We start from the raw sequence: 144,179 nt of genomic DNA on the forward strand, positions 1-144,179 counted from the left end.
ACTTTTACACCGGGCGCGCCGTGTCATGTCTCGGTTCCACGGAGCGTTTCAGTGACGGCCTGACGCTGCTGCATTGTTGCTGCGCTATGAGCAGACGTGGCGGCGCGCGTTAATGTCACCGTCGTGTGTGTGTGTGCTGTGAATATCGCTACATTTTTTTATTTTTTTAAGACGTTAGTTTAGGCGGCAGCTCTTTGTTGTTAAGGCGGCCGCCTTAACAGGAAAGCGCTGCGGGAAACCCTGTTATCATTTAATATCTGATTATGCTCCAGCCTCTGTGGGTACACATGGAGGAGGAGGTATAGGTGGTGGACAAATACACTACACAACTACTGCAAACTCAAACAGAATTACACATTAAAGATTGTTCATTGAGTGGGCAATGGGATACACATTTAACTTGACCTGCTTGGGGCGAGACAGATATTTAACAACCTTAAACTACTGACATGTCGAAAAAAAATAGTTCCAACATTGTCTCCCTTTTTTTTGCCGCAAGCAAGTAAATGTATTTCAGAGAAAAAAATTCAGCAGAGCATTTGATGTGAATGTGCTTATCATTATGTGACGCATGACAACTGGTGGACACTGTGCTGTGTGGTTTGAAGGAGAGTAGAGGTTTCTGGCATAAATGGCATAAAATACTTCCAATTTGTGTGGAAGGTTACAAGACCAAAGAGATAAGAACTAACTCTTTAGTTTCAAATCCAATCACAATGGAGCAGAATGACTAAATGCAATAATCAATCAATTATTTAATTCGGCGTGGTTCAGTAAACTTTACTGCTCTTCTTACTGTTTGTAATCAGTTTACAAATGTGTGGGTACATGACTATGGTCTGCAGATACACTTAAATAAAATGTAACTTATAATAATATGACACTACATCCATACCAAAACAATTTGGCAAGTGGAGAAAGTTGTGATTTTACGCTGCTACCATACATCAGTCACTGTGCAGTCACGGTCCAGCTCATCTCTTACTCTGTGTGTAGAGGGGCTGATGTCTGCCATAGTCATTCTCACCAGAAATGGTTGTGTTATTAAATAAAGTGTCCTATTCCATTCCTATCTTGAAAGCATAGGGCAAATATGGGTTTCTGTAAGGGCTTGAGTATAAACAGTGCATGAGGGTATTGTATTATTTACATCAAATATCTTTTTTATGGCTTTTCAAAATAGCTATAGCGACTTCAACCAAGATGAGTTGCTGAGAAGCTAAGGCTGGGCCTGGATGTCCGACACGCTTACAAAAGAACCTCACTGAGATTTCTGAACTAAAGATCAAAATGAACTTATAAAGAAGTGTATGAACTAAAATCAAAGTGATCACAGTGATTCACAAAAAAACAACTAATAAAATAATGGCCAACAAAAAATACGGTGACACCAGCTCACCCTCTCTCCCTCTCTCAAACAAAAGAAAAGCAACAGGTGAACATATAAAGTGCTATCCCTGTCCATAATCATGTGACCCGCCACTCAATATGATTACACAAACTAAATAATAATCAAAACAAACACCACCAAAATAACCCTCAAACTTAACTAAAAGAAAACCAAATTCATGGTTCCTACAATAGCTTTTAGTCCGTTTTCAAATAAAAGAAATAAAATAAAGATGCTGGAATCAACCCAAACACAATTGTCATCTTTTATCCAAAGAGTGCATTATAAACTAATGAGCCCAAGCCAGCACTGTTTGCATATAAATCAGTCTGAAAGAAGTAATCAGGATATTTCCCCACACTTGGCTTTGTGAAATTGACCATAAATGATTGATGATGTCTCATTCATCGAGTCCTATTTTTTAAAATGTGATGAAATATAATTCCAAAACATTTTCTATAATAAATAATGGCCACGTGTTTCCCCCCTGTATTTTATTAAACAACACTTATGTACAAATATATTCATTACAGGACATGTAAAATAGTACATCTCAGCATGGTGTAAATGGCTTTGGGTGCATCTAGTACAAATATCCACACTCCACTATGATACTTAGGTATTCACACAACCCTGCAAAACACACTTATGAAATTCAAGCATTGGCAACATTGTTTTGTTTTTTTTGTGATCCCTCTTCCCTTTTGATTGCTCATGATTTTGTTACTAAACTAACTGATCCGTCAAATGGCACATTGTCATCATGACTGTAGTGAATGTGGTCCTGATGCTGCCATGTACGTAAACCTTTAAACTGAAGCTTCAAACCCACCACCAGATTCAAAGTACAATCATGCAGTTCCCTGAGAGCTTGTTACCACCTTACCTCCTTCGGCAGACAGTCCTGGGTCAGAGGCAGAGGATTAGAGTCATTGTTTAAGCATTACAGCATGTTACTGCTTTCTCTCCTTGTCAGAGAGAAGAGTCTCCTGGGTCGGCCGGGACCTCACCAATAATTAAAGTGTCTCCGTCAACCAGCTCCTCCCGTGGTCATAGGCAGTCCCTGCACAGTGCAACCTGGCCAATACGATAGTCCCTGCAGGGGCACAGGCGGCGGTATTTGCTGCTGGAGCCGGCGCAGCTGAACAGCAGCGGCTCCTGCTGCAGGCCACATTCAGCATGTTCTGCTGAGAAGGCAGGGAAGAGGTGGTTCATCTCTGACTCCAGTCCCTCGCACTGGAAGTCCAGCCTGGAGACAAAGACAGAGGAGGAGGAGGACCCAGCTTACAACTTACTGTAACATTCATTGTTTTCAGGTTGATAGAGTATTAAGTGTAATTCCACTCACAATATGTTTAATATTAATGTTAGCAAGAGTGCCAGAGGGTACGGGTGATAATTCCACTAATATAATTGATATTAATTCTACGGTGGTGCCTCTTCAACCTCGGGGAGAGAAGGGAAATGTTACAGGGAAAGGGTGAACCTCCTGTACTTTGTGCTGATGCATAATAGGAGTGCAAATGACGCACAACACAGTGAGGAGAAAGTTAGTTAAATTCATTGTTACCTTATGATGATCATTTTTTAAGACTCCCCTGAAAAGATGATACATTTTACAAAAACACCGAATAGTGTGAACAAGAAAAAACTTCAAGTTTCCCCTTCATTTAAAGGGCCAATGTACAGTATACTATCAAAATCACAGGTATGTAATTGACTTTTCAGAATGAATTATATTCCAACATTAAAGATGAGTAAACAATCTCTACATTGGTAGACATACAATGTGTTTGTATGTATGTCATCCAAAAACATCATTATAAAAAACAGTACTTTTTAAAAAAAAAAAATCTTGTTTTCTTGTTTACTTTGCTGATACATGCTGATAAACACTAATTATACTACATTAAGAAATGAAGAGTAAACATGACTGTTTTGTTATAATGCTGTGTCAACACCAGCAAATGAAAATATTAAAAATGTGTAGGGCCAAATTAATGTGCACAGTCATTTAACAAATGATCCAAACGAGGAAACATCTTACGCGCTGAAGGCCTCCTTAATGTTGATGAAACGATAGAGGGCAGGTTCGCAGATTAGTCCTGCGCTCTGGCATGCCGTCACACACGACTGACCCTCCAGCGAAGCCAAAAGCCGCAGAGCACTGAGCGGGGGCCAGGATGAGTAGGAGCTGCCGTGGGATGCCCAGGTTAGAAAGCTGGAGTTGGGCAGGAGGATGAAGGGGCTGGGAGGGCTGCCCTGCCACGTCTTGGATGAGTTTACTGGAGGAAATGGAGCCTCTGGAGAACAAAAGTCCTGCAGGTGCCAAGATAAAATGTCCCAGATCAGTAATATTTTGAGTGTTGTATTGCAAACAATTTGACCCTGTCAAGTAAAATAAACTCTCTACTACACTACAGACCCGTGACAAAGTAGCTTAGCAGCACACAGGCTTCCCTGACAGCTAATACAAGAAGTAATAATAGAAGTGTTACGATAGAAAAGGTGCTCATCAGAACTGACAATTCCTCGACAATCTTCCGGGAGAAGTATATGAATGCAGTTATGCCACCAAGTAACAAATGAGGTTTAGAGGTAAAATTAGGCTCTGGTGAAAGCCCTGATTAGATTCCCCCTCCAGCTGGAGCTATTCATAAGACCCAGGTAATAACATTTCTCTGACATGTCCCTCTGGCCTCCAGACCCGTTTATTAAACAGGCTCCTAGTGCCCACAGGCAATAACCAGGTTTCCAATCTCTCCATCTCTGCTGCACCTCCACTCTTAAACACAGACATCATCCATGACACACACATACGCACGCACGCACGCACGCACGCACGCACGCACGCACGCACGCACGCACATACACATGCACAATGTACATACACACCTCATCAAGAAAATGGAGGGCTGGAGAGCAGCAAGGTTAGAAGATGGATAAAAACAGTAAAAATGCTATTATTTATATGTTTTTACAGTATGTGTGCATCATGTATTATTTGTAAAGGATTTACTGTATTTTGATACTATTATCATTGTTGATGTGGTGCATTACATCCGTCTTGAAACATTAAAATAAACTACAAAATTTCCTCATGGAAAGTTTGAGAGTGAGTGTCACAGGAGTTGATGCCGGTCACATATTGAACATTTGCATTAAGGAGCTGTCAACCTGTGTGTGTGTGTGGTTGCAGATACCTTTTCAATGCAAGAGATGACAGTAATGGACATTTTGAGTATATTCACTATTGGGTTCACATTGAATAAACTGGATGTTCACAACCTGACCATTTGAATAGAAGGAATCTGAATAATTTATGTGGTGATGTTGCCAGTTCAGTGCATGTGAAAACATATTATGGTCAATTATGGTCAAACTTGATGAGTTACATTAATCCAAATGTCTGTATTATCATTTACACACTGCATATAGTCCCTGTTCAATGAGCATTTGTTTTAACACCTTAGGTTTTCACTACATTAGAGGATGCATTGTGATAATAAGATCTGTTAACACCCTATAGTGAGCGGCCACAGTGTAGCTGTGTGTCTTTGACACAGGTAGACTGACTGGAAGAGCAGCCACAAACTTAACCTGCATCTCAGATAAATTACAGGAGATGTGTCACTGTTTATCAGTTGGATGCTTTATCCACAGTCACTGGGAAACTTTGAAAACTAATAATAATAGGACATTAAAAAGTGTAGAGTGTGTAAGATGCATTCTTTGTGCTGTACTGCATGTGTCATCATGCTGTCATACAATCTCAGCTGGAATGAAAGTGCATCATAACAGTGACAGTGGAAGAGGAGCTCCGTCAGTGGACAGAGGTGGTAGTCATAGCCGGAGGCTTAGAGATTCGACTGGAAAGTTGAAAAATGAGGGTGAGAAATGTGAGCGATTTGTGTAGTTAGAAACAAAATTGGAAAAGTCTGAAATGGGCGACAGGGTGCGTTAAGAAAAGGGGAAGAAAAGAAAAGGGAGGAAAGTCTGATTGGAAGTCTGACCTTGGACAAGCCAGGCTGGCAGTCACAGTCTCAGTCAGTCACGGCATGTTGAGTGTGTGTGTGTATTTCTGACAGCGGGGGAGAGATTGTGTCAAAGCAGAGCAGAGGCTAACACATTTCCCTTAACCTGCCACTGCCAGACTCTATAGCAACCATCACAACATGATAGATGTGTCAGAGGATGACAACATGTGTGAATGCACAAATACAAAAAATGTGTGTGGGGTTTGGATGTGTGTGTCTACTTTTTGTTTGGCAGTAGGACTTCTGTACCCACACTTGATTTGGTAGTATCTAGTGTAAAGTCATGTCTAAATTATTGATGACTATCAATTTCATGTGTCAAAAAAAGAAGACTGCATGTCAGCCCATTTTATGTATTAGCATTACGTTTCTCATTCATTTGTGTCCTTGAAGAGCATCACTGACTAAAATTAGTCACTGTGCTTGTCTATTATACTTGCAGCTGGTGCCTGCAAATGTTTTAATAGCTGGCCCAGGCAGTTTAGCAGAGGCACAATAAATATTGTGCCTAAGCAACCAAGAAATCCCAGAAAGGGAGCTCTCTAAATACAAGTTCAGTTTATTAATTTAACATAGATCAACTGAATGGACATGTGAATGTGAAAGGGCAGGAGACCTTGTGCCGTTGCAAAAATTCAATTACAATATGTTCCTCATCCATTAGGCTACAGGCCATTTAACCACACAGCATTTTTTGGAATTAGCAAAACGTCTCCACACACCTCACATTCTGAAATAGCGAAAACTGTCTTCACCCGGAACATCTGACCGAAAACGGCAAATGCTGAGATGATGAAGGACAAAAGATTCAAACAAACAGCAAGCTTAGAGCATCAAAAAAAGATGAGGTTAAACATGTTGATTTGAAGCAGTGTGGCGTGGACTGCATGGTGTGTATCTGTGTCAGGAGGTGGACAAATGATGACAAATGTTTTAGATGCAGCAAAACACATTCAAACCAATTCAGGCTTCAGCAAAGAGCCAATTAAACCTCTTCCCCTGTCAATAAAGAAGCCGAGACAACTTACAAAGACGACCATCCTGATGAGCGGAGGCCTCCTATTGCACTTACTGCTCTGAGACCCATCATTTATATTCTTCATGTTGTCCAAGGAACATCATTGGTTTACAAGATAATATCTCTCCATCATTTATTTCAAATAAAGTAAAGAGACAAGATGGGCTGGGGCTAGCTCGTTAGCATGCTAACTTCAAGAGGGAAAAAAAGACATGACTGAGACTATTGGCATTGCTTTCAGCAACTGGAGATAGTTGATAGCCAATAGAAAGTGAATTTCATGCTGATTTTGCAATGTTTCCTCTAGACCTGCAAGTTAACAGCAAGTTAAACTTACAAATGGCTCTTTTGAAACCCTTTGAAAAGGGCCAAAGCTGTTGAGGCACAAACTGAATAATTAATCTTGTGGTTCCAGCTCACATTTCACATCTATTCCGATGGTTGCTTCACACTACTGTACCAAAATGTCACCAACCCCAGCGGCCCCCCTTTCAACACATGCACCAACAAACAACTTCTATTATATCACTACATCAGCTGGCATGCCTCACCTGATTGGATTTGTTTTGAGACTTACCTGGTTGTGAATGTAGGCATGAACTCTTTCAAGCATCCCTTCACAGGTGTACTCATAGGGCAAGAATGGCTCCACCTGCAAGGACAGATGTGAACCCTGATGAAGATGAAGAAACAGTGAGGGTGGTGGGTGTCCACAGAACCAAGTCTTAGTAATTATAGGAACTGAGAATCTGACACTTAATCAAAGCTGACATATTCATTAGTGTAATTGTGAAAGGCTTATATCATGCCATGAGCATCACATTAAAATCAATGACCTAATACATCACAGGTGACGGGTTTGAAAATTGATTTCATTATTTTTAGTGATGACTATACCAATATGTCAAACAATGGATTAAACTGACGGCAGGGCACAGGTCCTCCTGCGCTGAAGATGATGATGTTTTTTGTGCATTCTTGGTCCTGCTCTTATCAGTGTGGTTGCTAAGGTCCGTCACTCATTGTGTAAATGTTGATGGCAGACAGTGGATTAAAATTCAGTGAGAGAACAGTGATCGATTGCATGTTCAGTTCTCTCTAGTGTCGGTTGCTAACAGATTTGTAAGAGATGTGAGAACATAGCAGCGCAGGGGGGAAGACTACTACTGCTGGTTGTGGAAAAAAGAGTGCAGGATGGTGTCTTATGAGACAGATTTATATTAATTACTGAGTTTTTAAACCTATTGTTTTTTGATGACATCAGTAATTATGAAATATATCAGGATAAGATACATTCTGTTAGGCTCCCTGATGCAGAATCCCCTCTGAATGTCTCCCGTGGTGGCTGAAGTGAGATCTCATTGTTTACTATCAGGCCACTAAAGCACAAGGGCTTTTAAACTGATAAATGGATCCTTTTAGTGTTGTGTTCCTTTTAGCACTCCCTTATTACTTTATTTCATCTGAGTTTAATGAAATGTATCTGGCACTTCATCAGCTATTCTGCAATGCAATTTGCCTTTTGGGCATCTTTATATAATAGAATCCGAGAGCGAGAGTGAGAGAAAAAAAAAGAAAACCGCTTCATAGATGGTGATTTGAATTCAGAAGCAGAAAACATTTTAAAAAGACGGTGCAGTTTATATACCAAAACCGACAGCATCCCTCCGCCTCAAAAAATATGCGAGCAACATTCATTATTTCACTTCAGCTCTGATGACATGAAATAAAACTTAATCCGCGTTGCCAAGGTGAGTTGTGCCTGGAGCAGCCATGTCCAGGAAGAGGCACACAAGCCCTGTCGGCAAGTAAGATCAAGCTGGTGTCACAAACGTTTAAGTGCGTGTGTTTCTTTGTTTCCATCATGCATTGTTACCATGGTGCCAGTAAAAACTGAGGCAACAGCATTTCAGACAGGCACAACAGTTAGTCAGTTAGGTATATTTCAGGGTCAGAAGTGTCCCTTATAATCTGTAAAAAATTTAATTAATTTATTTCACACATTAAGTTACATCAGCAGCTTTCCTTAAATTTTATGATGGAACAATTTTGTTTTACTGTATTTACAAATCCATGTAATTCCAATCAATAGTATTTAAATATCCACACTACATAGACACATAAAAAAAAATCCAACAATTTTCTCATGCATTATATTAATGAACATTAAATTAATTGATCTTTCTAAGAGGATGCTAGATACAAGGTAAAAGCTGCTCAGTCAGCCTGTGTAATCATTTGTTTTTCACCACTTCTTTAAACATTTAGTAGTGCCCTAACTGGTAACATATTTTACCTCTATCAGCAGGAAGCACAAGTTCCTATTTAACACACCTGGCAGGTAGAGGCACACATGCATCTTGGCACTGCGAGAGTCTTGGCTATGGCTCAGCGTTGTTGCGCTGACACATTGAGCACAGCGTGATTGATTAATATGATCTGCTGTAGACAAAGCTTACTGACTGTGGTGCCGGCCTCTGGAAAGCAGCCATGTAAGCCCAGGTGTGGGCATAGTTTACCTACTGAGCCGCTCAATATCTCAAGCAATTAGCAGCGCAGAGAGCAGAGAGGAAGCCAGCTAAGCATTTTGCTCTAATGTCGGATGCCATGATTAAGAGCTCTATTAAAGGCTGACGGCCTCAAAAGTAGGTCAAACCATGTGAAGTGTGAATATAAAGTGTGCAAGTGCGATTTATGCCTTTACCTAGCCCATTATGCAGCATTATAATGTGCTGCAGTAGACTTTATATTAGAATACTATGATTTTGTTGAATGGGTCGTGCTGAGTTTGGATAATAAAAAAAAGGACATACATTGATCTTCATGATTTCGCGGATGGTTGCATCAAACTCTTCAGAGCTATTGAAGTCGATGGTGATGACGCGAGGTCTGCCAATATACTGCTCTGCGTAGGGATGCTGGGAGAACACCTAAGGGAGGGATAAATGGGATACATTCTCAATTACAATAAAAGCATATCAAGTTGAGATCGAAAATTGTGTTGTTCACTTGGTTTTTATGAATGTGCGATTAAATATTGCATTGTATAAAAAAGTCAATTGCCATCATTCTTATGGCTAGGACGATGATGAGTCTATCTACCTTCCTGGAAGTGGGCTTCCCTCTGAAGAAGTTGTGATTAAGAGAGCTGTGAGGGGGATTAAACTTGGGTTGTAGAAAGATGCAGCCATTGGCTATAGCCTCCAAAGGGGCCGGACCCTCATATGGAAACCCAAATCCAATGAAAAGCTTAACAGGAATAAAAAGAGGGAAAAGAAAGGGATCATAAGTATATTCACCGAGCTGCTCATATCCAGGTCAGCACTTGCATAAGGTTTAGTTCAGTTCTTTAGAAGCAGAAAGCACTTGAATATAATTCAAAAGTCGTACGTGAAACATCTGAGCATTTTCATGAAAGCATCCGTAACGTCCCTACCTTGGCCTTTCTAAGAAGCTGCTGCAGCTCGTGCTGAGGCAGCAGACCATGGTTCTTGACAAAGGCAGGAACCTCCGGCGGACGCTGTGTGTCATAGTAAACTGTCCCGTGGATCTCCATGTAGCGCTGCAGAATGGCCAGGAACTTTTCCTTACCCTTTGGAGACACGCGGGAGAAAATGAATTAAACACTGGAAAATAACTGATTTATCATTGTAAACACTGCTACAAAGGTGGGCCATCCTCATTTGCATTCAAATTAGTATTTTCTTTACTCCTCTCTATCCCTACTGCTTAGTTTTAGTCTCTCACTGCTTCACTTTGTGTCGTATATTTCCATTGTCAAGTTTTCAACACTGTTACCCTTAACAAATGTTTTTTTTTACCTGCAGTTTGGATGCTGTTAGATGATTATGTTGCTTTGAAAACTCCCATATCTAAACACAGACCTCCATGATAAATAGATAAATAATAAATGCTGTCTATTCTAAAGCCTGTTTATGAAATTAACTTTAAGATAAATGTTGCATTCCACTGCACAGAAACTACACTATCTTTAAGAACGGCAGCTAAAATTAGTTTTTCTGTTTTGGTCTGAACTATGTTTGACCCTAAATGTTATTACATGTTTTATAAAAAATAATATAGCTACAAATAACTATGCTCTATACAGTGAATTACCAATGTCCTAAGCAGAGAAAGTCCTACTATTTTGTTCTGTATTTCTCTGTCCTTTGTTCTGGTATCTTATTCTAAGGAACATATTGTACATGCGTGTACAGTACGTGACGGCCCTCCCAATGTTTATTTAAGCACACAGACTGCCCATATAAAGGTGAGACGGGACAGTGAAGTTTTCAGGTAAAAACTACCTCCCAGAATTTCCTCCACTGAAGAAACCACTAAGTTTGTGCTTAAAAAGGCCTCCGACAAAGAAATGGATAAAGCTGGAGACCTGTCAAACAATGGCAATGCATAAAGTTTTTATCGGCTCCATCAGTAGTGTTTGTGCTGCAGCTCCCAAGTGATAAGTCTAAGGCTGAATTTCTTTCCCCATCAGGCTGTGGAGGCAACACTGCTCTGGATTTTGAGACGGTGCTGGCATTTCTTGTGCGTTATTATCCCGATGGCTACTTAATGTTGCATGTCTGTTTTCATTATTGGTAGACATGATAACATTAGCTAACTTCCTGGTGATATAATGAATTTGTTGGCACATGTTGCTTTTGCTAGCTGGCTTACTGCCACCATTGGCATGGAGCTTATAACAGCACTGCCAACATGGGCTAATGGCTACAGCTGGTTAGTGGAAGCGACAATTATTTATACAACCTTTCAACACAGTCGATCAGCTCTCCTATAGCACTTCAACAACACACACACAGTTAAATGTGGTGCACTGATTCATTACTATTACACACAACCACTCTTTGAAGGGCAGAGGGAAACATCCCGTAGGAGTTGAGGAGGGCAGGAGAGTCACTTAAGCCAGAGCAAAAAAATTGTCAATGGAAATAAGACAAGCTGATCTGATGAACCGAGTCAGCTCTTGTTAGCACCAACATCATCGTCGAGGCAACGGGCAACGATCCAACACCTGTGACGTGATGAAATCGATGTATATCCTCTGAGTAGCTGTGTGAGACACTTCGCTTGCATAATCCCACTGAGGTGAAAGTGAATTTGTTCATCTCAAAAAGTGTTGCTGGGGGAATGTCATGAATTATTTACTCACGCTATGTCTTGAAGGCATAAAGCATTTATAAATGTCATCTGAGTGTTACTCCTCGTTTTTCATCTTGGGCTATTTTAATGTCTGTGAGCAACATGGAGATGAAATCACACTTTCTGTAACTCAAAGTGACACTGCTCCCAAAAGCCTTCATTCCTGGATTCATGATAATTGCAGTGACTTATAATTATGACCACTGGAAAAATTCAAAACTTCTTTACCAAATTTAGCCATTTATATGTTCTGTCTTATGAGTTCAGGCAATTTTATATGACACTCCTCCATACTTTGTCACAGATGGTTTAAATTCTGGCTGATATTTCAAATCACGTTAAACAAGTCTGTAAGCACATATTTTGGAGGGATATTGTATATCCACATCACTGACATGAACCACTCCAGGAATGCATGGTTTGGGTTTCAGCATTTGGAGAATCGATAATGCCAGTGAAAGGCAGGTGCTCTTCCTTGATGCTGTGTGGATCCATCAATGATGCATCATGGTATCATGAATACAGAGTAGTGAAGGAAGAGAACAGAAGTGCCAAGAGGACGGAAGTGAGTTGGGAGAAGCCGATGTAGAGGAAAAGAGAGAATACGACATGAAGAATTAGTCATTTTTCCTCTCGTAGGACCTTCGTGAGCCCAAAATCTCACATGTGAATCTCAGCACAGAGGCGGCAGAAGAGTCTGCTCTCAACAAGGAGGTTTTCATTGTCTGGAGAGATCCTGACACTACTGGCAATTTTTTTTCAGACTCACAAATGTAACATCGGAGCTCAGCTTGTTTGGAGAAACAGGGGATGCTGTGCCAGTGTGCGAACAAAGCTCCAGTTAGATTCAAGTGAAGCAAACCTTGGGGGAAGCTGCAGCACACTTCAAAGTTACTGTACAGTACGACAGAGGGAAACCTTGCCAGTAGCTCGGCGGGAAAATTCACTCTAAACAAAAACCAATTGTTCCTCTACCAACAACATTTCAGCAGAGATTCCTACAGGAGAAAATGGTTCAGAAAAGAAACATTTTGTGATTGTTTCACAGCGTAGGAGGGTTATATTCAAGAGTTCTCCAAACTTAGCTTTTTTTTTTTTTTATCACATTCAATAATCCACTCAGGGACAAATCATTTGCTCTTCTCACAGAATAGAAACATACTACAAAAACTACAAGACATCTATTGACTAGGGATGCACAATAACTGTTTTTTTCCACCGATACTGATAACTGATAACTTCCTGCTTCTCATAACTGATGCCTATACTGATAAATGATATCATTTTTAATAGTTTATAAACACACCTGAGGTTAAGAAAGGCTGAGATGTAGTGAGTAAAGATCAATTTGACATTGTAGCTCTGCATCTGACTACAAACGACATCACAACTGTAATCACAATAAAAACAAGAACAGTTATGACTAAAATCAACATTTATTATTGTTTCAAATCAACTGTTTCAAACTGATTGATAATGAGGCAATGTTGGCTTATTATAATTGGCTCTAGAAATCGGCAAAAAGATGAATTATCTGACTTATCTGTGTAGTTTGCAGATAATTATTGTCTAATAGCAGGCCAATAATTATCTGTACCGATTGTTATCGTGCATCCCTAGTATTTAAAGCTGTTGCAGGGGTTTATCATGTGATACAGACCTTCCACATGCTGGCTTCTTTGCCATACACAACAGCCATGTTAACCTTGTTCCTCTGAACGTTCGGCCTCTCCGTCTCATTCAGCTCCTCTGCCACAAAACCCATGAAAGAGTTGTCTGGAGTGTGGGCTGCCAAGGACAAAAAAAGCAATTTGAAACACAACATTAAAAATTCAATTTCATATCTGGGAATAAAAAAAATGTTATTAAAAGTAGTCTTTAGAGAGATTCAGAATTCTGTGTGTTTGGAGACTAGAATAAAAAGATGGGAATAAAGTAAAACTCAGTTTCATGTTTTAGGCAATTTATAGTTGAATTCATCTGAGTTGACAAACTAAAAATGGTGCCTTTATAAATGTGATGTTAAGAAACTTCGAGTCGCATCTGCCTGCTTGACTCCATCAATAGTCAGTACAGTGCATTTGCCTCTATGTCTCCTAATTGCACAGCAACCATAAGGTGAAACAACTTTACAGGAATGAAACTTTTTGTTCCATCATCTTTGTTCTGGTTTTAACGAACACAGAATTATGGATTGCGGCTCTAATGCGTCCTGAAAGCTTTCAGCTCTCAGGCAACTAAACAGCACAGTGACTGTTAGCACACACAAAGGATCTACGACACCACCAGGGAGATGTAAAGTGGGGAGGTGAAAGAAACGGTATTTTCAGTCAATTTTCAAACCTGGGATGAAAGCTGGCATCTTTCACAGTGTCGTGCTTTGTGATAACACAAAGTATTTCGGAAACAGCGGGGTTGCCAATTGTCGCTGAATTAATTGGAGACAGCTGAAGTTTAACCCAATGTGCCGTGAACGTGCTTGTGTTTGTGTGTGGGGGGCTGCTGGTGTTCGGCCACTGTAGGCTGCTTTAGGCATCTGTGCAGGAACAGCTGTTCTGAACGAACGCTGCAGCACTGGAGCCCCAAAGCTGCGTCTGTGTCGGCCCGAGGACTTTGTAAACTCATGCAATCTGTTCGCACTCTCTGCGACATGAACTCAGATGCACACATGCCTGCATGCACGCGTTTCTGATTTAGAATCGTCTGTGAGAATTTTTGCAGACATTTAATCAAATAATTTCCCACAAGCAGATGTGCAACCTCGGGCTCAGAGATAGCAAAGTGGAAATCTGTGTTAGAGAAAAATCAAAGTCCACGTACGGAACATGGTCATGTACTGTTTGGCGTGTAAGTTCCAGTAGCCCCAGTTGGTTCTGTAGCCGTGCAGAGTGGCGTACTCCTCGTGGTTGTAAGCAGGCTCAGTGCCGAAGGTGTCAATCACTCGGATGTGGCACCTGGGACAAAAATAAGAAATAAGCTGAGCTAAAATTGGAACAAAGTTGTTTCTTGCTTTCAAATCACGACGTCTCTGCTGAATTAGTGAGACAAAAAGGGGGGAAAAAAAGTCAAAGTTTTTCACTAGAGGCAGCACGTTCATGCACAGTAAGAATTTAGTCTGCAAAATAATATGCTCACAGAGATCATAATGACAGCACAAATGACAGCCATGGAAAAACAAACAATATTATCTTCACTTTGACTTATGGGAGGTTATCACAGAGCTATAACTGTGTCTTGTTGTCAGAGTGGTTTAGAAAGCTGTCAGCCATGATGGATATCATATCCATGTCCCCTGCCAGTCTCCCCGTGGTGAGCAGGGCTCACACGGGGTCTCAAGGTGAGACAGCTGAGGTTTAAATCACAGCATTGTTTTGCAGCCATGACACCACCTGGGCTGGTCTAAGCTGGATTTGAGTCAAACACATGGATCAATATTGTTCTCTGAAATGTTAAAAGTCTCTTGCCATATGTAAGTCTCTGTGGATTGACTGAAAAATGCTTCAAATCCTCCCTGATAATGTTAAGGCAACATTGAAGGAGGGAATAGATTGCACCGCTTCGACTGCATCAGCACTTAAACATCTTGAAATACGTTTCACTGACGTCTCTCCAGATTAAACCCGGGCAGAAAAAACAGGGGTGTAACATTTAGTTTACGAGGAGCAGCAAGAGTAAAAGATGTGAAGCAAACCAGCACCGAAATCAGCAGTGAATATTCTCACTCTCAAGAAAATCCACTAATGTAATCTAACCTGAGGAGATTTATCAACGCCCTGCATCTCTAATCAGCATCAGAGCTGGCAAGGAAATTAAAGTACTGGCCTGTCACACTTTGACAGCTGAGGAGTGCTGGTCGATCAGCTGACCTTGGACTGATGCTGATTGGAATCAGCGGAGGCTTTTTGCCGCTGCCCTGCCGGGGGCCTCATTTTAAAGAATTAAAATGCAGGAGAATCAGGATGAATTATTGTGAAATGTGTGCGCCTGCTGCTCGGCCATTTAACAAGTGTAACACGCTTCTCTAACAGTGAGCTACACACTGCAATACAGCTACACCATGTAACACTACGCCGCATCGATTACCATTATTTTCACACTGCTATAACTTAAAGATTTGTTTCTTTGATGTTTACTCTTCAATATATGTATAGCATTACTGCAATTTACTGGAATTATAATTGCAATGATTAATACCTGAATTGCCCCAAGGGGATGAATAAAGTTTATATTGATCTATCTAATAATTTAGATTTTGATTTCCTGTGCTGTGACTGTCACAGTTCTACTCATAAACACTACTGACTGTATTTACTTACTAATTTATTTTATATACCTTGAAGATGTTGTTTCTTTGCCTTTTAGTTTATTATACGTTTCCCTCACAGGGTTGTAGTTTGCATTTAAATGTGTTTGCATTCTATTTTCTTTGATTGGGAAAAAAAGAAGAAAAAAGAGAGATTTCCATACTGTGACTGTTGCAGTTCTGCTCATATGGAACAAAAGACAAAAACTTTTACTGAGAACGGCACCTATAACCACTCAGACTGGTGAAATGTGTTTCTCTGTCTGGGCAATTTGCAAATAAATGAGCTGTGTTTCACTCTCATACATATAACTATACACTTATATGTGTATATGGCAACACATTCATTTCAAGTAAATTACCCATTTCCCTATGTGATGCATATAAATAACAGTTTGTGGCTCAGGGTAAAAGGAAGTGACATCAGCCCAGACGTCTGCACCTGGTTCATTGATCAGTGTTTATAGTGGCTAAATTAGCAGCCCACTGTCTACCAGCCTATAACGCTGGCAAATCAATAAGCCAATAGTGAAGTATTTCATCAGACAGGCAATTGGTGGTTACCAAAATGGCTACATCAAACAATGGAGCTTGTTAAACTAACAGAAACAACTGTGCAAAGACAGAGAGTAAGACATAGAGAGAGAGACTGACTTGTGCTTCCTCAGTGACAGACCCATGAGCTGCTTCATCTGCTGCAGGCCATGGTAGTCGGTGTAGATGAGGTCAAAGGGCACAGGTCCCGACACAGGGCAGCTTCCTCTTCCTGGTGGGACCCCCAAAAACCTGCGTACAAAAGGTTAGATGTGCTTTAAATATTATTGGGGAGCTGGGGCGGAAAATGTGCACAGTGGAATAAAAACACTGAGTGTAGTCTTACAGAAGAGAAGGAGAACTCAAAAGAAAAGAAAAAGCAAATGTCACTGAGAGAGATTTTCACTGGCCAAGTAGAAAAAGAAAATATCTGTGCAAAATTGAAACAGTCCAGGGACACTCAAGTCTAATGTGTCAGATGCTTGAACAGAATCTCAATTAAGGCACATTAAGTCCACTTGCTTTGAGTCCCACAGCTTTTCAGTGATATGAATGAGGCTGCAGTCAACCAACAGTCACAGATAAACAGTGATGGGAATAACGTTGTATTGGTATTAACGCTGTTACTAATAGTGCTACTTTTTTCAGTAATGAGTAATCAAAAAAGTTACTGTTTCCCTATTACAACGCTGTTACCGTTACTGACAATAAAATACGCCATTACCTGGCTATACTTGAAGGTTCTTCTCCCCCGCCTCTCCTCTCCTCTCACACATTTTGAACTGCCATTATCTGTTGCACCTGGTATTTTGGCCTTGGTGTCTCGCACTCTCTGTGTTTCCACAGATCTCTCCAGAGCTCCATCCCACTGCACACACTTGAACCACCTGCGTCGCCTCCTTTCCCCCTGCTGTTAAACCAGCCTGCCATCCCTGCCCATGAACCAGTCTGCCATCCATTACTCCCATTAAGCTGTCCTGCTCTCCCTGCCTTTCCTACCCATCATCATCATTGTAAACTGTTTTCTTGTCTGTATTCAACATCTATTGCATGTCTGCCCGTCCTGGGTGAGGTTTCTCCAACTTTTTCCCTGTTAAAAGGGTTTTCTTCTGAGTTTTTCATCAGTCGAAGTGAGGATCTAAGGGCAGAGGATGTTGTTATGATGTTGTGTAAAGCCCTTTGAGACAAACTGTAAAAATGGGCTATACAAACAAAATTGCCTTGCCTTGCCTTTTTTTCTTTGGTGAGGGCAGCTGATGTGAAAGGGAGGGTGAGACAACCACATAATAGGTGATGAAGATTGGCTTAGGTACAATAAGATTTCATCATAAACCAATCAGAGGCAGAGTGTATGTGTGTGTGGGGGGGGGTCTGTTCACAAACACACAAGCTCAGCAGCAACTACACTTCAGTATCAAGAGGAGTTACAGCGATGACAACGTGATGAGTTCACAGAGTTCAAAGGTAGCTTTCTCAAACTGTAGGTACAAGCATTATTTTTCCTTCGTTGAGGTGAAAGAAAAAAATGTGTTTGTAACATGCAGTTTATGCCCAGGACGAAAGTGGGGGGAAAGTAATTTGACATATTTGAGCATTACAAAAAAGTACTGCAAGGCAAGAGTTACTTTTCCTGGTAATTCGTTACTTTCATAATGTAGTAACTCAGTTACTTTTTGGGGAAAGTAACAAGTATCTATAATTAATTACTTTTTAAAAGTAACGTGCCCAACACTGCTAATTAAATAGTTCATTTAAAACACTACAGCTGTTGCACTAGTATTATTGTAGATGTGTCTGACAACTTTTGTGAACATTATCGTGATGGACAGATCATCCTCCACAAAAGGACGATAACAGCCAAAGATCTCCAAAATACTGTCACTCCACCATCATACAAATAACCCATCAGGAGAGTAATTGATTTTGATGGGACAGCTCTACCTTTCATAGCTGTTGGGTACAATTTCTCCCATTTCTCTCAAGTGTGTGAGAGGGTGCATGCACGAAATTGAGAATGGCTGGAAGAGAGGAGGGAAAGAGACACAGAGAGACAGAGAGTGAAAGAGAGAGAGAGGAAGAATGAAAGTGCACAATTGCAGCGTGAAGCATCTCAGCGCTCTCAGCGGGAGAGGACGGCAGAGCCATTCAACCGAACAACCCACAATTCAACTACCAGGCAGCGGGATCTCGCGCAGGGGGGGCACTTGGTTTGTCTGCACAACTCGATCTGACTGAGACGCAAAAACACACATTATCTGAGACGTGCCACATGTTCATTTAACCACACATCTCTGGCAGATGCGGAGCAATGTATATACCGGTGTTCCTCATAATTTACTATCTTAATACTTTTCTTGTCATTGCTTACAATGTACTGGCATTTTAAAATATTTTTTTCATAGTCCTTTGGATGTTATTTTTACCAAGGCTAAATTCCAAATGAGGTCTCTACCTCAATGCATTCCGGACTTAAAGGTGTACAGAAATGGCCGTTTGTCCTCTTTGTCGCGCCGAGTTGTCACGAGCTGCAACACGAGTTTACCCGAGTGAGGAAAACGAATTTGATTGGTCGTTATCCAGCGGGCGGGATATTCAAAGCTTGGGGCGAGCCCGAGCTCCCTGTGTGTGTGCGTGTCTCAGACGTTTGAATGACGGATGACGGATCCAATATCAGTGGCTGGTGAATCGTGTACAGGCTGACGTATAATCCGTGCGCCTGCATTATCCAATGCGAAAAAAAAATACACACTTTCATCCCGGATTTACTCAAAAATAGAATTTTGCACAAAGTTTGGCCTACAACGTCTGAAAGATGAATTATCACATTAATTTTATGACCCAAAGTGGGCTCAAATTCAATTTTCTTTTCTGTACACCTTTAAAATTAGGGTGAATGAATGAATGAATGAAAAATGTTTGGCATTTCTTCACTGTTAGCTCTCTTATCTACGGTGGCCCTGAGAGCTCAACACACTAAGACTTAAAGGGATAGTTCAACATTTTGGCAAATTGGCCCATTGCCATAATCGCTATAGTCATAGCAGTAGGTTCATTACCTTTAATTGTAGGTGTAAGCTATTTTCAGTACGGCGGAGCGCAGCAGCTGGCTGCTCAGAGCTACGCTATGGAGGCTAATGGAATTTCTTGGTTTCCCTCATTAAACTCATCAAATTCAACATCCCAAAACTCCACAGCGCTTTTGTAGACAAGTTGTGACCTGCACAACCACCACGCTATGAGATAATGACGGAACGATACGAAACGGAGCCGTTTTCGAGGTAAATACAGGGTAAATACGGAGACTGCTTGCTGAAAAACTGTCCCTGAACGCAACGCGCATCAGCGGTTTTGTATGAATTTACCTCGAAAACGGCTCCGTTTCGTATCGTTCCGTCATTATCTCATAGCGTGGTGGTTGTGCAGCTCACAACTTGTCTACAAAAGCGCTGTGGAGTTTTGGGATTTTGTATTTGATGAGTTTGATGAGGGAAACCAAGAAATTCCCTTAGCCTCCATAGCGTAGCTCTGAGCAGCCTGCTGCTGCGCTCCGCTGTACTAAAAATAGCTTACACCTACAATTAAAGGTAACGAACCTACTGCTATGACTATAGCAATTATGGCAATGGGCCAATTTGCCAAAATGTTGAACTATCCCTTTAAAGGGATAGTTCAGCTTTTTGAAGTGGGGTTGTATGAGCTACAAATGCCCATTAAGTACACTACATGCAGTAGAGAGGTCTCTGCTCTCCCCCACTGAGAAACACCGGCGCATCGCGCTGCACTGAGACACAGGCAATACACTGTTGTGAATGAGGGACAATTAATCAGTGTATTTCGCCGCCTACAAGAAGTCCCATCTCAAAATAATACACCAGTTGAAGAGTCCGATCATAAGTAAAAGTTTGTGCTGTATCACTCGCCTCTTCACACTGCTGATCCAAACAGCAGAACAGCAGAGTGATACAGCGTGAAGAAATTATAATTAAGTGAATAAGGACAGCACGGACAACAAGGTTTATATTGCCTTATATACTATTAAGCCCTGTATATTTCTCACAGGGCATATTATTCATTTGTATATTATGTGTGAGATTAGAAGTCGGTGCTGTGTTGAGAGAACATGCCCCCATTGCTTTGCTATTTTCAATGAATTAGCTTGGCTTGATCAGGCTCGCTATCAAAATGTTGCTGCTGCCTGAAAAGAATAAGGCATAAATAAAACCAAAGAAAGTAGTTATAAAAGAGTCTTTTGTTTCTAAAAATAGAAAAAAGGAAAGGCAGGAGATGCAAATTTATTTTCTGCTATGACAAAGTACGGTGCAGCTTCAGAGTGCTCTGCTTGCAGCTGGGATCAAGGTAACACTTTGTTTGAGAAAAACACAATCAAGCGTGTCTGTTTTCATTACAAAAGAAAGTGGTGCTTTGTCAAACTTCAGCGATTCTTCAGAGCCACGCAGCACAGGAAACAGCACGGTAGAGGGAGGAGGAGGAGCGGACTTTGTGCACTGTACAGTGTGTCAGGATAATGAGACATTAAACATTTTGGGGCAGATTGTAAAACAAAATCTACTATGTAATATTTTGTGAATACAGTAATACAGTGGCCATAAATGCACACAAACATACTGGAGGTGTGGCTGGATAATCCCAGTTGATAGAGGACAAAAGGTGGGATGCAGCTCTTCCAAGAGCCACTTAAATCCAGCTCCAAATGTGAGACATCCCCATAGAGTAGACTGTTAAAATGTCCAACTTTACAACATAATTAAACATGTTTACAGCCTCGTGCAAAAAATTGCTTTGTCCTACCTGACAATTGATTTTTATAAAACATATATTTACATTTTAATTTAGGCTTTAACGTCTACATAAATGAAGGGTGTGTTGCTTTGAGTGACAGGTGGAGAGTGCATGCTTGCCACAAATTGGCTTGTACTGAAGTCTCAGCTGTCAGGTGCGACAGGGATGACTGTAGAACAGCCAACTGAGAGCTTCAAAACTGCCCTTAAAAGAACCTACGTACTGCATCTACAGTCTTTGATAAAGACCCATAAATAAACTAAATCTGCATGTTGACTGCCAGGGCCAGAATACAGTCGAACCACTCCACACTACACCCACTCATTAATAACTACATGTATAATAATGACCTCCAGCATCCAACTTACCATGGCCATCCAGCATCCACTTTAAAGTCAACCCAAACAGTACTAAAAAGTCTTAACCCCAGCATAAATGTTTAAATTTGTGCCGACTACAACTTTGTCCTCGGACTGATGCCAAGTCCCCACAGTGAATTAACAGAGATGACTTGATTACTTGAATACAAAGTGTGAAATATCAGATTTTTTTGTCTCCGTTCACTGATGATACTAATGTACAGTATGATACACTATGCAACATTAGTATTTTATTCACACTATTTTCCATCCAAGAGAACAAACACACTGCAGCGCACACTGGATATGAGGGTTAGGGTTAGGGTTGTTCCTCTGTTTTCGGCAAAAAGTTTTGACGTTAAGGAAAAGAAACAGTATTTGGTGATATGTGACTTAGTGGACAGACTGTGGAAACCACAGACCCATCTAACATCCTCCTGAGACCCGGTAATGCATTTTTGTACACTGTAGTGCACATAATAGCTCATTTCTCTTATACTATGCATGTCACCTTATTAGTTGTTGTTGTTCATTACAGAGGACAACTGGCCCTTTGCATTGATAGCTTGTGTGTGGGGGTGTGACCTCTTTTAAAAATGGCCGACATCTCAACAAGCACATGCGAAAGAGTAAAAGTGAGCATTATATTGACAATTTTAAGTATTTTGAGTCCTATATGTTGATTGTTTATTACTATAAATAAACATCTCAGCAACATTTAAGTGAATTTTCAGAACTGAATTGTTTACTTTTCATATGAAAAAAAAGCTTTACTATTGTACACTGTAGTGGACATCGGGACTCTGTACTTGTGTTTCGGTCACATTTTTAAGGAACAGCTCCTTGACAGAGGCTGAGTGAATTCTTAACAAAATCATTGAGGGAGATTCAGAAATAGATTTATCAGAGGATGAGAGTCAAAGGAAAGATGATGACCCTGCAGGAGAGTGTAAAAGTTCAGATGAGGAAGAGCCAGATGAAGGAGATCAAGACACAGAGCTGGTGAGGTGCACCATCGGCCTCTATGGGCCGAAACCAAAACGTACGGTTTTGAGGTTTTAAATCAGTGCAAAATGAATGCCTATGGAAATATGTTCCAAAAAACAGATCCCATGATTTTATTCTTGACTCTAAATAATGATTAATCAATGAAAACTGTTCATGGATGGACAACAAGCTTTTTGTTGAGGTAAGCATAGGAGCACAAGACGCACCCTGTTAGGAAAAATGATAAATAGTGTAGTAGTTGATAAAAAAAGAATGAAAACCCCATAACTGACATTAGTTTTTTTATATATTACTGTACTTTACAGGATAATTCTAGTCTTTCCATGTAGATTATAAGCATCAAAAATATTACACATTTGAGAACAGTATAGTCCTGTAATTGTCCACTACAGTGCACATGTAAAATGAAAATGAAAACATTTTCATATCTTTTTCTTTGCAATTTGTTCTGGGTCTTAGGAGGCGCCCTTGTGTAGTTTCCTATGACTACAACTCACTGTAATAAATACTGGAGATATTCAGCTCAACGTTCAAGCTAAATTTCCTGCTTTATCGGCTGGAGTTTTTTCATGCAAAGACTGACTGAGACACTAATGGGTCTACAATTAAGATACTGCAGCCAAGTAGATGAGAACAGGAAATTGACTGGATCTTAAATATCAACATGGTTCTGTGATCAAAGGAGGACATTATCAAAGCTTCTGTTTAAATATGAATGAGAAAGAAAAATGACCAGTGGCAGAGAAAGCACCTATGTAGAAATATGAGATGAAAGACCCAGTGCTCACTCAGAACCACCATAGATTTTAGTGTTGTTATACTGAATCAATTCCATGAAAGTTTTTGCAGCAGGAGTCACAGACCCATGACCTCACACACTACCTCTCCTGGTACCTGACTCAAATCTGCACAACCCAGCATCTTCTCTCTCTCTCTCACTCACACACACACACACACAAATACCTGCAAAAACAAGAGACTATCGATCTTTCTTTGGACGGTGAACAGATTTAGTCAGCACTGCAGCCTTGTGGAAACAGGCATGGCGGCCCGTTCCCCTACAATAGATGGGATAATGAGCAAGAGTGTGTCAGCCAACTGTGCTTTACGCTGCGGTTTCATCAGTCAAAAGTACACACTCTGGCAATTCGGTGCTTACACAAACAAAAAGAGCTCTTCACTTAAGCTGCTTTTCTGTTCTCTGTTTTGTACGCAGAGGGACACAGTGCAGTCCAGTTGAAATAACCATATTATAACTCTGATGTGGGCAAGCAAGATTACAAGAAAATAAACTCAGATAGAGCAAAAGCACATGTAAGCTATCAGATCAAATGCAAACACTTGATATTTTACAATTTTAGAGAGAATAGTGAAATTAACTCTCTCATATCAAACCACAACAACTCTCACACGCCTTAAATTCTTTTGTAATGAATTCAAATATATGTAAATTACGTTTCTTCTGTGGTTTGAGTGTATTTGTGTGTATGTGTGTCGTTTCTCTTGCCCCTATTGTCTGTCTGCAGTATAAATGAGCATGTACTTTCATCAGTCTGTGTATGTGGGATTTCACTGTATGAGCTTAAATTGGAATTATGGCCTTTATGGGCCCTCATAGTTTAATGCTGTCGTGCATTAGTGTGAGAGCAGATGTGTTACAGTGACTGAGTGCAGAACTGTACGTGACTCCTCTCCGCAACGATTCACAGGAGATGCTGCTGTTCAGAGGTTTTATTGGATATATGCAAATCCAGAGAAACTTTAAGGGAAGAGTAAAAGGATTAAAGTGCATTATGGAGCAAAGACTGTGGAAATGGGAGTATGCGTACACACACTGTAGCACCCAAACACACATACATATACCGCACGCATCCACATGAAGAAACAAACAAGTATATTTTTCTCTCTTTATCTGTTTCGCAAATGCACACACGCACAAGATTAAAGGATACTGTATGGCTGGCATTATTTTATCTTTTTATCATTACCAACAAATCCCATAGAAAGACCAAGGCCAACAATGGATTTATTCTACTAACAAGTACTGTTTGTGCAGCCACAGTCTGATAGCCCTCATGTCTCAGTGATGAACAACTCCATTACCATCCAGAAATTATTATAAACACATTTAACAAAAGCCATACCGTTGCATATTTGTGACATTTTCCTCCGCGGCGATACTTAATTTAATCTTCTCACAAGTATAAAGACGCAGCACGTCCATGAGCATGCTCAGTGGTGTCTTGCTGTCACAGAGCTCCTCTTTCAATGATGAAAACGCAGCTAGAGAGTTGTTTCAGGATATACTGTATCAGCCTGGCAGAGTTCATCATAATGAAGGACTATGTCACCCACTGCAACTTTAGACTTGGAAATGTGTTTTTAATAGGTTTTGGACAATGTAGTCGGCATGGACGTGCATGCAATTCATTTATCTTTTTGTTTTTGTTTTTAAAGATAGAATAATATCAGATATTTGGAGGCATACTGTAGTATGAAAGTGAGTTATACAGAGAAAAAAACATCTGGGGTTTAATAACCTGCTCAGACTTCAATGGGGAAAAATTACATTTTACAGAAGAGAGAACAAAGGTGCAAGACTTGCATAAATGTCCTCACAGCACTTGATAACCACCCATCAGGCACAAACTCTCCTTTTCACAGCTGGCCACGGGCACCATGGCAACTCACCAGTTTGAGGAAAGGAGCGAGTGTGAGAAACACACGAGCGTAAGAGACTCCACACTCGCACAGCGTTACCTCTTAAAGAAAGGACGCATAAAGTATATCAAACAGGAGAGGTAATTGGCTGAGGCAGATTTCTAGGCACATATGAGAAGGCTGAGGCCGGGGGCATGGAGTTTACTGATGGCTGCAGGGAGGCAGGCTGGAGAGAGGACTCACAGTGTGAAGAAAATGACACTAGCAGAGAGGAGAGTTGATGTGCCACTGAGTGTAAAGCCGGCCTGGCAGAGGGAGCGGGGTCTGGCATGCTAATCGATCAGTTGAGACAGCAGGAGAGCCGGCAGAGAGGAAAACTCAGATGTTGTCACGGTTATGATCAGATACAGCCACTTTGTTGTGCTGCATCTCTCCATTTTCATGTTAAAACAGATCATGAAAATGGTGCTATCACAAAAGAGAAAGAGTCTCTCCTTCATGTTGGACAGCTTTGTGTGCATAAAAAGCAACTTGGGCTCATTATTTTCAGTTTTTATTGAAATAAAACACAGCAAAACTAGAAATATATTTGCATTCAAGGGGAAAAAGTAACATCAATAAAACAAACATCTGGAGGAAGATCAGATTTTCAACATTTTTTTTTAACTTACTGATGTGGATTATAGTGCAAAAATCAGGAGCTCATTTGTGCGTTTCCCAGTTTTTCCCTTCACTTTCTGCACTGGAGACACATTCAGAGCTGTCAACATCACAAGAAGACCTCATTTTCTTAAATCCCTGGTAAACAGTGTCCTTATGCTGCAGGAAATCTAACAATTTTTTGGTATGTAGCGGGATCAAATGCAGTGTGCGTTTCCCCTAGACTTTTTTCCCCAGCAATGGTGCTGTTGTGCCTGCACTGTCTGCAAGTCAGACTAGCCTGTGAAATAGGATTATTCATGTTGGCCTTTATCTGCCGCTTTTATCTGTAGAAATGTATGTCAAATTTTTTAATTCTCATTTTCCCTTTGTACCACTGGCCATATTTTTTTGTTTAGTACTTAGATAACATATAGCGAGCAATTTTATTGACTCTGGCTTTACTCCGGCTTCTGATTGTGAGGCTAGATGAAGCAACTCTCCAGGCTTACAGTATGTACACACACGCATCCATGGACCCACTTTCCCTCAGTGTACAGCCAGTGTCAGCACTTTTGAGGAACAGCCACAGAATATGTTGTGCTATGACTAAAATGACACAGAATATCTCAAATGAAAAGGGAGACTCTCTACTTTCACCAGGAAACAGGTTTAAAGTGAAGTAGACATTTTCATGTAGAACTCTCTTTTGAACTTTTTTTTTTTCCGACGGCATGACCGATGTGTGCGATGATTCTCTCCGTCTCTGTGTCTGTCTGACTGTCTCTCTCTCTCAAATGACCTGAATAGGCTAATCTTTTTTTATTGGTGGGATGGTGGATCACAGGAAAAAAATGTGGCTTCGCCTTTGATAAAGGTCACAGTGACACAAGATGCGTTCATGTTGTGAGAGAACCAGTTTGTTTTGATATCGTGAATACCTAAGACTTTGATTAGGAGGAAACAAAGGGTTCAACCAGGGTTTATAGGTTTGATGAGACACTTGTTTGCTATGGTTACGCGATGGGGACTTCTGGCCGTCCATTCACGACCGGTTCGGTCGGTTCGAAACACTGAAATGCATGTGAAACTGATCTTTGCTAGGCTATTGCTACATTGCCAATGTTAGCATGTTCCTTTACTTTCCAAGGTATCTCAGCGTGGGAAGCTGCACTCTTGTTCTGATTCCATTGCATTTCGCTATACATCCTTTAATTTAGAAGTTTGCATGCAAACCACCTATGTAGCTTCAGACCGTTTGGCCCATCTCATGACTTTCTGATACTGAGCCCCTATAGTGTAATTTGTCTTGAAGAAGACAGCATCCCAGGTCAACCTCATAAATCAAGAGAAAAATCACATGACTGATCACTAGTAATGGCTGGGTGAAATATTATTTTTTTTGACAGTCATTATTAAAGGCAAAACCCATTGTAGAGAGCTGGGGCTGGTTGTTGCAGCACAGCAGAGCAGCAGCAGCAGCTGTCTGGACACATGCAGCTGTTCTGAACTGAAAACTGTGAATAAGAATTTGTTCTTAAGGACTCACCTGGTTAAATAAAGGTTAAATAAAATAAATGGACAGATGAGATGATGAAAGAGGTCATCTTATTCCTGCCTGTCATATTATTGCTGGTCAAGTTGAGTGTTAACAGTGCAGGTCAAATGACCCTCAGGCTACCAGTGTCCCACTTCTCCCGATGGTTTGACAGTTTGTGACATAATGTCTTATATTATTAATACATTAGCAGCTGAAGCCCTTCACAAGATTGATAAGTAAATAGGTGTTAATGTAAATTGGCTATGTAAGAGAAACATTAGTTTGAAAGTACATATTTCTGTATTTTTCTCTAAGAATCTGTAGAAAAACCAGGGTAGGCTAATACATATTTAAAACCACTGCCTGCATTTCTGTTTTTGACAACTAAATGCACACAATGCACACAAAAGACTCCAACTGCAGTGTTAACCTCAATTAGTTTCCATACTATGCAGTTGTACTGAAGATGAATCCCGATGTTGGCCCACAGTGGCTATTTTTAACAGTGCTGCTGTTTTTGCATTTCATCTCAAAGCACAGAAACAAAGTCTCATCAATCAGAAGGCTGCAGGGTGAGAGTGCATCAGCACTTATGGAGAGGCACAACCTGACACTGGCAGCATAACAAGGCTCTTTGTTAGTGCTTCGAGGAAAAAAACAAAACAAAAAAACAGCTTTGATTTCAAGTTTCTTATTTTACACTTCAGAATGACTGCACAAGCTTGTCATTACCTCTACTGTTCAGCCTAGGTTCGAGGACTACAGACACATTTGAGTCCCAATCAGACATTTTTGAAATTATTTCTTAGGCATACAGTACCGATCACACAATTCTGGCAAGACTGAATGTTTGCAGTAAGAAACAAGGAGACAGGGAAATTACCTGGTGGCTGCGTTAATGTGCTCTGTCAAGTGCACCGCAAAAGCCCACTAGACATGATTCATATGGAAACTCTACTGGCAAAGCATCTATGAAAAGCAGCTCTAACATCCTGCATGTCAAACCAGAGGGAAGCAAGGTGGGGGTAGCCTGAGAGTACGTAACAACAATGTGATTATATCAGCATCAGACATAAACAGGAAGACTGGCACAGACAGTTTGAGCGGAATTGGAACCATCCTGTGAGAGAGTAGCAATCATAACTATTGGTTTCAACCGGTTATTTCGAGATGACAACACTACTAAGTGAAACATTCCTCCACTCTGTGACAGAACTTTCTATATGTGACAGGCTGCAGCTACCCAACTCCCCCCACCCCTCACAATTTTTCCCTCCTCCCCCGTCCATTGTGTCTTCGTTCCTCCTCAGGTGTTGAGACGCAGTGCTCTATCGCAGGCTAATTACCCGTATCGCTCTGGGAGGGAGATGTGGGGGGATCCCAAAGCGGAAATGACAGCTGTCTTTGCCACACTGCAAACTGCTGCGGGACCCTCCCCTCAGAGTGCGACAAGTGCCGGTGTTCCAGACAGAAATAATGTCACAGCCTCAACCTCACTCACAGTAAATCAAGGAAAGATGACAGACGGAGACTGTACTACTTCTCTTGTTCCTTTATTACTAACTCTCTGCTTCAACATAGATCTGTCTTTTACCTCTCTCTTCATGAGTCAACTTCCCTGCAGCAAGATTCACATTTCAAATTCAAAATCTCAGTGTCTACACAGCTACGTCTCTCATTTCAGCACTGCAACAACAACAGATGATGTTTGAAGAAACAGTTTGTGAAGTGATGCTTTTCGTGGAAGATTGGTATACATCATTCTCTCTGTTTACAATCAACTGTGGTCCTTTTCAAAGTAAAGGGCTAGAACCATCAGGTGAAATGTGCACGCTACATGAAGAAATATGATTTTAAAACAGTTTCAATGATTATATATTGATTGGTTTCTGTTTTTGAATCAGACCTGCTGTGAAACATGTGCCATGTCACCCTGCAGCTCTCATCAGGACAACCATCTGATCCTCAGAGTGGATGACTGGATATGATTACCCTGCATCTTCAGCCTTGCTAGCAGCTATGCAAAGCTCCACTTTGGGATAAATGCTACATTCAACATTTCCAACAGCATGAGGCCGGATGGCAAAGCTAATGATGCTACGATGAATTCTCTTACACCACCAGGGGCAGTAAGACAAGTAAGGACATCATTTGTCAAATGGACATGTTATCACTAACTGATACAATCTAGATGGTTTACACAAATGGCTACACCATCTGTTGTGCATACTGCCATGTTTGAATTTCTCAGACTTGTATGTAAACCATCTTTTTTATATATATATATAATGTAAAATAAGTTTTATACCTAGGAGGGTTCACAGCCACATGTTTTATGTGTATTTTCAATTTGCACATAAGAAGCTGGAACCAGCTGTTTCTCCTCACAATGCAGCACTTAATGATAGAAAATATGCAGTTATTCTCATTTTCTTATGCAGATTTCCTCTAGTTAAATTGAGTTACAACTTCTGCTACGTTCGGTTGAAAACTCACCTCATCATAATTACTGCACAATTTCATCTAAGCGAATGATTGGCGTTCAGGAAACAACTGTTTGAGATAATAAAAAAGGAATAATTGTCAGTGTATAGTAAGAATAAAGTGAATTGAATAATCACACCTGCCCATAGAGGTGTGATTGGTGTATCCCTTTGAGAAAACCTTGCTGTGCGGGAAAAGAGAAAAGACAACAACGTCTTTTTCTGGAGACATCTGGAGGGAAAGTAAACCGGGGTCTTACTGTGAAAACACAATGTGTGAGCGAAACCGATTTGTCTAAGCAGGACAGCAAAGGGAAGATGCCAGCCAAGGCGACTATTCAGTGAGGCCACCAGAGAGCATGAGTGCTGCCAATTAGAGCCAATTATGTGATGCAAACCAACAAGCTGACTCCCACTGTAACTAAGCTCCCAGTGTGGCTAATCTGTCTATCGAAGAAAACACTAAACATATCAACAGAAGAACCACAGCAGGCCATCCAGCGATATTACACTCCTTTCCAAAGCTTGGTTGGAAAAAGCGAAGAGTGGGAAATGTAAATAGATACACGCCTGGGGGAATCTGTGGGAGCACAGCCCACATAACGATCTGTCAATTTAATAGCGTGCGGGAGAGAGTAAGAGTAAGGGATGGAGAGATGTGTTCCTTCTCTCTATTCATTAATAGTCACAGAAAAGGGATTTATGGATGTTCGGCATCTGCCATTAACCGGCCAATTTACGAAGGCCATTAAAAAGAATGGGATATGTAAACTGGGTTTTGGGGCTGCAAGCGGAGAGGTAATACAGCCAGTCCCTGATGAGTCCACTTCTTGTATTTAACCTATATTTTCTCTAATGTTTAACATTTCATTTCCTGCAAGAACAGACATCACTAACCTTAACAAAATACCACCGCACACTTATATAAATGTAATAACACCAATAAAATCTTAACTGTCTGTCTCTGATGTATAGTGTAAACGGTCAAATACAAATACACACACAAAGTAGGAATATAATCAGCTGTTAGCCCTAACCTTGGCTGATGTTTCTTTGCGAGTCTCTGTCAAAACTTCTGCAATTTTCGAAATATTTCTAATGCTGCACCCAGAGGAGACGGGCTGCAGCGATTCAATACACCATGACACCAATTAGTGGGGTAAATAATAGCACGGTCAACAGAAGCATTCCCACTGTGCCATCTTTCCCACCTCACTGATCTCCCCGGTCTGTTCTTATCAAAGCAGCTTTTCTTCGCAGCCTGAAATTTAAGATCAAAGGGCAGCTCCAACTCATCAATGCCCTTACCTCTTCCCCACCGCAATGGATACAGTGCTCAATAACAAGCACGCATTATCATCAGCCTGTCTGCTCCAGCTTCACACCACCCACTGCTAGAGAGGAATCGACAGCAAATCTAGTCTTGTACACAGTCATTTTCCTGACCAGCCAGCGTGAAGCTGGAGCAGTTTTTTGAAAGATCACTGCGCCCACAAAACGTCCAAAGCAGAACTGGACTCGTCTGCCTTCTGAACTCTTACGGCACCTCGCCAGTGTGACAATCAATGGACTTATATTTTTTGACGAAACCATCTCGTCTGTGTAACTGGAAGGCACATTATATATAAATATATATATATTTATTTATGTGTGTGTGTGTGTGTGTGTGTGTGTCTGTTGGCATAAGGACTTATGTCGGTGATGACAAGCGACAAGGCTGTTATCACTCTGGAGTCAGTGAGCTGCAGCAGGAAGGAGGTGCACAAGCTGTAGAGATGCTGTCAAGCCCGCAGGCTGAAACCACACTCTGCAGGAAGGAGAGATAGCTTATCTGTGTTTGGCCAAAGGTGATCGAAAACAGTGTGTGGGAGAAAAAAAATAACTCCAATTGGACTGTTGATCATTTGCAGAGCATCCAGAGAGAACAACGGAGCATTTTCATTCCATGTAAAAAGCTACAAAAGAGAATGTTTTATGGTTTGTATTTTCATAAAACAACAGATGACTCCTGCCTCGATGCCCCACACAATCTCACATTAAATTTGGATGGGAGGAATATCAGCTCACAGAGCTGTGAATTGTACACTGACTGCAGCAGTTCTGCCTCCAGCTTGAAAGCAATATGAGAAAATAACAGGATCAGAGAGGAATAAGTCAAACCTTGACTCACCCGTGCAGTTCCTTGAGAGAAACCGAGATCTTGAGGTTGTGCCCAAGCACATGGAGGGCTGTGAGGATGTCAGCCCATTGCACCATCTCACCCAAAGGACCCCCCTTCAGCACCTTGGGACTGAAGACATCCCCAGACTCCTCTGTCAGAAAGCCCATATGGACGAGAATCTGAATTTAGAAGAAAAAGGGGAAAAGTAAAGCAGAGAGAATACGAGCACTACACAGCACATCTTTTTATTTGTGTTTTTTTTTCTTAAACCATCTCTATGCTGTTATTATAGACACCAGGCCATTATTACCATCAATTTTTGATTTTTGTAGTCAGTCTCTGTGGTGAATAATTGAAATTTTGTAAGAGTGATTTTCCCAAACGCTTCAAAAGATTCACATTAGAATAAATTCAGATATCTGGTTTGGATCAGTGATGTCAATTTTTAAATATAACCGAGTTATCTAATGAAAGCGAGGGAGCAAGTGACAGCATATTCCCACCAACACAAGACCTCAGACATACAATCAGCTGTGCATGAAGTTGGAATGAATATCAAAAGCAGTGTGATTACCGATGGGGAAGGAAGGAGTTTCTAGACTGTTAAATACATAATGAAACTACATTTTTCAACAGATGGGACCATTTTATTTTCTTCCTAAATTACTTTTGTCTTGAAAATGCTTTTATTCATCCACTAGACCGCACATGTGTATACACCTGTTTGATTAGTGAGTGATAACTGACCCCTCTTCACTTAGACATCAACATGAATCCTTCCTAAACCTGTTTGAAGAGACATACGAGTTGTCAGGCTTTGCTTCAACTCCTCTCGTCCTCTAAATCAATTTCTGAATGTCTTTGAGGACTCTAACAGACAGGCAGTCCCTCATTTAACAAGATGTTAATGAGGCTTTGAAAGGCTATCCCACTGCCTGGACATAAGTTGTTTTCACATGGGTGAGTTTTAGACTTAAATCTTATCATTCATTACAGATGTCTCAATCCCTTTTTCCAGTTTTGCCACGATACTAGATTTTTGTAATGTTAATACAGTAATAAGCTATTCGCATCTTGGAACATGACATGCTGTCTTACTCTTGATGATGTGTTCAATGCACCAATTCACCATGGACTTGGCATTTCCAGCACATGTGATAGATTTCCCACATGTGGGAGCCACAGAGCTGTTTAGTCTGCAGCCCTGTACTGATGCATGAGCTCCGCTAGTCACATGTAACACTCATTGCGTCAACCAAAAACAGAAATGTTGGAGAACGGGAAGGCTCAATTTTACAACAGTCAAAGAACAAAGCAAAAAGAAGGAACATAATGATAACCATTATAAAGTAATTTCAGAAAAGTCCGAAAAACACAGGTCTCAGAGTGTTGGTGATAACGGCTGTGAGAAGTCCAAGTGAAATCACATTAAATCAGCCCTTTTTGCGGTTTATTAGAAATACCACATTTGCTCTCAGTGTCTGCAGGGCGAGTTCCTGTCTGTGTTTGATTGACAGCAGCTGATGGCCTGAGCTGAGCCCTCCTTTGAAAGGCTGTTCCATCTTCAACTAGTAAATTAAGACCAGAGGGTTCAAGTGTTATTTTAGATACCGGTTAACATTTTGAGTTACTCTTGTGGCTTCAAAGAGGCACTGCACCTAAGTTAAATAGAAATTATTACAATGATTCTATCAGGTTATTATATTGGCTGTTGGCTAGAAAGAGCTCCCAAACTATCTCTAAGGCATTCTCAAGTGTACGCAGTTCAGTATGTAGGGAAGTGGCTAAGGCAGCAAGTGTGGACTTGGAGCTTGTGTCAGGTTTGTAGTACCAAATGAGATCAGCACAAGTAGCATACAGCTAAGGTACTGTACACCCTGAGGGAAAAATATGTCAGTCACTAACCACCTGCACTGCTTAAACTAGTTTAACTTCATCACTCTGTACTCAAGTGAGTTTGTAACATTTTACAGGATTAAAATACTTTCACTGACATGGCTGCCAGAAGATATACAGTATAAAAGTCAAGTAGGCAGGAACCGGTGATATGGCTATTTCCTGTAAAATTCACACGTATACAACTACTTCAACCCATAAAACCACTAGTGGAAAGGATTCAGTCTTTCATTTTTTTTTACCTTCATGTCTCCCTCCTTTCGTATAGCTACAGATTCTCAGGGGACATTTGAAGATTGTTTACCCTACAGTAGATAGTTGTGTCAAACACCTACAAGGTTTTATACGTTCATTGTTACAATCATCTTTGAAAATGAAACATAATATTTCTTAAAAAGAAAAAAAAATTATCTGAAATAATAAATACTCAAGCAGGCAAGACATATTCAAGTAAAAAAAAAACTTTCTACAGAGTCAGGCTCTTCACATTGGTAATGCATGTTTGTGCGTATGCATGCACATCTACATTATGAATGTGAATAAACAGATACCGTACCATGGTTATTTTAGAGATAACTGCTTGGGTGAAGCTGGGGTTAAGTTAAGCATCACAGAAGATGACTGGTTGAGAAACAAAGTGAACAAACCTACTCTGTACTGTAGTTTATGGGCAGACAGTGTGTTGTTGTTGCAAACATTTCTATTAAATAGTAAGAGCCCTAACAGCATTTAAATGGAACAAATTGACATTTGCAGCATTTACATGGTGTTTAAGTGCTGCAAATGAGAAGCTAATTAGCTATCAAGTCTACAAACTGATGTTAGCAAAAAAAGTTTTCACCAATGAATGTTTGTGCATGTGGTCGCTTTTTTAACGTGCTAAGATGCAGGAAGGACGAGATTAAACGAGATTAGTGTTGATGTGTGTAAATTAAAGAAGGGTTTAGCAGACTAATGCAGGCTCATACTGTACTGTATGTGGCTCTTGTATTGTGTAGCAGGCTGCAGTCTGACTATTTTCGATGATTGTTTAATTATATATTTTTGGTTATTGTATTACATACAATATGGCTTCAAAATGCATGCAATTTAATTTGTTGGACTCATTTGGAATACATGCGTCATCTTAATCCTGTGCATTAATCCTTGACAAGAACACATCACTGTCCGTGTTCATATCATTGTGTTTCCAATTAGGGCACAACCTGATGGCATACGACCACCGTAAGAGAAGTGACTCATGGTTGAGTCGAACATCACATGGGGACCAAGAAAAGACTATTAGAGGGTAAAGTGGGGGCTGAAAATTGGTTGTTCAAGCAAACACTAGAAGTGAGGCACAGGCTGAGAGCAGAAAAAACAGTGAAGAGGAACTGAAAAATAGACGGGTGTTCAGAGATGTTTCACAAAACATCTGTCTTCTCTACAAATCAGTCTATTTCTGTTTCTCAACAGCACTCAGAGTTTCAGCATTGGAAGCCAAGCCTGCAGGGTCTGGTTAATGGACAGTAACCATTACTGTCAAACAAACCATTACAATAAACAAAGTCCTCTCCCCAGTGGGTAGAAAGCAGGCATTTGGGAAGAGTGCAATGTTATTAACAGAACAGGCTTTGATTTATCCTAGTGAAAACTGGCCGATGAAACTGATTAAAAGAAGAAAGAAATTACACACACTGCAGTATGCTAGGGTGCTGTCGACTTTTACAGAAAGCAAAACTGAAACAAATTAATTTCTTCCACACCTCATGTTTCATTTACGCTTTTGTAGAATCAAACCGCTTTTCAGCTACAGAGCTGTGTCGCATGTTCTGGGGAAAAGGAGATCTATAGCACAAAGCTCAGCCATGTATTCTGACCCCACTTCACTGTGAGAAACAAACCCACATCCAATGACATGGTGCTCTTCTGACGCTCCACAAAGCCAACCATATCGCAAGCATGCAAATGTGTTGAAAGAGGGTCAGAGATGAATGAAGCATCAGGCAAAAGAAACTTGAAATGTGCCAGATTGTTTTTATAGTTAATTGTATGCAAATTATTTGGTTACTGTATATTTTTTCTCTGCAGTGCTGGTCTGTAACAGGTGCTGAATATGCAATATGTTCTGAAGACGGTGCTGACTTTGACATCAGAATTAATGCTAAAAAGAAGCGCATGCACCGGATGCAACAGGTATAAGAGAAGAAAGCAATTAATATTAATAGGTCAAGTATCTTGTTATCCTTCTGCCAATGACTTAAAGGGGTATTGCAGTGATTCAGTGTTATATACACTTGCATAATGTTCTGGGACTCACAAAAGACACTTGATGATGATGATCAGTCACAATCAATCCAACAGAGGCTGGGACAGGAATAGTTTAAGTGAAGTTCCAAAATAGTCATGTTCCCATAATGCATCTGGATCACATTTTAGTTTCATTAGACATACTATACCTCCTAAATGCCAAAGTCTTTCAAACCTCACCCTTCTAGTATAACAAACATCCACTCTCAACTTCATGTAACTAAACTTAATGTATAAAATCTATAATGAATGAAAAACAACTTGATGTTCTCTGGTTGACTGATAGGTCAACAGATGTAAAAGTCTCTCTTAAATTACTGTATGGCCCCATTCTGTGCTACCTATTGCATGGGATTAGAAATAGCTGTGCACCATGCCTATAGTAATGCTGAGGACGTTATTGTGAGTCAGCCAAGATTTGACAGCGTTAGTCATACAGCATGCTTGTTAGCATAAATGATGCCATATGCCAGGCAGTGATAAGGAACCTTATATTCAAACATAAGAGCAGAGCACACATTATTCACCAGAGTTGTGGCAGCTGGAGTTTATTTATCTATTTTCAATCACATGGTGACTATGTTCTATTAATACTGATGAATATGTAATCTTAATATAATACTAAAAAAGGTGCCATCATTTCTCTCACAGCGGCCTTGTGCTACAAAGGTTGATTGTTGGTGTCGGGACAAATGATACGAACTGTGAAGGCTGAGTTTGTTTATCTTTTTCACTGCCCTCCATGAATGGTTTGATGACCAAGTCCCTTTTTCTGGCCTCATTCCTGTTTATGGGTTTAGTGAGTGCAGTCTGTTTGAGCAGGGCCCTTAAGCCTGCATTAGTAGCTAATACAATATAAACTATATTGATCATTTAACCTCTTTATGGAACTTGTCATTAAAAGCCTCCATCCAATCATGCATGGATCTCAAACACTTAAAAACATCTTCATATACCGACTTACTCACATCCATTCCACTCTCTGAAGACTTACAGGTCCAATAGATTTCACTTGTGATGACTGAAACATTGTTGAGTGAATGTACTTTTGCCAAGGCTTTTATAACTTTTTTTTTCACAAGCAGAATAGATTAAGTGGTGGTGTTAATGTAATTTTCTCAAATTGTCTCATTTGTGGCATGATTTCACGTGGTGATGTACACATATTTAAAAACCCTGCCTTGATTATTGAAGTGGATGTGCCAGTTGATTTGGACAGTGTGATTTGGACTTTGAAGGCGATTTAGCCCAAAGTCATTCTAAAATCAAACATGTCTCTACGTTGGACCCTAACGAGCTAGCTGCTGCTAATGGGTCAATTGAAATTATCTGTGTCTCCACTTAACAGACTTCCTGCATTCCTGCTTTTTTGAATTCATTAAGTCTCCCACTGTTACCCGCTTGGTCAGAGGAGTTTTTCCTCTACTGTTTGACGTGGTATCTTATTATAACAATCTATTTTAAACTATTCTTAGTGAAATAATTGCTATGGTTGTTTGCACCAGTAACTATACTGACAACATTTTGATTTGAGTGTGATCTCTGGCATCATCACAGTTATGAAACAGAACTCATCAAGACAATGAATGCAAAATAATCTTTCTGTGTTGGATGTTCTTGATCTGAGCTCAGCTTTCAACCGCAGTGACAATGGCATAACTAAAAACATCTGAAAATTGATTGAGCTTAAATAATTCAGATATTTATATTGAACACTTAGCTTTCACAGATTCTTTAGCTCTAAGAAATGTACCATGTGGAGTCCCGCAAGGATCAATTCTTGGACCTCTACTGTTTAATTATAATGCTCTATAACCACCAAACACAGGATTAGTCATAACAACTATGCAGCTTTTTGCCTTTAATTGATAGGATAGTTGAGAGAGACAGGAAATGGGGAGGCAGAGAGCGGGGTCTGACATGCAGCAAGAGGCCGCCCGAATCAGGATTCAATACGGGGCCGGCTGCAGCAAGTACTAGCCTCTGCATATGGGGCACCTGCTCTACCCACTGAGCTAAGCCCCAGCTAAACTAAATTTTAACTTAACATTAGACACATCACCAAGCCAGCCTTCCATCATCTCAGAAATATTTCAAAATTCATAACCTCATTTTGCGGGCAGATTAGGAAATACAGAAACCTTTGTCGCCAGAAGACTTGACTACTTTTAACAGTCTTTTTACTAAATCCATCCAGCAGCTCATTCAAAATACAGCCATTCATATCTTGACTTGAGCCAAAAGATTTGACCATATCACTGCCTCTGCTCTATAAACCCCTAAATGGCCTGGGCCCTGAATATATATCAACCCAGGTCTCAGGATATTAGTTCACTCTAAATAAGGTGATGGAGCCTTTATGCTGCTAAAGCAGGGAATAGTCTGACTCTGCTGGATGATTTTTGGTTTGCGCCAATGCTGAAAACATTTTTGTTTTGGTTGGCCGTTAATCAGTTATGTGTGGACATGTCTCGTGCAGACTTATTTTACTTCAAACTCTGTCCTCCCGACTTAAAAGAGCTGTTTAAGTGTTACAACTTGTTTTCAATGTTAAGTTTAAAATGAGAAGTAGGGATTGTGATGCTCATCAGATCATGATCCATCTGATGTTGATGATGAATTCTAGAGATAACCTGTTTCTACCTTGTCTTGAGCAGTGAGCTGACTGCTTCTACCACCACTTGTAGAAATGAACAAGTTATTTTTACTGCTGTGTTCTGGACCAAAAAAATACTGTGCAGCCTAAGGCATAAGACGACATGTCAGAGGCAGCAAGAGGAGAACATTTTAACACCATGAAATCCACTGTGCCATAAAACATGAAAATAGCCACAAAAGGGCAAAAGTAACACTGCAATCACAACCCTCTGGCTGCTCTGCACAATATAGAAACAAAAATATTAGTGGTTGATATTGAACATTCAGATTATGTAAAGATGATATGAAAACATGTTCCTGTGTTTCTTACATGTTACACTGTCTTGTGAAGCTATTTAATAAACACCAGGAGGGGATCTAATGTCATTGCCAGTTCATCAGACATCTGCTCCAGCAGCCAGCAGGCTTTAACACTTTGTGATAATTCCCGTGTAAATGTCAGCGGTGAAAGTGCACCGCAGCCAACTGAAGCCTGCAAGGAGTTACTCTCCATCATTATCTACTTATGTTGGTAACTCCACATACTGGGAGTCACACTGAGAAGCTGCAGATAAAAGAAGAAAATTTTAGCCCGGCAAATTTTGACAGATGTTCTGGTAACTCAGTAGCCTGGCATGTGGGCATTAACGCACTGTCAAGCTTTGGCAGAACTGTTTGATCCAAAACATCCTGTGCTACCCTAGAGTTTTTTTCTCCTTTAATGACTAAACAGATGGATTTACATCAAATTAGGAGCTGAAGAATGTGTTTTGTCGAAAGAAAAAGTAAAGCGCCTTTCTGCTGCCTCATCTCTGCAGCCTCTTAACTGCCACACTTTGAAAAGATGAAACCGCAACACAGACTTGTTCTCCCGTCCTACACTTTCATCCCCCAGTGCGTGCAGATCCATATTTGTGTAGTTGTTTCTCATATTCACCCTTTTTTCCTCTCTCCAGCGGTTGCGGAGCTTGTCATCCAGCCGTCGGGCAGCAGAGGCCCACTGTGCTGCCAGTCTACGTATGCGTCTCTTCATGAAGCTCAGAGATTCCTTCCCTGTGCCCACCTGCTCCAGCAGGTTCCCAGTGTCAGACTGGAAAACAGCCTGGATGACAGGGGTGATAAAAATCAATGGGAAAAAAATTATAAGTACAGAGAACTTCTGATGCACCATTTCATGTCTTTACAGAGACATGGAGCAGAGGTTCTGCAACAGAAACTAGCCTACTGAATAATTTGCTGGTATTGAGATTTATAACTTGGCCTAAAGCAGAAGGGGTGGGGTATTGAAAAACCTCAACAAAATGGATATTGTTAGGCTGTTTTGTACAAGTGGAACCATTTCTATTGGCTGTGGTCGACTGTAGAGAGCACTGAGAGCCTGTTATATCTTGTTATCTGGTGGTGCCCTGAGGCGAGGCCTCTCAGTCAGGTTGCCTGTGGGATTCTTGGATCATCCTCATAAATAGTCTTTTCTCATTTTACTTCTCCTCTCCCCACTGTTATCACTAATTCACAGGGCAATAACAGTGTTAATCAATGGGGTAACTGTATCGGTAAAAACAGCACAGAGGACTTAAAACAGTGCAACATTCAAACACAAACTGTCTCTCCCAAACATCTACTATAATAAAAAAAAAAAAAAAACTAAAATTCTCTCATAGGCAAAATCAATATGCAGAGCTGTACTGGAGTCTCACAATGCAGGTGAATTATCACTCTCTGGAGCAACTCGTGTATGGCACAGCACAATTCAGAGTGCCCAAGGGAAACCTTGGGATTAGTCTCATTGAATACAGGCAGGCAATTAGAGCAGAAGGTAGAGCTGCAGACTGAACTCACATCAGGGCTTGTCATGCCCGCCATACATTACTCTGGGGAGAAAGAGGGAGGAGGGGAGAGGGGTGAATGTATTTTTTACTGAAAATAAAAAGTGAAATGATGCAGGAGCGAAAACAGCAATGAAAACTGGGATTGACAGCTCGCACCCAGTGAGGGATAGTGTACAGGAGGGTGTTCAGATGCAGCTGATCAACAAAAGGTGCCACTGAATCCCTTGTACTTAGAGAATAAAACAGTGTCTGGTGTCAGTGTCAAGCTACTGAATCTACAGCAGGAGTCTCTTGAAAGTTTTAAAGTCATCGTCATTAGTCGTCAGCTGCTTTGTTTCACCTGCCTGCAAAGATTTTAACTTTTAACTTGCTATTTTCACACATCCACATCCTCCCCATATTGAGCAGGTCTGAATAAAAAAACAGAAAGACTCCTTAGTGCAGGGACAAGAGAATTGTTTTCCTTATTGGCTTCCCACCAGAGAAAAGCAGCAGTAGCTGTGTTTTTGGCTGCTTCCCAGGAATTGGCTAAATGTCTCTACGGCAGTGGGATATAATTTAACCTGTGCTTTGCTCCAAAGTTGTTTATTGAGCTAACAGTGTTGCTGTGGAATCAAATCGAATGGGAGGGAAATGATGGGTTACCTGTCTCTTCGGCTGAGGCTTCAGTGTGGGTGTCGTGGTCTGGTTCCTCCAGGGCAGCGGGGGGCAGAACCACTCAACTTCGCTAAGGTAGATGAGGAAGGAGCAGTCAGAGCCGTCCACACCGTAAAAGGCATAGCAAGGGTCTGAGGTCCAACGAGCACGCATCCACTGAAAGGCAAAGACCCAAAATGCTGTCTGATGATGTATATTCTTCACATGGTTTACATTTATGTCCCTTATGTTATTTCATTTGACAGGTTGTGATCATGTGGCGACACCCAGCTTATATTTTCTATCTCAACTTTAATTCAATGCAATGGCACGTAGGCTAGGAAAAAACCTGGCCTCCTTGACATTTCATTGATAACACCTTATACTGTAGGTTAAGATCACACATGTCAGCAAAAAGAGCATGATGAAAAAGACAGAGAAAATATAATAATTTTATATACTGTGTTTGTTTGCAGAAGTGAAGTGGGCATTCAAGGAGACGAAACATCACTCAACAGTGGGGGGGGGAAAAAATCAGCAGCTTCTTGTATGCATGTATTTTTCTGTACATATACTACCACTGCTCGAAAATAATTGCCACTGCTGCGATGAATGAAATTGTAATAACATGACTGTGTGGAGAGGCTTTAATTTAAAATGAGGTTTTTACAAGTGCTGTTGAGTCAGTCTCTCTGTTGTCTCTCTCTCTCTGTCATTATCAGCAAACACGAGACGAGGTTCACTTCACCACTTCACTGACATATGTCATGCAACCAAGTCCATGTAAAACTAATGAATTTATCCAAATTATGACATTTAATGTGTGTTGACTGATTGACAATATATATACTGTATTAATGCATTGTGTAAATGTCTGCTTCTGGAATACATTAGAAAGTTGTCAGCTGCTGGTAGACTTTAAGAGACACAGCGAGTGCTACCTACAGTAGCTATCATTATATTGTGAAGATGAGTAGGCATTAAAACATCCTTTCATTCTTCAGTCACTCCTCTGACTGGTTCTTTATCCGTGATGCATTTGCAAAGAAACATTACAGTGACAACCAATTATATATAAACGTATAAACTTGGACAGCTTGTGCTCCATCCACAATGCTGCCGGAAATAATAGGTTGCTTGTAGTGTTGTCAACTTGATTACATTTTTCATGAACTCAGACTAATATTTAATTCTGTTGTCAGCTATAGTTGATTAATGCATGTAACCTTGCCATCTTAGAAACAGCAGTTTCATAACTTTTGAAGCCACAACATCAACCTTGTCATAGGTACAGTCCTGTACTTTGATAACACAACACCTCACAGAAGGCTCCACCCGGGCCGATCCCACTGCTGCTAAGAAATACAACCCCCTGGGGAACACTGCTGTCTCCATACACGCCGCCTCACACACCTCAGGAGGTGCATGTTTTCCACACATTTTGTCTTCAGTTCATGAGCTTTCCTTGCATTTCAATTGATAGAAAGAAGCACACTGTACTGTTAATGCATCTACTGTACACACTGCAACTGTCTGCTGTTGTTTCTACTGCTGTTTTGAATTCACATAATGCACAATACTTATTTATGGAGCTGGATTTGGTTTTGTTTGCTTTTCTGTGTCTTGTTTTTCTTTGCCGTCATCCAATATAACAATATATATATTGTTCCCAGACAACCCAATTCTCTACCAGGAGCCTTTAAACATCTTATCTTATTTTACAAAATTCACGTGGCACCAAGGTCAGTCCCCAACAGAGGACACAGGGATGTTTGCTCCGTCTGTGATGCTGTTTGGACTTAAGTGAGATATGAAGACTTACATCCATCTTGCTGGGACATTCTGGATAACGAGGATCTTTAGGAACCTCGCATTGTCCTAATAGTCCGTCCCTACCTGGAGAAAAGAGAAATGCAGCATATTTATCAAAGCTTTGACACACACACACACACATTTTGACAAAAGACTAAACAAATCACACACTTGCACAAATCAGCAAAAAAAACACTCAGTCTTTTTTCACAGTACAAAGACATAAAAGTCAAACACAAAGACGAAGGTGAGAACAACAACAAACCTGGAAACTACATCTTGTACTATTTATCTACTGTTTTTATGTGTTTAGCCAAGAAAAATAAACTACCGTATATTTCTCTCATAAATTCTCCCGACCTTCAGCACATCAGATTTTATGTAAGGTTTAATTAAGCGGCAAAAACATCATAAAATAGTTAGATATAAATAGATACAACAAGCATCATTCCCCGTGGAGTTCAGAATTGGTCATGAGACTAACTGGGTAATACTGATTGATCTGGTCTTTACAGTCTTTGCCTTGGGCATTAAGTGTGTGTCTTTGGCATTACAGGATACATCCTCCTACCTTTGGGATGAACAGAGATGAATTAGAGAGTAAGCCTGAGCTCCCCTGCTGAATGAATGGCCAAGTCTCTGTTCCAACCCAAACCCTGGATTTACTATAGATAGACTGCATTAGTGTGATTCATAAAAATAAAATAGAAAATCCTCATCCCCCCTCTCCCCCCACACCTCTTCTCTTTTACTCCCCCTTTTCCTGTATCTTCTGCGACCCGGCTGACTTTCTCTCCTTTCTTTTTTTCCCCTACCCCTACTTCTCCCTTTTCTTTCCTCTCCCTTCATTTCTTCCCCTTGAAGCCTGGCTCTAGTGAGCCTAATTAAAGGAGTAGTTGCAGCTTCTCCACCAGCATCCTGCCAAGCGTCGAAGAGCGCAATCACAGACAAATAATTGCTATCCATTCTGTCTGATTAGCATGATAACGGCAGACCTCTCACCATGAAAAGCTCTCCTGCCTGCCACTGTCAAAACGCAGCCAGGTTCAGCGCAGCCTCATTTAAATGATATCAGACGTTATGACAACAGACAAATTATCTCACAAATTTTAATGAGACAGTGAGTTGAACCGCTTTGAGTCATAAAGTGCAACGTAGTGGATACGGCAGTGAGGGATTGAATTGTAAATTAAACCGTGCCGTCCAGCTTCTATTCTGTGCCTAATAAAGAAATTGAGAATGAAGGCTAATAAAGAAAGCTGACAGATGCAGAGCCCAATAACTAGGCAGTAATTCATCATTGTGCTTTCAACATCCTGCAGTTGTGTGGTCATGACATAGTAACAACAACTGAGCACTGGGCTGTGGTGCACACGAGGTCTCCCGTTCTCACACACAGCAGTGGCTTGCTATTTTGGATGTGAACGTAATGTGCCGTGAATAATGCCTGTCATGTTCTATATGATCAACCAGCAAGAGCATGTTACATATAAAAAATTGTGCATTCAAGTGTTGGACTGGATCCAGGCTTGACAGTCGGTCTTAAGTGGGCAGAGTGGGAAAGTGTTTTCAGATTGGATGGATTTGAAATGGACAGAGGGGATTTATCTAAAGGGCTACAGATACATTTGTAATTCTCCAGGTGTGTGTGTGTGTGTGCACTTGCTTTAAAACTCCTACCTCTGTTGCTGGCCATGCTGCGCTGCAGTGTCTGCTCCACCCTGACTGCCATCTCAGACATGTTCTGGGCTATGGCCTGGATGCGCTCCACTAGACCTGAATCCTGAATCCTGAATCAAACACACATATAAACACACACACAGACACGCACGCACACACACACACACACACACACACACACACACACACACACACACACACACACACACACACACACACACACACACACACACACACACACACACACACACACACACACACACACACACACACACACACACACACACACACACACACACACACACACACACACACACACACACACACACACACAAAAGCACAAACAAAGTGGAGGAGAATATCTATAAATATCCCAACACTAACAACTACCTTGTTGTTGGCCTGAATTTTCTATAAACTCCAATCAAGAGTTTTCAAAAGATACAGGACGGTATATTTCTTTAATAGCCTCCTACCATCTAGCAGTATCTGTTGTTTTCCCACCTTTGCGGTAAACATGAAGTGGGGAGGGGGGAAAAAAATGCAAATTTTCTACAACTTGAGGCGTGAAATCGAAAAAGCTTTTAAACATTGACAGATAATTTATTTGTTCAGATAAAAAAAAGTGACTCAGCATATTAAAGCGCATCCTTCAGGGAAATAAAAAAAACAGAAGTCAATTAGACTGTTGGCAAATGGATTTCACTGCACTTGACCTCTGTGACCTAAAAGCTTTTGGCAAAACAATTAGGACGCAGTATTTACAATGGAGATAGAGAAGGATGAAACACAGAGGTTTGCCTCTTACACATTATAGCGCAAGGTTACAGTTCCAAGAGATTCTGGAAATCTCTACCACGTCAATGAGGAACAGCAACTGCAAATCATCTGAACCTTTGTTTGTTCCAGGACCCTGGTCTCAGTAAAAGTTTAATTTTCCTCTAGAGCATTATGTTTCTAAAAACATTTTTCCAAGAGTTGCAGTCTTACCAGAAACAAGCCCATGACACATTAACTGCTCTACGAGGTGCAAACACCAAATAGTCTAGTAGGAAGGAGGGGTCCCAATGTCCCCGAGACAAACATTTTTGAAACATGGTTTTTTAGGACCCTTAAGGTGTCTACTTAAGATTTTTGCTTGTTGCCCGGGACAACTAATGTCCCATGGGTGTTTTTTGGCGGCCATTTTGAATTTATGTCCGCACGAATGGCGAAAACGCCAATTTTCATAACTCCTAAACCAGACATCATACAAAGACAAATGAACACACTTTTTCTGATAATTTTAACACCAGAAATCAAATGAAAAGGTCACCGAGATGATAAAACCACTCTTTATCAGAGAAAAATGAACTCCAAGTAGTATTTTTGTATAAATTACTCAAAAAAAGTTCGGAAATGTTTTTTCAGTCCATAATTTCTCCCTTTTAATAACTCCGGTTGGTGTTGTCTTTTAGACCGATAGAAAGCCGGATTAGTCACGTTTCCAACGAGGTACAACTTGTAAGGATTGTGCATTCATGGAATGCGCAACAAAGCTAAACGTGTGGGAGCGACCAATTTAGAATTCTGAGAATTTCACACCAATAAAACTCCATTTTTCATAACTCCTAAACCAGACATCACACAAAGACGAATGAACACACTATTTCTGATTATTTTGACACCAGAAATCAAATGAAAAGGTCACTGAGACGGTAGAACCACTCTTTATCAGAGAAAAATGAACTCTTGTGTATTATTTTAGCATATATTACTCAAAAAAAGTTCGGAAATGGGTTGGGAAATGTTTTTTCAGTCCATAATTTCTCCCTTTTGATAACTCCGGTTGGTGCTGTCTTTTAGACCGATGGAAAGCCTGATTACTCACCTTTCCAACGAGGTACAACTTGTAAGGGTTGTGCATTCATGGAATGGCCGACAAAACTATACGTGTTGGAGCGACCAATAGAATTCTTAGAATTTCTCCTAAACCAGACATGATACAAAGACGAATGAACACACTTTTTCTGATAAATTTGACACCAGGAATCAAATGGAAAGGTCACCGAGATGGTAAAACCACTCTTTATCAGAGAAAAATAAACTCTAACTAATATTATAGCAAATAATAGCTACTACCTAATTGACAGCTAAAACAGGTTCAGGGTTCCTATACGCAAGTATGGAAAGTATGAAAATATATGGAATTTGATTATATACATTCCCAGGTCTGGAAAAGTATGGAAAATGGAAACTATTATATGGAAATATATTGATCTCTTAATGCTTATCTGGGTTTGGTCTAAGTTATTTGGGTTAATTATTTAGTATGCGGCGCTACTGTACCTTTCTACAATCTCCTGGAAATTATTTGGTGACATAATTGTATACAAATTCAGAATAATGAAAACAATCGATTAATTGCATAACTTATTTACATCATACACATCTAATTACTCAAATGTCACAAATTATTTGAATTTTTTACAGAGAGACGTCTGGAAATTAGGTTCTGTAAAAAGTATGGAAAGTATGGCCATTATCTTTGTCCATCTCATCATCAATCTGTCCAATTTGCCCATTATTTTCTTTCGGATCTTCGTCCTGGCCAGGTTCACAGATGTTAGATGTGATTGGCCATACATCAGACATGTGAAGCCCCCCAGCTGCTCCTGCACCTCTGGTTTGACCTTCGACTTATCACCAAGCTGACTGTAAAAAGATTGTTGGGATAATAGGTTTTCCCTTTTAAGTGTACCAAATACCTTACCAAATTCAAAAATATAAAATAATAATCCACCAACTACCAACCAAACCTGAAGGCCCTTTGGAATTTGGGGTTCTTTTGGAGCTTTTTGAGTGGGGCCACCTTGCCTCTGCCCTTAAAGAGGAGCTAAACAGGATTTCTCCCATGGCTATGCTACATTTTTACCTTAAAGCAGAAGTAAGCGATCTGGCCGTTTTGGCTAACTTCTTGTCAGCCGATGGAGTTAGCAGCTCCCGCCCTCGTCATGGATCTATTGGTCCTCGTCCCTACGTCACCACATTCACGCGCATCCCTTGGCTGCACACACAGAGAGGACCGCCCCTTCATGCCGTTCTCTCTCCTCATTGGATAAAGGTTGTAGGATACAAGGAAGTATACAAGAAGTTTTCTCTTCGGCTTACAGCAGAGCAGAGTGACTGACAGATCCGTGTTTCGGCCCCAACAACACTATATAGAAGTGATTGCTGTCGGAAGATACAACTATTTAAGACTTATATTAACACAAACATTCCACTTACTTCTGCTTTAATTGAAAAACTCCAGACTAATTGTGATAGTTGTGATAGTTTACTATGTGACTTGTAAATTGTTCTGTCACGTTGATCAGCTGATGGTGCTTGTCCGTACCAATGTCAACGAAGACAGTGAAGCTGATGGTGTGAGCGTGGTGAAGGAGGTGTCTGGGGTCCTCACTATTGCAGACTTAAATCTCAAAAATGTTAACTCACGATCAAAAGATGTGGCGTGACGCTCCTGCTGATTCTGAACAAAGACAAAAATCAGTACTCAATCTATATCACCTGCGCTTCACTCTCTGGCTGTGCCCACCGTCCCCTTTATCCCCTCCCATAAGCACCTCAGAAAATAAAATGAAATCAAGCGGCCAATACACCCAGCTTGATAGCATGACGTGGGTAGAGGACCACCCGGCTGGCAGGCTCCTCCTGGTTAGAGCGGGGAGCATGGATCTCAGTGACCACAACCTGAAATAGCACAAAATACATGATACGATAGCTTGGCATAAAAAGGTGACCTTTCCTAGGTATGGACCAATGAACTTACTTCCTCCTGATGATATTAGCTGATGAGCTCTTCCCTCCATGATGAGAGTAGCTGTTTCGCACTTCATCAGCCAAGATGCTGCCCCCTTACTCAGCCCGGACCTTGAGCATCAACTGGCAGAGCTGCTTCTTGTTCTCCTCATTGCCCAGAAAGAGTTTGAAGTCCTGGGGCTTCTTTGTAGCTGTACCCTGCACTATAAACTTCTCAGAGAAGCCATACACCAGCCTTTCCTGTCCCTTGATGGAGTCTTGTTGGTAGGAGTCATTGGAAAAGGGTTCTTTGCCAAGACCAACAAAGCCAGCATGTTGCCTTCCTCTTAGATGAAAACACTGATGAAGTAGTACCCTAACCCCAAGGATGTCATCTTCATCCAAGATGGGAATGCCCTCTTTCATGCTCTCACAACTCTACCTCACACATTTGGAGAAATCTGCCTGCAGATACTAGACCAGATGAAGCCAACTTCAAACTCTTTCTGGGCAATGAGGAGAACAATTACTGCAAGTCAAGAGTGGACTTTGCTCACCTGCCTCCCTCCCTGCCAAAATGGATGTCACCAAGTAATTTCCAGGAGATAGTAGCTACAGCTACCATATTTTCCAGACTGTAAGTTGCGCTTTTTTTAGTAGTTTGGCTGGCCATGCGACTTAAAAACGACTTAGGCCTATACATCAAAAATATACACTATGTCATCTATGACCACAAGAGGGCAGGGAGGCTTTTATTTCTAAATTCTTCCTCATTCAGTAGCTCATCTTCATCTTCCTCATGTGCTGTTCTCCTCGCTGCGCTGTCGGACCTGGGTCTCTGTCTCCGTTGCACTGTAGCGCTTCACTCCCATTTAAGTCAATTCAGAGTATTTTCACAGCGTGTTCTGCGGTCCGTCTTTGGTCTCTGCTCCAGTCCCGACCGGGCTCCTACACGGAGCAGAGACCCAGGTCCGACAGTGCAAGGCTGTCCCTCTCTGAAACAGAGGAGAGGTCGGCTTCACTCCCGTCAATCTTCACAGACAGTCCACAAAGAGTTTCTGATCATATCCTCACCAGTTTGTTCCAGTTGACAGAGTTGTTTTTCTTTCTTTTTTTGACCTGGCCTGTAGTAGGCTATTTGGTGCTGGCCTTTATTTGTTTGTGTACACAAAGCCCTGACAGTTATATGAGACCCGACTGTTAATTAAATGTTTGAAAAATAAATGCGACTTATAGACCAGTGCGACTTATATATGTTTTTTTTCTCCTCTTCATGACGTATTTTTTGACAGATTAACCCAACTTTAGATAAGACCAAGATATGTATTAAAAATATAATAGTTTCAATTTTCCATACTTTTCCAGGCCTGGGAATCAAATTCCATATATTTTCATACTTTCCATACTTGCGTATAGGAACCCTGAACCTGTTTTAGCTGTCAATTAGGTAGTAGCTATTATTTGCTATAATATTAGTTAGAGTTTATTTTTCTCTGATAAAGAGTGGTTTTACCATCTCGGTGACCTTTCCATTTGATTCCTGGTGTCAAATTTATCAGAAAAAGTGTGTTCATTCGTCTTTGTATCATGTCTGGTTTAGGAGAAATTCTAAGAATTCTATTGGTCGCTCCAACACGTATAGTTTTGTCGGCCATTCCATGAATGCACAACCCTTACAAGTTGTACCTCGTTGGAAAGGTGAGTAATCAGGCTTTCCATCGGTCTAAAAGACAGCACCAACCGGAGTTATCAAAAGGGAGAAATTATGGACTGAAAAAACATTTCCCAACCCATTTCCGAACTTTTTTTGAGTAATATATGCTAAAATAATACACGAGAGTTCATTTTTCTCTGATAAAGAGTGGTTCTACCGTCTCAGTGACCTTTTCATTTGATTTCTGGTGTCAAAATAATCAGAAATAGTGTGTTCATTCGTCTTTGTGTGATGTCTGGTTTAGGAGTTATGAAAAATGGAGTTTTATTGGTGTGAAATTCTCAGAATTCTAAATTGGTCGCTCCCACACGTTTAGCTTTGTTGCGCATTCCATGAATGCACAATCCTTACAAGTTGTACCTCGTTGGAAACGTGACTAATCCGGCTTTCTATCGGTCTAAAAGACAACACCAACCGGAGTTATTAAAAGGGAGAAATTATGGACTGAAAAAACATTTCCGAACTTTTTTTGAGTAATTTATACAAAAATACTACTTGGAGTTCATTTTTCTCTGATAAAGAGTGGTTTTATCATCTCAGTGACCTTTTCATTTGATTTCTGGTGTTAAAATTATCAGAAAAAGTGTGTTCATTTGTCTTTGTATGATGTCTGGTTTAGGAGTTATGAAAATTGGCGTTTTCGCCATTCGTGCGGACATAAATTCAAAATGGCCGCCAAAAAACACCCATGGGACATTAGTTGTCCCGGGCAACAAGCAAAAATCTTAAGTAGACACCTTAAGGGTCCTAAAAAACCATGTTTCAAAAATGTTTGTCTCGGGGACATTGGGACCCCTCCTTCCTACTAGACTAAAAGGAGAAAAGACATCTTTCCAAATTTGATCGTGCCGGGGAAAAAAATGAACCTTCAAAACAAAGAGGGCAAATGTTTTTGCATTTGCTGCAGCACCTTAGGAATGCACCACAACTGCCTTTATTAATGGTTAATGAATTTATGCAATCAATTATAAATATTGTGGAGAGGAAAAAAAATCTATGAGTTTCTATACCGGTTTCTTGAAGAAAAAAAGAGTCTATTCAAAAGTCAGATCGACTTGAACTGTGTTTCTAAAGTTAAAATACCTCAGGGCTACAACAAGACATTATTTATCTCAAGTACTCTACTAATTACTTGATCTATAAATATCAGCAAACAGTGAAACATGTCCATCATCAATGCCTGGTTGGTGTCTGCACCTCTGAACAGTGGTCACATTTGACACAATAATCTTACAGAATGATTGTTGTGTCATATCGAAATGATGCTGTCCATAATATAACTTTATCCTTTATTGGCACATTGTTACCTTATCATACCTTAGTTAATGAAGCAATCTGATATTCTGAGATTCATTTTGTTTTGTTTTGTTTGTTTTGTGTTTGTTGGATTTTGTCTACATGTACTTATTCTGTATTTGTTTTGTGGACCTCTTGGAAAACGAGATGGTTCATCTCTACCCAATAAAAGAATGTCAACATCAAATTTTTAGTTCAATGATTAAGTGATTAAGTCATTTTTTCTGTCAATCTAATAAGCAGTGAACTGACCACAACTAACAATTATTCTGATTGCCTCTTTGTGTTAGAAAATAGTGGAAAATGCTGTTCCCCAGAGCCCCAAATGAAATTGCTTCGTCAACAATGGTCCCAAAATGTTTGTTGTTTTTACTATGATGATTTTCTGTTGATTGAGGCTTTTACTTTTACTTAGTTAACTTTTAGAGTTCCCATAGATATACAGCATATATGGACCTCCACACTTTACAATTAAGTAAATGTTCCATGTTCATTGAGGATGTTCTTTGCTTTGTACTTCCAAAGTTTTCTTTGCAGTATTTTGTCAGAGGAAAGCTTCTTTATACTTGATGTCTGCAGTTGTTGGTGGATCCCATTAAACTGGTGGAGGACGGTTCTTTCCAGTGTTATCCTTGTCTCTACATACATCAATACATCATCTAAGCGACCGAATAACATCTCACATCAACAACAACAAAACAACATCAACAACAACAACAACTAAAAATTTAATTTCACCCCCCTTTTGCACATCACGTCTATGTTATAATCAACCACTATGAATTGATGTTACCGCCAGCCTTGGCCTGTTTTACATGAAAACAAATACTTAAATGACTGATTTTAATGAGCGCTCTTGTTATGTAGTAGTGTTTCTAGAATGTATATTGCTCATTAAACAGCTCTGAATATTTAAACTCAGAAAAAACTAATGGAGCAGGGGTTCTGGGCCAGATGCAGATCTAGCAGTTAAAGTGGGATTTCATTGAGGCAGCATGTATTTCTGTGTGTTTGCCAGGGGAAAACAAACCTAACTCTGCTTATGCATAACTCAACATAATCCTAACCCCCCCATGTTTAATTTTTTCCATGCTGTTCCCAGGAGGCAAGTGGTGGCCAAACATTTTCTTCTATAGTACCCTGCAGACCAGCAGGTCAGCAGAAATTAAATGCTAATTATTCAGTCACCCAGGCCCACAGTGCAGTGAAGTACACACACACACAGACCAAAAGTTATTATACCGTGGTACAAAAGCTTTCAATTGCACTGACAGAATATTGTTTTCTCACACAGAGGCATCCCTTATTTCCTTTGCTGGGACCCAGGAGAGGCCATCAACTGCTAAAGAGCAATTATTTTCTTTAACTTTTCACCAGGTGGCCAAAGTTTTTTCATGCACAGTTATACACACATACACAGTTTTTTAATCACCTGAGAGAGGTAAAGTTAAGCCAGAGTGTATCAGCATCAGATACATTTATACCACCAAGTTGGTTAGAAACTATCCGGCCTTTGTCACTTTAACATTTTGAGTTAAGTCCCTGAGAAGCCAATTAAATGGTTGTTGGAGCTATATGACTGAGAGTGTACCCACAGGGCATTTTGTAGAGAAAATTAAATCCTGTAATAGCGGGTAAAAAAAATAATCATATGCAGAGTTTTGACCAGAGGACGGTAAATATTTCCCCCCAGGTGCCTGAAAAGCAGTTTGTCAGGTCAAGTGAGCTGCTGGACCTTTTCTGTCATTGTCCATTAATTGCAGTCAGAACCGGACACATAATGGCCAGCAGTGCTGTAACATCGCAAAGGTTGTTACAGCATCTTTTCATATACAAGGAGAGGTGGTTGAGGTGGTTGTGTTGCTGCGTGTGAGAGTTGCAGACTCGACTGAAGAGGATTTCAGAGAAGATATTTCCTGGCTGTGAGGAAGAGGGAGGTGGTATCCAGGAGGGAAACAGACAGTAAAAGCAGAAACAGGAGGGAGCTTCCTCTCCTCAAACTCTGAGCAGGTGCTGGCATGAGAAAAGGTCTGTTGCCATGGAAACCACGGAGCGCACACACATACACACACTCTCGTCACACAATTCTATGCAGGCAGCTTTAACTTGTCCAGCAAGACCCCTGCTCTTCATTTTTTTTTCCATAAGTGACACTCTCTTTCATTTCCCCAGCTGCCCAGGGAGAGGGATGGAGTTTGTTCTAACACATATCATCTTCTTCAGCACCGGGCTTCAGCCACACAGGCTCTTTTCACCGCGTGCGTCCGCTGTACTGGGGTGGCCCAGGGCTCCATACTTGGCCTTCTCTCTGCCTTCACACACTCTCTCTGGTCCACTTCAGCCTGCATGTTTTTTATCCCTCCCATTACTGTGCCAGTGAAACTCACCTTTGGCAGCAGGGTTGAGCTGGGCAGAATATTTCATGTCACACCTCAAGTACAACCTTGACACCTGTTGGAGCTGCTGTTCCTTCCCAGCTGAAAGGATTTCAGCTCTTCTCTATCAGTGCTGACACCGCCACAATGACTAAAGCAATTTTGTTATGCAAGCACAACTGAACCATCCTTCACTTGTCCTGTATACTATACAGTATATGTTACACTAAACCAAACCTATTGGACTAATAACCTAAAAAGGGAACATCACGTCTTCATAATATGAGAAACCAGTAAGTCAGTGTTGTACCTCTCCAGTGCCGAACTGAGCTCATCCAGCCTGTGGGTGTCTGTGGTGTTACCCAGAGTGTCCATCCTCTTCATTATGACCTCCAGCATGTCGCTGATTTTCCTCAGCACCCCACGAGACTCTTGGCCACCAAGTACTAAAAAAAACAAAAAACAGACAGTTCATGTAGCCTTACTATGTAACTTAAATGACCAACTAATGGCAAAGTGAAGGAGGATAAAGAATAGACAGGTAATGCAAAGTTAATGAATGAATTAATGAGTTTGACATTTTTATGGCTTGATGAAGTGCATCTCTCTATATACAGTAATCACTTTTCATATAATACAATGAATCTTTACGTACATAATGTATAAAAAAAAGGTCACAGAAGCAAAACAACTGCTCAGTAAATCATTTTCTAGGTACTGCACAAGCACTTTAAATGCATTATTGTGGAACAGCAAGGCCACATTCATTTTATGTCCCATTTTACTGCTGGTTTACTTTAAAACATCACTTCAGTCTAGTTTCTATTTTTGTTTTGTTTTGTCCTTCATTATTAAAGCAGCAGCTCACCGGGAAACGGCACTGCCTCAAAATACAGGGATGGGCAAATTAGCCTGACGGTATTGGTTTTTGTCCTCCTGCTTGGGCTGAAATTATTAATGACCACAACTGGTGGTGAACTGGAGAGACGCTGTTAGCAAACACCTAGTCAATTAAGCAGCCTGCAGCTACAGACAGTAAGGTCGAAGTAGGTCTCAGACTGCACTGCCGCTGTGTCGAGGTCCCGACCCTGTGCCGTTGTCTTTGATTGCACTAAACTCCAAACACTACTCGGTGTGTAATTATTAACCCGTAACTTGCACCAGAATTAACAAACACCAAACTCGCCTTTGATGCTGAGAAACACAATTAGCTTGTTGCCTCAGGCAGAAGGTCTTAAAGTCATTTTTGATCAAGTAAATTCGATGAATGACGACAGATAATTCCACTCTGGGGATTTGGGGAGTGAACCTGTGGTCCGAACTCCTGAGACAAACAAACCAATGGCAGCTTTGTATCGTTCTTAGTGACTGTGAGCGAAAATAATAAAGCCTCACCTCTCAGTGTTCACTCATCAATTGCATTAGGCTTTAGAAACTGCAATGTGTGCAGGCTTACTTCCCCTGCCAGAGTTCATTTATCACTGCCCAGGCGAGAGTCACCTTTCACAGAGGAAAAATTTTATTAAATCACCAGTAAATAAAATAAGGAGAGAGCAAGAGAGAGAGGTCTCTGTGTATATTTGTTGTTGCGATATAAAAGAAGGAAGAGAAGCACTCAGCAGCAGGAGCAAGAATTACAAAAAGAAAATTGCAGAGGTAGAATTCAGCTTAAGTGAACAGTGTTAGATATTTTTACCAAATCTCTTTCCTTTATTGCATGTACATATTGTCTTATTTGTCTTAGTACAATTCCAGTTATTTCCATAATATCTTCAGTCAAACTGGCCTAAAGACGTCTCCCTTTGAATAATTCAGCAGTTAGACAACATGTTCTCCTTCCACAGAGAGAAAGCCAGAGACTAAATGAATTTCCACTCCATTAAGGAGTAAAGCTCTGCAGGGTAACATATTCACTATGCAGTCCAGACTGTCCAAAACCTGTTGCATGTATGTCCAAATAAGTCGGAACCAGAAATGATTGAAAAATGTCTAACAAGCAATAATGTTACCACCTTAATGTGTATTTATTTATCAGGATTTTTTTTTTTTTTTGTGGAAAGAGAAAAGAGCTGACGAGGAAGTATCAGAAGGCGAGCTAAGTTCAGATGAGCCTATCTCAGCTGCTGTGCACTCTCTGCAGTAAATCTAAACAAAGCCTCTGGGCTAAAGTGTGGGAAGAAGAACTCACATTTCTTCACAGTAATGTTCCTTCCACACATTGTGCTCGTAAATCACCATTACTGTGCGACCAAACACCCTTCCTACACACTACATTTTTAGAACTGAGCCTTATATGTGTTTACAATCAACTGCTCATCAGACTGGCTTTTACTCTTGCTTCTTCCTTCCTCCTGGGACACAGTGGGGCTCATGTGTTTGTTTGTTTTGGTTTTTTTGGTTTTCCAGTGGACAGTCCAACATGTGGACAGAGGTTTACCAGACACTGATGGTATCTATGTGCTAATGCACACCCTCCTCTGTGTCGTTCATCATCTGCTGGTTAATCAAGGGCCGATTTAGCAGCCGCTAATCTCATTTAATGACTCCATTTCGGAAGTGCCACAGAACAATCGATGTTATGAACAAATTCCAATTAGATCACCATTTGTACTGTAGCCTGCTGTGTCCACCGTGAAATAGTGGGCAGCCAGCTATAAACAGCTCCCCGTGGAGACTCACTGTGTCTGCATGTGCATGGCCAAGCAGAAAACAGTTGCGACTCGGGAGGCTACTAAAATTTCTGCTCTGAAGATTGTTGATGTGAGGGAAGAAATTATCACTGAATACAGCCAATGTTGCTCACACATTATTTTAACTGTGTTAACATGTTTTTTCCTCCAAGATGATGCCCTGCAACAATCTTTTCCCTCCCTGTTCACTAGCTAGTCAGTTGTCCTTGCCTTTCTTTGTTAGCTAAAAGTCACACCTTTACATCTGCTCCTAATTCTCTCATCAGCTCCCCAAAATACTGCATGAACCTTCCCTCTACCTGTAGTTCTCCACCAGACTGTCTATTGTGCCATCCCAGTCTAGGCCAGGAATGTGTGTGGTGAACATCATGGTTAACGACACTGAGCCGGTGCAGAGAACCTCGTGTGTGTTCACATGCAAGTACATCACCTGTCAGCTCTGTCTCTCTCCATAGAGGTTGCTGGTTATGGCACTGTTGGATTTCCTGTCATTATAATTTAATTTCTTATTCATATTTGACAGAAAATGTCAATTAAGTGCCACCTTCTCCACATGCAGCTGCCACAATGCTTAAAAATATATCTAGCTCTATTTTTTCAATGTCTGTGAGTGTGACACATGACAAGCCTGGACACAGACAACTGTGGAAGGTGTCCGTTGTCATTGCTATGATGTAAACGTGACATCAGCAGGTCTTTTCTCTGCCTATTCTCCCAGCCTTATTGCCTTTGCCTCCTGGATTTAATTTTGTTTTTGAGGACTGCTCTTATCATTGACTTTCATACACTTTTACCAAACCCGTTCTGTTCCTTGTCTATTTTCGATACAGACTTTTCTATAATTGCCTGCACCTGCATCTTAGCCAGGTCCTTCTGGTTAAATAAAAATCTCTCTCTTCAAGTCTTGCTTTTAATGTATGTTCTCACCCTGTTTTACTGAGCCACCGCAGCCAAAGCGTTTTAAACGACTGACAGATTAGTATTTTCTTAAGCTTCAAAAGTTCCCTCACTGAACGTCTGCTGGCATATAAAGCTCATCCTTGAGGCGTTTCCACAGACCTTTGATCTGAGCCAATTATCTGTTTATATGTCCAGGATGTGAGCAGCTATGAGTGTCTGAAGTCAAACAGGGAGAGGTGGCGGTGGTGTTTTTATTGATCGGTCTGTGGTCTGATGGTTCATTTAGATATGGCTTCTCATAAGTGAACTCTCAGATCGACATCAACGTCAAAGCCACAGGGTCCAATAGTTGAAGGCTATAATTTGGATGTTTAAATAGTGATATTCAATAATTTATAGAGCAGAGATCTGCAAGGACGGCCTGGTGCCTGACTCTGGACATGGCAATTTTCCAGCTGAAATCATTTTATACAATGACTCAAGTACAGTGTGAACAAAAGCTGACCCTCCTTTCCAATATTTGACTTAAAGCATCTTTAAGCTTCACAAAAACAAGAATCATACAATCCACACTCTTTGTGTGATGTCTCACTGTTGCTGACTTCAAACATGCAGCCATCTGGGAGGCTTTAAAACAATGGCAGTGCCTCTCAATACCTTGGATCACGCAGTGTGTGGATTTAGACGCTGCTCGACATCATCTCAGAGGGAGGCTCGGAGCATGATGTATCACTCCACCGGGCTAATTCTACCACCGGCTCCTCTAATAATCAGATGATTTACAGTATGTAATCTCTGCACAAAGTGAAATCACTTTAACCAAGCGTGCATATAATGATTTGTTTCTTTAACACCTGCCGAGAATGGGTAATTTGGCGTGTTGCTTTAATTAAGCTTTTCTTTAAATAAGGACAATGCAGTGGCACTTGCCAGGAAAGTTATCGGCAAATAACGCTATCAGCAAAGTTAATTAAAGTTGTTGTACTGTACTGTATGTTCAAAGTTAAAGTAATTAGGCTAAATTGGCTCTGTCAGCATTAGTGATAGTGGACCATTACTGTTGACGTACTAACATCTCTATTGTCGTTGAGGTGAAGCTAATGTGAACTACCTTGCAGACCTTTGATTAGAGCTAGACGATAATAGCAAAATCATAATCACAATTATTTCGGTCAATATGGAAATCGCGACTATTTCACAATTATGCATAGAGAACGAACCATTGTTGATTTGTATAAGGAAGTCTTTCTTTTTTCAATTGCCCAATTGGGCGGTGGCAGAAAAACGTGTGCAGTGTGCCAGAGTTTTGTCTATGTTATTTGCTTCTTGTGTTCATACGAGAACCTGTTCTACCTTTCTTGTTGACCAAACAGCGCTGCTCTCTCTCTGTCATCTTCACTCGTGCTGATTTTTAAATCCAGCCACACACAAGTTGCCTTGTTCACAGTATTGACTGAGTGAGGGCAGAGCAGGTTGAAATCGGACATGTGTGTATCTTTCAGAATAAAATCCCAATAGTGGCGGAAAATGACGAGATAATTGTTTTTCTTCGATTAGATACATTTTGAGATTGTTTGGTTCCCAAATCTAAATCATGATTAAAATTTGATTAATTGTCCAGCCCTACTTTTGATAAATTCAATCTGTCAGAACGCATCATTTTTTAACAAACTGATTACAGATTCAGCTGTTACATACAAAATTATCAGTGAAGTATTAATTAATCCTCCTCACTATGGGGTAAATGTTTTGGAGAATAATTGCCTCTGAAAGTGCAACAGAGATACAAAGTAGCTCTGAGTGGAAATTCTTACTCCACAAACCTCAGAATTATATTAAGTTGCAGTGCTTGAGGATATTTACTTAGATTCCACCATCACATGTCACCTTATTTCTGCAACTATACAAGAAATTGCACCTCATTTAGACATCTGTCCAACAACCTACGTACAAGTGAGTAACATCACAAAAGCTGCAGTAGGAGACCGAGGAGGCACCGAGGAGGATGACATGTATTCAGTTGGTGCAAGGAGATTGGGTAAAAGAAGTGCACCAAAATGACCATTTTATCAAGAACATGAAGATCCCACACCAAGAGTAATACAAAGACCCTCTTTGAGAGAAGCCCACAGTACCAGGGCTTCATTACAACAACACATGCTCCAAAGAAATGATGTGCTTCAGAGAGCTGTCACTGCCAATGTGATATCACATATTTCAAAATGAAGCTACTGAAGGTTCATGATATTAAAAGAAAAACAGAAATCAATTGTGGATCAGGAGTAATGCAGGTGCTGAGCATCACAAGTATGTGAAAAGGTATTGTATAGAAGGTATGTACACAGCTGGATTATACAATCTGAACTATACAACAGTATACACTTTATTCAGTTTGTCAGTGAATAATTCATAAAGCAATTTCATCTTCATTCTTCCTTTGTCCTCACCATAGGTGGATGTTAACATATCTTGACATCATTGTAAACACCAACAGAATCCAGAGAAAGATAGCGTAAAGCACCTTATTCTTCATGTAGCTTACTAAAATGGAAATACAGTGTTTTGACATTCTGTAACTTATGCATTAACAAAACTATTGATTGTAGCTGAGTGTCATGTTTGATTTATATGCAGCAGTTCTTTCTCCTCCCCACTGGGGCCATCGAAAGCTAAATAAATAAATGCTGTCATCCCTGATATGCATGCCGGCTGGGTAGTGTTCTTAAGTGAGGGAGCCTGGGGTCAGACCTCACCGACTCACCTGTCACCAGGATCTATTCACACATTCCCTCCTGCTCTGATCTCTTTTACACTCGCACATGCACTGCTGCCCATCTCCTCACTTCAAATCCAAATATTCATTACAGAAAAGGCTGATTGAGATTGAGTTTCTCTTTCTCTTTTTGTCACCTTAGGGGGAGCTGCCAGGAGCTATTAGAGCAGAAAACCTCTGTGACTTATCCACTGTGCAGCTCTGGCGTCTTATTGTGCCCGACAGCCTGGAAAAGGGAAAACTAGCTGCACTATTTATTTATTTATTTATCTATTTTATCTGAAACGTGGCTTTCGGTGGCTTCAATTAAAACCTGAATCTGTGTCTTTCCTAAGCTACTTCCCCTCTTCCCCACACTACACAGATGTAAACCAACATATTTTTCTAAATTCCCCACAGAGGTAAGTCATACTGTCATTGTGTGTGTGTGTGTGTTATACATGCATTTTTTCTATTCTCCAAAGTCAAACAATCAAAATACAATGAACATGTATATAAACTGGACTAGCAACTTGTCCAAACCCTTATTGGCCTCCCTCAGGGGTCCAGCAGGGCACCTGACTTTTCAAGAAAAAGTGGTATAGCTAGTGGATGGGTTTGCAAATATACTGTACAATGTATTGCATTAAACATATCGCGTGCAAACAGGAAACAATAACAATAGAAATCACTACCTAAACCATGTGTGGAAGTGCACTTCCTGACCCAGTTTTCAGAACCTCCTACAGAGCCAACCATTGCCCGATCAACAAAATACATGTTCCAAATGAGGCTGAACTTGCACAACCTGTAATTATCATCCTCAGCTTTATAATCTTACTGCATAAGAGTTTGTCATCAAATTATTTGCAATAAAACAATTTTCTTCTGTGTTTCTGTGTGTTCTGCATGTATGAGCAGTGATATGTCCCGGTCATATACGCATGCATCACGGCCACGCTCAGATAAAGGAGGTAATAATGTTACAGCACCTAATTTACAGACACAGTTGCAATCAAAACTGTAGTGGTTCATTTCAAACTGCTTACCCCAGGAGACAATTTAATCATCCAATACTGCAGGTCTCTACCAGCTCTTCTACACACAAAAAGCAAATCAAAAGCAAAGCAAATCATCGGTCTTTGCATCAGGTGACAGGAGCTTGCAAAAGGGTGAACAATGAGCATTCATCTTTTATTCACACCTCTCCTTTGTCAGGCATAGCGCCAGCCAGTCCGCCACACATTCATTTCCAGTTATTCTTAACTACTGGTGAAGTTCCATCAGCAGCAAAGGTCAGTTTTATTTTATTCATAACATCTACACACAGTGGAGGAGAGCACTTCTATTTCAAGCAGATTACTTATCCCATTTTTCATTCAAACCAAGTACTCCAGTTCACAGCTTTTGATAGACCTGCAAATGCCACACCCATACTATGAGCGATGTCAGGAAAGACTCATTTTCATGCATCACGCCGTGAAGATTGCTGAGCCATGAAATAAAATAAAGTTATGTTTGTGTATGAAACGATCGCAGAGAACTGCATGCTGAACACGATGCTCCTTGAACACCTGATGCTCTGACTCAGTGACGGATTAAAACTGTGTGGAACAGCTAGATTTTCATTTAGATTTAAAGCAGAAGTAAGCAATATTTTGTGTTAATATAAGTCTTAAATAGTTATATCTTCCGACAGCAATCACTTACATAGAGTGTTTGGTCTGAAACACGGGTCTGTCAGTCACTCTGCTCTGCGCCGAGGAGAAAACTTTTCTCGTATCCTACAAGTTTTATCCAATGAGGAGAGAGAACGGCATGAAGGGCTGTGTGTGCAGCCATGGGATGCGCCTGAATGTGGTGACGTAGGGACGAGGACCAATAGATCCATGACGAGGGCGGGGGCTGCTAACTCCATCGGCTGACAAGACGTTATGGTGCGTTCAAGGCAACCCGTAACTCGTGTTTTTCCGACCTGTGAAGTCGTACCAGTTCGATCTGGTACGAGTTCACGGGTCGGAAGTTACGAGTGGCCGTTATAGTGACTTTCACAGGTAAAACAGGTCGGAAAAACACGAGTGGGTTGCCTGGAACGCTACAAAGTCGTAAGTCGTGACTTGAAGCTGTAATTTACGGTTTCAGCCTGCCTGGAACGCAGCATTAGCCAAAACGACCGGATCGCTTACTTCTGCTTTAACCCTTACACTGTTAAATGTTGCATGCAGACACTACAATTAAAGGGATAGTTCAACATTTTGGCAAATTGGCCCATTGCCATAATCCCTATAGTCATAGCAGTAGGTTTGTTACCTTTATTTGTTGTGACCTGCACATTCACCACGCTATGAGATAATAACGGAACGTTACGAGACCGAGTTGTTTTTGAGGCAAATTCATGCAAAAACCATTGCGCGTTCCTGTCGAGGGCAGTTTTTCGGCAAGCAGTCTCTGCATTTGCCTCGAAAACAACTCTGTTTTGTAACGTTTTGTTATTATCTCATAGCGTGGTGAATGTGCAGGTCACAACTTGTTGGATTGTGTATTTGATGAGTTTGATGAGGGAAACCAAGAAATCTCATTAGCCTCTGTAGCGTAGCTCTGAGCAGCTCGACACTCTGCCGTGTTAAAAATAGCTCGCACCATCAAATAAAGGTAATGAACCTACTGCTATGACTATAGGGATGAGGACAAGTGGCCAATTTGCCAAAATGTTGAACTATCCCTTTAAGTAGTAGCTTTATCATTCAATCAAGAGCAGCTCAAACATCAAATATTTCTTGCCGAAATATGACCGCATACCACTCCCATATATTGTTGTCATGCCCAAAAATTCAAACTTTTTGTGGTAATATATGTATGACTGTGGGAGATATTCTGGGATACACAATACCTAACAATGTGATGGTCCTCATTTTTTGTGTCTTAAACGAGAATGTGATTATTAAAAAAGACTGGTATCTATGTAACAAAGTGCTGGTATAAAACTGAGTCTCCAAGCCTTAAGCAATGGTTGGACAGAGTGAAGGAAATGTACTGATTAAATGGAAGGAATGACTTTCTCTCTCAGATCTAGAGGAGCGACCATTCCCAGGAAATGGGAGAAATGGACTGGTTTTATCAAAACAATTGAAGATGCTACACATTAACAATTCAAGACACTGGACATTAAATATTATCAACAGAGGAGCCCCCCATATTGTTGTTTTTTTAATTGTCATCGACAGCTTGTTGTCAACTTGTTTTTCTCTTAAATTGAAAATACTAAATAAAAAGTATCAAATACTTCTTACTTCTACTTGCATCCAGAACAGCAAATACAAAAGGGGGTAAATGTGAGGGTTCTAATACAGCAGTATGCATGAAGATTTGAAGAGTCTGCAAAACATATTTTCCTGCAGGTAGGAATAGAGAACACCTTAACATCTGAACCATTTAGTCTTGCTCTGACCAGGCTAAAACCTGAAAGCATCCTTGGTCTATCTCTCCCTTTGTGGCAAGGCTGCACTAAGACCCCTGTGGTAAAAGGACACCCTGTGAAGGTGGTCTTCAAACAGCTTATTAGAAAGCTACGGTACACCTCTGGAGCCTTTAAGATATCTAGGATCAAACGCCCCCGTCTTTCATGCTCCCCACTCCACGAGAAATAGTCCCCCTCTGTCCCCCCTCTCCCTTCTTTTCCACATCATTAGTTTCTTGTACCTTCAAAGGGAAGTAATGAAGAAAATGCATGCACATTAAATTAGGATATAGCTTGCTACCCAAATGCAACTCTGTTATTCTGGGTCTCTAGCACTCGAGTGTCAAGGGGTACAATATCACATTATATACAGTACACAGGAATCTAAAACCCTGCAGAAAATGGAGCCTATTTTTGACTGAAAAGCACCTGAGAAGAAGGTTGGAGTGCGTCAGTGGATCTTAGTTTTTACAACTAAAATAATACAAAAACTACTGAGTGAGAAAGAGGAAAACTAAGAAGAGAAAATGATGGGAACACCTGGAGGGAAACAAGAAAGCAGAGGAGGGAGAGAAACTGAAAGTAGCAGGACAATTATTAGCCTACACATTTTGTCTGACTGCATTTGCTCCTCAGGTAGTTGCTCCCATTCACAAGGTGAGTAATGGAAAGAGTAGTGGTTCCTGTCAGTGCTGCCTGGGCATTTGATTTTACATTTCGGATTGAAAATACTACTAGTTTTAAGATGCCTCTGCTGCTTTTATGTGATTTCTACATTTTTTGCATGGATGCATGTCACACATGAGTCAGTATAGAGGGGGACAACACTGGTTAAGGTGGATGCTCGCAGTTATCTCCTATGGCTCCACACAGTGTCCAGCAGAATTAGCTGGCTAGGTGTGTGTGCTAAGCGCTATCAGGCTGCTGCTTCACTGAACAATTCACCCAGGCTCATTCATTATGCTAACTCCCTGTGCTGTTAATCCTCATTCCCAAACATGCACATGTACACAAGCACACAGTGGACAAGAATTTACATAGCCCTGTTTGGCGGTAAGGCAGGGTTTAATGAGCTAGAGGCTGGATGCCCTCCCTTGACTGCAGCCTGTGAGCGGTTAATTAATCAGACAGCTCTCCTGTCTTCTACTCCCCCTCTTCCTCTCCCCTGTACTCTGAACCAGCTTTGTATATATTATTCCACAAATGGGTGAGATCCTTGAAATCGTCTCCCATGATGACACCTGATGCACCTTACCACAACAGTTCCTCCATCACTACAATTTCAGAGTTACACTGATTTCCCAAGGACGTGCTCCAAATACGATTTAATATTAACGTTTTTAATAACCGAGTACACTCATTGCACTCATCAGTATCTTTACATCTCAAACAAACAAAACAAACAAACAACCACAGGGTGTCATGCTGCTTACTGATTGGCCCAGAGACAGAAAGCATGATTCAACAAGGATGAAACGATTACTGTTGCCTCTTTTGAGCAGAAATAAATTGAGATCAGTGTAATATTTCACAAGTATAAACTACAAACAATTGGTGCCCTTGGATGGGTTGGGACAGATTGATGCATTGCTTTCTCCTTTGCCAGCTGGTGTCAGTCGCAAAGGACGACACACAGTGTCAACATTGTGTCAGGCAGTGATAAAAAGGTGGGAGACAATAGTCCAATTGCCAACACTGACTCCCACATAGATTGTGCTGTAGCGGTTGATATGCAGAGGCACATTGTGCAAACACAGACAACGTGGTGAGAAAGATAAGTTTCACCTAGGGATGGTGTGTGGTATAAAAAAAAAAGAAAAGTTGATTTCTCTCCAGCATTACTTTGATTTGGTCAATACTTTGATTTCTGAACTGACATTTTTCTAAATAGGATTTGTCTGAAGTTGTCTATCAATCCATTCTCAATACTGCTTATCTGGGTTGCAGGGGGGCTGGAGCCAGTCCCAGATGACACAGTTCACCAGTTTATCACAGGGCCGACATGTGGGGACGAACAAATACGCACACAAGTTTAATATGTACCGGCATATTAGACTCTTCAATCCTCCAATCCACCTCCTGTGTATGTCTTTAGACTGTGAGAGGAACCAACACAGGCATGGCCTCTTGCTAAGAAGTAACAATGCTAACCACAGCATCACCATGTCAATCAGATGATTATTAAAGAGACACCAAAACAGCTTCACCTAAGAAACAGACGCAGTAATCTCCCCTGATCACATGACCACCAACATCTGAAGCACAGATTTATTATTAACTGCATTAGTATATTAAAGTGACTTAAATCGGCCAGATTAACCTCATTCTAAGTGATTTATATCTAATTAAATGAGATTACAGGAGGATTCCCAGAGGGGGAATACCTCTGCTATATGATAAATTTGTTATGGCTGCTCAATCGTCTACACTAGCAGTCAAAAGCTTCAGTTTTTCTAGTTTAGCACAATTTCTCAGTTTACTTTGTTTCTGTTAATTAAAAAGCTGCTTTGCTTTTCACCTTGTTCAGTTCATCCCAAAGCAGCTCCACAGGGTTTAAGTCTAGAGACTGTGCTGCTCTTCCATCATGTGAAGCCACTGTCTGCTTCCTCTTTTCTAATGTTTGAGGTCATTATCTCACTGTAGGCTGAACCCTGGCCCAGTCTTTCCTCCTGTGTTACCTGCTGTTTCTGACCATACCGATAGCAAAATACAGGACAGTGTGGTCTTAATCAGGAATCAGAGGGCGTGTACACAGTTTGAACCAACACTGCTGTGTTATTACAGAAGATTTGTAGGAATTGCTGGCAGTAAATGAAGCTCAATTTACTTCCTTTGCTGCAGGGAAGCCCCACATTAACCAATTTCTTAATCTGTGAAATGGTTTTCAATGAATTCTTCATGTTTTTCGGTCTTCTGTGGCCTTGTTTAACTAACCTTTGGACCATTCAGAGTTACTCAATGGACTCGAGTTGCTGAAATGTCAGTAATTGGAAAAACATGTGGGTGTTCTCACCAGGTGTTTTGACTGATGATGTCTATACAGTGTTATTATAACCAACTTATAAAGATGCACCATTGACAACATTAAATCATGGCCGAGCCTCTACACTTTTTGGCTACTAGTACTGTGGGTCAGAGCAAGGTCATGTGAGCACTGAGCAGAGATGAAAGTAGGTGTAAAAAAAAAAGAAAGAAAAAAAGATGGGGGTGTAGATGAGAGGAGAGGAGCATCTGCAGGCGACAGCACCCCCTGACGCACTCGTGATGAGCAAAGTGAGCAGGTCTGTCAGCCCGCTGGCGGCAATCAAGGAAGCCCCACGGAGCTCTCTGCGTGCTCCCAGCCTGTTCATTACCAGCGCAGGGCACAGCCACTGCAGTCACAGGCTACCGAGCGGCGCCGACGTACTTCTGCGGACTTACCTTCTGCTCGCACGGTGAAGGGGGAATCTCCGAGTCGCTTGGCCGAGAACTGGCCCCCGAGAGAGGTCATTAGGAAGCACAGGCTGAAGAAGCCGATGCCCACCACAAAGATCCTGCATGAGAGGGACAAGAGACAAGAGGATAAATAAGTGACAACAGGGAAAGAGACTGGGTTAGAGCTTGTGAGGCAGAAAGAAAATAATATAAAGAACCAAAAGAGTAAAGCAAACAAGGACAAGAAGGTAGAAGAGAAAATTTCACAGCATTACAAACATTCAAAACAGTTGACTTCACATCACACAAGTGTGTGTTTATGTGTTTCATACCAAACACCTACAATCAAGTAGGAGATCATGTCTTCACTCATCTTATAATTAGGGTGTTCATACTGCAGGAACTTATAGGCCCCCTATATAGTAAGGGTGTGGCTGGCAACCTTTTATTTATTTATTTCGGGCATGTCAGTTAGATCAATCATCATCACACATCATCTTAGTTTAAATAATGCAATACACATGGCTGGGAGAAGCAAAAGCTTATCTAGTCCCGCCCCGACACAAACACACACACACAGCAACAGTTTTAATAAACAGTGCTGCTGGATCACAGTCTCATCTGCTCCTAAAGTGTCTCTATGCGCAAGATTCAAATCATAAATGTGTAAGCCCAACTACGTAAGTAAATAAAACAAACAAGAAAAACATGCATGGATTGGTCAGAGTTTTGTCAGTCCTGCAGCTGCCACGAGGTCTGATTATTTTTGTTCCTTTTACATAATGTATTGATTACTCTCAGGATAGAAGGACCGTTTCACCCAAAATGTGTTTCTGAACAGGATTACCAACTTTAACCAGCAACCGGCTTCAGCCGCCGTTCTTTGTTCAGGGAATATGCTGTAGTCTTGACGCCCTCCAATAAAAAACAATCACTGCATCTCTCCTGAATCGAACAGGGTTTTATTTCTGTCTGGTTCACAGTGTCCACAACTTAAAACTTAAGATTAATCATAGAAAAAAAAAAAGAGAGTGGTCTGAAAAAACATTATGGCTCTCCCCCGTCTCATCTGAGACACCTGCCACTCGCTCTCGTTTATGTCATCATTTCCTGGGAGGATGACCACATCAACAGTTAAATTAAAACATAAACTTCATCCAAACAGTCATTGCATCATTCAATAACATTAATGATAATAATAATTAAATAAAATATGCAAAAATGGCTCATTTCCACTGAAGCAACTTCATAATAATAATTTGGTTATAAACAGTGGCTCTGTTGATGTTTGTGCGCATGTGCGAGATTTGCTGCGAGATGTTCATACATCGTTGTAAACCATTGGATGTATGATGTAAACACGGAAGAATCTCGCAGCAAATCTCGCACAGCCACTGGGAGCTACTACTACAGCAACAAGGCTAAAACAGAGATCAAAATACATTTTTTCAATAACTTTTTCATAACGCGGCTTCAGGACACTTGGGTCAGTACGAACGAGCAGTATGGAGGTACAGTATTTGAATGTTTCATAGTGTGTGTTTTGGACGATTCGAAAGTGAGCTCTCTCCGCCACCATGAAAGTCTGATGCCGGTCGGACCCCCCCTGGAACTCCAAAAGCGTTTTGATGACTCAGAAAGTTCTCCGAACCCTTCCCTGGCATGACGGTGGGTAGAACATTAGTGAATTATTGATTTTGGGTGAAGTATCTCTTTAAGAAGGGGCCTCTCTGATATGTTTGCAGTTTATCAACTATTTCACTGATACTTCTGACCACTTTCTCCCATACATCCGCATGAAGTCTCTGTGAAACACACACGGGCACACACATGCACAGGTAACTCCAGTAAGTTAATATTAAGTTGTAAGCCTGATTTTGAGAGGGACATTTCAACTGAATCTCACTCAGTAAAGACCAAGTAAGTAAAATCATCACGGCAACCTCTGAGGTCAGGCTGACACACAGGTGTATACGTGTGGGTGTGTTAGTTGATTAAAAATATTCAGGGGGCGGTGTTTAGCTCAGTTGGAAGAGCACCCGCCCATTGAGGCTATAGTCCTCACGGTTTGAATCCCACGCCGAGCGGCCCTATCCTGCGTGTCATTCCCCCCTCTCTCCCTCCCATTTCCTGTCTCTCTCAACTATCCTGTCATTAAAAGCAAAAAGAAATATAATAAAATAAAAATAATATTCAGGATGTTTCTCAAAATGTCTTTGAGAAATGTCTTTCAGTTCATACTGTACTAATCAACCCACAGAAAAGAATTGTGTAGCCGCTTGACTGTGTCATCATAAATGAACCATGACATGGGCGGCTTTTCTGCATCACGCTGTGCTCAGTGAGCAAAACATCCAAAATAAAATCATTAAATTACAGGTGAATGGCTGCGCTTTGGAGAGAACAGTAAACACAGCAAACATTTCTCCTGCTCTCAAGCTCTTAAACAAACTGCAGGCACCACACAGAGAATATGTTTGGAAAGGTTTGGAAACAAGCTTCTCGCGAGTGGAACAGATTGTCACACTTCTGCTTTCTTGAATGTTTAAAGGCTGAAAACTGACAGCAGACGGGGCGGCAGTCACTCAGCTCGAGCCTGACAGAGTGATGGTGATGTATTACTATCCAAAATGGTGCGGTAGCCGACTAATGGTGACAAACTGGGATTTGTTGTGTGAGAAAGGTGAGACCTCCTCTCCCTGTCAGCCACTCAAGTGCAGTATGAGCATGTTGAGTTGCTCACTGGCATGTTAAATCAGGTCTGGAGACTCTGGCAGAGCATGCGCTCCGGTTGCATTCACTCAGAAAGCTGTAAAACACCAGGGAAGCTTACGCCTGAAAGACTGACTGCCTCTGCTGGCATGGACACCATCGCCACCCTTGTGATGACTAATTCCTTAATGCTAATGAGTCCTTGAGCTTGTGTGCAACCTATCAGGTCAAACGTAAAACTTTTAATGAGTTTGCAGCTGCTTGATTTGCTTTCCCTGCTTCTCCAGCTGCTCTGGTGAAACTTTCAGCTGCATAAGCAATTGTTGCAGCCTGTACAACAATTGTGTCTTCTTGTGTTTCAATTAATGGCATTGCTCTGAGCTTGGAAGCCTGGTTCCACCACATTATTGATGTGGAGACTGAATCTCTATCGCTCTACAGAAATCTTTACACAGTGACAGTCTTGCTTGTTTTTGCTTTTTCCTTTTAATTTGTCATTATGTGGCAGTGATAACAAAAATATTTAATTACAAATATTAGGGAAGGAACTAAGAGTCTGCTGTCCTCATTTTAAGTGAGATTTGCATTACATCGAGGGAGCATGTTCTTACCTGAACGGTTTGAAAGTGAGAAGACCTCTCCTCACCCTGATGGAAAGGTCGTTGCCGGTCGAGATCATTTTCCACACACGCAGAAAGCGCCGGGTCCCCTTGTCACTGTGCAAGTCTGTGCGACAACCGGCGTCAAAAGCATAACTTTCTGACAGAGTCCCGGGGACTGGATGATGCTCTCACGGCGGGAGCAACTTCCAAGCCCGACTCGTGCCCGTGCGGAGCTGTGAACAACTTCAGCTGGAACCAGCGCCGGTGCGCCCTGCAGCGGCGGCGCGGGGAGTCCGATTCTGCAGAGGAGCGAAGAGGAAGAAGGAAAAACTGGAGTCTGTCCTTTAACCAGCTCTCATTGTGTCGCTTGTGCAGGTAACTGCGAGGGCAGGAGTGCTGCGTTCCTTAAACCTTCCGAGTGGATTGGAGCACCGACTGTCTCTCTCTTCTCATTAGCTCTATGTGCAGCTCTCCAACGGTGGCGCGTTTACTGACAGCGCCATCTATTGATCCACATTGGAATATGAGAGTTGTTTTATTGTGAAGTGCAGCCAGAGAACGGGCCATGTAGCCTACGGGGAAACGGACAGTCATAAAAGTAAAGAAAAATTAGCTCACAATCTAATACTATATTGGAAACAGGTTAATTGATTAATGCCATTAATCAATATTGCCATGCAGTGTTAGTGGAGAAAAGAGATTTCTAGTAGTCATCTCCATGACTACACTAACTGCATAGTGAATTATTCATCATGACATGAAGAAGTGAGACAGTGCAAATCTGACCTAATGACAGATTAACAGATTACATGGTCTTGACACCGACACGGAAAAGTTTTCACCTCTGGCTCCATGTTCAAACACCATCATGTCGTAGCCCGTTCCCTTTGAGGTGTCGGGACAGATTTCAGCACCGCGGACAGCTCCGAGGCGCAGACAGAGGCTCTGCAGCGACATCCAGCGGACTGAAGACAGAATAACACGGACAACACCTGTGCGAGACAGTCATCTATGCTGGATTCAAGGTCAACATCACTCCATTTTATAAACAATGTTTTTTTGTATAACATGTATAAACCACTGTTAATGAGTTTGGCCGTTTTGACTTATTTTCAAAAGGAAAATTACATAGCAGGTCACATGCAGGTTTATTCTTAGGTGTAGGTCTATTAGTATTAAGTATTATCTCAATAAAAAAAAAAAGTTATGAGGATATCAATTCTATTTATATAGGCCTAGTCAAACACCAAATGCAGGCTACTGCTTATTTAAACCAAACAGAATGAAGCAGAAATCATACATCTCAGTTGTAGGAGAGAGAGTCAGAAATCTCAGTGCATTTGCTTTAGAAAGGAAAAGGTTCTGCCACTAGATTATTTATTCTTTAAGAAGTGAAATTATACTGACTATCTGAAATATGGCACAGCTGTTGTAGTTTTAACTGTTGATCTTTTCCCCCATCTTGTTGTAAGAAATACATGAAAAGAAAGACAAAGAAATGTGACTTGACCAGGGCAACAGCCAGTGTTGCCTTAATCGAAAAACAAGCGGCAGCATCCTCTGTTGCCATAGCAACTGTGTTCACTCTTCCGATCCCGGGCCTTGGCTCATGCCAGTTGCGGCTATATTGACTCTTGGCCCGCAGCCCAGCGAGACTGACTCTGCCGACATTACAAGCTCGGGAAGAGACTTAAAAATGTGTAAGTGGTCAGATCACATTCACTTGTAAAATGACAACATGACTGGTCCCCATCTGACGACCGCAGGGCTTCATTACAAAGCTCAGTGAAAGAAATCCTCAGAAAGAGCTCTGAGTGACAGAAAAAAAGATTATACACACACGTCTGCGCCAAACAAACTGACAACATGCTCCTTTTATTTGAAAGCAGTATCTAGCATTGGCTGCACAAATGAGCAAAACACTCTCAGGTATGGGTCTTTGTTTGCTGAATCCGCTGCCATACTCTTGTGATCACCCCCACCAGCACCCTCTGGGATTTTTTCCCATTATTTCTCTATTTCCTCCTTTTCATGCCTATACCTGCAGTCCTGAATAACTTTTTTTTTTACACATTATTCTTATTTTCAGCTCCCCTCTTGCTTCACCTTGACCTCTCCACAACTGCATTGTCCTTAGTATTTGTCATTTCACTTACTGCCTCACTATCCCAATGTCTTAATCTCTTCATCTGTCTATTTGTCTCTGGAGTATCTACTTCCTCTGCAGTTTCTCTCTCCCTCCCACTGTTTGGTTTGGACCCACAGAAGCAGACGCCCAAGGACAAAGAACTCTTAGGAGTAATGCCTTTATAACAAACCCTGTATTTGCACTGAGCAAAGAAATATACACTTGGGAGAAGCAGAGGCGGCAAAAGCAGGCTTGTGCGTTACAAAAATGGATAAAAAATTCAAATGCATTAAGCTTGTAGCTGTATGATCAGAGTAGAAATAAAACCTAATCATACTGAGATTTTGGAACATCAAGTGTTTTTACTAGCTTTTCTCTGCCAGGAATGTGGGAGAAAACTCAGGGACTGAAGCCTCAGCGAGGCAGTTCACAGCACCACAGCCCACATACAGCAACTTACTTTCTTTTCCGAACTTAACTCATAAGCTGAAAGACAAATAACAACAGCATCTTCAAAGAAGGAGACGCTGCCATGCTCAGTGTAGACAGCCACTTAAACACTGAGAAGAAAGGTGATTAAAACCTTTGAGGAGGAAACAACAGAACACCCTTTCATACATTTATAAACAAAATGAGCGGTATAAACCAATTCAACTTTCAGTGGTTGGAATATTATTTTAATGAGACTAAAGTTAATGCAAGGTAGTCAATCAATGACTTTGGCTTCATTCAAAAAATTCAGCAAAGATAATCTGAGAAACAGATGAAAATATCAATAGTACGGTGTTGTTGAAGAATAAACCACTCTTGGAACCTGTTTCAAAATCAAAATACATCATAACCCAAATCTATGATTTCATATTTTCAAAACAGTAAACAGTATGTACTGTAGGCTACTTGGTATTTCCTTGTCATCTGACTGTCTTGCCTTCATTCTCATGTCACTATAGTCATTGTTCATGACTAACCATATAAAAATGTATGTTGTGACATTTTTTTATACTGTCAATCATCTATCTTTAACATGTATATTAGTACCATATGCTTGGTCTCAAAAGATGCAACAATGAAAGTTGGTGAACAGATGCTCCCAAACTCCAATGCTCTGCTACTGATCCACATAGGCTACTATATGGCAAGAACAGCGCCACACTAAGGCGAGAAATTAATCAATCTTGTATCGTTTTGGCTCAGCCGTCAGAAACCACGAGGCATTGAAAAAACGTAACCGGTGGCTATGGATTCAGTTGACATACTCTTGACCCCCTATCAGATCCAATTAGTTTCGCTAAATACCATGTTTATCCTACGAGCCAAAACCAATGTTCGATTTGAGTTGTAGATATGAGGTTTGACAGGATAAGATCACATACCTGTGCTAGAAACGCAAACTCCCTGGCAGGCCGTCCGCAACTCTGGTTGCGTCTGTTTGGAATATTTCATAAAGTCCAGCGAATTCAGCGGTTTAAAATATATGTAAACGTGTAAAGCCCAGTGGGAGGAAGTGATGTAACGGGGCGGTGACCTCTGACCTGCCAGGTGAAAGTTGCCAGTTAAAGGCTGGACATGTGAAAATGGGAGCACAGTGGCGAAGAAAATCACATTACAAGGGCAAAGTAATTCAGTGACATTTCAAAAGCTACTACAGCTCATTTATCCAAATGACCACACCTCCACATGCTATATGACACAATAAAAACTAAAGTGAAAAGAATTTGACAAACTCAGAGTCTTTGTTAGCACACAGCTTTGACACTGTCTTTCATACCTCTGGGCAGCTGTCAAACCACATCATTCAACACATGTCAGCATAGAAAAAACAGCATCCTTTTAAATGCAAGCTCCACAGTGAGATACACTGATTTTTGGATGTTAAATGACTCTAACCATAGATGCTCCAAGGACAACATATTATTTTAATTCCCTATGTCCCTCTCTCCAAGGCCATTTGCTCTTACCAGCTGCACAAAGTAAGTGATTTCACACAGAGGAGCTCTCTCCCTGCTGTACATTACCATGAATGTCCATAACAACCATTATTTTAACTGAGAGCAGCATTACTGTACTTGTGATGCTCTAATATTGGTGCTGAAAGTGTAGCACTGGTCTAAATGTTCACTTAAACAATTCCATCAAGCTTCAGATCCATTATGGTCTAAATGGGTGTTCATGTTCACATTCTTCCTCCTTTGCAGACATGCTGTAGCTATATATGTGAAATACCTTTTACACTTTCATATTATCTACTAAAATAGATACTGAATAATAACCTAATGCACAGCAATGGTATAGATAAACACATATTCTTTGTGAGCACAGATACATATATTTTTTTAAAGAAGAATGTTGACTAATTATCATTATTATTAAACTTACGATACCATATCCATTATGTTCTTACTTCAAACTGTTTTTGTCAATGATCATAATATCTGGAATATTAGCTGTGAGGTTTAAAACCCACACCAGTCTTGCACAGGAAGTTAAAATTTGGATCCAAAACCCTTGAATAGCTATGTGAATACAGGTACACATGCATTTCTTGTTAGACATATCCTGCTATAAATGCATGAAAAATTCACATTTCTAAATCTGTTATTTATTTAAAGTGTAACATAGCTATTCAAGGGTTTTGGATGAGAAGTAAACGATTTCTTTCTGCAGCATTAGCAGAGATTTCAGTGCAACCCTGCATCACACCGCTGTTTGCAAGTTAATGTCACCACAGGCAAGGTGGCAAGTGATGAGAGAAGCAGGGGCTTTATATCCAATTAAGATGGAGAGTTAGCCCTGAGGGTTTGGATCCTCTGCCCCAGAGTGGTTTGCGAGGAAGATAATGGTTTATCTACAGCTACTACACATGTCTGAACTCTTTGAACTGTATTTACCTGCCATCCTGCAGCGTTTGATCTCAAAGACGCAAACAGGGAAACAGATGAAACACCTCCTTGCTGTGTGCAGCAGTGTTTTCAGGATTATACTGTATCAAATTCAAATATGAAGGTACAAAAGAGCAGGAAACTCTGAATGAATGTGAACTTCTATTCTCAGGTTTTCCAAACTTACTGTTGCTCAGAACTTTTGAGAAGAACTTAAATAAAATGAAAAGCAGCGTAAAGCTTTGTGAGACTGCCTGGTGTTTGTTCAGCCCTTGTGCTGTGTCATGCAGTGGAAATACAAATCAGTTTCACTTTTTTTTTCTTATTTCTTTCAGTTGGCAGACCAGTGCAAGTAGACTGAAATAGTTCTTATGTTCAGATTTGATCCTGAGAGATCAAAGAAAATTTTCCCTGGAGCTTCAGAACAGACCAGTTTTCTGTCTCCCCTCCCTCCTCTACAGACTTTTGGTGTTCCACACTTCATACTTGGTCATAACCCCACACTGAAAACTAACAAGGCTGGGACACAAGCCCCAGTATAAATGAGCTGTGCCCCAGTACAAAGGTGATATAATGTAGGCGCACACTTAAAGCAGAAGTAAGCGATCCGGTCGTTTTGGCTAACTTCCTGTCAGCCGATGGAGTTAGCAGTCCCCGCCCTCGTCCCTACGTCACCACATTCACGCGCATCCCTTGGCTGCACACACAGAAAGGACCGCCCCTTTATGCCGTTCTCTCTCCTCATTGGATAAAGGTTGTAGGATACAAGGAAAGTTTTTTCCTCGGCTTACAGCAGAGCAGAGTGACTGACAGACCCGTGTTTCGGCCCAAACACTCTATATAAGTGATTGCTGTCGGAAGGTATATCTATTTAAGACTTACGTATATTAAAGCAGAAGTGAGTGATATATTTGTGTTCATATAAGTCTTAAATAGTTATATCTTCCGACAGCAATCACTTACATAGAGTGTTTGGACTGAAACATGGGTCTCTCAGTCACTCTGCTCTGCTCTGAGCCGAAGAGAAAACATTTATCGCATCCTACAGTTTTTATCCAATGAGGAGAGAGAACGGCATGCAGGGCTGTGTGTGCAGCCAAGGAACGCCGTGAATGTGGTGACGTAGTGACGAGGACTGTTATGGTGCGTTCAAGGAAACTCGTATTTTTCCGACCGTGAAGTGGTACCAGTTCGATCTGGTACGAGTTCACCGGTCGGAAGTTACGAGGGGCCGTTATAGTGACTTTCACCGGTAAAACAGGTCGGAAAAACACGAGTGGGTTGCCTGGAACGCTACAAAGTCGTAAGTTGTGACTTGAAGCTGTAATTTACGATTTCAAAAGCCTGCCTGGAACGCAGCATTAGCGAAAACGACCGGACCACTCACTTCTGCTTTAACACAAACATTCCTCTTACTTCTGCTTTAAATGCTTTAAAAAAATAAGCAAACTCAGTTAAGACTGTGTTGGAATATCACTTGCCCTGAAAATTACAGGTATTATTTTTGATTTGTAATGTAGATTAAGGGGTTTCAGCGATTTACGTAAGTAGCTTATTATTAGGATGTAAGAGTGTGGTGGTGGTGGTGGTGGTGTGTGCCTGTGCCCCAGTAGAGCTTAATGGTTAGCAACGCCCCTGCTTCCACCTGTTGTTTGTCATGATCGTGGTCTGTCTGTCCTCTCCTTGCCCTTCGTCCCTCATCCATCCTCCTGAGTTGTTTCTGCTTTTTCTTTCTTTTCCTGACGTGGTCATTCTTCACCTGTCCACCAGGTGTCCTCAGCATTCTCCCCTTCTATGCACATCTCATCTCTGCTCACACCTGGCTTGCTGCCTGATCTCCCAGCTGCCCCTCACCATCATCGACTGTCCGTGTGCAGGGTATTTTTTTTCATGTTGTTTCTCAGTAAGTGTCAAGGCTACCTACCTTACCTTCAGGCCTGCCTGGCTCTGCCTGTTGCCAGTTTAGCTGCCAAGGTTGAGTTTCCAACGAACAACGTGTGTGTGTGTGTGTGTGTGTGTGTGTGTGTGTGTGTGTGTGTGTGTGTGTGTGTGTGTGTGTGTGTGTGTGTGTGTGTGTGTGTGTGTGTGTGTGTGTGTGTGTGTGTGTGGAAAGATTATGGGGAAACTGAAGCAGAAACTACCACACAGGTGGTTTTGAGTACTTTGGCGAGTGTTTACATGCCTGTCTCTTAAGGCGGAGTTGGAGGATGGGTTTGGTCTGATCCATGAGTTCTGGTTGCTGGTGTGATCTCATTACAAGGTGGGCTCTAGGTAACAGTGTAGCCTGCATCTGCATCATTACTTTTTTTTATACATTAATGTAATAGCTATTCAGATGTAGATCTGTGGAACCACTACCGTTTTCTGGCCAGATATTCAAAAAGGGTTTCTCTATTGATGTGATTCCAATTAATTTTCCTAATGACATTTAGATGTACAAGTTTTGGTTTAGAAAAAAAATACAATTCTTCGCTCAAAGATATAAATGGAAATATAGTTTGCTCTCAAGGTGAGGACTAACCTGCTGTATCTGTTGAAACTGGATCACTTTGAGGATGTCTGGATGAATGTATTCTGTCTGCCAGTTTCAGATTATCTAATTTATCTTTGACATCATGAACAGCTGAAAGGAATGTGAAGTTCAGTATGTCATAACTGCAAAGGGAAAATCACTAAATAGAGGAAACTAAGAAACTAATAAAACAAACAAACAAAAAATAATATTTCAAGGGAAAAATAATGACAAAGAAAAGGCTAGACAATCAAAACAGTACAAAACCTGACAAGACAAAGAATATGGAGGTAGCACTGCTTCTCTGATTCACAGGACAAGATGAAGTGGCACAGAACAAAGGGAAATGCAGACTTCATAACACACACAGGCTAATGGGGAACAGGTGGAAACAATCAGGGTGAAGAAGCAGAAAACACCTGAAACGAGATGGAGAGTGAAATTTTAAACAACAACAACAACAACAAAACCATGAAGCCACGAGACAAGATAGACACAAGACAATAACTAATCGACACAACGAGATTTCTTGGACATGACAGATCGATGCTAGTATCTGGGGCGCTGAAAATGGGGGAATAAGGAGAAGGATTCTAGGGGCCCATGACTGACAGGGGCCCAGAGAGGCCCCTAATAAAATGATAATAGTACTGACAAAAATAAAATGACACTAAATATATTTTATTTACAATGTACTTGTACACTAACTTCATTTGTTTTGGAAACATTTTTCAACCATTGTATATCACTCTTCCAGCAAATAGTGAATTCCACTGTATTCAGAGAGTGTGTGGTGCTTTCCCTACCAAGCACCTGTCATGCTGTTCTTTTCATAAATATGAGAGTGATTGTCAAAAATATCAATAAAATCTATAATTTTGTGTAAACCAGCATCAAAGATTTTCAGCGACCCAATAAGATGTCTTTTCATGGGACCGGAAACCCCTGGCGGCACCACTGGTGATTATAACTCACAAATGCAAACATAGCCAGTGTATCAGCAGGATCTTAGTATTTTTTCTGCATTACAGCTACATTCCTGATCACACTGTGACAGCTAAAAACAAAATCACACACAAAAAAACAAACAAAATAAATCTTTCCGATTTAAGATCTCATCACTGACAGATAAAACACCCTCTGAACAAACAACAGTTGATCCCGGATAATGTCTGCTATGAAGCATTCAAACACAATTGCCATCTTAGCTAAAGCTGCTCTGACATCAATCTGAAGCATTTCCCAGCACTGCCCTGAAGTAAGGTCCTACCTTTTAGGTTTCCTTCAGAAACTAATCGTTTGAGTATTTCAGAAGCCCAATGCATGTAGATGATCATTACAACATCCTGTTTCAGCATTTTAATAAAAAGGCCAAGACCAAGGCCTTCAGTGAGGATCAAGGCTTTTTACTTCTAACTTTTCAGATGAGGATTTCACATAAATATGGTGAATGTATAAAATGACAGCTATTTCTGACCTTTTTCTCTTATAAAAAGCATGGAGTGTCTGTTAGTTCTACCCACCCCACATTCATTCGCCATGTAAACCGCCAATATTTCACAAACAATAGCACAGAAGTACACAGTGAAAAGTGAAAGTGAAAACACCACAAAATGAAAAGAAACCTACATAAAGGAACTTGTTTTTCTCCTTCATGTTCCATTGACATTCTCATGACCTCTATTATTCATCTTGAAAGCCTTTTAACTGGGAATCACTAGACTTTTCAGTTTAGGGCAGATGGGTATTTGAGAGCGTCTATGTACAGTATGTTGTCATGACTGCTTTGTGTTTCATGTTGGACCCCCTCAGAAATAAGATGCCTGCTTATCTCAAGGGGCTATCCATAAATTTGAACTACATGTATAAGCAATATAACGAATAAAGTAGTTAAAACCAGCCTCACCGTCACCATGGACAATGGTAAATGCTGTTCACACATTAATGAATCTGTACCGACAATCTAATAATGTTATATATTAATAAATCAGCCATAGAGGTAATATTTTCTGCATCATGAGTACGATTACTTTTGATGCCTTAAAGCAGAAGTGAGTGATCCGGTCGTTTTCGCTAATGCTGCGTTCCAGGCAGGCTTTTGAAATCGTAAATTACAGCTTCAAGTCACAACTTATGACTTTGTAGCGTTCCAGGCAACCCACTCGTGTTTTTCCGACCTGTTTTACCTGTGAAAGTCACTACAACGGCCACTCGTAACTTCCGACCCGTGAACTCGTACCAGATCAAACTGATACAACTTCACAGGACGGAAAAACACGAGTCTACGAGTTTCCTTGAACGCACCATAACAGTCCTCGTCCCTACGTCGCCACATTCACGGCGTCCCTTGGCTGCACACACAGCCCTGCATGCCGTTCTCTCTCCTCATTGGATAAAAACTGTAGGATACGATAAATGTTTTCTCCTCGGCTCAGAGCAGAGCAGAGGGACTGAGAGACCCGTGTTTCGATCCAAACACTCTATGTAAGTGATTGCTGTCGGAAGATATAACTATTTAAGACTTATATTAACAGAAATATATCACTTACTTCTGCTTTAAGTACATTTTTCAGGAGAGCGTGTGTGTGTGTGTGTGTGTGTGTGTGTGTGTGTGTGTGTGTGTGTGTGTGTGTGTGTGTGTGTGTGTGTGTGTGTGTGTGTGTGTGTGTGTGTGTGTGTGAAACTATAAGGATTGCTCAAACTTAATCTAACTTAATGCGTAGGAGTTGCAGCTGCTTATTGTCGAGGGCAAAGGAGGTCAACAGAAATTCAGATGGAAACAACAACACTAACCAAGAAAACTTTTCTGATGTGTTTACGGACTCTCTTTAAATTTTAAGTGTAGTTGAGAATAATGGCTAATGTGGTAATATATCAATCAATCAATAAATAAATAATAAACAAACGAATAGATAAATAAATCAAGTTGTCCCTCAGGGCAAGCAGTAAGACCATATCCAAACAAAGTTTCCTTTCCTTTCGATTTTGGTGTGCTTCAGCACAGTCATTCCAGGGCATGTCCACACCTGTTGTGAGTGAAGTCAAAACCGACACCATACTTGCACTTGCTTTTAAAATGCTGACGGTAACTCACTGAATGTTCCTCCATTCAATAAGTTCTCAGGTTTGTTGAAGTGGAGTTCAGACAGAAGAAACACATCTATTAGCTGTGTATTCAGGATAATAACATGGTGAGTATAGACAAAGTTGACTGACCTCATGTTCAGTAGCTCTCTGTGTTTGTCTTTTATCTGGTCTGTGCAATGTGAAAAAATGTGATTTAAATGCAGGTCAAAGTGGTGAGTTTGTCCTCTGGTGTGAGGAGACAACAGGTTTTGGGCTGGTTGTCCATCATCTGGTTCACTTCAACAGTCCGGCTGATTGCAGGTGAGGCTTTGTTCTGTGCATGAAAAGGAAAATATCGGGCATACATGCTAGAAACCTGTCAACACAGGGACGTTAAAGTGAGGGAAATTTTCTGGAGCCGTCCCAGCTCTCTGCTTTGAAAAGGATTCTAGTTATGACTGAAGACATTTGTTGCACAAGTCTTAGCAATATGTCATAAAGGCTACTATTCCCTTATTAATCTGTCTAGTAGCCTCCACCTAAGTCCATGTGACATGGAATATGCCCAAAAATGCCATTTAAAAAATGTAGTAAACATGTCAAATTTACCTGATAGTTATGCCCACTTTTAGTCTCTTTGCTAACCTTTTTTTTGGGGAGGATAGAAAAAAGTCTTTATATTTTTTTGTGATAGAAGATTTAGAGGGAAATATATAAATGGGATGTCCACTGAGGGAATATGGTGGAATCTGAGGGAAAATAAAGGGATGCAAGAAGAATAGCTCTATTGCTGGGGTACTAAAATCTAGCTGCACTCCAACAGTATGTACCAAGTACCTTTAGTATTAAGAATGTATTTGTTGGTAAGCAATGACTCTACAGGTCATGAACAAATCTGGGAAAATGTACTTATATGTAATTGTATGTACTTTCATTGATATTGCTGACAGTTGCCTTGGTAACATAAAAGTTGAGCTTGTGTCAGTGTCAGACTTCAGCGAGGATATGACTATTTCCTGGATGCAGTGTTATCAATATTATAAAGAATATTTATATTAAAGAGAATATGTCATTGGAGTGTTCAAATAAAATGTTCCTCATGCTGTTCTAATGAAATACCATCATTAGCAGGAACTATTCATCAGCCTGTGTTATGCAGTTGTCTCTGTCTCTATCTCTAATTCAGGAGGTGATGTGGGCCTGCAGTCCATACCCCATGAGGTGGCACAGTGTGGAAAAAATGTCACACTCACATGTAACACCACCTCAGAGCGCCAGATGGATGTTCCAACTTTGTTCTGGCTGGCAAAAAAGGAAACTGTGTGTCAATATGGAAAAGACCAAATTGAGCCTGGGGTTTTAGTATGTGAGAGCTCATCAGCAGGGACTTCCCAGTACAGTCTCTCTCTGACTCTCATCAACGTGATGCCGCGCGACGAAGGAAAATATCTCTGCAAACTTCGCTCCAACCTGGGAGTTAGTGATACTTCAACTTCTCTTACAGTACAAGGTGGGCTACCTATTAATGTACTGTATAGCCGTATATATCTACATATTGTTTTTTCCTCACTTTCTTCTCAAACCTATTATGGTTACAGATTGCCTTGAGGATTCTGGTTCCTCCACTAATGAGTCTCACGCCATGTGCTGGTTTAACGGATTTTATCCTGATGGCACCGTCCACTGGTTCCAGGGTGAAGTTAACTTAACAGACTCTGCTGACACACAGGCTGTAGAGGACCAATATGGCCGGTACAATGTCTCGAGTGTACTGCGTGTGGAGAAAGAAAACTACGGCTTGCTTTATAACTGCTCACTGTGGATACCCTCTGGTAGGAAATATCTCTCCATTCATCAGTTTACTATGCCTAGGATGGTAACGTCATCGGGAAGCATGGTCAGACTGCAGTGGATGTGTGTTACAGTAGGAATCATGATGGTGAAATTTATGACCTAGAGGGGGGGGAAGTAGAATTCAGTTTTTTTCTAGATGTAATTTGGAAAAGTTGAATTACGGCATCATAATTAAAAGAGACAACAAAAGAATCAATATTACAGTAAAACATACAGGGCCAGGTCAGTTTTATTGTAAAGCATGTAACTGCACTGATTAATAAATATCAAAGCTAAGAGTCACATCTGCACTCTCAGCCTTGACTGGATGTCACAGACCTTGAAAACAAACTCCTCCACTTGATGGCAGCACAGCATTTAGTGTATGTTAGAGACCTGTGCACGGTGTGTATGCCTGAATGATGAGTGCATGCTTTCACTATTCACTTAGACTTTGGCAAACCTTTATTTGGAAATACAATACTTATGTTTTGAAATTCCTCTGGCTATCTTTTTGGATTGGTATTTCCCGGTGAGTCATGCAAAAGTAACTGTAAGGGGAAAATATATACTGATTTACATCTATTACTTTGTATGCTGTAAATGAGAGCCTGAAATGCATGATAATGTACATTTTCTGAAAAAATACAATATAGTGGTTAAAATAATACTCTGCAGGCACATGACATTTGTAAATAGATGTACTGAACTACTCTAGTCTGACCACTTAAAGGTACTGTATCTGTACTTTGAATATTTTCACTACTTGTATTTGGCAGCTTCATTGTCAGCAACTAGTTACCTTGTGTCTAAAAATGGCCACATAATCAGACACCTGACAACACTGCATACGTCTATCCTTCCACAAAGTAAGTGCTGTTGAAAATGTCACTGTACATAAGGCAAAACCCAAAATTGTCTAATTTAACATTGGTTTCCATGGTAACTATTCATTTGCTTTAATTTCTCCAAGAGAAAAGACAAGATTTTGTAATAGTTTTTGAGTTATGTGTCTTTTCCTCTCACATTAAAATGACACTGTGCTAAAACTCAGCTATACTCTTGTTGCAAACAATATTGTATGTTGACAATTCTATTTTTGTAAAGTTTGCTTTGTAAATATGCATCATCTTATGGATTGTATAGGATAGGCAAAAATAAACCTTGGGCTTCAGCCTATTCCTTTTTTTGGGCACAGAGTGAATTTTATCATGTGAGATGAATGAATGTAATCATGTATGATGATGTGTTGTTAGTTGTTTATCCATTTTTATTTGTATTGTATGACCCAAATGAACTATTCATTCATTCACTTACTCACAATGAAAGTGTTAAGCATTTGTATCCCCGACCACATGTACTGTATCTGCTCTTCTACAATGTGGGTGTGGACAGGTGGCTGCAAAGGTTGTTTAGTTTAACATGTTTAGAGATCCGTACACTCATCACTGCACTTCACTGCACATGTTGCTGCAGAGGTGTGGAGGTATGCAGACCACAATAGTGTTGTGTATCAGCAGGTTTGACAGGTAAGTGTGTGGTATAGATTTACTGTTTCCTGGTTGAGAAATGCTTCATTTGGTGGTGCAGGTTTCAAATGACACACTTTTCTTTTTTGCTTAGGTGGATGGTGTAAACCTTAACAATTGGCCTGTTGCATTTTGTACATTTCAGCAAGATTATGCCTGTGTTTGATTCTTTGTTGTTGGTTTGTATTTGTTTATTTGTCTGCACGAGTGAAGTTGGTAGAACTCAGCTGATAAGACGAAACAGGTCTCTAGAGCCACTGAGGAAGAACTGTATCATCCACAAGTCAAACCAGCAAGCAAGTTCAAACATGTGCAGGTGGTGTGCTGCCGCTGCACAATTATCTTTTCACGTGTGGTTTATAACAACAGAGGCAGCTACACAAACTGAAACAAAGTCATTAGGAGAACTAAACGATTACATGGCTCAAACTGAAGACAGTAAAACCAACAAAGGCAACTGCATGCATGTGTGTGTGTGTGTGTGTGTGTGTGTGTGTGTGTGTGTGTGCGTGTCTGTCCTTGTTGTGTTGAGTATTAATCCCACTCTAATTGAACTGCAAATATGATTCCAGCAGCAGTAACCTGTTAGCTTATCTTAGCACAAAGATTGTCAAGTTAATGTTTATGAACATACTGTACAAAAGAGAGAGCTTTAGGGATCCTAGCAGGCAGATTTGGTTATGTTGTACAGCTAGACCATCTGATTTCCAGGTTTCCAAATGTTATGCTAAGCCAAGCTCAGTTGAGATGGCAGGCAGCTGCCTGTAGTTTGCCGTATTGATGTAAATATGGTGTCAATCTGCTCATTTAAGGCTTTTAAGAAAATAACAAAAGCATATTTCCTAAAATGTCTACCAATTACTTTGATAATATAACCATACCTATCTGAAGCAAAATGACAGTTTTAGTTGTTTCAGTAAATGACCTGAAAATATGTTCAACTGACAAAGAACAGGACATTTGGTTCACAAAAAATAATAGTCAGTTTGTGTTAGTAAACAAATAATGTTCATCCATTATTTTGTTTTAAGTGTATATAAATGACCTAATTTCAAGCTCAGAATTTGACCTGCTTTATCTGCATGTGTGTTGACAAAGCATGTTGCCAATTACAAGAGCTTTGAGTAGGTATCATTTGCAAAGAGATTCATCCACCCATACATTACTGTAGTCAAGCAAAAACTTTAACTTGCCATTTGGGGACGTATAGAATGTAACCTACTCATTCATTCCCATTGGAATATACTGTATACTGAATTTGTGTATAAAAACACACATTTTAAATTAAGAAATTAAACAGAAAAACATACTACTGTATGTAAAGGAACCAGCATATATAACTGAAATGATTTAAACATGGTTAATTAATCATATAGACATTTTATTTTTTACACAAATACATACCCAGAGGATGTGTGTGTATACAGTAGGCTATATATATATGACCATTATATACCCCCATACATTTCTGTATAGTTTTGATCATATAGTTATAGCTTTGCAGCAGAGTAAACTGTGCATCCTCCAGAGTCCAGACGTTTCCAAGCTTTGCTGAAGCAAAACCTTTGGGTCTGCTAAAACAAGAAGATTGATTTGGTGTTCTCCTATGTAGATAAAATACTGTTGCCATGGTGAACTGCCAAAAGCCTGCATAAAGGCAGTATATTAGCTTTGCTTGTTCTTTTTTCTTCATGTGCAGACGATTGAATGCATGTCTCTGTAAGGACCAGCTATTAGATATTCTTGGCTTTGAAAGGCACTCTGATTGGAGGAGTAATCCAGTTCTGAACCAGGAAGGATGAACTAAAAACTTCTTCGTATTATTCAGCTGCATTTGCCTTCAATGATAGCAGCGGATAATAGCTCAACATTGAGGATGCACTGAGTTCCAGGAAAAAATGAAAAGGGAACTGAGGGTTTATTCATACAGTACCCATTCATGGAGCTGGGGAAGCATTAACCAGAGAGGTTCGTCTGTGAGCTTATCATCCTGTGTATATAAATATCTTTAACACATATTTATTTTTTGGTTGCAGAATGTTTGTCTTAACATGTGATTTTTTTTAAATTTATCATAAGAGTAGATGAGTAAATGTCACCTGTTTGAAATCTTGTGCAGGGCTCACAGTAAGGAAGGTGAAGGTACTAAAACACCTGCACACAGAGATCTGCTGTGTGGGAGGAACTTCACGTTGCCTCTGACAGCTCAGTCTATAAACACTGTCTGTTTATAGGTGTCCAAGTAGAGACAGTGACGCAAATCCTGGATGCCGTGGTTAAAATAATGTGGCAGATAATCTAACCAGCGAGGACAAAATGATTGCTGCAGTAAAACCTATAAAGTATTTTGTTATGAGCCTCATTCCTCATTATCACAAATGCATCAGATCCGTGCAGTCCAGATGTAGTTTGCTCATACCTGTGCAAAATAAAAATGTTGTCTTATGTTAACCAGGTATAATTTCACCTTCATATCAATGTGCACGGTGCAGCTTGCCCAGGAGCAGACATGGTAATGGTCACAGGACTGGTTGAACTCAGACCTGAGTTCAAAGCTCCTCCTTAACCTTGTTCTCACGTGAGCGCAAAATGGATTCTCAGAATAACACACTTATCTGCTTTCTTCAGCGGGGCGGTAACCTGCAATACAATACATGAAGACGAGAGAATACGACAGGCACAGTGGGCAGAGACATGTGACCACAGTGTTTCAGATGAGCAGTTACAGGCAGTTACTATGTTACTTATATTCTGTATGTTTTAAAGCTATGTCTTTCCTGCAGATGTTTGTCATTCCCTTAGCTCAAAAGATGGTACACCAAAGTTCTGTTTTTTTAAATGTAAGTATTCAAATATTGTGGAGCATGCTTTATTTGTGACTGATATAAACATTAAGGGTAAGTACAGTCACAAGAAAAACAAATGTCTACCTTCTAAACTAGCAAGCTCTATACAGTATATAGTTATCTCTTTCCAATGTCCTAACGTAAACACACTCACACACAACTGTAACACTCACATGACACGCACAGCTAAAACTGTCACATCCAAATGAAACTCAGCTGAGACACTGGCAACACACACAATACTGACAAACAATGGAAATACTCTCGTGGCTGAATTATTTTTCAAACCCTGTTTGCGTCATAATGCAACTTTCCCATGAATGTAAACCCTTTCAAGTGAAAACCTCACCGTCTCACTGCAGGTGACTGTCTACAATGAACCTGACTGAGGTTAATGGGACAATTTTGTGAGTCACACTGACAATTTAGATATGGAAGTGGGAAGTCGAAATGCACAGGAGCACCATTAAAATAAAATCTAACATCAAACACTGAACTGTTATATAACCCTCCAATTATTTTATGTAACAGACCCCTCCTCCTTGTTCTGATACCCTGACATTCTTCCATCTGTGTCACAATACACATAACATAGCCTACATACATTACTGTGTTTACTGTATTCTTAACAGGTCTGTGATAGAAGATGAGACACAACACAGCCTCAAACTGTTGAAATCTTCTACGAACAACATTATTGCGTTCTTTGGCTCATGTAACAATGGTACAGAAAAATAAAGAGTAATATTATCATATTATTAATTTTAGTTTATATTGTCTGGCTTCCTTGGCCAATACTGCAGGTGCACAAAAAAGTTTGTAGTCAACATTATTCCATTACTTTTGAGTTTCCATAATAAACACAGTTGGAGAGGTGAAAACAATGCGTAATGTCTGCAACATATTCTGCTTATTTCGAAACATGGGTCTTTATGATCACAATATTGTCATGTTTAATCATGTTAATTAGGTTTTTTTCAACAGTCCTTGCAGTTTACTGTAGATATTCAAACAAACTGAGATGTATATTGGTTTGGTTTTGATGTATTCTTATTGTTGAGTGTGTGTGATGGTAAATGTGTTTGAAGTATCTGTGCAAATGTATCTAATGTAGTGAATATTTTCCTTAGCGACTCAATGAAGCAAAGGCAACAACAAAATTGTTACCATAGTAACAGCCATTCATCATCCAAATGAATAGCTATATGTCTTTATGATCCACAGCTTCATAGGCTTCATAGGTCTCTTTCTGGTTGTAGATGAGTTGTATTGTGGTTTCAGATGAGTTGTACTGTGAAGAGACCTAATGTTTTCTGTCTGCTGCACTGAGTGGTCAATCAACGCAGTGGCATTAGCCACAGGAAAAAGGAAGAGTGTGCAATCACGATAAAATGTCATCTCCTGAAAAAGGAAGTGAGCCAATAGAGATTTTCACACTTAAATAAATTAGCATCCATTGCAAAGCTGCAATTAACAACAGAGTAGTGACAGAGGTGGGAAATTTAGAGTGACAGCGACATAGGGGACGGTGGCAAATTAAGGTGAAAGCTCAAACCTTTTAGATAGAACAGTCTTAGCATTAGCAGATTCAAATTTATATATCTCGATTAATAAAAGCACAGCGTTGCACCATGTGACACCTTCAGATAAAAACCAGATGTGCTCGGTCCACTAGAGTCGTCACTCATCTTATTGGTGGACATCGGCTGGTCACATTACTATCCATTATCTCGCTGCATTACACAGTCAAACAAAGCCTCAGGTCATGTGCCTTGGAACCCAAACACAGAAACCAATCACTATGCCTTCATGACATCCGAGAGTTTTCACACTTCCAATATGGAGATGGGGTGTCGTGTATGTGTGCGTGTCTGTATGTGTGTGTGTGTGTGTGTGCGTGCGCTTCAGTGTATATTTGCAGTCTACAGATGGCAGCCCAACATTTCTGCCTGCACGGGGGAATCAGGTGAGACTTCAGCACAGATGAACCCACTGACTGTTGAGGAGGAACATGTCATGACTTAATGCAGTCGGCTCTGTGTACAAACACTAGAGACCTCTGCTCAGTTATTGTGCTTATAAAGTGTCAATGTAGTCATTTTTATCACATAATAATAGAAAATAATTAGAGCAACACATAAGTATACATGCATAATAATTCAAGAAAGTCAATTTATGATGATGACACTTTATACCATTTCATTAATTGTAGAGTTGATTATCTTTATTATGTAATTTTTATGTTTGCCAGGAAGCTTTTTATATCAGTTGTCCGTGTGTGTGTGTGTGTTTGTGTGTGTGTGTGTATTTCTGTATCTATTTACAGTTGCATCTTTGTTTGTTTCAGTTTTACATTGACACTGTATTCTTTGTAGGGATATTTCAACATTTTGGCAAATTTGCCTATTGCCACAATCCCTATAGTTTAGGAGTAGGTTCATTACCTTTAAATTTGAAATTTCCGACCAAGCTGCGGACTTTACTTGAACTTTCGTCAGCTTACCAACTGTAGCTTTAAAGATCTTATTCAGGTTGCATAAATTTGGATTTGCTTTGTGTAGAACGCAGTGGTTCAGCTGGAGAGACATTAAGACACAGCTGCACACAGATCCTGATTTCCAGTGTTGATTTCCAATTTGTAAGTCACTGACCTTGTTATAATCAATAATATTTATTCAGTAAACAACACTAATTATAGAGCAATGAGAAGCAAGTAACCTGTTTATCATCTGCTTTGCTTCCCCAAGTAAACTAAACTATTAAAAATGTGGTTTAACGAAAATGGTGAATAATTTATGATTCATTTTAATAATTCACACAAAATGGTACAGTAGGGAAAAATATCAGTCTTGGCTGTGGGTTCCTACACTTCAGTCACACTGATGCAAATTTTACCAAGGTTGTTGACTGCCTGAAGTTATCTCCGGTGCTTGAAGAATTCATTCACCTTGACTAAAGTCATGAGAGGCACATTGCAAACCTGGGGCCTTCAGAAACAATAGATGAGAGGATATGTTTATCTTGCACTGGGCAGAATATGCCTGGAGGTGGAAAACAGACTCTTGGAAATGTGTGTAGTATTTCTTGGTAGATCTCCTTGGGATTTATTACTCAACATACCCCCAAGGTGGCTTGTTGCATAAGATGTTAATGGATGAGTGGCTCGCTGATCTCATTTCAATTTTTGTAAGCACAGTGTGGTAAAACACCCAATTACCCAGACTTTACTTTATTTCAGTTGGCTGACAAACACCCCGCCGTCTTTTCTCCCCCTGGGACTGATCAGCAGCTGGGACTCAACCACGATGATACATTTTTACATTCTGCAAAAAACACCTCTTTGAACCACCAAGCTGTCAGCATTACTACTTCACTGTGGCTACAGTGGATTTGCGCAACAAAATGTTTACAGTGATTGAGTGACCTTGCTTCTGCAGTGGAACGTACCAAACTAGATGGGATGTTCACACAGCAACACAACCACTCCTGCCTGTTCAGACCACAAGAAATACATTTAGCAGGAAATAAAAAGACATCCAGTTCATGCAAGTCTTCATTCTGAGTACTACTGTATATGAAAGAAAGACCAGATGGAAAATAGGCCAGCATACGCTCAGCATATACAAATACTCACAATACAAATACAAGAATAAGACATTGAAAGAGCCGGCCTTGGCCTCCTAACACACTACGCCAAGATGTTTACCAACATCCTCATGACCTACATACAGTACCAACACAGGGAATTAACTCCATCATTATGATTTTCCTGACAGGTATGAAGGTCAAGTGGACTTGAAACATCTTCATCTAAGATATATACATAAAACCAGTCCAACAGGCATGTTCACTCTCTGAAAGGAAGCAATATAGACCTATATTGTATACTGTAGATATTGTATGACCTTGCATTGCTTCCTTGAGTCTTCACAACAATCAACAGCAATACTAAACAGTAAATGTGTATAGTGTGCATGAACTCGCTTATAAGAACTATAAGAACTCTTTTTACTAGTAAGGTTTTATGTTCTACAGAAGATTAAACCATTCATGAATGCTTAAGCCTATTATATATATACAACTGCAGCCTACACGTTTTTCTATACTCTTAATTGAAGAGCATTATTTTATACTTTTTTTTTTTACTCAATTTTCTGAAAACAAGTTTTGAACAATGACTGAAAAAATATTTATTAATAGTGTTAAGATATGCGTTTAGTATAGTGTGGTACAGATCTGGTCACATTGCCTTCAGATATACTAATTATGGCTCACTATGTTTATGGCAAATTAATCATTTTATTTATCAGACTATTTCTATTTTCCTCCTCCTTTTTCTATAGTAATTTCCAGACAGACATGAGAAGGATTGTTTGGCCTTCGCGAAGATAAAAGAATGGCACTCTGGTGTTGGCAATTCCTGTATTCATTATAAAATACTGTAAATGGAAGGTTAAATGTTAATTTTCTTTAAATGGTTTCCAGACCCCTGGACACAATTTGATTTAAGCAAAGTGCCAAGTTTCAGAATTTATTAATCTTTATCAACATAATCGTTAAAATAGACAATATTGTTTAGGCTCATCAAAACAGAGAGAGAACTATTTGATGTGCCATAAAGTAGATGTGCTTACAAATAATAAATTAAATAAAAATTCAAAACAATGTTATCACAAAAAAAAAAATGTTCATTTTCTATGTGGTTCTGATGTAGTAGTTTGTGTTGACAACCACTGGTGGTCCAGATTTGATATTCACAAAAGTCATTTTGCTAAACATTTTCTCACACATCAATGGCTGAATGTAGCTTAGCAACTGTAACTAGGTGCAGCCAGAGGAAGGGTTTCCTCGAGCAAAAATGGTGTGCATAGGGCTGTAGAGAGGATGACACTACATTTATAAACCGACTTTCGAAATTAAATTAAAAATGTAACGAAAAGATTATTCTTTTTTCTATGGTAAACTTTCAAACCATAAAAGGCTAATTGACAACATTTCAATTCCATCCTTTTACATTTCAGCTGGGAATAGCAAAACACTAGCTAGCTAGTGACAGCTGTGAATGAAATGCGTAATTGCTTAATTAGACTGCAATGAAGTAGCATGATGAAAAACTAAGGGGCAAAATGTTTCGTAAACGTCTGGCAGAAAATGTGTAAAAGATACAAACTACAAAATTGCGTCAAGTTTAAAAATCAATAAAAAAGGAGCAAAGAGAGAGCAACAAAGATTCACAAACTTCATGATGTGAGGAAACATCCGGAAGGGGGAAAAAATCCATTAAGGGAATGAAGCTAATTGCACATTTTCATCCTGGAGTCATTCTGATAGAATAAAATTACAATTCTAGGAAATTATATTTCCTGCCCTCTGTCTCCAAAACTTAATAACCACATAGTAATGTCCAATCACTGGGGAGAGATAACAGTGCATGGCTAAATAGAAATAATATTTATTTCAACAATGTCCATGTATTTAAAACATGAGCACAATTATTACCGAATTCAAGAACAGTAATATGTTAATCAGTAGAGACATGTAAATTAATTCAATTTGATGACTAAGTGCAAAACAAGAGAGGAAAAGTGCGAGAGGTTTTAGTCTTCGGTGATTAGACCCCGCTGTGATGTCATCAAATGTAAAGAATAATGAAAATATTTTGATCCTTACCTTACTGCAGCAGAGGACTTCTCTGGAAAATTTAAAGTTTTTACAGAGTAAATACATGCCGGAGGGAGTATGTAGTGGTTATTTGAATTTTGAAATAAATCATGAATGAGGTCACCTTTGGAATGATACGAAGAAGACATTGCTATGAGCCTGAAATAAACTCAGCAATTTTAGATCGATGTTAAAATATCAAATGTGGGTGAATGCCAGAACTAATTCAAGATCAGAATGTGAAGCTTAATGAAAGGCAAAGACCCGAGAGAGATGAAGGTTATAAAGCAGGTAAAAAGCAAGGTAAGTGTGCTTATTGAAATAAAATAGTACAAGAAAAATAAACACCACAATAAACATAAGTGAATGATGTAAGAACATAAAGGCAACATGAACAAGGAATTGACAAAATTGTTACCTGAGGTCCCATCCGTTCAACATAAAAGGTCAGCAAGGCCAACTGAGACAAGACATGGATGATAAGAATACAGTAATTGTATGTAATATAATACACAAGATGGCTAAAACATAAATACAAAGGTCCAACAACTGAAACAGAAGAAAATCAAGCCGAATGGTGAATGGGGAAATTGCATGAAGTCACACCAGCCAGAACAACATGTAGGACAGTGAAGGTCGAAGTCAACAAAGACCATCTTTATAAAAACGCAAATAAAGGTCAAACAACCAATAGAAATGACAGAATCACATCTCTTGCCTGAACCACCGGCCCGAGATGCTGAGAAAGAGGCCAGAGTTGAGATGCAGGAATCTGTTAGAGTAGCTGTATAGAGCAAGAGGAGTGCTCTTAACCCACCGACTGCCGCTCAAGGGAAGTGGAAGTGATTTCCTGCAGCACAGCATGCTGGGATTCAAAACCTCTGAGAGAGGATAATGATCAGACAGTGGCCTCATAATAACATTAATGAGACACAGTGTGAGTAGAACTTTTACTCTTCACAGAAAACGCACTGAATGGTGGTTTTTGGAAGCAGAGAGAACAGATATTTAAGTATTCGCTGGGACATCATAACTGATTTAATATGACTTCATTGAGGTCATGATGAGATCTGATTGGTTGCACCAGAAGTCAACTGATTACAAGAAGCAAATAGAGGCAGAATTACGAAAGTCGATGTTTCATAAAAGATAGTGACAAAAGGTCAGTGAACCAGCCCTTGTCTTGTTATATAAGTTTAATATCACAGTTGCTCAATACATAACATGTTATACCATGGAGACCAAAAGAATGCATTGGGTCATTGATTCTCCCGCTAGAAACCAACAAAGCACTGCTCACATTAAAAAAGGTTTTTGCAGCAGTCTGGTCCCTGATGCTTTGGACAACAAATGAGGACAGGCTCAGGGACTCGTAGCCTTACAGTAATGAGCGCCAAGGAGCATGATGTCTGAAATGCTCTTTGAGGATGTGAGAAGTGCTCATCTTCTCATTTTAAAATAGTTTCCTGGGACCAGTAGCTGAAATGGTGACAAGCGACCAGTTGGAACAAAAAGAATGTGCGAATATACCCCGATGATTGTACATTGTGTGTTCAGTTTATTGAAAGGTCTTTCGAAAAAAAAAAAAAAGGGCACTTATCTTCATACGTACTTGTCATTTCACCCAAATCCGAAAATAAATACTGCTCCTCGATCTTTCTTACCCAGCTGCTCCCTCCCTACCCCCTGTTCAGTGTCACAGCTAGGTTGCATAACAAAGTCCTAGGAGACCCAGTCCAAAATGTTTTTAGTTTCATGACAGGATGTTCTGAATGTGTTGAATACATGCAACTGCATAAAAGACATGTGATCACTGGACAACTATCAAGACACATTCGCCTCTAACCCTGACACAGAAAAAAAGCTGCAACTATTGATTCATCACATATTGTTGATAAAAGAAACAAAAGAGGATAGTAGTCTCTTCTGAGAACATGTATGCTTATAATACAGAAATATAAAAACGCAAAGTAATATACACAGGGTAAAACATGAACTGAAATATAACGATGAGATGTCAGGTGTTTCTTTAATCTTTTTTAAATATCTCCTTCCACTATGGACACACACAGGTACAGCCTAATAGCTCATAATAACATAAAGCCTCCTCAAACACAGAGAACACCTTCTAGTGCAGCGAGGTGTAATGAGACCGGTCGCCGCTGGCAAACCTCTGTTGTTCCTGCCCCCACCACCACCTCCACCTCCACCATCACCATACCTCTCATTATCCAGGACACGATGTTCCCGTGCCAAAGGACAATGTCAAAGGACCTGTAGCCGCCGCCAAACTTGGGAGGGAGGAGGTTTGAGTACACAGTCGTGACAGCGGCCTGCATGTGCGCTCTGTCTGAAGTCACCAAGCCACCGAATGAAAAGGGTGGATTAAGACAAACAATGCAAAATTAGCAGGCGGGTGTTACAGGGCATTTGAGAGGACTCCTTGACATACATGTGCTGTTGTCTGTATTTACAGAAAGAAATGTGTTTGATGAAGAATTAAAAAAAACATTTTATAACAAGGCAAGAGTGAATTAGAAAAGTTTATATTAATTGCCAATCATTCCCATTTGCTTATTTTCCTTGCTGACAAGCTCAGTACAAAGCAATATCAAACTGTCTCCCTCATCACAGGTGCTGTACAATCATTAAATAATACAAATCCAATTAGATTCAATGCTTGGCTAAAACCGGCCAAAGTGGAACGCCTGTGAAGCAGCAGCAGCCGGTTGTGGAAGTTCTGGCCCTTTATTTTTTTAATAATTCACACAGCTACAGTCTACATCCAAAAATGTATCGTCAGATCGCTCTCTGGCCCAGATCATTATGCATGTGTCAAGCTGTTTCTTGTGTGAGACAAATGATGGAGCCGCATCAGACCTGTTCTATCTGTATCTATGTCAGGCAAAGTTATTCTCACAGTTCATGGCCCCAAAAATAATGAGACAGTCCATCAAAGTCAAGCCAATTTATCCTGCAGCTAATGTAGGAAACAGTTCTGGCTTCTAGGGGTGTGGCTGTTCAATAGGTGGTGTACAAACCACCCTATCAAATTATACTGTTTCTCTTTTGAAAAGAATAGGAACAATCCTGCTCTGCTCAATTCACACCAATTTAATGGCATTAATGGGCAACTGTGGCAATTGACTCTGTCTTCATTCCATAGGCAAACACAGTGTTCAGATCCTGTGCCTGTTCAGACTCCCATCATCCCCTCCACTGGAGAGCAGAGACCTCAAATTGCCCACTTAGCTGAGCTGTAAAAAACAAAACAAATGACTTTACAGCATGGTGTGGGGTTTCTGGGTCAGCCTCTGTAACAGCTGAAAGTACACCTGTGTGTATTCATGCCACAGGAAAAGAAAGGAACAGAATTCATGCGAGACTTATACCCTCCCATATTAGTATAATTATCAGGAAGTATTTGTTTTGCATTATAAGTTCCTGCATGCAGTGTAAACTGACTGTTCTAGGACCTTTGGCCTTTTAACCTGAATACATATTGGCTGCACTTAAACAACTCACAAAGCTAACGTTCTCCTTGACATCGCGTGATTGACAGATCAGACTGCCACTTGTGTTAGCACACCCAGCTGATTAAATACACAGAAACAAACCACACATCCAAAATATACATACATGACTCTCTCTCTCTCTCTCTCTCTCTGCCTCTGCAGGCATGCCAACACAGTATTGCTTTGTGTGCTTCTATGCTGCTTATCAAACACTTGCCTAACTTAAGTAAATGCCATCGGGTGACATCTCCTGAAACCCGATCCTTCTTCTGTCTCAGTATTTTTCTGAGGAACCTAAACGCAGACATACAAAGGAATACATTCCAATAACAATGAAAACTGCACTAAATCCTTCTTCGGAATTCATCGACAATAAGACATCCATGACCGGTGTACTAAAATCACAACTGACAGAGCACATGGTCCTGAGAGCGCACCCTTCCTCTGTGACCAAATAATAATACTTTGTGCTCCGAGAACACTTCGTTCCTCCCATTATTACAGTCGGTCATCATCATAGACTAACACCTCTGAGCCACTGAGAGCAGCTCAACAGTGCATTGCAGCCCAGGAAAGACTATTGTGTAACAGCTGTGATCACACACACACTTTTATACATCAAAATGTTTTAAAATGCTGCTTATTCCTCATGAAACTGTACAAGACTTAGCTAAGCTACCTGCTCACAGTGACTGGTTATGATGTTTAGCTCGTGTAATGTTTAGCATGTTCAGCATCTTTAGTATTATATTATATGGTTAGTTAGTTATAACTACAACTAAATACAAAATACAGCTGAAGTAAGAGTGAATGTTGTTAGTTTTGTGATAAGTCGTTTACTATATTTGACAAATTAAAATTTTGACCCGATAGTGAATCGATTGGTTGTTACAGTTCATCCTTAAGAGAACTTGAATTAAATGTTTGTACAAAAATTTCATGGCAGTCCAAAAGTCAGGGTACATATTAAAGGAGAAGTGCTGTTTTTTTACAACCTGGACCTTATTTCTGCCATAAAATACAGTCGTTTACTCACCCATATAACTTTGATGTCATTAGGAGTCCTTCAGACGATAGATCCATTCGAGAGCTGCGTATATCCATGTGGGAGTGATCAGGGCACCGGGAATGCACATTATAACGCATTATCTGCCACGAAACTTGTTCATTACACCAATATTTTGTTATGATTAGCTAGTGCTATTCCCCTTTGAGTTGCCTGTTATCGTCATCCGGGGGCCGGCGATTTACCTACTAACCTCTGAACTGGATGATGTCACTCTGCGACGGTCGGCTTGTTTACCTGGAAATGGCTACTGTGCAACATGGCTGAATATTTGTCAGATTTCTACAGACCCCGGATGATGATAACAAAACGAGTTTTGCGTCAGATGATGCGTTATTTAGAGGCTGCATTCTCTGTGCCCCAATCACTCCAACTATATGAAGATACGTGGCTTTCAAATGGATCTAAATATCGTCTGAAGGACGCCTAATGACACCAAAGTTATATGGGTGAGTAAACGACTGTATTTTATGCCAGATATAAGGTCCAGGTTGTAACAAAAAAAACGACACTTGTCCATATTTATCACCTTCATCACATCGACAGACACACAACTGCAAATTAAGGAAAATTTGCTGAAATGTCTGAACTAGCGAATTGTTTGCCAACATGTTTGCTACAACAATTTAATAAGGCAACAATGTGTCACTATTGTATGATCATTTTTGCAAAGTGCATGAAGTCAAAAAATCAATTGTGGATGCTTTAAAAGATTATATTAATTTCACTTTCTTTCACACCAATAGGCTACTTCTGCTTTGTGTTTTCATTCTTTGGATTTTCACGTTATCCTTTTAGAATGCCCTGACCTGTAAAGAGACTATACCGATAAGAATGGGCAGTTGAGAGAAAATGAAATATGGGTTCCCTTGCTGATACTGTCTTGAGGCTGTGTTTAATGAAGTGAAGAACCTGAGTGATGGAGCTGAATTGCTCAGGGGCCTTGAGCTTTAGTTTCAGACTAGTTTTGTCCCCAGAGAGGGAAGGATGAAGGCCTCGGTCGAGACAGAGGTCAGGAAGTCCAAAGTTATCATCCCTAAGTCCATTGCTTCGAGTTTAGAAAGAGCAGCACACCGCAGCAACATCAGAAGATGTGCTTATGTAGTGGGATGGGTACTTTATCTTTGCTCCTGGTGTGGTTCCGCCCCTGTGGTTCCGCCCCTTTAATTGAGCCCAGAGTATATAAGAGGGAGGGACTCTTAGTGCTGCCTTTCTCTAGCAGCTGGTGCACACTTCCCCTTCCGGGTTACCTGGTCTCAGGTGCTGCAGACGTGCTGCACTCCTCTCCTCCACTGTTGTGCATTCACATCCGACAGCACAGACTCAAATGTCCCTCCTCTCCTCCTGGTGCCTGAACTGCACCACGCTATGCGGTATGTAATGTTTGCTCCGAACCATTATCAGCCTTAGCCATTCAGTCCCTAATTGTACTGCACTCCTCTTTCCTCCGCTGTTGCGCACACCACGCTACAGCATAGACGCTGGCAGTGCCCAAAATGTTTGTTGGCTCCCTCTCTCCCCCTCCTCCTGGTGCATGTGCCACGCCACGCTGACGGGGTATGTAAATGTTTGTTTTCACCCGTCATCGGCACAGTCATTCAGTCCCTAATTTTACTGCACTTAACTTTACAGATAGGCCGAAGTTTCGGCACCGAGCCGGCACGAGCCACGCCGTGCTGCATTCAGGACCGCTGCTGCTTTGTGGGGCTTCAATGCTGCGTTGTGGGGCTTCAACGCTGCCGTCTGGAGCCTTAAAGTACCTGTGTTTTCGCTCGTACTGATGAAAATTGAGATAATTGTTTGTTTCAGAGCTGCCCTGTGCTGCTCAGGCCTACAACTTTTTGTTTGAGTTTAAATATTATTTTTGGTTGAGTATTTTGTCAAAATATGGTTTTGTTTTGTTAGTATATTACTGACCTTTCTTTCTTTTGGTTGTTGGTCTCAGTTAGTGGGTCAGCCACAAAGGTTTTCTTTTTTTGAAGTATTTGTTTGTTGTTTTCATATGATTTCATCCTCCACTAATTGTTCTCTCTCTGTGCTTAATTCCAGGTGCTGAGGGCCTCACTGGTGACCTCCTCCCCCTACTTTGGTGATGGTGTCCTATTGTGTGTAGTGTCCTTCCACTCTTTTTTTGGTTTTGCCCGTGTGTGTGTTTAGTGTTTTACCTGTGGACTGTGGTGCTCCCATTTTAGTTGACGCCCTCACTCCCCCCTTCACTCACCTTAACCATAGCGGCCCCAGCCCTGGAGAAAGCCCTGTCCCTTTCTTGGTATTGAGTAAAAAGGGAAATACATTTTAGGGTAAATTCCCATGTTTTAATATTTGTGAAATAAACTTTTGTACATTTTCCTGATTGGAAACACGTCTCTCGCCTCGCAGTAAAACGAACTTGTGTTGTCCTTAGTTTAGAATCTTAGTTTATCGCTTTACACACATAATTTTCTTTATTTTTGTTTCCTTTTCTTTTTCTTTTCCCCGGGTTAAACCCTGGGGTGGCGTTGTTGGTTTTGGTCCTTTTGATTTAAGTTAACTATTAAAATTACTCCCTCGCTCGCCACAAATTGGCGTTGTTGGCAGGATCTTACTGTAGAATCAAGGCTGAGACGTGTGTTCCATTGTTTGTTTGTTTTTTTCTTTTGACATCGATACAAAGCAGCAGCGGTTTCCCTGTAATAATGGAGGAGGAATTGCAAGAGTTGCGAGATCAGGTCTTACAGTTGAAAGCTGACAATGAGAGGTTGCGTCAAGAGCGAGCTCCCGTGATACCACCCTCTAGTGCCACACCCTCAACCTCATCAGCCCCACCCACTGCCACTACCACTGCCAGCGTCCCTGCAGCCGAGAGGTTAGTGTTTGTGCCTCGAGACAGAAAGTGCCCCATGTTCAGGGGAAGGTCAGGGATAGCACTGAGTGAGTGGCTTGAGGAAGTACAGGCATGTATGAGGGCTCGTCATTTATCCACAGCTGATCAGGCTTTCTTTCTCTATGATCATTTAGAGGGGGAGGCGCGGGACGAAATTAAATACCGCTCTAATCTAGAACGTGGGGATCCAGCTAGGATAATGACTATACTAGAGGAACTCTATGGGTGCTCTGAATCTTACGTAGCCTTGCAGGAAGCTTTCTTCTCCCGTAAACAGCATGAAGGTGAAACGTTACTTGAGTTCTCCCTTGCCCTAATGAGTCTGATGGAAAGAGTAAAGCAGCGTGCACCAGCTGGTATGTTTAATGCTGAGGGTCTATTGCGGGATCAGTTTGTTGAGCAGGTGTTAGATAGCACTTTAAGACGAGAACTTAAACAGTTTGTGCGTAGTCAACCTACAACTACACTGCTCGACGTTAGAGGAGAAGCAATTAGGTGGGAACGTGAAGGTTTGCCCAGCGCCTTTAGAGGCCGTAGTAACTCTGTCCCTTCCATCAGTGGCATTCAATATGGAGTCCAGGGTGCTCATTCTGTTGCTAATGTCCCCCATCCATCTGAAATGAGTGAAATGAAAGAAATGTTAAGGCAGCAACAAGAACAGCTTAGTCAGTTAACTCAGACCCTTGCTCGCATGCAGCGTCCTCATGCCCGTAGTTTTTCAGCGCAACGTGGGCCTCTGGTATGTAACCGCTGTCAGAGACCTGGTCATTTTGCAAGAGAATGTGATGGTGTGCGTGCTTCCCCCCGTCCTCAGTTCTCACGAGTTTCCCAGCCCTCTGCCAGGCAGCCAGAGCCCAACGCAGCTTCGGAAAACTAGCACCCACCAAACTGCAGAGCCACAGTTTGGATGGGGCCCCTGACGGCTCATGTCCCATGCTAGGTGAGTTAACTCATGCTCCAAAACTGGTTTCTTCTTGTCCCCATTTAGAGGTTGTTATGGGGGGAGTTAAGGTGCCATGTTTAATCGACACTGGTTCTATGGTTTCTACTGTTACCGAGAGCTTCTTCCAAAAGCATTTTGAACCCTGGGGCCAAGAGCGACTTAAATCCTGTAGTTGGTTACAGCTAAGGGCAGCTAATGGGTTGAGTATTCCCTACCTTGGCTACTTGGAGCTTGATGTTGAGTTGTGTGGTAAGTTGATTTTGCAGTGTGGTGTCTTGGTTGTGAAGGACCTTCCCAGTAATGCTTCTCTTCAGGCCCCTGGCGTGCTGGGAATGAATGTAATTCAGAAATGTTACAAAGAGCTCTTTGTGCAGCATGGTGTGTCGTTGTTTAAACTGTCTTCTGTCGCTCAGGCCCCGCAACCTGTCACACAGGCGTTGCAGAAGTGCCATCAGGTAACCACGCAGACCCCTCAAGAGCTAATAGGAAAGGTAAAAGTCAGAGGTAAGCGCGCACATCGCATCCCAGGTGGTGTAATGAAAATAGTAGCAGCTACATGCTCAGAGCAGTGTTTTGATGCCACCGTGTTGTTTGAGCCCCCGGACTCTGGTTTACCTGCAGGCTTGTTAGCTTCTCCATCTGTGGTTAGGGTGGTTAGGGGTACAGCGTACATACCCATTGTTAATGTTGGTTCCGTCGAGGTATTGTTATATCCACGCACTATTGTTGGCACCCTGGAACAGGTGAATGTTGTGAGCTTACCTGTAGGAGTCACAGAGGTTCCATCCACTGTAGCCACTGTAGCATCGCAAACAGCTTTACCCACAGTGCAGGACCAGGTTGAGGGTGTAGATCTGTCTTCGTTGTCCTCAGAAGAGCAGGGTCAAGTGAGGTCTCTCCTTAGGAGATATACATCTGTTTTCTCTGCTCATGACACTGACTTAGGTTGCACTAATCTAATATCTCATGACATTCCCCTTGTAGATGAGACCCCTGTCAAACAACGCTATAGACGTGTCCCTCCTTCAGATTATGAAGCTGTTAAAGAGCATATCAACCAGCTTCTGAACGCACAGGTGATCAGAGAGAGTTGCAGCCCCTATGCCTCCCCCATTGTGCTAGTTAAGAAGAAGGATGGGACCCTCCGCATGTGTGTTGATTACCGGCAGCTAAATGACAAGACCAGGAAGGATGCGTTTCCGCTGCCACGCATCGAGGAGTCATTGGATGCTCTCACAGGGGCACGCTGGTTCTCCACCATGGACCTGGCCAGTGGGTACAACCAGGTCCCAGTCACTGAGAGAGATCGGCCCAAAACTGCATTCTGCACTCCATTTGGTCTGTTCGAATGGAACCGTATGCCATTCGGACTCTGCAACGCCCCTAGTACCTTCCAAAGACTAATGCAAAGAATCTTTGGTGATCAACAGGGTCAGTCATTGCTCCTCTACCTTGACGATATCGTTGTGTTCTCTTCCACTGTACAGCAGCATCTTCAGCGGCTCGATGCGGTGCTGGGTCGGCTTCAGCAGGAAGGACTGAAGGCAAAGCTCTCTAAATGCGCCTTCTTTCAGCCAGAGGTGCGTTATCTGGGCCATGTAATATCTGCTAATGGTGTTTCCACAGATCCATCCAAGATAGAGGCGGTGGCAAAATGGCAGCCCCCTAAGACAGTCTCAGAGCTCCGGTCCTTCCTGGGTTTTGCGAGCTATTACCGCCGCTTTGTGGAGGGCTTTGCAAAGCTCGCCGCCCCCCTTCACCGACTGGTAGCCGAGCTGGGAGGCACCAGGTCTAAGCGGCGTCCCACACAGACCATCGAGGATTGGACAGAGGAGTGTCGAGGGAGTTTTGAAGCACTGAAAACCAAGCTCACCACTGCCCCAGTGCTTGCCTATGCAGACTTCTCGCGGCCCTTCATCCTCGAGGTCGACGCCAGCCATGGGGGGTTGGGAGCGGTGCTCTCACAGGAGCAAGAAGGCAAGGTGAGGCCTATAGCTTATGCTAGCCGAGGACTGAGGCCCACAGAGCGTAACATGTTGAACTATAGTTCAATGAAGTTGGAATTCCTGGCCCTTAAGTGGGCAATGACTGAGAAATTTAGAGAGTATCTGCTGGGCCACCATTGCATTGTTTATACGGACAATAATCCACTCAGTCATTTGTCCTCTGCGAAGCTTGGTGCTACAGAACAGCGCTGGGCAGCCCAATTGGCCTCTTTTGATTTCGAGCTAAAATATCGATCTGGCAGAAGTAACAGAAATGCAGATGCTTTGTCCCGGCAGCACTCACCTGGCCCATCAGACATCACAGCCATGCTTCCTGGCACTTCGCTTCCCAAACCCCTCCAACAGGCCCTGAAAATGGACAAGACAGTAGTAACTCAAGCAACTGTGACTGTTTTACCTGAGAAGACTCCCGATGACATCCGCACCCTGCAGCAGGCTGATCCAGTCATTCAGGCAGTCCAGAGGTACTGGGAGCAGGGCCGGCGTCCCAGTTATGCAGAGCGGCAACAACTCTCCTCACCTGCATTGATCCTGCTGCAACAATGGGCCCGGCTGGTTAAGAGGGGCGACATCCTGTATCGGCAGATTTCTCGCCCTGATGGTGCTGAGCCAATCTTCCAGCTGCTCCTGCCTGCTGTGTTAGTCCCTGAGGTGTTAACACAAGTTCATCAAGAGCATGGTCATCAAGGTGTGGAACGGACCCTATCTCTCCTACGATCCAGGTGTTACTGGCCAGGTATGTCAACAGAGGTTGCAAAATGGTGCCAAGCTTGTGAGCGGTGTCAGGTCGCCAAGGACAACCGTCCTGCTGCCCGGAACCCCATGGGACACCTTCTAGCATCAAGACCAAATGAAATTCTGGCCATCGATTACACCCTGCTAGAGCCCGCTCGAAATGGCATCGAAAATGTCTTGGTGATGACAGATGTTTTCAGCAAGTATACGCTCGCCATCCCCACCCGTGATCAACATGCTTCTACCGTGGCCCACGTTTTGGTGGTGGAGTGGTTTTCAAAGTTTGGGGTTCCCGCAAGAATACACTCGGATCAGGGACGCAACTTCGAGAGCGCACTTATCCAGCAACTTTGCAGTCTCTACAGCATCCAAAAGTCTCGCACCACCCCATATCACCCAGCAGGTAATGGTCAGTGTGAAAGATTCAATCGAACTCTCCATAACCTGCTGCGCACACTGCCTCCATCCCGAAAAAGAGACTGGACCTCCTGCCTCCCTCAAGTCCTCTACTCTTACAACACCACTCCCCATCAGGCCACTGGTGAGTCCCCATTCTTTTTAATGTTCGGCCAGGAGCCCAGACTCCCCATTGACTTTCTGCTGGCCAGAGTTCAGGACCCCGTCAGTGGAGGTGTTCATGAATGGATCCAGGAGCATCAGGCACGATTGCAAATTGCTTTTGATGGTGCAAGAGAACGAATGAAGACTTCCGCAGAGCACAGAAAGAAGGTTCATGACCAACACCTTCGAGGAGAATCATTTAAAGAAGGTCAGTTGGTTTTCCTGCGTGATTTCAGTACTAGAGGGCGTCACAAGATGCAAGACCTCTGGGGCTCCACAGTGTATTCCGTCCTCAGAGCACCTCCGGAAGGCGGAGCTGTGTACACCATAGCCCCAAAGGATGATCCGTCCAAAATCAAACATGTTCACCGTACCTCATTGAAGGCAGTGATTGGAGCAGAGCCCCCTGGCCGTGTGGCACTCAGCCATCCACCTCCACATGACAGGCTGGCGTCTGAATCCTCCTGTGAGGGAGATCTGTTGTTCTTGGTCCCCGAAGCTGCTCTTCTCCCCACCTTGCCAGCTACCAGGGCCGTAGCAGAAACCACCCCTCAGGTACCACACCACCCAGCTGGCCTGGTCCCCACTGAGCCAGGTCCTCCCATGCCCCCTCTCATAGCCCCTGCACCACCATCTGCATCTCTGGTTATTCCATCTACCAGCTCCTCTGACACCAGCAACATGGCACCACGGAGATCTGCACGATCAACTGCCGGCCAGCATCCCAACGTCCACCGTGTCCCAAGGCCAGTGGGGAACTTGGCATTAGGGGCTGCAAACTCTCAAGGTTCTGTATCACACGCTGTTACTGCACTTTTTAGACCCTGGAGTTAGGCGTATTTGTTTTGGTTTATCATCGGGACGACGATTTAAAAAGGGGGGGTAGATTGTAGTGGGATGGGTACTTTATCTTTGCTCCTGGTGTGGTTCCGCCCCTGTGGTTCCGCCCCTTTAATTGAGCCCAGAGTATATAAGAGGGAGGGACTCTTAGTGCTGCCTTTCTCTAGCAGCTGGTGCACACTTCCCCTTCCGGGTTACCTGGTCTCAGGTGCTGCAGACGTGCTGCACTCCTCTCCTCCACTGTTGTGCATTCACATCCGACAGCACAGACTCAAATGTCCCTCCTCTCCTCCTGGTGCCTGAACTGCACCACGCTATGCGGTATGTAATGTTTGCTCCGAACCATTATCAGCCTTAGCCATTCAGTCCCTAATTGTACTGCACTCCTCTTTCCTCCGCTGTTGCGCACACCACGCTACAGCATAGACGCTGGCAGTGCCCAAAATGTTTGTTGGCTCCCTCTCTCCCCCTCCTCCTGGTGCATGTGCCACGCCACGCTGACGGGGTATGTAAATGTTTGTTTTCACCCGTCATCGGCACAGTCATTCAGTCCCTAATTTTACTGCACTTAACTTTACAGATAGGCCGAAGTTTCGGCACCGAGCCGGCACGAGCCACGCCGTGCTGCATTCAGGACCGCTGCTGCTTTGTGGGGCTTCAATGCTGCGTTGTGGGGCTTCAACGCTGCCGTCTGGAGCCTTAAAGTACCTGTGTTTTCGCTCGTACTGATGAAAATTGAGATAATTGTTTGTTTCAGAGCTGCCCTGTGCTGCTCAGGCCTACAACTTTTTGTTTGAGTTTAAATATTATTTTTGGTTGAGTATTTTGTCAAAATATGGTTTTGTTTTGTTAGTATATTACTGACCTTTCTTTCTTTTGGTTGTTGGTCTCAGTTAGTGGGTCAGCCACAAAGGTTTTCTTTTTTTGAAGTATTTGTTTGTTGTTTTCATATGATTTCATCCTCCACTAATTGTTCTCTCTCTGTGCTTAATTCCAGGTGCTGAGGGCCTCACTGGTGACCTCCTCCCCCTACTTTGGTGATGGTGTCCTATTGTGTGTAGTGTCCTTCCACTCTTTTTTTGGTTTTGCCCGTGTGTGTGTTTAGTGTTTTACCTGTGGACTGTGGTGCTCCCATTTTAGTTGACGCCCTCACTCCCCCCTTCACTCACCTTAACCATAGCGGCCCCAGCCCTGGAGAAAGCCCTGTCCCTTTCTTGGTATTGAGTAAAAAGGGAAATACATTTTAGGGTAAATTCCCATGTTTTAATATTTGTGAAATAAACTTTTGTACATTTTCCTGATTGGAAACACGTCTCTCGCCTCGCAGTAAAACGAACTTGTGTTGTCCTTAGTTTAGAATCTTAGTTTATCGCTTTACACACATAATTTTCTTTATTTTTGTTTCCTTTTCTTTTTCTTTTCCCCGGGTTAAACCCTGGGGTGGCGTTGTTGGTTTTGGTCCTTTTGATTTAAGTTAACTATTAAAATTACTCCCTCGCTCGCCACACTTATATTGTGAGGTTTACTCAGCAGAATATCAGATTTAAAAGAATAACAATCATGACACAGTAAATCAGATAAAATGTGCAATCTTGGCCCAGATATGGTTGAATGCAACCTGAACAGGTCAAGAGGAACCCGACACACTCTACAATTCAATTTTCAAATTATGTACCTGAGGTCTAAGAACAGCTTTTCTGGCAGCTACAATAAAATGTAGATGTATTATTCTTAATCACATACACATTGTATTGGGCCAATGAAATAATTAGCCAATATACCCCATCACTGGCCGTTACCATCCTCCAGCATGAACAGTTAGACTCAGTAATGAATGACAGCACTAATTAGGAGCACATTTCTACTCATAAATCCACTTGAGCTCTCAGGTAATGGATTCTGTGGTATCATAGCAACAAGTGACAAAGTCTGGGCTCAGGGAGCATGTGAGCGATCCGAGCATGATAATGATAACTGTAATATTATTTTATTTTATTTGGCTTTTGTCTGATCTGAACGCAGACCATTCAGCTTCCCACTCAGTTGACATTTGAATCACTGCACCTCTGGGAAAACAATGCTACTGAGCAAACCCTTTTTTTCTTCTTTTATTATGTGGGTTACATAATTTCACCGCAAAAGAGGATTAGTCTAAACATGCACTTTATATTAGGTTAAACCGGGTTGTGATTTACACTCTGTAATGACGACAGTTGCGTCAAACCTGTGCAAAACTGTGACTCGCTTGTTGAGAGCAGGAACAGAACGTCTCTGCCAGCCTCCTCAGCCTTTGACATGTGAGACGAGTTTCAGACAATGGCTTTGTCATCGTGCGGCACAAGTGCGAATAAAACCAGCGAACACCAGAGAAATGGGGACTAAATCCGCACAGAAATGAGGAAGTAACTAGAGATTTAATGCATTTTCCTTTTCGCAGAGTGTAGTGCTATAAGCATGAACAATCTCAAGTGACTGTGATGAGTCTCCCCTGGTGGAGAGGGAGATCGTTCATGTTCAACCTAACAGTCTTTCAGGGATCAAATGACATTTAATTTTTGGACAAAAGCAAATTATTGGCATGTTGTCCCTGTGTGTGGTCCACTGAGAACTGGTCTGAATATGTGACCTTTTAATGATGACAACCACAATGACTGCAAGAGCATGTACATCACTCAAACTAAATTCACTGAGCTTGTGTGTCGATGTTAATATGCTTAAAAATTTCCGTTTCAATCGTAGCTGTACTTTATATAAATTTCATAAACTTATTTTGTCTGTTCTATTTAGTATGTACGCTTAGTAGGGCATTCAAATTTGAGCCTGTAACATACAGTGGAAAAACTTTGTCATTTGAGGAAAGTGAATATTTAGTTTTATTGGAGCATTCACCCAGATCACATATTCAATTACTTCCTCCTAGACCAAGAGTTGGCTTTATTACTTGAATTTATGCCATACAAAGTTAATATCAATATCATCCTTGCAGATTTTTGGCAAAATACCTAATTTTCACATTTTATAAATGAATCTAATACATAACTCATGCATATGAATGTTTAAACATTCATTAAAATGTTCAACATTACTCTTGTTTCAGTTTTTTATGATGTGTCTCCAATCTTTAAAAATAAAAAATATATATAAATTGTCTTTAGATGAGAAACTTAGCTGAATGGTCCGGTAAAAAAATATTGGGAAAACGTTTCTTCTCCTGTCTTTCATAATCTCTGAGCCTGTGTTTTTGTGGTTCAGTCACAGCATGAGCTCATCCGTTGCTTGTTTGATTACAGCTTTCACTGTAGTTCCTTCAGTGGTCTGAAAAATAAAAGTGTTGATGCTCATTGCAGCAGTCAGTAACCTACCACTGCTGCAAATTTTCTTCTGCACTGCACACAGACAACTTAAAGGTGAAATCACTTCTGTCACCAATTTTTTTTCCCTCTTACCCTACTTGATTTGCATCATTTCCTCTGATTGGCTGCTTCAGTAGAGAGCAGGAGGGGGCAGGTACTGTGTGTGAACATAAATACAGCGTGCAGCCTGACAGGCACACTCACATGCATCTGCTACTATCATCATCCTTTTCAAAAAACAGCTCGATCCTGCTCCATCACTGCAAACAAAACCATTTTCAAGACAAGACAAGAAGAGGAGAAGAGGATAAACAACTGAAGTCAGTTTTTTCAGCTTCGCAGGAGAAGAGCAACAGCTATCCAACATGTCTTTCGAAGTCAAGGAGAAGACAGACGTGCGTCTGGTGTTTCTGGGAGCAGCTGGAGTGGGGAAGACGGCCCTCATCCAACGCTTCCTCAAAGACACATTTGAGCCCAAGCACCGGCGCACAGTGGAGGAGCTCCACAGGAAGGAGTACGAGGTGGGGGGCATCAAAGTCACCATCAACATCATAGACACCAGTGGCAGCTACTCCTTCCCCGCCATGCGCAAGCTCTCCATCCAGAACAGCGACGCCTTCGCCCTGGTCTACGCCGTGGACGACCCTGAATCCCTCGAGGCAGTCAAGAGTCTGCGAGAGGAGATCCTGGAGGTCAAAGAAGACAAGTACACACCCATTGTGGTGATAGGCAACAAGATTGACCGCCACAATGAGCGGCAAGTGTCCAACAATGACGTGCTGTCCACACTGGAGCTGGACTGGAACCACAGCTTCATGGAGTCCTCGGCCAAGAACAACATCAACGTGCTGGAAGCCTTCAAAGAGCTGCTGCTGCAGGCCAACGTGCCCAGTCGGTTCAGTCCGGCACTGTGCCGGAGACGGGAAACCTTTCCCAAGGAGAACCACAAACGACCTCCTATGAACAAGACCAACAGTTGCCTCATCTCATAGTGATGTCAGAGGGAAACAACACAAAAAGAGACAAGAGGATGGAAGAGGAGGAAGCGGACAGTGAAACATACAGTGAAAGAACTTTGTGGGTGGGTTAGAAGGTGGGGTTGCTGATTGCAAAGAAACAAAACAAGAGACAGTGTTAAATGTGTTAAGACCCTTAAGAAACTCCCAGTTCATAAACTATGTCCACTCATCAGTCCAGCATCGCATCTCGAACCGCAGCAGCACTGGAGGCACAGAGGTGCTACAATGAACACAAACACCACCTCGGCAGCCTGAAAGAATGTGGCTGGACTGCTTTAATGGTGGGAAAGTAAAATGCTGCATGAGAAACAAGTCATTAGTCTGAAATGTCAAAAATGATGCAGTGACAAACTGACTAATTGAATTGGCAGCACCATGTATCATAAGCTCAAATCGCTGTACATGAGCATTTCATTTTGGGGTTTGGTGTAACTGGTGTTTAAAAAAGTGCAATAACTGTGTAATGGGTATTTATGCAAAAGTCTGTTTGTGTCTTTGTATGATGGCATTATGGCTCAAGTGAACAACAAAATAACTCTTTGGAAGTTGTTTATATTTTTAAATGCTGATTTACATCTTTGTGCATGTAAACTTTTATTTTGAAATACATAACGTACATTTACTGGTGTTTCTCAAAATCTTTGTGACTGACTAATCATTTTTTTAAATGGGAGTTTTCTTTATTGGATAAATAGTTGGTGGTGGAATGTTTTCTACTCAACATGACCCCAAATAAAATCACGTTGTACATTAATTACTGACTTTCACTGGCTGGATTTTTCTTTATGTGACAACATACAAAAAGGTGGCTTGAGTGGGGCAAGAACACTAACTAAATTACATCTACTTAATTTAGTTGCACATTCTTCACTGAGAATGTTTGTATAACTTCTTTGTTTTAGTCATAATGCATGACTTTGACGCCTGTTAAGATTCAACACTCAATTCCACTCCAACTTGTATTGTGTTGACAAACTGATAACATCTTTCTTAAACCCTTTTGGTTAAACCAACAGTAATGGTTTAACCAGAAATGTAAGTTGTGCTTCTTTTATTTTAAGGCTTTAGGACTTGAGGTTTAAGGGTGTGTTTATTTTTAAAAGTTATATTTTAAAAAAAAAGAAAAAAAAAAGGTGCAACAGACACAGAAAAGCTGCTATTGCAATTCTGCAACATTCTGCAACATAATTACAAAATTGAGGTTTTGTAAGTTGACTTCTTTTTCTCAATGAAATAAAATAAGAAAAATAAAAAAAATATTAAAAATAAGACTGATATGGTTGGTATTTACTGTCATATATGTAAAGCTCACTGGTCTATAATTAACTCAGTATCAATATCACTCACCAAACTATTGACACGCAATAATTTCCTGAGTTCTCTACATTATGTTGTATTGCCATCTGGTGGTCATTACGTGTCGCCAATGAAGAATCTGTAAGGTCAATGGCTCTCAAGCCTTTCCTGTCATGTCCCACTTCAGACACCTATGAAAAGTTCACATCCACCCACCCTACATTTTTATTAGCCATTAACCATGTCAGAGGAAGCAACTAACAAAAAGGATCCATATTGAATTTTAACTAAATAAAAGGTCAACACATTTTCCCCCTCTTAAATCATATTCATTCACTCCAATTTCCTCTGGTCACTCATGCCCCCCAACTGTTGCTGGAGGTAAGTCAGAAAGTTTCTTTTGTAATAGTTTATAGTTTTAAAGTTTCTTTTTTTTTAAAATTAAAAATAAGAGCATATGCCTCATTAATCTGCTGTCTCCTTTATCTGCTACAGTACATGTTAAGGGACTAGGCTAATTGGCAGCTGAAAAGACATTCCTAAACCATATTTTATGTCAGATAACAGCAGTAAAAGTTTGACCTGTGATGTCATGCAAAAGGAGAGGCCACAGGTTTTTGAGACGTAAATCCCTACAAATTACAACATATTTGTGACCTAAACTGACGTGCAAGCAAGAAAAACACTTCCCACCTGCCATACTCTACACATCAATAAAATAAGTTAATCCGTTTCTTGTATTTTTCTCATATTCTCTATAAGGTTTTGTAGGTGCTGATAAATGGCCTGCAAAACTGACTAACTGTTGAAAGGCCACATAGGCCAAGGGAGGGAGAGAAAAAAGGTTTGCTTCCTCTTTCCAAAAAGGTTCAGAGACAAGGTGCATTGTTTCCCCAGAATCAGACAAGGAAGTGACCTGTGACTATCAAATGTCTGGTTCCTCTTTGCATCCTGTTTAAACTCACAGCTGTCCTTAGCTAGTCCACAGCTACATACTAACTTGTCTTTTTGGCACATGGACGGAGACGCAGAGGCAGACTCAGGTGCGAACTATAAACTTTTCATTCAGGTCTTGATATTTGAACCATTTCAACAACTTTGTATCCACACTTTAAGTTTAATTTCAGTTCATCATTTTGTAAATGCTTTAATCTCCAACCGTACATGAGGGTTTGAGCTTGTCTAGGCTCCTTGACTTGGTCAAAGCTCCTCAGTGTTGGATTGTTGCCTGAGAAGTCTTGAACAAGTGCAGGATCTCTGACTATCACAGCATAAGTGTTTATGTGGCATAAGACAGGCTACCTGTTGTAAAGTACCCTGTGACTGGTACGCCTCATGCAAGGTTTAAGGTATCTTATACGCATCTAAATTTTTCTTTTGATTTATTTTTTTATCAATAATTCATTTTATTGTGCACTGAAACCTTTCTACGTTATATTATAATCATTAAAAGACGTCATTATTTGAATTGTTTTGTTTTGGTAAGGAATACAATCACAAATTATTTAGATAGACTACATAAAAAAGTGTTTGTAAACTTCAGGTGAAATATTTCAGGGGTAATACAGACCATACAAGGAGATATTGGGTTAGAATACACATGGAATATTAAGACCTAAAACCTGATGAAGTTGGACTTTCCCGTAGAGACAAGGCACAAGAAGAAACTGTTTTATTTTCACAGACACTGACAAACACTGCCAACGAAAAAAGAAGGTGTTTGAAGTATACGTCCTTGACATCGCAGATAAGTCGGGAGAAGAGTACATACAGAGAGGAAATCATGAAATATGCTAATGGCATGTAAAATCTGAGCTGGTATTGCTTCAGTGTTTGAAACAAACAAGGTCCAACGTTGTGCCAATGTCACACAGAACATGACAGGAGTAACCATAACAAAACTAAAGTAATGGTATAATGCAAAGGCGGACAGTACAACAGTATGGAAGACATTCTCAACAAGCTCTTTTTTTTTTTTTTGTTCTTGCAAGAACGTACACACAAATTAAATGTGCATTGGCGTATTCACCCTGAGCAAAAGGCTCAATTAGACTAAGCTAATTTCCCCTTGAGCTTCACTCTGAAATTCACTTGGAGGCCACAGAAAGGTGCACACGGTCAGGGAGACGCCACAATAATTGGGAGACCAACATCCAGACCATTTGCTGTTCATGGGTTTTAATTTACTGTAAACTGCTGCTGACAATTTTTCAGTTTTTTAGTGCACATTTCTTCCACACACACACAGGCTTTCATTCACTTTAGTACTGCATTCAAAAAGAAAAACAACTTAAATAGCTCAGCATATTGGATCTTGTCAAAGTTGTCACGGGAAGGTGATGCACCTGAAAGCCTGGAGCGATTCAAAGTCTAATGATTCGGTGGATTTAAAGTGTGAAGGACCGGCACTATCCAAATGAACCGTGTTGTTCAAAATTCAGGTTTAAAAGGAAAACAATGAGCCTGTGCGGACTCACAGGAGACAGAGAACAGGCATCCCATGTCAGAATATGCAACCCCAGGTTGGGTGATTTTGAAGCGAGACTATTGTTTTAACGTAAAGTCAACAGCACAAAACCCAGTAGACTTCTCAAACCCATCCAGACTTTCAATTACATCACCAGATACTATTACTGTGACAAATACAATAACTTTCAAAAAACAGAATAAACTGACAGGAACCTGCTCTGGTTTTGTAAAACAATAATGTCGACTCTCTGCCATTTGTAGCAAATTGGCTATAACATGTAGAAAACCTGCCTGGTACTGCTTTTAGCTAGGTGTGTAACTCACATGTTGTGTGAGTTGCCACTGTCAGATAACAGATACCATCAAACCGTTAAAATAAGCACAGAAATATAGTATATTAAAGGGTCAGTTGGTTCCCTTCACAATCACAAATAAATGTACTTCCTGCTTTCTGCCATTCACTTTTTAACTTCTGTTGCCACCACAGTATAATGGAAGTGAATTTCATTTGTGATGTAAATCTTTTAAATTCTTTAACACACAAGTTCCTCTCACCTCAATTGCACTGAGTGAGGAGCAGGGATCTCAGAAGCAGGTTTTATTTGCAGCTGTATTAAGAAGTGTAAGCCAGTTTAGGACAGATTTAACTAAGAGCGGGTTATTGAAATGCAGTTGAACTGACCACCAATAAAAAGTGATGGCTTATTTAGTTCTGCAGATGATAAAAGTCTTCATATGCCACACAGGACATCCTCCCAAACATTCTCAAAAATGGTGCAAAAAAAGGTGCAAAAAAAGGTGCATAAAAATATAGTCCGGGCATCAGTGAGCAGGAGTTTGACCAGTCTTACCTATGGTCTGAAATATCACAGTGCCAAGCAGCCCTGATCACAAGGGTCAGCAAAAGCATTGGGAAATGGTTTAAAGGGGCTATATGTTAGGTTTTTCTTCTACTACCACATGTGGTTTCTCAGCGGGTTCAGTCAGTGGTGATGGTGGCATACCAAGCTTCAGCCATCGCTGTGCGTACAATACAAGAGGTTATAATACACCTTCTGAGCAGTGCTACTTCTTCAAGGCAGCCTGCATGCTACAGTACCTATAGGCATCCAAAGGTGATGAGGCTTTCCGGGCTAACCAGCTTGTTAGCATGCAAACTTCAGTAGAAGACAGGAAGTGATCGAAATAGAATAGAATAGATAATAAATGGATTGCTTTCCTCCACTGAGGTCAGCTCTTGGAGAGTTAAGAGGGTTGATGCTGACCTTTCTCAAGATGGTTAAGTAAACGGCTAACAGCTGTTATTGCTGGCTATGATGCGACTGCAAAAACTAACATATAGCTCCTTTAAAAGTACAGTCCTGTTACTCGAAACAGACCTGTTACTCTACCGCAGTGCAGACAAAATATCTTTTTAAATACAAAGCATCTTTTGTTCACTTTGGATCATCAATGAGCAGCAGGTTAACGACTGAATGCATCAAAGCTCCAAGTCACTGGTTTGCTATTTTATCATCCTTATGTAATAAGGACAAGATGCATTTCTCAACCGAAACAAACGAAATACATTTTTACACCTTTTGATAAGAAGATAAATAACTTTGGGTATATTCTTCAATTTCAGTTTCTTTAAATTATTTAGGATACATCTGATCCTGAAATACACAAGACGTTAAACATGGCATAAGCAAGTTTTTACAGGCCTGGGAAGAAGTGCACCAGCCTTCAGTCACTACCAGACCCACCTCAGCCTCTCTCTGTCTGACACTTTCTAGTCGTCCACAGTGATGTTGCGGAACAAGTAAGCCATGGACTCTCCGTTGTGGATGCGGCGGATAGCTTCAGCCAGAATCATGCTGACATCCACAGTCTTGATTTTGGGACACTGCAGCTTCTGCACTTCATGGGGGACTGTGTTAGTCACCACCACCTGCAGACACAGTAAACACAGAGACTGGGCTTAGACTTGATGAGGCGGTTTCTATTTCAATTTAAAAAGGCAGTTACACTTAAAAATGCATTGTGGTCTTTGCTATTTTTGGTTTCCACTTCATTCACATGGGTTACCTGTTAATTTTCAGTGGCTACAGCAGCATTGTTTCTGTGCACACATTATACTATTATGGAATATTATTCTAACCTGATCTGTTGATGATGGTAGAGCTAGATTAAGATAAGCAATGCCAGTGTATATGAGAAAATAAAACTGAGTGTGCAAGTGATATTATTAATATATGGATATGTTCTAAATCAAACAATCATAAATAACTAGAATACATCAATTACTTAAAATGAATTGTACATTTAAACTAATCTGGAATTATTTGTCTGCTGAAGAAGACTCAAGAGGAACTGAAACAGAAATCCAGCTGTTCAATGCGATGATATTTCATTTTTAACAATTCAGCTCTGCAACCCTTCAATACCAGGAAGTATCACACTTAACAATGTTAACTCATCTGTTCTTCATGGAGAACAAGCTGGTTTTGAATACATTTTCTTTGGTTTCTCATCCTTTGTCACTTCCCATTGACTGTAGCTTCTTATCGGCATCTCTCAGCAGGTACGACACAGAGTTTCCATCAAACACACGACTAGTATCCTCACCTCATCAATTGCAGATTCCTCTATGAGGCGTGGAGCATCTGCGGACAGTAAACCATGTGTGGCCATGATATAAATTTTATAGGCTCCTCTCTCTTTCAGGATCTCTGCAGCTGCAACAAAGTCACCCACATCATCTACAATGTCATCCTGGAAGAACACAGAAAAAAGGAAAATACAATCAGCACCCAAGATTTAACAACATCCCCCCTCTTCATCTCCATAATGTCTGTGTCATTGTGTGATTTGAGTTCACCTGAATGTTCAATGGTCACATTGGTAGCAATTTAATTTGGATTTTTCAACCTTGCTGGATACTGAATCTGATTCTACTCATTCTCTTTGTTATGAAAAACAAATGGGAGGGAAAGGGGGCTTTTGTTTTGGTTAGGTTCATTCATCCATTACACTTTAATATGATAGTTATGGAGGAAACCCACTTTAAATGCTGTACATGTGAACTAGAATAACAGAAGAGTAATAATTACGGGATGGCAGAACAGCTGAGAATGACAGCTCAACAATCTAACCGACAAAAACAGCACACATTGTGCTTTGATAACGTCTTGGCAGCGTCTTACCACAATAATGGCAATTCTCCCTCCCACGTCTCCGACAACAGTAATGGGAGGTTTCTCCTTGGCCATCATCACTGAAAAGGAAAGCAGAGCATGTTACCTGTTAGAGTACATCAAGGCTGTTTACGTCTGGTACATTTCATTTCTAATCAAAAGGAAATCTCAGTAGATTGGGTAAAATGGGTTGAGAAAATGTTTCGCAATTTAGACAAATCTACACCACCCGAAATCATGGGGTTGTTATTGAATGACGACGTCATCGTATAAATTCTGTTAGAGCAAAACAATGTTGTGCTGAATTTAAAATAGCAAATCAAAAGCCGGTAATTAGCTTTGAGTAATTTCCCCCATTCTACCCCACCTACCCCTACGGGATTAAAACAGAAATGCTAAACTTAGTAAAGCACATGCCATGCAAAAAAATCAAATGACAGGGTTTTTCTGCCCAGGATACCCAATCAGAAGAAGGTAATGTACAACTGCCCGCACACACAGCCTCAGGCCTGGGCTGTGGCAGGCCCATGGCAGCAGTCTGCATGAACCAGTATGCACCAGACAGTCTTATTTCACACAGGACAACAGTGGCTGACAAGCAATGATGAGGGTTTCTTCATACACACTTGCCAATGTTCTGGGATCAGTCCTCAGTCGAACATCACTGCTGCCAGCGGCTACTTTTACATGCGCACAATAATCAGAATACAACTCACATGCCAGTCTCAGGGGATGCATTAGCTGCATTGTTTTGGAAAGAATATAGGATTAATTATTCATATCACAGCAGCTTCATTTGCCATTGTGTACAGGTCTGAGACATGATGCTGTCAATCATCACAATATGGGGTCCATACGTCTGTTTAATGCAATTCACTCCACCCCCAAGGCTGTGAGCAGCTCCAACTGACTTTGTCAAACATCAAATATCCTGTTGTTAGAATAACACTATGCAGGTAGATAGACTGTCACAAGAAAAAAATAAAGACAGTCATTAAACTGCAAAAACATGTTGACGCTCACATGAAAATGCTCCCCCTTGTGACAGACTTAATAACAACATAACCTGCAACTAAAGTAAAATCGAAAATTAAACTGGGATGTGATCTGACGCTTTTGTTCTATGACCCAATTTAAATGGAGGCATTTTGAGTATTAGTGTGCATGTAAATGTGGTCATTCAAAGGGTATAAGGAAACAATCAACTGGTAAACAATCAGCCAGCGAAGCCGATTGTGAAGGGAAAAGTATAAAGAAGCAGAGAAAGGAGGAGCATGCCTTGCAGAACACTTTGCTGAATACCGTGAGTCCCACAGCATCAGAAAACCTGGCAGTGTCACATTCAGACTTCTAAAACAGCAAAAGCCACGTTGTTAGCAGTACACACACTTCTTAAAAGATTATGTTGTCTTCACAGCTTGCTGAGATACTGCAACAAGCTACCTGAGAAATGTTTGGTCAGATATCTTTGAAGGTAATTCAAGTTCAAGATGTTGATGGATTTCACTGGCAAATTTGTAACGACAGGTTAGCACTGCATTTAGAAAACGTCTACCATAAAGATGACAGCAGAGCACTACACATCATTATTGGTGATTCTCTTTTACCACTGAGGTATAGCAAACTCAAACTTTAATTCTTGCTGTGTGAATTCAATAGTTTAACCAACACCAATCCTTCCACTCATAACGTTTCTCCGTCCCTCCGCTAGATGTAAGGTTTCAAAAGCATGCGTCATTGTTACCATCACATGCAGTTATGACCAAATGTTAATCAGGTTTTTGAGAGCAGGTTTAATATGGGTGCATCATGTGTTGATTGGCAAGATGAGTCCAGATATATAAGAAAGAAAAAAGAAAAAACATGTTTGGCATGATTTTGGTTTGATTTGTGGATTTCAAAATCAGAACACAACAAAACAAAGAGGGTTTTGGCCATCTTGTAGAACTAGCTGTCTGGAATCTTTGAAAGGTGCAGTTAACATAAATCCCTGTTTACTTCAAATCAAACATGCCATGCAAATAGCATATAGTATGGAGCACTGTGTAGCTGATTGGCCTGAAAAAAAGTTTTGTCAATGCAAAATTGTATAGGCACTAACAATCAGTCTGTGCAATTTCCACAAACTCCCCCCTCCTGAATCCAGACTGTATTTTCACAAGATGCAACACAAACCCTTCATCTACACATGCATGAATTGAGAAACCATTTGAGGAGGAATCATTTCATAGTCAGATGTAAGTTAAGTTTACGGCCGTACTTGGGAGCTCTATGCCAGGGAACGGGGCTTGTTGTTTGCCTGCTATTGCCAACAAATAAACACCACGTTAACACAAATGCACAAGTATTTGACATGACAAACACATGATGCCAAGACTTGGAAAATCCTCTCGCTAGGTTGAAAGAACTTGGAGAAAAAAAAGTCACATCAACAGATTAAACTTATTGTGTTAAAGTATAAAACAAGTTTTCTCAAGAGTTGAAGGCATTTGTTGATTGGCCTTGTGTCCCCAAGGAGGATTTTTTAAGTCAAGGGTAAGAATTAAACACAAGTAAGATTTTTTTTTCTTATAACCAAATAATAAAGTGAACACAGGACGTAAATACTTTGGAGTCATTTGCCAATGACACAATCATTTGACATTTTGTCAAAGTGAACTATTTACTGTACATGGCCTTATCAAAAATTAGCAATGCAATTATGTTTAATACTATATGCCACTGTTTAATTAGTATTTCAAGTGGCCATATGAAGATAGATTTGTGGTTTAAAGTGCAAAAAATATTGTATTATAGATTTAGTTTTGTTTTTCTCAGGCCTCTGGAGTTCTAGCATAAGTCTCTCTGACTGTTTTCTGGGTGATGCACAGCCAGGCCAACCACAGGTAATGGATTATAGCCCACTGCCTTAGTTTGGTTTGGTTAAAAGTCACTAGTAAATGTAAGTGGTGGTGCCAAGTAAGCATGAACTTAAACTTGACCCACTGCTCTATTTTTATCCATGGGAAGGTTTTGCAATGATATGCTGTATCAACCTCCTGCCATTTAACAACTGTGTAACATTTCCTCACCATTTCTCTGTCTTGTAACTTGTTAGTTCAATGACAGAATGACCACTGTGTTGCCCAGAACAGGTTAGACAGTGGGTGTGGGTGCTAGGAGACATGGCTGAGCCAGCAATCACTAAATTACTGATGCCTCGAGTCGTTTTAAGGCTCTGTTTCTGAACACAGGCTGTGTGCATTTAGATGTTTTCACTGTATTTATATAGCAACTTTGACCAGCTTCACAGATCTCATGGAAATGTCACTCTATAGAATATGGGACCTTTAAATCAAGGTTTCTGCCAAGAAACAGGCAGGGCCTATGATTATTATTATTATTATTATTATTATGAAGCACGTCACTCTTTGTAAGTTATGAGTTGCAGCTTGCTGAAGATGCAGAATGAGTAGAAGTAGTGTATCTGTGGAATTAAAACATGCAGTAAGACAAAAATCAATTCCTTGGAGTATGGTTGATGGTATGAGAGAGAAACGGCAGATTCATCTCCAAATAGGTTTGCCCAAGTCAGACTGCATTAGATTGTACACTGAAGTTATATTATGAATGCACTGAAGTGTTGAGATATAAAACTTCAAAGCACTGAAGAATTACAGGATACAAGAAATTTCTATCTGAATTCAACCATGGTGTGACAAATAAAAAAAAACGGAGCCTATCCATGAGGAACGATAAACTGGAATCTGTAGAAGTAATATCTATCAAGCAATGGACCTAGAAATCTGCAAAGAAAAGCTGAAACACCAAACAGCACTTTACAAAGATGAGTGTTCTTACAAGGTAGCTCCAGCCCTGTGTGTCCCGTGGTGTTGCGTACACAGGGTGGTGAGTGTCTCCCATCAGCCATGTCAGACTCTGAACACTGAGCCTCGCCGTGAATCACAGCCAGACCCAAACGCAGGCGCTCTGCATAGGACTGAGCCCTAGATGAAGAGAACAGGGGAAACGGTAAATTACATACTGTGTGAGTTCTGGCATGATGTAGCCTAGTGTTTGTATTTTTACAGTGAGAAAATAAATTACAATTGTATAAAAACAGAAGATAGATTCTGTTTTCAATCATTTACCTCTTAGCTGCGGCTGGGGATTTTGCCACAATAATTGCATTTCGGTAATCAGGAATCTAAGAGGAAAAGGGAAAACACACAGCAATGTTTGTATCTGATTGATTGACTCATTGAATAGAGTTACCAACATCTATGCTTAAACATGCATAATAAATATGTGAATGGGATAACCACCTCCTCCTGGATGTACTGAATCAAAAAAGGGGAGGCACGCAAGTTGTCCACTGGAAAGCTGAAGAACCCTTGGATCTCCTTCTGATGCAAGTCCATGGTGATGATGTGTGTTAATCCTTCAAAGTAAAAAACAGATGAGTAGCACGGTATTTTACTTTAACCTATAAAAATAGTTTTCATCTGTGCACTGCCAACTCAACACCAGAGATAAAGAGATTTTTTAACAAACTTGAGATGCACTCTGTTGTGTTTACCTGCTTTGGCTAGCATTGAAGCTAACAACTTGCACACTATCGAGCCCCTCTTTCTCATCTTGCACTGCTTGCTGTAGGGGAAGTATGGAATTACTCCAATGATGTTCTTGGCGCATGAGGTCTTGAGGGCATAAGCCATAACCAGCAGCTCCATGATGGCCGTGTTGACATCCCTGTTTGTAGCAACAACAAAAAAAAAACAAAGTGAGAGAAGTACATCATTTAATCATTCCATTTTAAAAGGTTTGTGATGGTATAAACATATTTAAAATTCCTGATGCAGTGCAAATCTCATGTCTTTCTACACTCACCTTGGTATTGTCTGGATGATGAAGATGGTTTGTCCACGAACAGATTCTTTTACATCCACTCTAGTCTCTGAACAAAGGAAAACACAAAATCAGACACAGTGATTTAAGACATATTTCTAGTTTAGTAGTTTTTTAGTAATTTCAGTAATTTTAAATACTCATGTTGATAAGGTTTTCATGATTTGATAATCAATTAAGAGTGCAACTATTTTCTTATAATGAACAAGGTGCATCACATTCATTTTGCCACAGTCATCAATAATAAATATCCATGCCATATGCAAATATTCATTAGCCCATAGGCCAATAACTCCTCAAGGATTTATGAAACTAATCACCGCAAACAGATTGGGTCTAAGTCATAACATCACTGATTCACATTACAGTTTCATTTACAGTAATCACAATGGACCACTATTGTCATGTTGACTCGCACAAAATGTTATTTGCACAACTTTATATAACCTGAAGGGTTTACTTTCTAATAATTACAAGTAACATTACTGCATTTTTGTAGATGCCATAAAACTCGACTCACCTCTGTTGGATTCCTGAAACACCACAGACTTCCCAAGTTCAACTCCCAGTCTCCTGAGAAGCAAAAGTACACATTTACAGCTTCAGTGCTAAAGAAAAAGTGAGGTATAGTGATCACAAGATGATTCTGACTGACTCGCACACACACACAAACCAGCATGAGGACTCTACTGCATAATTTATTCAACACCAACACTATACTAAGTTACACTATACTTGCCCTTAGTAGGCAATGCTAATTCATAAAAAATAAAAAATAAACACTCAGGCCATCGATCCTCAACAGAAATTAACATAGTTAGCATTGACGAGGTTATTGTCTTCCCGATTGGCCTCGTGTAGAGGAAGAGCTCAGCAGCCTATATAATAGATTAATCATCAATCATTGGTAGCAGCGGTGGTGAAAAGTGCATGGCCGCTATTACTTACTCCGTTATCTTCTTGGCTAGTTCTGTGCATGCTACGGAAGAGTTAGCAGAAAAGACGCGATATCCACTCTTGGCGACATTCATTGTGGTTTTTTTCTCCCGGTGGTTTATTTCACACTCCCCGGCAGCGGCTGCTCCTTTTTATCTGCTGACCGCTGCGTCTGTTTCCGATGATCTGCTCTTGACGGTGACGCTAGCTAACCAGTTAGCCACCACCACTCTCACACTGGGCTGCTGCTGGGTGAGCTAATTTCACGAGACGACCTTCAGTGTTCGTCACTAACTTAACTACAACATAGCTACAGTGTGAGCATTAATTATAATCGTTAGTCTTGCAAATAACCCGGTTCTTCGCCGACAATGCACGGATACCTGTCACCCAGGTAGCACAGCAGCCTCCCCACTGTCCACACTCAGAGCTACGGAAGCTGCTTAGGCTCGAACGTGGCGGCTTCGCTTTTGAGTACCTGTTTTGATTGTGTCACCATTGAGCTTGAGTGGCTTTGTTTTCAAAATCAGTTTGAATTAAGTGCAAGTAGATAAGACAATGTAAAATATACATGTAAAATGTCTGCATTCAGGGCATTTATTTAAGTAAAAGTATCCAAAATAGTAGTCAATTATCATCATGCTTTTCATCCAGAAGGTAAATGCAGAACCTAATAGCCTAATGTAGCCAACTAGCACTTCGGTGGTATTGTTTTCTTATCTAATGGGCTGCTTTGCGTGCTATTGGGTATTTCAATCAGTAGGCTAATACATACTGATAAGTTCTATTGTATTAAAAAAAAACAGCATTTTCAAAGAAGTAGGCTAACTAAAGTTTTATTGTAAGCAGTGAGAAATGGACTACAGCATAGGCCTACTTGAGTAGGTGGCTACTTTTCATCCCTGTAATTGTTTATTGTTTTATTTAGTTGTTGCTCAATGAAGACTAGAGGTTTCATACTTTAAACAGGTTAACACATAGCCTATGCTGTAAATCATATTTTAATTAGAAATCACGAGCTTGGCATCTTTTTATAATCCAATTGACACCTAATACATTTGGGACTGAAATATCTTTAGAAGCAGACGCCATACTTCCAGTGGAGAGAGAGATGGCATTTATGTCAAATAATGTAGCCTAGTTATTTCATGTAATCTAATATTTATGCTTCTCTCATCTCAAATAGCAGGATTACTGGTGAAATGATTGTCATATATTGGTGTAGGCCTATTTATGACATTTAATCACCTAAATGATGTATTAGGGTCATCATGAAAAAACACCTGTTGTACATATGGTGTCATAAAATATTTATAAATGGCTTTCAAAAATAGTATTTCTGGCAGCACAGAAGTGATGTTACTATCGGTGTCCACTAGGTGTCATTGGTTATTAGCCTGGTATCTGCTTGTATGAGTTATGCCTTTGGATGTTGTACCATAGTGATATATTGAGATCTGTTTTTCTTCTGGGTAGAGTGGGTGAAGGGTGTAACCTAACATGTGCTGGAGTCTCAGCTTTGGTGGGCGTGGACAGCAGAAATTAATCATAAAGCACTATTAAATCTACCCAGTCACTGCTGTAGACAGACACGTAAACATCAGTAAGAGCAGAGCATGTTGATCTACAATCATTGACCAAGTTTCCTTGATAACCTGATCCACTACAGCCTTGCCCAACCAGTTTAATCATCCCAAACCTGTGGTATGAGAAGCTGATACATGAACTTGGAGCTCATGTTTGTTTTGTCTTTTTTTTTTCTTGGGCGAGGCAGAGGTGAACTTGAATAACTATTTACCACTGACCAAAGTTACAATGTGATTAGGTGCTATAACAATGCAGCCTTGCAGCTGTTGAGGGAGCAATAAAGCTGCTTGAACAATATATGAGATGTGTCCATCTTAAGCACAGTTTTACGCCAACTTATTGTTAATGGCATAACTCTGTTAATGCTTAACATGGGTGTCGACGTTGTTGGCACCTACTGTACATTGTACCTCCACAGTAAGGGAGTAACTATCTCCTCGGTTGTAGCTTTTGTTGCAACATCAATATCCGTCTTGTCTCACAGATTCCTGACTAATTGGCCCCATTCACCCAACCCACTATGAAACTTGAACAAGAACGTTCTCAAGTTTTCAGCTGTGACAACACAAGCAAGATAGGACGACCCACTGATAACCCCTGCCACAACAAAGGTGGAAAATGCATGTGCTTGAAAGAGTGCAGTGGGTGAGAGCCGTGAGGGTCTCCCAAGGGTGAGTGCATATATAATGAAAAGGGTGAAATAATGAAAAAAGGACTGATGTACCCTGTATCTTGTTAAGAGCACAGAAAACCAAAAAAAAAAAAAATTGATAGACGTCGCTGCTTCATTTATAGTCAGGAAAAAATAGTTTTCAACATTTACGTTTACAGGGCTTTGTGAGAAATTCAATATCATCACAAGTTAATCTAGTCTGGAATGGTGACTCTTGAGTAAGAGGTCAAGCTGTGTACCTTATCTTATTTTAACGCCCTAATCTCACATTGCATCTATGCTCACACATTGCGTTCATTCCATGTCTGACTCCCTTATGATGGTTTGTTTCCTATCTCATCAGCCTTTCATCAAACACCACTTGACAAGGTGAGGTGGGGAGAGGGAGAAAAGAAACGGAGAGAGGGAGAGAGAGAGAGAGGAGGAAGAGAGAGTGTAAAATAGAGAGTACAGAGGCTCCTCCTCGTTCGCTGCGTGTGTTTCTTGTGTTTTTTTTTTTCCAACCTGTTTCTTCACTCACACTCTCGCTCAGCCGATACTCAGTGGTGGAAGAGCAAAGATTCTCACTGGGAGAAGGCGGATAGGGGAACTGATTTTCTTTCTCTCTCATCAAGAAGGAGAAGAAAAAGGTAGAAATATAGTGTTTATTTTGGGGGAGGGGTACTCTCATCAGCCCTGCCTTCTGCACGTGCTCAGCTCTGCACTACTGTGTTCCCAGATGGAGAGGATGCAGGGAGAGGGAGAGATGGACCACCAGGAGAAACCAAGCCCTCTGACTGACAAGGAGCGGGTGATGATCCACGACTCCTGGACTAAAGTCTACCAGAACTGCGATGACGTTGGAGTGGCCATACTCGTCAGGTATTTCTTTCCATATAGTTTTACTCTCCTGTTTCACATTGAATTATTTTTAAAGTCAAGGACAGAGTTTGTAAAATATTTAGAAAATGTACATGATTCTAGCAGAAAAATAAAGCTGGAAAGGTGATGGGCATACTATATTTGAGCTATTTTGACATTCATCCGCATTTGTTGTGGTTGTGTATTCACTTAAATGCTGCTTGATCTGTATGCATGGTATCCCACTTCTATTTCAAGTACGTCTCATCATCTTCCTCCTTATCCCTGAAACTTTAATTAGTTTCTCATGAGGTTAAAACAGCGTTTAGTCTCTTTATCCCCTCAGTAATGTGCCTGCACCTGCAAGAGCCACAGGGCTGACTGATGCTCTCCTGTCACTCACAGACTGGAGGAGTTATACTCTCTAAAAATGCAGTCGACGCTAAACTTAAATCCCACTGACTTTGAGAGTTTCCGATATTTCCACAGCCAGTGATATTTCTACTTGTGATATTCTTACCTCCAGCCTTTTCGTCAACCTATTCTTCAAACAGTAGAGGCAAAGAATAAACATTATAATCCATCACTCAGGCATCTTTGGCTCTGAAAGGGCTCCCTCCCTTACCGAGCAGGTCATGTTTTGAATGCCTGTACAGAGAGCCAGGCAACCTACAGCAGCATGACTCCATCAGCAGCAGTCAGACATTTAGAGGGTCCCTCTTTTCTCAGGAAACAAGGGATGACATGAGTTCCTATCGCCACCCAGTCTGTGTGATTTTTAGCAAATTTTCTTCAACAGCCTGTCTCTAATTAGGATCAGCGTGCAGTCTCGTTGGAGGATTCCTGCGGTCTGTGACTATCGTCAGTTCTTCAATATTTACACTGAAACTGCTGCAAAACTCAAACATCTGCAGGGATTTGGCAACTGTTGGTGTGAAAGCTTTGTCAATCTTTCATGTGCGACGAGATTCACTGCATGACACAGCATGCCTTTATAATCCTTCATGATTGCATGAGGTGAAAGTTGAAAGGGAGGTTAGCAACAGCGTAGCGGATAATATACATGTACAGTCACCAACAGTAGCTATATAATCATGTTTTTTTCCACAGATTACTAAATCAGATTTAGTACTAAAAAAAAGAATCTTTTGAGAGTAGACATTTTGTAAAAAAAAAAAAAAAATTCACTCAATTTACCTCTTTCCTAACTCCGTGTTCCTTCACAAAGGACCTACGACCTTTAGGAATTTGAGGAATGAGGATTGATCGATAAGCATGACCATGGTAAATTCTCCTTTTGATTGTAAGAGTAGGTGCTGTCACTTTGCTGAACCTTAGCATTCACTTCAAACACCCAACTAACTGTCTTGTAACTGATAAGATCCAAAGTAGTAAATTAAAGCAGTACGTTTATGAAATTAGAAACTTTCTTTGGATTCTGCTCTTCATTTAGTCCTGCAGAACAGATAAAGAGGGATTAAGGATCCAACGACCATATAAAATACTAATGAGGCTATTTATATGCAATCACAGGTCATGCAATTACAAGAGGGAAAGATTAAACACCACGGTTCATCATTAGTTTGCAGTGAAATTTGGAATATTTTGCTCTCCCACTTGCACAGGCCCTCCACCCAGAGTTGAGAGATTAGGACACAACCTCCTCCCTTTTTCAGAAATTTACAAGGAAAACTCTAATATCTGGCCATATGCTTCAGGTCTGGCATAGAAAAATGTGCTTCCTTTATGTGTTGTAGCAGATACAGAGGGAGACGGGACATCAGGAATAGATAGCCAGCAACCCAGATGCATTGGCCCTCTTCCCAGACCGTGGGAGGGGGTGAGATCTTAGGTTCCTCTTTGCTAATTCTCCATGATACCTCTGAGGTTCAAACAGGAATAAAATTAAAAGAAAATGTCTTTGAACTATTTGTTGTTAGAGAGAAATTACAGCGCGAGTCGGGTGAGATGTTCAAGGAGATATTAAAATGTAGACCTAGAAAGTGGACAAAAATGTGTTCAATATAATATTCAAGCAAATTGACACAAGAAATATGAAATGAAATCTTCTTTGAATCGTCTTTTCAGTCATAATAAATCCTTAACCATGAAGTAAACAGAAGGTATCAGGTGTGCTCAAGGTAGCCTGAGCAGGCAGTGACAGTCTTTTTTTTCATCTCACCCTTTCTAATTAGCACATTTCACCTTTTATTAGACATTGTGAAACCATGCAGGATCCTGGGTTCTTTTCTGAGGAATAACAGGAACTACAGTCAGATGCCGGAGTCAACAGGCTCACAAGGGGGAACCACATATAGTAACAAGGAAGAATAGGTGCACCTAGAGGCCATATTTCTGCTACATGATATAATTCATGCTAAGACACTGGTTAGGCCTACATATAATTAATGCACAATTAAAGCTTCCTCAGAACCATGATTAAATAAGTTACCGTTCACATTAGGTTACACAGAGGAGATTGGACCAGCGTTTTACCAACATACAGCATAGGCTCTCACACATACTGTACATGCATACATTTATCAAAGCTAAAGCTGATGCAGTTATGAAACAGAATTCCTCCCAGGCACTATCAACATCTGTTCAACATCATTTTATCTGATGCTGCAAAATGTACAGTATTTCTATTAATGTGAAATGTGATTTTTTTTTTCTACCATGTGCATTATGTAATCTCTATAGGAAAGAGTAATGATCGTGTAGAAAAAGAAGACCTGAAAAACTGAAAAACTCATCATAACAACATGTGTAGACTCATAACAGTATGCAATCATAATTTCATAGCCTATAATAATTTACTAACTGTTGTTAATGACTTCTTATTTAACAATTTTGCAAGGTAATTTCTTAGCAGCGGCATGTTTAACTTTCACGTTCTAAATTCCCTTCAAAAATATTTCAGAAAAACACACTGTTCTTCACAGTTCCTACATAATAGTTTAAAGCAAACATTTAAAGGGAAAATATGCAGTAGTCTCATGACAGAGCTGATGTTTACTCATGGTATCTTGCCAGCTGAAAAAAAACCATAGGTTTGCAGGATGGAGCTGGTGTGGATTGAAGGGCGATGAGATTAGCAGAGCTTCACAGCAGCTGCTCATACTCATATCTACAGGCTGTTTGTGAACTTCCCCTCGTCCAAGCAGTACTTCAGCCAGTTCAAGTACATCGAGGAGCCGGAGGAGCTGGAGCGGAGTGCCCAGCTTAGGAAGCACGCTCACAGAGTCATGAATGCCATCAATACGCTGGTGGAGAGCCTCGACAACTCAGAAAAGGTGGCCTCAGTCCTGAAGCTGGTGGGCAAGGCCCACGCACTCCGACACAAGGTGGAGCCTGTGTACTTCAAGGTAAAGTGTGCATGAGTGAAAGAAAGAGAAAGCACACACACGTGGATCTTGTGATATAAAAAATGTCTTATGTTGGTATTTATAGGACTTCAATGGGCATTCAGTGATTTTTAACCAAACTCCAAACATAAAACTAACTTATGTGATGTCAGCAAGCTCACTGTGAGTTGAAACAAAAGACAAACAATAACACACAAATCATACCATATTCAATCCATAATGCTTTATAAAAGAAGTAAAGATTCTCTAACAGGCCACCAAAAGGCATTACAAACCAGGAAAAATGAGCAATTGTGATGTCTTGTGGATAAAAATCACAATCAGTAATATGGGGAGAATTTTGACTTGACTGAAAAGAGAAACAAATTCCCAGCAACAAATCTTCATGTACTATATCCATTTATCAAATTGGGTTTACATGACTTACACATCCAACAGCAACAGAAAAACATAAGTATTCCATTTGAGTCTTACCTCTTGCCAGTATTTCACAAGCTGAATCATCAGTGTGTTAAGCCTGTTTTGATCGTCCACATCCTGTGGGAAAGACTTGGTGGATGTTTGATTGACCTAACGGCACCTTTTTTATGTAACCACATTGTGTTCTGGGCTCTGAACGCTTCCATAATACAGGTGAACTATAACTCAGCACCAAATGAATATCTCCTGTATGGACTCCTTTTTTGGCCGGATGCAGTGACTTCTTTGAGTCTGTAGTTGCCTGACAGCTGGTCCGAGCCAAGAAATAAAATGGAATCACAACATGACTTTAGCTGCTAGGCAAATTATGTTAGTTTTGGACAGAGCCAAGATGCCCCCCCCCCTTGCTGTAGCTTTATATATTTACTATACATATACAGTGGTATCAATCTTCTCGTTGAGATCTCTGTACAAAATCAGTTGAGCATATTTTCCCTGTTAACTATTTGTTCAATGGAACTTTACGGTGTCTTGATTAATGCACTTGTTTGTGTCTTGGCTAGATCCTGAGCGGTGTGATACTGGAAGTCCTGGGAGAAGAGTTCCCAGAGGTTGTGACACCAGAGGTGGCTGCTGCCTGGACCAAACTCTTGGCTACGGTCTACTGTGGTATCACATCTGTCTATGAGGAAGTGGGCTGGACTAAGATCTCAACCTCAAACGGGTGAAGCTTTTAGTCTGGTTGTATTGGACCATGCACACACAGAGACTTTTTTTTTTTTTTTTTGGCGAGAGCCTCATAAGAGAGAAGAATCAACTGACTAATGTGGGATACAGTTTGTTTGTTTTTTTTAACTAAGGTTATAATGGATGGACTATGGAACGTACACTCTATTATAAACACCAATAAAAACAGGTACTGTCCCATTTTATTGCTAAAATGTGTGTGAAAGTGTGTGTGAGTAAGAGAGCAAGAAAGACAGGGAGAAAGTAAGAAACAATTATCCTACTGGTTTTTATACTCTTGTAAAGGACCAACTGATTAAAAAGAGAGAGAGCAATGCAAATATAAATCCAACAGTGGACAAGAGGTCACATTTGACTTGGATGTGCCTTCTACTGAATGTGTATATCAAGAAACTGCCATGTAAATATCATTCTTTCTAATTATTGTGAGCAATATTGTGATGTTTTTTTCTGATATTTCCCATTATCGGTGTGTATCCACTTGTGTCAACCTTACAAAACATTTAGAAGACCAAGACATTTTTACATTTTTAATAGTTCATTGTGATGATTGAAGATGTATGACTCACCTTTGTATCTGTATTCAACTATAATTTTTGAAATAAAACTACCAAGAAACCCATGTGGTCTCACAGCGACACATTGAATCCTTTTGAACTTCTTCTGCTTTAATCTGATTCCCCTGCACTTCCACGCGCAGACATGGAGACAAAATTAGACCTTTCATTTTTCTCATTTGGCCTACTGCTCCCTTCTTCTCGGCTTGAGTCAGCAGTGCTAACTATAAGTGGCTCAGCTGCTAAAAGTCCCTATTTATACCCCCATATATCCCACTGTGTTCTCTCTTTTTATAATATATTGTAGGAAGACTGCACTTGGACTGCAGGGATGTCATTAGAAGGGCCGGTGTGTTTAAAAGCAGTCCCACGGTATCTATAACAACCGCTCAACATTTCCCAAAGTAAGTTTGAAGACAATTACAGTGAATAAGTATTATCCAGACATACGGTAATTTGATTGGTCACTGGTAATCCTGACTGTAAACTGATGCAATAAAGCTGCCAAAGTACCACTCAAAGCCAATTTCAATAGGCCCTTGTACAAAATGCTCCCCTTGTTCAACAAAAAAGACACTATCAAGGTTGATTTGGCGTGCTGTGGTGGTGAGGTGGGGTGGTTTTCAGAATAGAAACACACAGCATGCTTTGTTTACCTCCTAGACCTGCCAGAGAGACATACACCCCCCTCTCTTTCCTTGATCCCAGCTAATCCGCTGAGCTAATCTCCCCAATCACGAGAAAGCCAAGAGGAAAGACGAGAATAGTCCGATTGTTACACCACAATCTCTGCCTTTTACCATTCAAGCCTTTCAATGGGAGAAGTCTCAGTGCCCTGAACCAAAAAACAGTCAAGGCAGGAGATCCCTGGGGTAGGACCATGTGCACCACTCTGATGGTCCTCACCACCATCGCTCTCATCCTGCGGCAGAGGTTCTCCAACAAAATCAGACCGTGAGTATTGATCGTGTGCCGTCTTTTGATGTTTACCAGCCACTGTGGGATAGTGGTTACTGGAAAACGTGTCTGTGTTCAGTTATGGAAATGGAGGAAGAGACGTTTGTTTGGATTTGGATTCAGATCATGTTTTCCAGTGCCTGACAAAAAAGAACTTAGAATTCAACTTGAGGCTTGTGAGAAAAGCAGTAAGTATTTCATAAAGTGCATTTCATAAAATACACCAAGCAAACACATATAACACAGACAGCATGTTTCATGTGTGGGAGAGTGAGGGAGGCAGGGAGAGATTTATCTGCATCATTGATTTGAAATCACCCCTGTGATTATTCTAAGGTTTGCCTTGAGCAACAATGTGTAAATTTAAGTGGCTTGCTACATAACAACAGTGTATTCCAGCCTTTTTTTAATGGAGAGATGAAGGGAGGGGGGAGCATCAGGGCTCTTGAGTCCATGGCTGCTAATTGACTCAAAGTGCAATCTTCAGAGCCCCCCGGCACTGCTTTGCCACTCACACAGCAATGGCAAACAATGCCACGTGGTTGCAGCACCATGGAGCATGGCAACAGCCACAATTATACGGCAATAAACTGTAAAAACCTTCTTGATTCTTCACTAGATACTGGATTGTTTCCAAATGTTGTGTGTTTTTCAGTAAATTTACTGTATGTTCTGTATATGTGGAGTTTGATATTCAGTGTTTTATGGCTCTGTATGACCCATCACAGGCAGAAAGAGGCTGTTGAGAAAGATGTGCCATACATGAAGAGCAACGGAGCAGCAGAAACCCAAAAATGACAGTGAGCATCACAGGGTAAGATATACAAACAAATCATGTCAATAAAAACAGACTAAGCAAATGTACTAATGGCTGCTGGGGCCTTAAAGGGATACACCACTGATTTATTATTAGCCTTTACGCAGCAGAGACCAAGATAATCAGTGTGTGTCGGCCAGGTTCAACGTATTGGGACACTTGCCACATGAGTACAACTTACTCCACTCCAGTAGTTTGTGACAAACTCCCTGGGTAACACAGCTCTGAGAATTTCTAATAGTTTTGCATAATAGATAATCATTTAAGTCTCAAACTAACAATTTTACTGCCAGTAGGGAATATTTAAGACAGCTGACCAACAAAAACTGAATGAAGTTTAAAATGATAATGAGCCAGTATTGACTTGAATTTGAGGTCTTTGAGTGATGCTGCTTTGTAGCCATCACATCTCAAGATAACTGAGACAATAATGGATCACTGCTACAGAGATTAGACCAAAAACATTTTCCACTTCCAGTTCCCTCATTTTCATTCAATGATTTATTTTATTTTATTTTATTTTTTACTTAAAATGAGTTTTCTGTGAGAGGATTGAAATTAGGTCTTTGGTTAATAAACTGAAATCTTTCAACAAAGACAAAGAATAGGCTACACAAACACAACTCAGAGGTTGATGGAATGGAGACATACAACTGATCTACTCAGCTCTGTACACTATTCCTAACTTTCTGTGAGAAATTGCTTTTATAGGAACAGTGGTGTTGGGGAAGTCAGTTAATGTTAACCCATCCAACGGTTGTGTAGTTTGTTCGTAGTGCAACATTAGCTTTTTACCCCTTTAACATAAAAGTGGTGTGAATTTGTGGAGAATATGATAGGCTAGTATCACAAACTCTTGTCACATTTTTTTCCCTAAAATTCAAAATCCATGACAAAAAAAAAAAAAAACATTGACTGGGGGTGGGGTGGGGTGACAAAGGGAGTGACGCTTACATCTAGGTTGGACTACAAAAATACATCATCCCATCGTCACAAGTGCCACTTGGCTGAGGTGAGATGACCCTGCTGACATCATCAGTGCTCCTGTAAGCACTTTTAAACTTCACCATGAGCCTTCGCACGTATTCAGCACTAGCAGTGCCAAACTTTTGGGTCAATGCTAAATTCAATTAAACAGCTTTTAAAAAATGATTCAACAAAATGCAGACATGAAAATAGCAGTGTGTCAACCTTGAATAAAGATGTAATTTCAAAGTAAACTAATGCATAAGCATTACAGGAGACAACCAGAGAGATGGTTGTCTTGTATGTGTGTGTGTGTTAGAGGGGTTTACAGAAGGGGCTCCAGACAAGAGGAGAAAGTGGAGCAGTGGAGCATGTTACAGAGGCACAGATGCATAAAGAGCTAAGATGCCTGCCCCACATTTAGCTTTTAAGTCTTCCTCTGCTACACTGCTAATACTAAATGATTCAGAGGCAGAACAATCCATCATCTCTTTGGAGGGTTATTATAAATACATTACCGCCCTACAACCACACCGTTTAATGCATCATGTGAAAGACCTCACCAGAAACTGACTATTGTTCCCGACAGCTGTATGGAGTTTTCATTTAGGTCACAGGCACAGAGGTCTTATCTTATACTTATTACCTGAATCACTTTTATGAAGGCACACATTCAGCCGAGTCAAGAGTGATTTATTTTTTAAAGAATTATTTCTCTATATAGACTTTGCATGCCAGCTTTCACCTCCCTTGTGCTCTCCCTCCCTTGTAGGTGTGAACTAAGACCCGAGTGGGCCATTATCATCCCAAGTGCACCAGGTGAGCTTCATCATTTGTTTTATGTCATCTAAGATAAACCAAAAGATGAATGAGTGGATGTGTATTCACTGAAAAATGTTTATTTTGTGTGGGTTTTTTTTTTCCAGTGGCCTCTGCTTTCAAGTCTTGTTTCCCCAGATGCTACAAGAGAGATTTCCTCTAATCTTGTGTTGTCGTTCTCCTCATTTATCTGGTTTTGATTCATCTGCACTTAACAGCCCACGCCAAGACAAGAAAAAAAGTATGAAAAGTGGGCTAAAAAAAACAAAGAGGCCTGTTTTGATTATGGATTTCCCTGTCGTGCAGATGCTCTCATACTCAAACAGGAAACGACAAAGTTCCTGTGAGCTCCCAGCTTGGAAGATGAGACCTGACAAATGAACAACAACTTTATTAATTCATACATAGCAACTTAAACTGTCATCTGCTTTTACTTTAGAGGTCAATATAATGTATGATCAGGGGTTAAAGTGATAAAAACATGTTCTGTGCCTCCACATGAAAAATTTCTTTGATTTTTGTATCTTTCTTAGACGGATAGCCTAATGATTGATGTAACATGTTTGTATTAGAAAATCATGAGCTGTGACTGAATTAGTTTCTCTTAAGATCTCATAAGTGACCTGATTTCCTCTGAAATAGGGACTGAAGATACACATTGTACTGTAGGCCTACATAGCAGTTATGTCGGTTCTGTGAGTGGGTTTATGTTGTCCTCATCATCGGTAATTGATGTAATGAAATGCGTTTGTGTGCCTCTCAATGTTATCCAAAATCGTCCCTCATTTACACAATGAATCCAGATTATTGATTAAAATAGTATACGCCTACTAATTGACATAAGCTGTTCTTATAATAACATTTGTGTTAGCTTCATTTTCACTACGGACTAATGTACTTTGAATGGTCAATGATGTCACCTGCCTCCATGTATTTATTGTCAGTTGATGAATGAATTATTCCTTCAAAGTAAAGATTTTACAGTCTAATTTTGTCAATGAAGTTTGCTGATTGCTGTCCATACAGGTCACGTTCTGCTGTCTGTAAGTTACACAACAATATTGAAATGGTGTTGTTATTAGTCTTTTCTGCCTTTGCATAGAAATTATCCACTGGCACTACAAAACTGTTTCCAAGTTAACTGAAATGAGACATGAACACTAATTGCTGAATGACAACACATCATTACTGGGATGAATTACACTATGTGGATTCAGATATTACTGTTGTTTTTAATGTGGCACACATCATAACAGAGGATCGAGACCAAGACCCCCCTCACCAGCTCCCTGTTGCTACACCAATGCACCATGAAATTGAACATTTCTGGAGGCCAAATGTTTTGAATGGAGATTGTCCACTTGGACATTACAATTGTGGAACAAATCTCTGCTTTGAAACTAATGTGATGTTGCCATGTAAACCCACCTCTAAATACCTGAAAAGCCTGTCTAGTGATTGTGGAGTTGGACAGACATCTGAAACCGCAAAGAAATACTGTTAATGTCAAACGCTGTGCTTACTAGCAGGGCAATTTACCTAGTTATCATTGGGTTGATTAAAAGTGCAACATCAGGTTTAGGCCTCACTAAATTAAACATAGGCTACAGGAGATAAATTATTCAGCTTCTCAGTTTTGTTGCAACTGATTTGCTTGAGCTATAAGCTCTGATGCCACCTGGTGGTAAACCAGTTTGGCAGATTTTACGTCAAGTAATCAACCAGGGACAGATGTCAAGGAAAGTCCAAGTCAACCGTTTCGATCATTTAACACAGTCCACAACAAAATAAAATACCTAGCCTATTTCAGAAATATGGCTCCCCGACCCCGAAGGATATGCTTAAAAAAAAAACTACTATACCCACAGTGCACCGCGAACTGTAAACAGGAAGTGTGCGTTTTGCCGGTTGGTACGGTTGTGCGGGAGCTGCAGTAAATCCCTTATAAACGAGTGATTCACCACTGACTTTATATTTAGCTGTATTTAATGTTAGTCGTAAATTTTGCGTTGGAGGACTGAAGCAGCTCCGGTATGTAATGGCTGACGTGTAACGTAGATGTAGATGTGATGTGTTGTAGCGATGGGATTCAATTCAGCTTTTCTTCTAACTTAAGTTAGTTAACTGAATTTAAAATGCTAAATGTCGTGTCTGTCGCAAAACTAACTATAAAAGCGCGAAAGTAGACGATTTGTAGCCATGTTGACTCCTGACAGCAGTGTTTTGTGTCCCCAGGACCGCTCACCGGCGTAGCAGCGTGGTTACCAATGGAGACCGGAGACGCGTAATCAGATTTAGCTAGCGCTAGCTGGCTAGCTAGCTAGTCACACACTTATCGTTACCAGAAAAGATTCAGCATGGTGAGTCAAACAGGAGCCACTGTTCATATTGCCATGAATAATCGCAGTTGGAAATAATATCGGAAAAGCTTAGCACAAGTTTTCAACTAATTTGTGCGCATACAGTTAATTTGCTCTTTGCCTTTGATGCAGAAGTTGGGTGGTTAATTCATTTCAGTTGTAATGTAACTTAATATGTTTTGTTGTCATTTACAGGCCACAAAGGCGAAGGGTAAATCAGCCAAGAGTGAGTCCCTCCAGATTTACTTGAATGTTGTACACCACATGTTTGCTTGCTGGATTATTTACACCTGCACGAATGAATTTTACATCAAGTCAAGGTTTTTTGTATCACCATAAATCACAGTCTTGTCTCAGAGGGCTTTGCAACTGGAAAAAGACACTCTATGCTTTAATTCCCACAGTTTATTCTCGATGGTCCATATGACAGAGTGAAGAAACAGCAGAAAAGCAAATAATTACATTTACAACCAAGAATGACATAGCAATACAACAAAGTACTAATACACAATGTCACTTAAAGGGATAGTTCAACATTTTGGCAAATTGGCCCATTGCCATAATTGCTATAGTCATAGCAGTAGGTTCGTTACCTTTAATTGTAGGTGTAAGCTATTTTTAGTACAGCGGAGCGCAGCAGCAGGCTGCTCAGAGCTACGCTATGGAGGCTAAGGGAATTTCTTGGTTTCCCTCATTAAACTCATCAAATACAAAATCCCAAAACTCCACAGCGCTTTTGTAGACAAGTTGTGAGCTGCACAACCACCACGCTATGAGATAATGACGGAACGATACGAAACGGAGCCGTTTTCGAGGTAAATTCATACAAAACCGCTGATGCGCGTTGCGTTCAGGGACAGTTTTTCAGTAAGCAGACTCTGTATTTACCTTGTATTTACCTCGAAAACGGCTCCGTTTCGTATCGTTCCGTCATTATCTCATAGCGTGGTGGTTGTGCAGGTCACAACTTGTCTACAAAAGCGCTGTGGAGTTTTGGGATGTTGAATTTGATGAGTTTAATGAGGTAAACCAAGAAATTCCCTTAGCCTCCATAGCGTAGCTCTGAGCAGCCAGCTGCTCTGCTCCGCCGTACTGAAAATAGCTTACACCTACAATTAAAGGTAATGAACCTACTGCTATGACTATAGCGATTATGGCAATGGGCCAATTTGCCAAAATGTTGAACTATCCCTTTAAGTAGAACAAGTACAAGAATAAGGCAACTTTAGGTGTACCAGGTCACAGTTTCATGATTATGTTAAACTGTACTCCCTCATGGTTTTCCCAAGGTTCACTCATAGATGACAGTGTGCTTGACAGCTTATTCGATGATACAAGTAAGTGAGCGCAGTTCTGCAGGTTTAAATCTATTGAATATTATTATTATTGTGTTATCATTGTGGAGATTTCATATGATAAAATATGTGTTAACAGAACATTCAGCAAGAGGGAGAGCATCTCGGGCTGGACCCTTAAATCGGTAAGTTGGAGGTAGTGTCAGTATCATTACACCAGTTATAAATTATTACTGTTCCTCTTTATGTGTTACATTGGTTTTTCTTCTCCAGCTCATCTGCTACTGATAACATCTTCAGCATGCTAGCAGAGCAAGTAAAGAAGGATGGTGGTGGCTCTGAGGTACAGTATATAGACAGAGATTAATAAAAAAGGGACACATAGAAAGAAGTACACACAGTCTCTTTCATTTAAGCACATTACGCTGCCCTCTTTACAATGCCATTTTTCTTACTTTCCTTTCTTTTCAAGGACTCGGATGTCTCAGCTGCAGATCCCGATGACATACTGAAGGACATGAAGGTAAATTATCATAAACATTTGTCTTTCCATGGTCACAAGTTCAGCTACACTGCCTAGTGTTTTACTCCCTATCCTCGGACAGGACATGGATGATATGGACGCTGACCTTTTTGCATCAAAGAAAAAGCCCAGTTCCGCTCCTGCGCAAACAAAGGCCTTTGGTAATGAAGGGCCAAAAAAAGAAAATAATGGAAAACCAGAGGGAGCAGGTAATTCAGAGCACAGCGTTCTTGCATAAATTATTCTCTCATTATTAGCCCCTCACATTGTTACCGACTTTGAAGTGTACATTAATAGCAGCAACCAGAGCAAGCTGTAACTCCCCCGCTTTACTCAGATGAGCCCAGCACAGGAGGGAGGAAGCCAAACTCTGCACCTTCTGCACCCTCTAAGTCCACATCACGAAACTACAAGAAGTTCACCTTCTCTGGTGAGTGCTCCTCTTGAGAGACCAAGACAGACCAAGCTGTTGAAGTGCCGTTTACTGATAGGTTTGCTTTGTTTTTCTCAAATTGTTGCATTAATTCAGACTCTGGTGATGATGAAGGTCTTGATCAGACACTGTACAGTAAAGGTACAATGTATGTGTTTGGCCCTTTAGCTGTAGCTGAGTAGTATAAGTGGGTGTATGGGAGTTTGAACCGGAGAATGTTAAAAAAAAAAAAAAAAAAAAAAAGGATCCATATCCCAACTTATTTACTTGAATATTGCAGTTTCTAAGGTTGTAACATCTGAGATCCCTTGTTGATGTACTCCCATCCTTTTCTTAACAGATGTTTTTTAGTATTATGACAAACCCAATAAGCAATCTCTTTTCTTTGCAGATCTTGATGACCCCCTGGATGACCTACTTGGTGACTTGCTGCCAGATGAAACAAAGCCTGAATCTAAAACTAGCGTGCAGCGGACCAAACCTGAACAATCTGTGCAGTCTCCATCAGCATCTCCTGTCTTAAAGAGCAAAACAAGTGAGCCTGATCATTTCCAAACGTCCTATCTTTCCATGTAATCATCAAAGGCTGAATGTGTGCTTGTCTGTTCTTTGTGCATCAGCTAAAACAGCAAAGTCACCAGTTGATCTCACATTTGATGATGGTAAGGATGACCTGATGGATGCCCTCGGATTTGACAGTGATCAAAACAATCCCAAGCAAAAAGATTCTCCGCTTTGGTCCAACAAGGAAAGGTAACATCTCTTTTTCCACTTTCACTGTCTCATTGCGTTTGTTGTCCTTATTTATAGCGCTCGAATAATAAATAATTACTGCCTTGGTGCAATGGGGTGTGGCTAGAAACAAACTTTTGTTCTTTCTCATATGATTTGTGTTTCGCAAAGCATCACCTTTGCTTTGACCTCATATTGCTTGTGTTTACATGACAGACATTGAAGCTTATATCTCTCCCTATTTCCTGCGTGTGTTTCATCTCAGGAATGAGCCCCCTCAGAGGGCTCGTACGAGACTGGACGAGATATTGGAGAGTTTGACTTCACCTCGTCTTCTGGAGCGACCACCCACGGGTGAGAGGAAGGACCAGCCTCTGCCTCAAGAGAAGCAGCAGCAGCAGCAGCAGCAGCAGCAGGAGAAGACCACCATTGTGAAAGGTGATGGATCTCCATCAGCTGTGAGATACCACTGTTTTAAAAGAATGAAATAATTAAAGCTAATTTTCGTTTACATTTACCAGAACCACTTTTAGAAGATGATCTCACATTTGGGTCCTACCAGCCTACTCTGGGAGCCACACCTGAAGGGCGACAGTCCCGCAGACAGTCTGTCAGGTGTGTGTGTATGTAGCCCAGTGTTGGTGTGTTGTAGATTTTCCCCCATCTCTGCCATGATGAACAGGCACAAAATATATAGGATTATCTTCTTTATCTTTTCAGATTTTCCACAGAGGATGTCAGTGCCTCTACCCCGGAAAAGAAACCTAAACCCACAACCCCCACCTCCGCTCGACACCGCAAATCAGCTGACTGGTTAGGCCTCAAGACCAACGATGATAGTGTGTTCCTAGACGACGAGGCCAAAGAGACCAAGACTTCAGCAGAGTCTCCACAGGTTCCATCCTCTCCCTTATTGGAGAGAAAACCCTCGCTGACTGGGAGCCATGCTGCATCTGCTGCGAAAACGGCAGCGGAGACCCCAGCCCCAACTGTTAATATTGCCAAACAAACCAAGCCAGAGGTTTCCACGGTCCAGAAAAAAGAATCAGAGGAGGACGAGGATGACTGGTTAGCAGGGGCACTGAGCAGGAGGAAGGCTCAGTCAGCTTCAAAGTCTGAGGCAAAGAAGTCCAAGCAGGAGGATTCCTTAGGCCTTGGAGAAGAAGTGGACCTGGAGTCAGTTGTTAGGTACTGTGGAAGCCACACAATACAACACAGAGACAGCTAAGCCTTTAGTTTCACAGAGCTGAATGATGATCACTACCTGCTTTTGTTTTCAGTAAACAAGGCACTTCACAGACTCCCAGGGGCAGAGAGAGCACCTCAACATCTGTCAAAGACTCTAGGTAACATGTTTGTTGTATTAATCCAGTATATTCATGAAAGTGATTTTTTTGCCTTTTGTTCTCATTCACTTTTTGTGTGTGTGTGTGTGTGCAGTAACTCTATTCTTGGACAGCCCAGCCCTGCTGCTCATTCCACCCCTGTCAGAGAGGAAAGGACAGAGCAAGGTATTCACAATTCACCCAAATAACTACATTTCATTCCACTTTAGAAAAAAAAGAATTAGAATTGCAAAAACAAGTCAAGTTTTTCAGAGTTCATTTGTCAGCATTTTCACAAAATTAGCCAGTCTGGTAAATTAAAGATGTCATAGAGCATGCTGTGCAGCGGCAGAAGTCATGTCTAATATTTATCTTGTATCATGTCATGTGAATGATGAACTCATTTTCTTCATCATGCATAGAAACCATTCCCACTTACCCCTCAACTCCACCAAAGTCTCCCCCTAGTCATAATGACTACACATTCACCACCCAGTCTTACCTCTCCTCCACGCTCCCATCCTCATCACCAACCACTAAAGTAGACCATAGACAAACTCTGAGTTCGTGTCATCCCCCAGACTACCCTTCTCAGCTTCCTCGTCCCCTGCCAGTCACTGCTGCTAGTGTTAGCCAGCCCCAACCTCAGCCTCAATCCAGTCAGGGATCCAGGGTGATCAGAGGGCCCAGTAAGGCTACGGACGAAACCAACCAACAGATGCTGTTTCCTAACCTTATGTCTACTACACTGCCTGGCACAATGGGGTGTAGGTAAACCTAGGGAAACAACATTTTAGATATAGAAGCATGTTTAGCCAATTTTAGCAAATCTGCATGATTTTTTTTTTTTTTTACTAATGTTTGTTTTCTCTCTAATAGTTCAGCAAAACAGCATGCAAAACACATCAAATGCTGCCCAGCAACAGGTATCAATGCTTCTCTGTAAAAAGATTTTCATGACTGGGGGCATCATCTATCAAAGTCTTTTTAATTCCATCCATATTTTCTGTACAGGTGTCATTTTCAGCAGACAGTCTGCAGCAGTTGCTGCTACAGCAGCAGGTAAGAGCCTATTAAACTACTTACAGATTTATAAAAAAAAAAAAATATGATAGCATGTGCTTCACCTGTTTGTTCTCGATCTCCTCTTTGCAGATGATGCAATCTCAGTTGTTGGGTCTAGGAGCTGTCGGGGATACGACAGTCCTACAGAGGCTGAAAGATCAACCTGGAGATTATCAAGCTTTACAGGCTCGTATCATCCAGCTGGAGGGACTGGTACGTGAATGCATATGTGGTAATGGACTGGACAAACATTGCTAATGTATTGCTACTGTGCATATAGGAAGGAATTTTGGAATCTTCCACACTGCCTCAGCTTCACCTCTGTGTACTTTTTCGGCTTGAAATGTACATATTTTATTGTCCAGGTGAAGACTCTTCAGCTGGAGCGAGACCAGAGCCAACTTCTGCTGGAAAGCGTCCAGCAGCGGCATAAACAGGATATGGAGCTGATGGAGAACACACACAAGTAGTTTACTCCTAGGCCACACACACACACATTATACAGTGTGTGTTTAACATACATAATGCATAATTTCCTGCACTTTGAGTGGCTTATGTCTGTGCCAATGCTGAATACACAATCTTATGTATTCCTGTGGACATCCAGGGCTCGTGTGAAGCTGCTCGAGGAATCAGCATCCCAGAGGGAGACGCGATCAAGGCAGGAATACGAGGAGCTAATGGAACGCCTGACCGCAGTAACACGATCTGCCGAGAAGGAACACTCAGAGCTACAGGCTCAGTACCAGCGCAAACTGGCTCAGGCCCAGCAGGACAGGGACCGGGAGGTGGAGAGGCTCAGAGATCTTCAGAGGTAAACTGAAGATACTTTTACTGAGAGTAATGACACAGTAACAGCACATCTGTTGAGCAAGGTCAATTAAAGAGATAGTTCAACATTTTGGCAAATTGGCCCATTGCCATAATCCCTATAGTTTTAGGAGTAGGTTTGTTACTTTTAATTGTCGGTGCAGAGCCGCGAGCTGCTCAGAGCAAATGCAGAGACTGCTTGCTGAAAAACTGCCCTCGACGGGAACGCGCATCAGCAGTTTTGCATGAATTTACCTTAAAAACAACTCTGTCTCGTAACTTTTTGTTATTATCTCATAGCGCGGTGAATGTGCAGGTCACAACTTGTCCACGAGAGCGTTTTGGAGTTGTTGGATTGTGTATCTGATGAGTTTGATGAGGGAAATCAAGATATCACAATAGCTTCCGTAGCGTAGCTCTGAGCAGCTCGCGGCTCTGCTCCGCCGTTCTAAAAATAGCTTGCACCGACAATTAAAGGTAACGAACCTTCTCCTAAAACTATAGGGATTATGGCAATGGGCCAATTTGCCAAAACGTTGAACTACCCCTTTAAGGTAATAAACATTCAAAAGAATAAAAGCAGGATGAAACAAAAATAATTGTTCTGTCTCTAAGCACCAGGGATCTGACTGAAGAGATTCACTGAACTGTCTTTATAATACCCAGAATCCCTTCAAATCTGGAACTAGGGCCATTGTCAAAAGACCTGCTTTGAATTTTATTCAAGAAGGATCTCGATAAATCAGTGAGCCACAGAAGGCACACACTGTATATTTTAGCATGTGATAATTTTGTCAAATAAATGAAGTTTACCGTATTTTGCCATCAAGGAAATCTATTTTAGAGATGAAGAAAGACCATGAGGACCAGGTCCACCGACTGAAGAGGTTAAAGGATGAGGAGATCGATGCAGTAACAAGCGCAACATCTCAGACCAGGTGAGTCATTATCAAAGGGCAGTCACATTTTCAGTTACACTATATCAAGCATGTGTCTTTTATCTGTTACTTGTTTCAGTGCTGATACTGCCATGTCAAAAGTTAATGTGATAGGATTAATAAAAAATGTTTATTCTACTGCAACATTGTACCTGGAAATGTGATTTCTTATTGCACAAACAATAAGCAGGCAATCATGGTCAGGATTTCAGCAGTTTTTTCGAATACTCATCATCTCCTCATGATCCTGGTGTCTTTGTCCAG

At 40.9% G+C, this 144,179-nt stretch overlaps 5 protein-coding genes across 6 annotated transcripts in view; 3 read left to right on the plus strand and 2 right to left on the minus strand.

Moving 5' to 3' along the window:
- Positions 1-2,440: 2,440 nt before the first annotated feature.
- Positions 2,441-70,641, minus strand: mgat5b (alpha-1,6-mannosylglycoprotein 6-beta-N-acetylglucosaminyltransferase B; the record flags this gene model as incomplete). The annotated part of the gene is made up of 17 exons (XM_083976807.1): positions 2,441-2,639; positions 3,438-3,709; positions 7,023-7,097; positions 9,259-9,375; positions 9,548-9,694; positions 9,882-10,037; positions 13,266-13,393; positions 14,426-14,559; positions 16,563-16,694; positions 32,103-32,272; positions 39,853-40,017; positions 41,390-41,557; positions 43,203-43,276; positions 44,873-44,982; positions 54,348-54,483; positions 67,257-67,369; positions 70,574-70,641. 17 exons carry the CDS (start codon positions 70,639-70,641, stop codon positions 2,441-2,443), a joined length of 2,364 nt encoding a protein of 787 aa, XP_083832933.1.
- A 38,624-nt stretch (positions 70,642-109,265) lies between these two features.
- Positions 109,266-109,892, plus strand: LOC310990017 (ras-related protein Rap-2a-like; the record flags this gene model as incomplete). The annotated part of the gene is made up of 1 exon (XM_083977221.1): positions 109,266-109,892. The coding sequence occupies one exon, from the start codon at positions 109,266-109,268 to the stop codon at positions 109,890-109,892; it is 627 nt and encodes a 208-aa protein (XP_083833347.1).
- Positions 109,893-112,878: 2,986 nt separating this feature from the next.
- Positions 112,879-123,173, minus strand: LOC310990222 (phosphoribosyl pyrophosphate synthase-associated protein 1). Of its 2 annotated transcripts, XM_083977510.1 has the most exons (11): positions 122,696-123,173; positions 122,268-122,320; positions 121,730-121,796; positions 121,419-121,591; positions 121,165-121,280; positions 120,991-121,046; positions 120,701-120,846; positions 119,121-119,162; positions 116,870-116,940; positions 116,292-116,438; positions 112,879-115,614 (listed from the first exon to the last, which is right to left on the minus strand). In XM_083977510.1, the coding sequence occupies exons 1-11, from the start codon at positions 122,776-122,778 to the stop codon at positions 115,456-115,458; spliced, it is 1,113 nt and encodes a 370-aa protein (XP_083833636.1). In that variant the 5' UTR covers positions 122,779-123,173; the 3' UTR covers positions 112,879-115,455. The 2 variants fall into 2 exon arrangements, with proteins under 2 accessions (XP_083833636.1, XP_083833637.1); XM_083977511.1 differs by lacking the exon at positions 119,121-119,162 and having other exon boundaries at positions 122,696-123,170.
- Positions 123,174-125,437: 2,264 nt separating this feature from the next.
- Positions 125,438-130,710, plus strand: LOC310989923 (cytoglobin-1-like). The gene is made up of 4 exons (XM_083977080.1): positions 125,438-125,572; positions 125,662-125,804; positions 128,920-129,151; positions 130,135-130,710. The coding sequence occupies exons 2-4, from the start codon at positions 125,662-125,664 to the stop codon at positions 130,297-130,299; spliced, it is 540 nt and encodes a 179-aa protein (XP_083833206.1). The 5' UTR covers positions 125,438-125,572; the 3' UTR covers positions 130,300-130,710.
- Positions 130,711-136,343: 5,633 nt separating this feature from the next.
- fbf1 (Fas binding factor 1) overlaps positions 136,344-144,179 on the plus strand; it is a 10,375-nt gene continuing 2,539 nt past the window's right edge. The window contains exons 1-23 of the mRNA XM_083977051.1: positions 136,344-136,465; positions 136,670-136,794; positions 136,990-137,020; positions 138,084-138,131; positions 138,229-138,274; positions 138,363-138,432; positions 138,562-138,612; positions 138,695-138,821; positions 138,950-139,042; positions 139,437-139,580; positions 139,666-139,798; positions 140,043-140,215; positions 140,299-140,392; positions 140,498-140,965; positions 141,058-141,123; positions 141,218-141,288; positions 141,684-141,869; positions 141,982-142,028; positions 142,117-142,164; positions 142,258-142,380; positions 142,533-142,633; positions 142,775-142,981; positions 143,808-143,915. Coding sequence (XP_083833177.1) covers positions 136,792-136,794; positions 136,990-137,020; positions 138,084-138,131; positions 138,229-138,274; positions 138,363-138,432; positions 138,562-138,612; positions 138,695-138,821; positions 138,950-139,042; positions 139,437-139,580; positions 139,666-139,798; positions 140,043-140,215; positions 140,299-140,392; positions 140,498-140,965; positions 141,058-141,123; positions 141,218-141,288; positions 141,684-141,869; positions 141,982-142,028; positions 142,117-142,164; positions 142,258-142,380; positions 142,533-142,633; positions 142,775-142,981; positions 143,808-143,915 — 2,438 coding nt within the window. The 5' untranslated portion in view covers positions 136,344-136,465; positions 136,670-136,791. The remainder of the gene's footprint in view (positions 136,466-136,669; positions 136,795-136,989; positions 137,021-138,083; positions 138,132-138,228; positions 138,275-138,362; positions 138,433-138,561; positions 138,613-138,694; positions 138,822-138,949; positions 139,043-139,436; positions 139,581-139,665; positions 139,799-140,042; positions 140,216-140,298; positions 140,393-140,497; positions 140,966-141,057; positions 141,124-141,217; positions 141,289-141,683; positions 141,870-141,981; positions 142,029-142,116; positions 142,165-142,257; positions 142,381-142,532; positions 142,634-142,774; positions 142,982-143,807; positions 143,916-144,179) is intronic.

This window comes from Trachurus trachurus (assembly GCF_905171665.1).
Source record: "Trachurus trachurus genome assembly, chromosome: 8".
Taxonomy (NCBI): Eukaryota; Metazoa; Chordata; class Actinopteri; order Carangiformes; family Carangidae; genus Trachurus; species Trachurus trachurus.

What these genes read in the sequence shown, in the direction of transcription:
- LOC310990222 (XM_083977510.1), bottom strand. Translation starts at nt 122,778, where the DNA reads ATGAATGTCGCCAAGAGTGGATATCGCGTCTTTTCTGCTAACTCTTCC. An exon ending in CTAGCCAAGAAGATAACGGA is followed by an intron (nt 122,321 to 122,695) that starts GTAAGTAATAGC and finishes TTTGCTTCTCAG; the next exon opens with GAGACTGGGAGTTGAACTTG. An exon ending in TTCAATGCTAGCCAAAGCAG is followed by an intron (nt 121,281 to 121,418) that starts GTAAACACAACA and finishes TTTACTTTGAAG; the next exon opens with GATTAACACACATCATCACC.
- LOC310989923 (XM_083977080.1), top strand. Translation starts at nt 125,662, where the DNA reads ATGGAGAGGATGCAGGGAGAGGGAGAGATGGACCACCAGGAGAAACCA. An exon ending in GGAGTGGCCATACTCGTCAG is followed by an intron (nt 125,805 to 128,919) that starts GTATTTCTTTCC and finishes TCATATCTACAG; the next exon opens with GCTGTTTGTGAACTTCCCCT. An exon ending in TGGAGCCTGTGTACTTCAAG is followed by an intron (nt 129,152 to 130,134) that starts GTAAAGTGTGCA and finishes TGTCTTGGCTAG; the next exon opens with ATCCTGAGCGGTGTGATACT.